We start from the raw sequence: 144,179 nt of genomic DNA, 5'->3' as shown, positions 1-144,179 counted from the left end.
CGCTACAGCGCACGCAGCACCACTGTTCGGCTGGTTTTATTTTCAGTAACGACATCCTTTCAGACCCATAACACTGAGCTGCCTTCACACAGTGGAAGGACAAAGAGCCTAAAGACCCAACATAATATTCTGAGGCACTGAGATGATATACTGTGGCCACAAAATACCAGAGTAAAGCACCTGCGTTTAACAGCAGTTCTGACTGGAAATGACATAAACGTAGGTTGATATCTGACTTTGTGCAGAGAGAGCTGTCTTTGTGAGACACTGCCAGTGTGTGATATTAGAAGTGTACCGAGAGGGTGTGAACGTGTGTGACACACAGCCTTCAAACACAGCGCTGGAGCTAAAAGAGTAAAAGAGGGAGGTCTTCCCCTGTGCCCCAGGGGCTTATTAACGCCTCTGTGAGTCTGTTGTAATGAGTGAAAAAAGAAGGGGAAGCAGGAGGGAGGGAGGAACCGAGAGAAAGAGAAGGCTGGACTGTCTTACCGTACACGAAGTTGCTTTGAACGGACGCGGTGAGGAGTGTCAGGGCGATGAGCGCGGACAGCGGGATTGCTGGGAATGCCATGTTGGAGCGCGTGCACTCTCTCATCCGTCCAGCAGTGTGAGAAGGTCGAGCTGGAACGTCTCGAGACCTGGAGAAATGACTCTCACCAAAGTGCTGCCTGTGCGTTCAGGAGAGGAAACACACACATAAACAACACTCATTAGCACTTTCGCCTAGCGCGCGCGCGCGCACACACACACACACACACACTGCGCTTTGACAAACTGATGCACTGCCTTTAGAGATTCATTTGGTGACGCTTGCTCTTTGTGTGTGTGTGAGTGTGTGTGTGTGTGTGAGCTCAGAATCAGAGAGAAGGTATATATATCATTGTAGAGAAGGGCACTAAAATCTGTTTACACACTCACAAGCGATTCATTCCCAAACGACTCTTCAGTTCACTTGTGGAAACTGATTCATTCAGGAATCATAACAATGACTATTCGGCTCGGAGTCTCTTGTTCACTTGTTACATAACTGGTTCATATTGAGCGGTAAGAATATTAACGTACTGACTGGCCGCCATTGTTTTTAGGGTTTCGTAACTGTTACATTTTCAAGTGTGTCTTTTTAAATAAAAAAGATAATTATCCATGTCTTTTTGTTGTTGAATTGTGTCAAAACAAAACAAAATAAATTACACTGAAGACACACTGAATTTTAGCTGAGTTACTTTCACTGTTGATAATATGAAATGATATTATAGTCGGTTTAGAGAGTGTGTATATTCATGCTTTTATGTTTTTTATATGTTGTGTTACAGTACACATAGAGTCAGTGGCCTACAATGAATTCAGAACTGTAGTTGTGCTCCTAATTTATATTAAATATAAACCTATACATTAGAATGAGGTACAACATTGTGTAGTGTTTCTGCTGACCTGCAAACACACACACACACACACACACACACTAGTGCACTAGGGGGTAGTCATCCCCGGAGCCCAGGGAGCAGTTGTGGGTTCAGTGCCTTGCTCAAGGGCCCTTCAGCCGTGAATTGAGGAGGAGGACAGTGCTGTTCCTTCACTCCCATCGCCCCCAGTAGAGGTGGGCGGATCGATCCAAATATTGATAATATCGACACCAACGCTGGTATTGGTATTGAACAATACTCGTGTAAAAAGATCCATACTCAAGATTTTTTCTCTCCCGCTGCTGCGCACGGATTCATCAAACTCTACACTCTGTCTGTGTGTGACTCAGTGCAGAGTAGACCACCCCCCCCTCGTCTTTCGCTGTTGCACCGTCACGTGGTGAAGAGTAGCGGTATCAGTATCGATATCAACGATACTGGCCCTGTATTTACTTGGTATTGAATCGATACCAACATTCCCAGTATCGCCCACCTCTAGCCCCCCGTTTTCCTGCTGCTTGTGGGAATTGAACCAATGACCTTTCAGCCCTGAGCCCTCTGCTCTAAACACTTACATTTACATCTTTGGCCAGGGAGACTTCTAACTGAATCCTATTACACATTCAGGCACACATAGGGTTAAGGGGCTTGTCCGAGGACTATTATTGGTGTAGCTTGCTTATTGCCTGAGCTGGGAATCAAACTCTAACCTGCCATGTGAAGTTTAGTGGCGTTAGAAACTACACCAATTACACATGGTTCCCAAACTCTGAATATGAAGTTGAACTTGTGAAACCTTCCTAATTAAAGAAGAAATACAGCTTTACTTTTTAATCCAATGTTTGCGTCCTTAAATTGGTCAGATCTTTGGGTTTGATATGAAATGAACTGAGAACCTCACACAATCAAAATGGTTCACACTGGGGCTGATAGGAACCAGACCTAAAGGTTTATTCAAACATATGTAAAGGTTATAAAAATGCAGCCTGATGTCTGGGATGTTATTTTAAGCCTAGTCTTGAGATGAAAATGTATTTTACCATTTTCACCATTACACACTGCATACAAACACTTCTGCTATTTTGTATATGATGGTAAATATAATGACCAGATTTAGACATCGCAGCCTCTGGTTCCTGTGCCCTCTACACTCTCAGAAGAACTGTCACTGTGGTTGTATCTGTTTGCTGTCGCTGAAGTGGTACCCTCTCTTTAGTTCGGGAACATAAATGCACCAAATTCTGTCCTTTCATTTCAATTCGAGTAGCACAGTGGAGCAGCAGGTAGTGTCTCTGTCACAGCTGCAGGGTCCTGGAGGTTGTGGTTTCGAGTCCCACTCCGGGTGACTGTCTGTGAGGAGTGTGGTGTGTTCTCTCTGTGTCTGCGTGGGTTTCCTCCGGGTGACTGTCTGTGAAGAGTGTGGTGTGTTCTCTCTGTGTCTGCGTGGGTTTCCTCCGGGTGACTGTCTGTGAGGAGTGTGGTGTGTTCTCTCTGTGTCTGCGTGGGTTTCCTCCGGGTGACTGTCTGTGAGGAGTGTGGTGTGTTCTCTCTGTGTCTGCGTGGGTTTCCTCTGGGTGACTGTCTGTGAGGAGTGTGGTGTGTTCTCTCTGTGTCTGCGTGGGTTTCCTCCGGGTGACTGTCTGTGAAGAGTGTGGTGTGTTCTCTCTGTGTCTGCGTGGGTTTCCTCCGGGTGACTGTCTGTGAAGAGTGTGGTGTGTTCTCTCTGTGTCTGCGTGGGTTTCCTCCGGGTGACTGTCTGTGACGAGTGTGGTGTGTTCTCCCTGTGTCTGTGTGGGTTTCCTCCAGGTGCTCCGGTTTCCTCCTACACTCCAAAAACACACGTTGGTAGGTGGATTGGAGACTCAAAAGTGTGCATAGGTGTGAGTGTGTGTGTTGCACTGTGAAGGACTGGCGCCCTCTCCAGGGTGTGTTCCTGCCTTGCGCCCAGTGATTCTGGGTAGACTCCGGACCCACTGCGACCCTGAACAAAGTGTCTGGGTCCGGTGCTAGGCTTTCTCTCCAAGTTCTCTCCAAACGCTGAAAAGCACCAACTGAGATGAGAATGTTGCTCTATTCCTGCTCCATAGGGGGGTAACACTACTTATTTTTGCTGTTTCCGATCATTTAAGGTGGAAATGTCTCAAACTCGGGAGAATGCTAGAAAACTAAACAACCCGAGATACAGAAGAGTTTCTGTGGTAATTCAAACTGCGAATAAAAGCTTACAGACACGTTATACTTCAGCCGTGTTCAAACGACAGTCGGTTTTTCCCCTCAGACAAAACATTCCACCTTAAAAACACACTTAGCTTTTAGAGAGAGCTGCACTTAGCTGCAATCGTAAATGTTCCCTTTAAGACCGAGTGATGGATATTTAAATCTTTAAAGGGTTCTTCACACAAACATTTCTTAAACAAACACGGTTCTTTATGGAACCAAATGTGGTTCTTCTATGGCATCGCTCGAAGAACCCTTTGTAGCGCCTTTATTTTTAAGAGTGTGTATGTTTCTCTACAGTGCAGTACAATCCCACTTCACACCAACAGGGCTGCCTTCAGCTACTGAATTATACACACATTCAACATTATTCAAAAACAACAGTGGAGCTCCACTCTTAGCCTTTGACGGGAAAGTTTAGCTTCTCCAAAATGGTCCCTGTCATGTGTTATTCCTGTTTTCTCCTGCTTTTTTTCTTCTCTTTTTTTTCTATTTGAAACCTTGTGTTTGGAATCCCTTCAAAAGCATTGAATAATGTGATTGTGCTCAGCCTCCGTTCTCCAACTTCAAATGACACAGAACATCCAGCATGTTTTGTAATCACTGTCTAACACACAGACTACTGACAATATGCTTTAAAGGCTGTAAATTCCATCTTATGAGCGCGTACACAAGTGCAGCTCAAGTGGGCAGTTAGCTTTGTCTGGAGGCAATCCTGCTCTATTGTAGGGATAAGTTGTTATGTAAGTGATTATAAAGAGATCAAGCACAGGTGTTTAATAGGCTATCTTTCCTGGGAAATGATAATTGCACTAATGGAGGCATCACTTACTTATATTGGACAGTCATAATACAGTTATCGTTCTGCAAAGAGAACCCTATTTGTCAGTGAATTTACTTCATAAAATAACAAGGAGTTGGTGATGGTAATTTCTTGTCATGATTTTACTGTTTTTTTCCCTAAAGTCTGAAAACTTTTCTGCAATTTCCTTCAAAGTCATTCAGAGTGTTATCTCAATATAGGTCACAATTATGGTACTGCCGTAGAGACCCGTTGCTATCCATAACTTAGTCCAACATGGCAAACGATCACCTGGAAATGGAATAAGAATGTGGCTTAATATGTCACAAAGTGCTTACTAATTTGATATGCATAAATTATGTCAAACCTATAGCTATAGGCTTATTTAATAAATGTAATATTTACAAGATTAAAATCAATATCCGGGCAGAAATAATTTAACTGGGTTTTACTGGTGGCCTAGCTCACAGCCATCATTACTTCTCATAATAAGCTCGTTTGACAGCTTATAATTTTTCAGTTTGCTCAGTTTCCTTTAGCAATTGGCAACCAAATCTTTTCCATATTTTATGTGAACTGCCAAGTTATTGTTTACTAAAGAGAAACACTGTCAAACGGCTAATTGTATAACATCTCTTCATTAAAGCTGAGATATATGTGCTGTACTAGCACTTAGGTTTCTGTGATTTTTTTCAGAAGTAGGACAATCAGGGAAATCAGGGAACACATAGCTGGGTAAGAGCAGATGTGGTGGAGAAATAATAATAAAAAACCATCTGTGTTATATCATCCATCATTCATTCATTGTCTGTAACCCTTATCCAGTTCAGGGCTGCGGTGGGTCTGGAGTCTACCCGGAATCAGGTCGTAAGGTCGTAAGGTGGGAACACACCCTAAAGGGGGCGACACACACTCACACCTACGGACACTTTTGAGTCTCCAATCCACCTACCAACGTGTGTTTTTGGAGCATGGCAGGAAACAGGAGCACCCGGAGGAAACCCACGCAGACACAGAGAGAACACACCACACTCCTCACAGACAGTCACCTGGAGGAAACCTATGCAGACACAGGGAGAACACACCACACTCCTCACAGACAGTCACCCGGAGGAAACCCATGCAGACACAGAGAGAACACACCACACTCCTCACAGACAGTCACCCGGAGGAAACCCACACAGACACAGGGAGAACACACCACACTCCTCACAGACAGTCACCCGGAGGAAACCCACGCAGACACAGGGAGAACACACCACACTCCTCACAGACAGTCACCCGGAGGAAACCCATGCAGACACAGAGAGAACACACCACACTCCTCACAGACAGTCACCCGGAGGAAACCCACGCAGACACAGGGAGAACACACCACACTCCTCACAGACAGTCACCCGGAGGAAACCCACGCAGACACAGGGAGAACACACCTCACTCCTCACAGACAGTCACCCGGAGGAAACCCACGCAGACACAGGGAGAACACACCACACTCCTCACAGACAGTCACCCGGAGGAAACCCACGCAGACACAGAGAGAACACGCCACACTCAAATGAGAAAATGGGTCAGTGAATTAAATATTAATGGGAAAGATAATAACATATTCTGTTTATTAGAAAAATTTTGCTCTTCAATAAAAAGAACAAATCAGCTTTAGGAACAGAATCCAAGCAGGAAATGCCTTAGTCACTGTGGAGATGTGTGCAGTAATCAGAAGAAGCTAAATATATATATAGTCTGAACTGGAGAGGGTCTTACAGACGATGAATGAATGAAAGTATTCGATTATCACAGTGATTTCAAATATGTTTTTGAAATGCCAATGTTGCTTTTCGATTTAGAGATATGTAGGTCTTCCTCGCTCAAAGAGCTACGATCCGACTCCCGTGGGAATTAAAATAACTGCCTAGGGGTGTAGCCAAGATGGCCACCAAATGTAAAGAGTTCTTCCATTCATAAAATAATAGCAGACTTTTTCAGTGATAAAAACATGAATTGGGAGCTCAGGAATATTAATATCAAACAGCTGCAAAGAAATGCAAGAGTTGCTTCAGTCTTAGTCGCTTCAGGCTTTCTCTAAGATGGCTAGCACTTCCTGTGTTGGTAACATCACAAATAAGCCATGAGTGGCCCTGTGCCCTTGTGATTTTTACCACAGGTGTGAGGTGTTTTTAGCATGACGCAAAGTAGAGTAAAATTACAGTAATGCAAGTCCTGAAGGGACCTCAATGGAATTACGCCTTCAGGCATTTTTATGTTTCCCTGAATATTTATTTATTTATTTTTATGGCATAAGAGTAATGTAATGCTGCTTGCTTTAAAACACGAACTAGTTTCAGTTGAATGAACCCTTACATTTAAAGCAGTGATTCAATTTAATTAAAATCATTGTAATAATTGGAAATAAACACTGTTTATTGCTAATAAATAGGCTATAGTTGCCAAGCAACAATACATTTCCCCATGGTCCAGACACAGCATTTCTTCACTGACCTGGCACCTGGGAATAGAATAAATATTCAGCTGATGTGCGGCGGTCATGGGGCGCAGGGGTTAAGCGTTTTATGACGCTGCAGCTCAGCCAATCAGAGTCTTGTTTACAGGATTTGGTGTCACTTGGCTTGTGCGGTGCACTTGTTTGTTTTTATCCACAGCACTGAGGATGCTGTCACAGTGGTCCATCTATAAATCAGTGTAATGGACACTGTTCTCTCCGACTGCATGCTGAAACCTGTTATTGGCTGTGCTCTGGTCAGAGGCAGAAATGAGGTGCTTTGTCAATGGCTGCGTGGACAGAAAACTGGGCATATTTTTGGAAGAATAGAGAAAGAGAAGGCACTTCCCCCTCCCACTCCCTCCATCTTTCTGTCTCCTGCTCTGACCGTTGCACACAGAGAGGCGCACGCTCCCTGGGAGGAAGGTGCACGCAGCAGTGCACACACACACACACACACACACACACACACACACAGAATAGTTTTGTACAATATAAGGACTATGTCATATGTGTATCATATATAATCTGTATATAATAAAGTGGTAATGCATTCCTATGTAACTCATATGCAACATTTACATGTAATTTACTGTAATGTTTGATATAATACATTGAGGTATGTTTATATCCTTTAAATCCTTGTATATCGTAACAATCTGCTCTTTTCTATTGACTTTGTTTTCTAAACTGACCATTTGATTGGTCCAAAAATCTTAGACCTGGGTTTTTCTTGTTTTTCTATAAAGTTACAACACACACACACACACACACACACACGCACACGCACACATACACGCACACAGGCCTCAACTCACAATATTGTAGTCTGCTCACACAGACACGGCTCGAGACTGTCCCCAGACACAAACACAAACACAAACACACCCACACACACTCCGTGCACCGAGGGTCAATATTCCCAGTACATACTGACCACTACTGCAGGGAGAGAGAGAGAGAGAGAGAGAGAGAGAGAGAGAAAGACCCTTCCTATGTTTCTGAGTCCGAGTAAAGGGGGCTCTGCTCTAGAACCTGGGGGGGAGGAGGGGGGGTCTTTCACGCCGCCTTTTTCTCCGGCAACAAACAACTTGTCACACCGTCCTCATACCCTCACTCTCTTCTTTTTCCTCTCTCTCTCTTTCTCGATCTGACTCTCTCTATCTCTCTCTCTCTCACTCTCCCTCTCCCTCTCTTTCTCTCTCTCTTTCTCGATCTGACTCTCTCTCGCTCTGACTCTCTCTCTCTCTCTCTCTTTCTCGATCTGACTTTCTCTCGCTCTGACTCTCTCTCTCTCTGTCTTTCTCTCTGTCTCTTTCTCTCTCTCCCCCTTTCCCTCTCTTTCTCTCTCTCTTTCTCGATGTGAATCTCTCTCGCTCTGACTCTCTCTTTCTCTCTGTCTTTCTCTCTCTCCCTCTCTCTCTCTCTCTCCCTCTCTGCCCCCCCCCCCCTCTCTCTCTGTCTTTCTCTCTCTCCCTCTCTCTCTCTGTCTCTCTCTCTCTCTCTCTCTCTCCCTCTCTGCCCCCCCCTCTCTCTCTGTCTTTCTCTCTCTCCCTCTCTCTCTCTGTCTCTCTCTCTCTCTCTCTCTCTCTCTCTCTCTCTCTCTCTCTCTCTCTCTCTCTCTCTCTCCTGCTGAGGCTACCGGGGCCTCGCGGAAAACAGAAGCAGGTGCGCGCCCAGCGCGAGCTCACGGAGCGCAGAAGGAGCGTGTGTGTGTGTTTCTCTCTCTTTCTCACTGTGTGTGTGTGTGGGCGCGCGCGCTTCAGCGAGGAGCCACAGCCTCCGCCCGGGGTGCAGCATCATTCACGGCGCTGGCGCCCGGCTTCGTTCATGTGTTTGTTTCTCTCAGAGAGGTGATCACGCATGCACGCGCATACCACAACACGCGCGCGCTCCCGTTTCGCTATACGGCCCGTGACAGGTGTCACAGCGCGAGGATGCCGCCGATGATAATGCCCCCCACCCCCCGCCCCCCACACACACACTCCCCGCCTGTTTGTGTGTGTGAGTGTGTGTGTGTGCGTTCATATACACACCGTGATGCTGCGCTCGTGCTCCGGCCAGATCTCTCCGTTCTCGTGCCTCACTCCGTTGCCGTCTTGTATTTCTTTACCTCCTTTACTCTCTCTCTCTTTCTCTGTTTCTCTCTTTCTCTCTCAGTCTCTCTCTCTCTCTATCACTCTCTCGTTTGCTAAATACCTCGCGCGCGCGTTCTCCACAGCTACCGTTCACTGCAGCAAAAACAGTCCGACTGAAAGACAGGAGAACAGAGGGAGGGAGGAGGAGGGAGGGTCTGGCGCGCGGGGCGGAGCGGGAGGGGGAGGGGAGGGGGTTTTAATACGATTTGGCCCGAGCGCCATTCGGAGAGAGAGAGAGAGAGAGGGAGGGAGGGAGAGAGAGAGAGAGAGAGAGAGCGAGAGAGAGAGAGAGAGAGGGAGAGAGAGAGAGAGAGAGAGAGAGAGAGAGAGAGAGAGAGAGAGAGAGGAGAGAGAGAGAGAGAGAGAGGGAGGGAGAGAGAGAGAAGAAAGAAGCAAGAGAGAGAAAGGACACAAAAATAAAGAAGAAAAAGAAAGAAAGATGAGGACAATGACAGAAAGAAAGAATGAGCAGAGAGAAGAGCGGTGGATGAAAAGAGAAAAAGAAAAAGTGACAAAAAGGTGTAGAAAGGAAGATACAGGAAGTTACATTATTATTATTATTATTATCACAGTAATGATGGTGTAAAGTGGGAGGGGCTTAGTGTGAGGTGTGGTCAAGCAGAGCGGAGTATCCAGGAGCACAGAGAGAGAGAGAGAGAGAGAGAGAGAGAGAGAGAGGTGCTGGTGGGGGTAAAAGGTGGGAGAAGGGGGGGGAGTGGGTGTGTTAGGGGGTGGGAAGAGAGGGAGTCGCGAGCCGCGAGAGGATTAAGGATTAGTTTTGCACGCGGATTACTCGCTGTGTGGTGCGGGGTTTAATATGGAGGCGCGCGGAAGGAGCGGCGGAGCGGAGAGCAGAGGAGCGCGGACAGTGCGCGGGGGGACAAACCCCCCACCCCACTCCCACCCCCACCGCTCCCCCGGTGCGCTCGAGCGGAGCAGAAGGCGGAACGCGGGAACCTGGGTGCGAGCCTAAACGCTGACCCGGGGGCTGCGCGCGCTTTAACGCAGCTGACGGAGCGTGCGGGAGATTAGATGGAGCGATACCGGCGCTAATCTGGAGAGACACGAGAGCGGAATTACAGCGGGGCTTTTGTGACGGAGTCGCGCGCCAAGATACGATCAGCGCCCGAGCGCTCGCGCAGTTACAGTTACACCTGCCGGCCAGCAGCCGCCACTGCGCGCGCACTCACGGAACACACAGCCGGTTACATCACTCAGGTCTGATTTACATCACTGTCTCTGCGACCCCGCGGCTCCCCGACTCTTCTGTGATGTCACTCTCTTTAATGTTGTTATTAAATGTTATTATAACGTTACTGCTTCTGGGAAAATACACGTCACTGAAACATGATCCGTGTTTATATTTCATCAAAGTGTAGAGTGCAATAAACGTGGAAGTGGGGCTCCTGGGTTCTTGTGTTTTCTGTTTGTTTCGTTTTATTTGATTTTATTGGCTGGCATTATTTATAGACGCGCTGACGTCATTCTCCGCAGAGCAGTGGCTGTCCACGAGGCGAGTGCTCTCGCGCGCGACCTGCGCAGTTCTCTCCCTTGTGTGTGTGTGTGTGTGTGTGTGTGTGTGAGAGAGAGTGAGAGAGAGTCAGAGTCTATACAGGAAGTGTGTGTGAAGATGTGTATGTGATTGAGTGTGTGTGTGTGTGTGGAGGACTCCTGGTCCAGTAAAGTAAAGATTAGCTGCTGTATTGTGCTGTAAATGCTGAGAATAACATCAGAGCCACATCACACGCAGTGAGATCAGACTAATGAAACTGCAGCGTTACCAAGATGCTCTAGTCGTCCCTCGCTGAGGAGCAATACAAGACTAAGTCAACAACTACACTTCCCAGTGTTTTCCTACATTTCTCATGACTTTTTTGTCAATTTAAAATGTCCTCCAAGTTTTAAAAGCGATGCTGAAGACTTTAATAAAACCCCTGTGTATAAAACCCTGTGTGTGTCCTCTCCATGTGCTGCTCTGCAGTCGGTTTGCTCTGGAAACCGCTCTAATGTGTTTACAAAGCCCCAGTGTCTGTAAATGGGTAAAAGAACAAAGTGTCTGGGTCCGGTGCTAGGCTTTCTCTCTCTCTGCTCACGGCAGAGAAACGCCATCTGGAGGTTTTTAGACAACGGAGAGACTCCAAACGCTGAAAAGCACCAACCGAGATGAGGGTGTTGCTCTATTCCTGCTCCATAGGGGGATAACACTGACTTATTTTTACTGTTTCTGATCACTTAAGGTGGAAATGTCTCCAAACTCAGAGGCGGCTAACTGCATTAGTGAAAGTGCTACAAAACTAAACAGCTTGAGTTACACACAAGTTTCTGTGGGAATTCAAACAGTGAATAAACACTTATAGACACTTCAGTCGCGTACAAAAAAGTGGTTATTCTCCTCAAACTTACAGTTCCACCTTAAAGGCACTGAGCTTCTGAAGGTAAACAAACCAAAGAGAACAGCATTTCCATTTATTTATAATTGTAGATGTCCTCTTTAATAAAGTCCCAAATTCAAGAAAGGTTTGAACACGTTATTAAAAGACCTTTTATTAAATATATTATCCTGGAAAGTACATAGTTGTTTCAGCAAGACATTACCACGTCACATTCTGCATGAGGTAAAAGGGTGTGTCACAGAGTGTGTGTTTTAGACTGCCTGCTGACAATCCAGATCTGGAACATCGTGAAAGAAGAATCAGACTGTGGCCAATTCATTCATTCATTCATTCATTGTCTGTAACCCTTATCCAGTTCAGGGTGGCGGTGGGTCCGGGGCCTACCCAGAATCACTGGGTACAAGGCAGGAATACACCCTGGAGGGGGCGCCTTCACAGAGGGGCACACACTCACACCTATGGACAATTTTGAGTCTCCAATCCACCTACCACCGTGTGTTTTTGGAGCGTGGGAGGAAACCGTAGCACCCAGAGGAAGCCCACGCAGACACAGGGAGAACACACCACACTCCTCACAGACAGTCACCCAGAGGAAACCCACGCAGACACAGAGAGAACACACCACACTCCTCACAGACAGTCACCCAGAGGAAACCCACGCAGACACAGGGAGAACACACCACACTCCCCACAGACAGTCACCCGGAGGAAACCCACGCAGACACAGGGAGAACACACCACACTCCCCACAGACAGTCACCCGGAGGAAACCCATACAGACACAGGGAGAACACACCACACTCCCCACAGACAGTCACCCGGAGGAAACCCACGCAGACACAGGGAGAACACACCACACTCCCCACAGACAGTCACCCGGAGGAAACCCACGCAGACACAGAGAGAACACACCACACTCCGCACAGACAGTCACCCGGAGGAAACCCACACAGACACAGTGAGAACACACCACGCTCCTCACAGACAGTTACCCAGAGGAAACCCACACAGACACAGGGAGAACACACCACACTCCTCACAGACAGTCACCCAGAGGAAACCCACGCAGACACAGAGAGAACACACCACACTCCTCACAGACAGTCACCCAGAGGAAACCCATGCAGACACAGGGAGAACACACCACACTCCTCAGACAGTCCCCAAGAGGAAACCCACACAGACACAGTGAGAACACACCACGCTCCTCACAGACAGTCACCCGGAGGAAACCCACGCAGACACAGAGAGAACACACCACACTCCTCACAGACAGTCACCCAGAGGAAACCCATGCACACACAGGGAGAACAATCCACACTCCTCAGACAGTCCCCAAGAGGAAACCCACACAGACACAGTGAGAACACACCACACTCCTCACAGACAGTCACCCGGAGGAAACCCACACATACACAGTGAGAACACACCACACTCCTCACAGACAGTCACCCGGAGGAAACCCACGCAGACACAGAGAGAACACACCACACTCCTCACAGACAGTCCCCAAGAGGAAACCCACACAGACACAGTGAGAACACACCACACTGCTCACAGACAGTCACCCAGAGGAAACCCACACAGAAACAAGGAGAACACACCACACTCCTCACAGACAGTCACCCAGAGGAAACCCACGCAGACACAGGGAGAACACACCACACTCCTCACAGACAGTCACCCAGAGGAAACCCATGCAGACACAGGGAGAACACACCACACTCCTCACAGACAGTCACCCGGAGGAAACCCACGCAGACACAGAGAGAACACACCACACTCCTCACAGACAGTCCCCAAGAGGAAACCCACACAGACACAGTGAGAACACACCACACTGCTCACAGACAGTCACCCAGAGGAAACCCACACAGAAACAAGGAGAACACACCACACTCCTCACAGACAGTCACCCAGAGGAAACCCACGCAGACACAGGGAGAACACACCACACTCCTCACAGACAGTCACCCAGAAGAAACCCACGCAGACACAGAGAGAACACACCACACTCCTCACAGACAGTCACCCAGAGGAAACCCATGCAGACACAGGGAGAACACACCACACTCCTCACAGACAGTCACCCAGAAGAAACCCACGCAGACACAGAGAGAACACACCACACTCCTCACAGACAGTCACCCAGAGGAAACCCATGCAGACACAGGGAGAACACACCACACTCCTCACAGACAGTCACCCAGAGGAAACCCATGCAGACACAGGGAGAACACACCACACTCCTCACAGACAGTCACCCAGAGGAAACCCACGCAGACACAGAGAGAACACACCACACTCCTCACAGACAGTCACCCAGAGGAAACCCACGCAGACACAGGGAGAACACACCACACTCCTCAGACAGTCCCCAAGAGGAAACCCACACAGACACAGGGAGAACACACCACACTCCTCACAGACAGTCACCCAGAGGAAACCCACGCAGACACAGAGAGAACACACCATACTCCTCACAGACAGTCACCCAGAGGAAACCCATGCAGACACAGGGAGAACACACCACACTCCTCAGACAGTCCCCAAGAGGAAACCCACACAGACACAGGGAGAACACACTCTCCAGAAATTAACTGTTATGTCTCATAGAACAAGCTTGTATCATTTAGCTCAGGAGTTCTCTGCCTTTTCCATCTGAAGACCCAGGAGAATACCACTACAAAGCCCTAGAATATACTGTGGCCCACAGGAAATCCAAGATCCAATTTAAAACTCACTGACACTGAGCCTAACCCCTGTGATACGGGAGGTTTACTGCTGAAAAAACATCAACAGATCACACTAACGCAAGTGGAGTAGTGGAGTTGTGGAGTAGTGACAAATCAAGCCAGATGTTTCTGCAGTATATTCTTTAATGAGCAACAGAATCATCAGACGGTGGGTTTTGTTTCTAAAGGAGGCAAAAAGTAGATTAAAGGAACACTGGGTATTATTATTACCTTTATATTACAGCTTTAAAATCATGCTTGTGCGCAAAATCAGTACACAGAATGATTCTGGAGGCAGCTGCCTTATTTAATATAATTATAATATATTTAATAAAAGGTCTTTTAATAACGTGTTCAAACCTTTCTTGAATTTGGGACTTTATTAAAGAGGACATCTACAATTATAAATAAAGGCCCACAAGTTGTCTTGTCTGTGTTTGTGTCCTCGTGTTCTTGTCTGTTTTTTTGTTCTTGTCTGTGCTTGTGTTCTCGTGTTCTCGTCTGTTTTTGTGTTCTCGTGTTCTTGTCTGTGTTTGTGTTCTCGTCTGTGTTTGTGTTCTCGTGTTCTTGTCTGTGTTTGTGTTCTCGTGTTCTCGTCTGTGCTTGTGTTCTCATCTGTGCTTGTGTCCTCGTGTTCTTGTCTGTGTTTGTGTCTTTGTGTTCTTGTCTGTGTTTGTGTTCTCGTGTTCTTGTCTGTGTTTGTGTCTTTGTGTTCTTGTCTGTGTTTGTGTTCTCGTGTTCTTGTCTGTGTTTGTGTCTTTGTGTTCTTGTCTGTGTTTGTGTCCTTGTCTTCTTGTCTGTGTCTTTGTTCTCGTGTTCTTGTCTGTGCTTGTGTTCTTGTGTTCTTGTCTTTGTTTGTGTCCTTGTGTTCTTGTCTTTGTTTGTGTCCTTGTGTTCTTGTCTTTGTTTGTGTCCTTGTGTTCTTGTCTGTGTTTGTGTCCTCGTGTTCTGTTCTTGTGTTCTTGTCTGTGCTCGTGTTCTCGTGTTCTGTTCTTGTGTTCTTGTCTGTGCTCGTGTTCTCGTGTTCTTGTCTGTCCTCGTGTTCTTGTGTTCTTGTCTGTTCTCGTGTTCTTGTCTGTGTTTGTGTTCTCCTGTTCTTGTCTGTCCTCGTGTTCTTGTCTGTTCTCGTGTTCTTGTCTATGTTTGTGTTCTCATGTTCTTCTCTGTGTTTGCGTTCTCATCTGTGCTTGTTACCTCGTGTTCTTGTCTGTGCTTGTGTCCTCGTGTTCTTGTCTGTGCTTGTGTTCTTGTGTTCTTCTCTGTGTTTGCGTTCTCATCTGTGCTTGTGTTCTCGTGTTCTTGTCTGTGTTTGTGTTCTCGTGTTCTTGTCTGTGTTTGTGTTCTCGTGTTCTTGTCTGTGTTTGTGTCCTCGTGTTCTTGTCTGTGTTTGTGTCCTCGTGTTCTTGTCTGTGTTTGTGTTCTCGTGTTCTTGTCTGTGTTTGTGTTCTTGTGTTCTTGTCTGTGTTTGTGTTCTCGTCTGTGCTTGTGTCCTCGTGTTCTTGTCTGTGCTTGTGTCCTCGTGTTCTTGTCTGTGTTTGTGTTCTCGTGTTCTTGTCTGTGTTTGGGTTCTTGTGTTCTTGTCTGTGTTTGTGTTCTCATGTTCTTGTGTTCTTGTCTGTGCTCGTGTTCTCCTGTTCTTGTGTGTCCTCGTGTTCTTGTCTGTTCTCGTGTTCTTGTCTATGTTTGTGTTCTCATGTTCTTCTCTGTGTTTGTGTTCTCATCTGTGCTTGTGTTCTCATGTTCTTGTCTGTGTTTGTGTTCTCGTGTTCTTGTCTGTGTTTGTGTCTTTGTGTTCTTGTCTGTGTTTGTGTCCTTGTCTTCTTGTCTGTGTCTTTGTTCTCGTGTTCTTGTCTGTGCTTGTGTTCTTGTGTTCTTGTCTTTGTTTGTGTCCTTGTGTTCTTGTCTTTGTTTGTGTCCTTGTGTTCTTGTCTTTGTTTGTGTCCTTGTGTTCTTGTCTTTGTTTGTGTCCTTGTGTTCTTGTTTTGTTTGTGTCCTTGTGTTCTTGTCTGTGTTTGTGTCCTCGTGTTCTGTTCTTGTGTTCTTGTCTGTGCTCGTGTTCTCGTGTTCTGTTCTTGTGTTCTTGTCTGTGCTCGTGTTCTCGTGTTCTTGTCTGTCCTCGTGTTCTTGTGTTCTTGTCTGTTCTCGTGTTCTTGTCTGTGTTTGTGTTCTCCTGTTCTTGTCTGTCCTCGTGTTCTTGTCTGTTCTCGTGTTCTTGTCTATGTTTGTGTTCTCATGTTCTTCTCTGTGTTTGCGTTCTCATCTGTGCTTGTTACCTCGTGTTCTTGTCAGTGCTTGTGTCCTCGTGTTCTTGTCTGTGCTTGTGTTCTTGTGTTCTTCTCTGTGTTTGCGTTCTCATCTGTGCTTGTGTTCTCGTGTTCTTGTCTGTGTTTGTGTTCTCGTGTTCTTGTCTGTGTTTGTGTTCTCGTGTTCTTGTCTGTGTTTGTGTCCTCGTGTTCTTGTCTGTGTTTGTGTCCTCGTGTTCTTGTCTGTGTTTATATTCTCGTGTTCTTGTCTGTGTTTGTGTTCTTGTGTTCTTGTCTGTGTTTGTGTTCTCGTCTGTGCTTGTGTCCTCGTGTTCTTGTCTGTGCTTGTGTCCTCGTGTTCTTGTCTGTGTTTGTGTTCTCGTGTTCTTGTCTGTGTTTGGGTTCTTGTGTTCTTGTCTGTGTTTGTGTTCTCATGTTCTTGTGTTCTTGTCTGTGCTCGTGTTCTCCTGTTCTTGTCTGTCCTCGTGTTCTTGTCTGTTCTCGTGTTCTTGTCTATGTTTGTGTTCTCATGTTCTTCTCTGTGTTTGTGTTCTCATCTGTGCTTGTGTTCTCATGTTCTTGTCTGTGTTTGTGTTCTCGTGTTCTTGTCTGTGTTTGTGTCCTTGTGTTCTTGTCTTTGTTTGTGTCCTTGTGTTCTTGTCTTTGTTTGTGTCCTTGTGTTCTTGTCTGTGTTTGTTTCCTCGTGTTCTGTTCTTGTCTGTGTTTGTGTCCTTGTGTTCTTGTCTTTGTTTGTGTCCTTGTGTTCTTGTCTTTGTTTGTGTCCTTGTGTTCTTGTCTTTGTTTGTGTCCTTGTGTTCTTGTCTTTGTTTGTGTCCTCGTGTTCTGTTCTTGTGTTCTTGTCTATGCTCGTGTTCTCGTGTTCTTGTCTGTGTTTGTGTTCTCGTGTTCTTGTCTGTGCTCGTGTTCTTGTCTGTGTTTGTGTTCTCCTGTTTATGTCTGTCCTCGTGTTCTTGTGTTCTTGTCTGTTCTCGTGTTCTTGTCTATGTTTGTGTTCTCATGTTCTTCTCTGTGTTTGCGTTCTCATCTGTGCTTGTGTCCTCGTGTTCTCGTCTGTGCTTGTGTCCTCGTGTTCTTGTCTGTGTTTGTGTCCTCGTGTTCTTGTCTGTGTTTGTGTTCTCGTGTTCTTGTCTGTGTTTGTGTTCTCGTGTTCTCGTCTGTGCTTGTGTCCTCATGTTCTTGTCTGTGTTTGTGTTCTCGTGTTCTTGTCTGTGTTTGGGTTCTTGTGTTCCTGTCTGTGTTTGTGTTCTCATGTTCTTGTGTTCTTGTCTGTGCTCGTGTTCTCCTGTTCTTGTCTATGTTTGTGTTCTCATGTTCTTCTCTGTGTTTGTGTTCTCATCTGTGCTTGTGTTCTCATGTTCTTGTCTGTGTTTGTGTTCTCGTGTTCTTGTCTGTGTTTGTGTTCTCGTGTTCTTGTGTTCTTGTCTGTGCTCATGTTCTCGTGTTCTTGTCTGTGTTTGTGTTCTCGTGTTCTTGTCTGTGTTTGTGTTCTCGTGTTCTCGTGTTCTTGTGTTCTTGTCTGTTCTCGTGTTCTTGTCTGTGTTTGTGTCCTTGTGTTCTTGTCTGTGTTTGTGTCCTTGTGTTCTTGTCTGTGTTTGTGTTCTCGTCTATTCTTGTGTCCTTATGTTCTTGTCTGTGTCCTTGTGTTCTTGTCTGTGCTCATGTTCTTGTCTGTTGTGTGTCCTTGTGTTCTTGTCTGTGCTCATGTTCTCGTCTGTGTTTGTGTTCTTGTGTTCTAGGGAAACGTCATCAGTCTCTGCCTAAGTACTGTTCCATTTAAAAGTCCACATCTAGGCGAGCACAGTTCAAATCCCCAGATGTGTTCTTGCTCCGCTCGTATTATTGAGGACTCGAGCACTGGGACATGATTCCATAAACTGGAGAGAGTCAGATATCTCAGAATGCATTTCTATTCATTTTTTTGCACCATGGAGGCGGTGACTCATCCAGTACGTCGGCATTCCAATCACATAATGACCACAGTGTCCTCGGGAGTTTGTACTCGCGAGTCGAACTCGCCAAGTGTGTACTACAAAGTACGGCAGTTTGAACTTGACATACTTTGTATTGAGAAACAGCCAGAGTTTGATACTTTCAGTGACTTAAGATGGCTTCACTGTTGGGATTTTCCTAGATGCATTCTGATTGGCTCTCTGTCCCCTTCTAGTGAAGTCGTGCCAAAATAAAAGACTTGTAATTGTCCTTGCGCGTGTGGGTCAAATTTATTTTCCTGCAGTATTAGGTGGCTCCTGGCGAATAAGTGGCAAAAGGTACCAGACTCTCTCTAGAGAGACTTGTATTAAATGCATACAAACACGCTACAAAACTAAACAGCTCGAGTTACACATGAGTTTCTGTGTGAAATCAAACAGTGAATAAACACTTACAGACACTTTCCACTTCAGACACCAACAAGATACAGTCGCTTCTTAATCACACAACGCTCCACATTAAAAGATACAGTCGCTTCTTACTCACACGCACCGCTCCACATTAAAAGATACAGTCGCTTCTTACTCACACGCACCGCTCCACCTTAAAAGACACAGTCGCTTCTTACTCACACGCACCGCTCCACCTTAAAAGACACAGTCGCTTCTTACTCACACGCACCGCTCCACATTAAAAGATACAGTCGCTTCTTACTCACACACACCGCTCCACCTTAAAAGATACAGTCGCTTCTTACTCACACACACCGCTCCACATTAAAAGACACAGTCGCTTCTTACTCACACGCACCGCTCCACATTAAAAGATACAGTCACTTCTTACTCACACGCATCGCTCCACCTTAAAAGATACAGTCGCTTCTTACTCACACGCACCGCTCCACCTTAAAAGACACAGTCGCTTCTTACTCACACACACCGCTCCACATTAAAAGATACAGTCGCTTCTTACTCACACGCACTGCTCCACCTTAAAAGACACAGTCGCTTCTTACTCACACGCACCGCTCCACCTTAAAAGATACAGTCGCTTCTTACTCAGACGCACTGCTCCACATTAAAAGATACAGTCGTTTCTTACTCACACGCACTGCTCCACTTTAAAAGATACAGTCGCTTCTTACTTACACGCACTGCTCCACATTAAAATATACAATTGCTTCTTACTCACATGCACCGCTCCACCTTAAAAGATACAGTCGCTTCTTACTCAGACGCACTGCTCCACATTAAAAGATACAGTCGTTTCTTACTCACACGCACTGCTCCACTTTAAAAGATACAGTCGCTTCTTACTTACACGCACCGCTCCACATTAAAATATACAATCGTTTCTTACTCACACACACCGCTCCACATTAAAAGATACAGTCGCTTCTTACTCACACACACCGCTCCACCTTAAAAGATACAGTCGCTTCTTACTCACACGCACCGCTCCACCTTAAAAGATACAGTCGCTTCTTACTCACATGCACCGCTCCACATTAAAAGACACAGTCGCTTCTTACTCACACGCACCACTCCACATTAAAAGATACAGTCGCTTCTTACTCACACGCACTGCTCCACCTTAAAAGATACAGTCGCTTCTTACTCACACGCACTGCTCCACCTTAAAAGATACAGTCGCTTCTTACTCACACGCACTGCTCCACCTTAAAAGATACAGTCGCTTCTTACTCACACGCACTGCTCCACCTTAAAAGATACAGTCGCTTCTTACTCACACGCACTGCTCCACCTTAAAAGATCACTCAAACATCGTCATTGTCCAATGAAAACATGTACCCCCCAAAAAAGCAGCTTTATAGGAAAAGACAAAAAGTCTTTACTTTCAATGGATGTCAATGTAAAAAGATTTTATTGGAGTGTTCCTATTGGTCATTCATCATGAAATGGAGATACATGTTTTTCACTGGGCAGCAACAATGCACTGTTCCACCTTAAAAAAAAAGTGGGTGGGGGATTCACTCATTTGTCACTCATTCACTCAGTCAACCACACACTAAAAAGCCACTGAACTGTTGTACACTGACAGTAAATGTGTTCTGTTTGTTTGTCTCTTTCCTTTATCTTTCTCTCTGTCTTTTATGTCCTCCTTTAAACACAGTATAGCTATTCTTTTCTGCCCACTCTGAAGTGGACGGTTGTCCAGTTTCCGCTTCGCGCACTCATATCACACAGTCCAGCTGAAGGAGGCTCTCCATCTGCTGACCACAGCCAGTCCCAGCCCCCTCTCCAATCAATAGGACACTGATGTCTCTCTCCATCTCTCTGACAGCCTCTCTCTCTCTCTCTCTCTCTCTCTCTCTCTCTCTCTCTCTCTCCCACCCTCGCTCTCTCACTCTGCACACAATTCAGCACAATTCACTTCACTCTACCCAGGCACTGTTTGGCAAGACCTTGGACAAGTATATTATCACAGAAGTCATTTGAAGTGAAAAGAGGAGGACGTTTTTCTGTATGGACACTAGGACACTACTGTCTAATGTTCTTGGGTCCTTCTACAAGGACTGAACCTCAAAAGCAAAATCTGGCTACATTTTAAATGGAACTCATTCACTCTCTCATTCACTCACCAGTTCATTTAGTCATGCACTTACTGTATATTTTCACTCACATATTCACCAGTGCATTCACTCTCACACTGAGTAGTGCACTCACACGTCCCATTGCTTCATCTCTCAACCTCACACTCATTCATTCACACATTTACTCACATTCAGTCAGTCTCTCAGTCACACATTCACCAACTCACTCAGTCACACATTCACTTACACAGTTACACACTGATTTTTAACAAAGTGCCCCACGAGGGAAGTCTGTACTGTACTCAGTGATACTCTTCAGAGTCCGAGTTCACTAACAACACACTGCTCACATCGCAGTCGTCACCGTCACTTCTCTTTTCATTTCTGTCACAGTTTCAAAACATCAGCTGGTATTTGTGCAGATTGATACTGCACTATTAATGGACCAATGAAATGTTTAATATTATTGTAATATAACTACAATTATTAAAGGAACACTACTCATTACAGCTTCAGAGTCATTGTAATGCTTCACTGAGCTGTAGCAGGGAGAATACAGCCTCTGTCATTGCCACTCCAAGCTCAGGACTGCAGAAGCTGCACTATGTAACGTTTAGAGGAGGGTAGGAGACAACCCCCCCCACACACACAGCTCCCTATCGATTTTAGTTCAAATCACTTACACCAGGGGGAGGCCCAGGAGCAAAAAAAGTGTAAGCGTTAATCCTTTTCCTTCTGCTGATGAGATACTGCTTTGGAGGAAAAAATACGTTACTCTCTGACTGCGCTTTAATGCAGGAGCTTGGAGAGAGAGAAAACATGACATCTGATGTAATAATACTGTATTCCAGCCTTTTATGAACTACTTCTGTTGTCCTATTAATTATTACACTTTGAGACGATGTAAAGAGCAGAGGAGGTGTCCATGTCCTGTACAGAATTCACAGAAGATACCAGGGGTTTTTTAAACAGTGAGCGTTTGCCCTGAGGACTTTTGATTTAATTGATTATTGAACTGAACATATGCAAATTCACAAGGATCCTTTTCAGTTCAGTGAGGACCCAGTAATGTTCACAGTACCGTCACCTGCTCTCTTATAAATTCAACAACAGCGTTTGGATTTTAATAAAATTCATTCAAAGATTAAAAATCATGAGGCCTGAGTTGGCACTGCGTCTGATAACATCAGCAAAATAAACACCTTACCATTGGTTTTACTGTTAACTGGTATTACAGTATTATACAGATGTCTGTGTGAGTGAGTGAGTGAGTGAGTGAGTGGGGTTGACTGAATGTGTGAGTGTATAAATGTGAGTTCATGTCTTAATGGGTTAGTGAATGTGTGAGTGATTGTGTGAGTGAATGATTTAGTGAGTGAATGTGTGAGTGAATGATTTAGTGAGTGAATATGTGAGTGAATGTGTGAGTGAATGATTTAGTGAGTGAATGTGTGAGTGAATGATTTAGTGAGTGAACGTGTGAGTGAATGTGAGTGAATGATTTAGTGAGTGAATGTGTGAGTGAATGATTTAGTGAGTGAACGTGTGAGTGAATGATTTAGTGAGTGAATGTGTGAGTGAATGATTTAGTGAGTGAATATGTGAGTGAATGTGTGAGTAAATATGTGAGTGAATGTGTGAGTGAATGATTTAGTGAGTGAATATGTGAGTGAATGATTTAATGAGTGAATGTGTGAGTGAATGATTTAGTGAGTGAACGTGTGAGTGAATGATTTAGTGAGTGAATCTGTGAGTGAATGTGTGAGTGAATGATTTAGTGAGTGAATGTGTGAGTGAATGATTTAGTGAGTGAATCTGTGAGTGAATGATTTAGTGAGTGAATATGTGAGTGAATGATTTAGTGAGTGAATATGTGAGTGAATGTGTGAGTGAATGATTTAGTGAGTGAATATGTGAGTGAATGTGTGAGTGAATGATTTAGTGAGTGAATGTGTGAGTGAATGATTTAGTGAGTGAATGTGTGAGTGAATGATTTAGTGAGTGAATATGTGAGTGAATGATTTAGTGAGTGAATCTGTGAGTGAATGATTTAGTGAGTGAATATATGAGTGAATGTGTGAGTGAATGATTTAGTGAGTGAATATGTGAGTGAATGATTTAGTGAGTGAATCTGTGAGTGAATGATTTAGTCAGTGAACATGTGAGTGAATGTGTGAGTGAATGATTTAGTGAGTGAATATGTGAGTGAATCTGTGAGTGAATGATTTAGTGAGTGAATGTGTGAGTGAATGATTTAGTGAGTGAATGTGTGAGTGAATGATTTAGTGAGTGAATGTGTGAGTGAATGTGTAAGTGAATGATTTAGTGAGTGAACGTGTGAGTGAATGATTTAGTGAGTGAATGTGTGAGTGAATGATTTAGTGAGTGAATGTGTAAGTGAATGATTTAGTGAGTGAACGTGTGAGTGCATGATTTAGTGAGTGAATGTGTGAGTGAATGATTTAGTGAGGGAATCTGTGAGTGAATGATTTAGTGAGTGAATATGTGAGTGAATCTGTGAGTGAATGATTTAGTGAGTGAATGTGTGAGTGAATGATTTAGTGAGTGAATGTGTGAGTGAATGTGTGAGTGAATGATTTAGTGAGTGAACGTGTGAGTGAATGATTTAGTGAGTGAATCTGTGAGTGAATGTGTGAGTGAATGATTTAGTGAGTGAATGTGTGAGTGAATGTGTGAGTGAATGTGTAAGTGAATGATTTAGTGAGTGAACGTGTGAGTGAATGATTTAGTGAGTGAATGTTTGAGTGAATGTGTGAGTGAATGATTTAGTGAGTGAATGTGTGAGTGAATGTGTAAGTGAATGATTTAGTGAGTGAACGTGTGAGTGAATGATTTAGTGAATGAATGTGTGAGTGAATGTGTGAGTGAATGATTTAGTGAGTGAATATGTGAGTGAATGTGAGTGAATGATTTAGTGAGTGAATGTGTGAGTGAATGATTTAGTGAGTGAATGTGTGAGTGAATGATTTAGTGAGTGAATATGTGAGTGAATGTGTGAGTGAATGATTTAGTGAGTGAATGTGTGAGTGAATGATTTAGTGAGTGAACGTGTGAGTGAATGATTTAGTGAGTGAATATGTGAGTGAATGTGTGAGTGAATGAGTTAGTGAGTGAATGTGTGAGAGTACAAATGTGAGTTCATGTGTTAATAGGTTAGTGATGAGTGAATGTGGGAGTGAGTGAACATGTATATTATGAATGAATGAATGAATGAATGAATACTTCTGACTAAATCCATTTTCCATTGCATAAAGAAGCAGTGTTTCTGACACTAAACAATGGCGCTGTTCCCCTCCCACTGCCAGCAGCGCATTAAAGATGGGTCCAGGTTTATGGTGTGTTTGGTGTTTGCTGAAGATCGATATCAGCAGAACCTCATGGTACTCGAGGGTGTTCCCTTCTGTCTCTGGTTATTGTTGCAGATAAAGCTAATGACAGTATATTGAAATCTTTACTTTTCCAGATGAGGTCAGGATTCCATCACAAGGACTGCACCAATAAATACATCCAGGGATGTGTCTAAGGGTCAAAACCCACCCAGAGGATTCAATGTAAACCTGGTGGTGGGGGTGTGGGGGCAGTCACTGTTACAGCTGTATGATCCTGTTCTACAGTAAACATGTTGTGGGATGCAGATCCGGCTCAGATCTTGAATATTTTATGTTACAGTTTTCAACGGTTAACCACGCGTAATTGTTTAAAAGCGAGTGTGAAACAAAATGTTTGGGTGTGTCCCAAATGCACACTCAATGTTACTTCGTTTTTGTTTATGGAGGACGTAGTATAGCTGTGGGAGTCACAGCTGAGTGTATTAAAAACCCTATATGAACCAGTCCATTGTGAGTATGCTAATGGTGGACTATTCTTCTACAATCCAATGGGAAAATGAAAGGTGGTGTGTTCTCCCTGTGTCTGTGTGGGTTTCCTCCAGGTGACTGTCTGTGAGGAGTGTGGTGTGTTCTCCCTGTGTCTGCGTGGGTTTCCTCCGGGTGACTGTCTGTGAGGAGTGTGGTGTGTTCTTCCTGTGTCTGCGTGGGTTTCCTCCGGGTGACTGTCTGTGAGGAGTGTGGTGTGTTCTCCCTGTGTCTGCGTGGGTTTCCTCCAGGTGACTGTCTGTGAGGAGTGTGGTGTGTTCTCCCTGTGTCTGCGTGGGTTTCCTCCGGGTGACTGTCTGTGAGGAGTGTGGTGTGTTCTTCCTGTGTCTGCGTGGGTTTCCTCCGGGTGACTGTCTGTGAGGAGTGTGGTGTGTTCTTCCTGTGTCTGCGTGGGTTTCCTCCGGGTGACTGTCTGTGAGGAGTGTGGTGTGTTCTCCCTGTGTCTGCGTGGGTTTCCTCCGGGTGACTGTGTGTGAGGAGTGTGGTGTGTTCTCCCTGTGTCTGCGTGGGTTTCCTCCGGGTGACTGTCTGTGAGGAGTGTGGTGTGTTCTCTCTGTGTCTGCGTGGGTTTCCTCCGGGTGACTGTGTGTGAGGAGTGTGGTGTGTTCTCTCTGTGTCTGCGTGGGTTTCCTCCGGGTGACTGTGTGTGAGGAGTGTGGTGTGTTCTCCCTGTGTCTGCGTGGGTTTCCTCCGGGTGACTGTCTGTGAGGATTGTGGTGTGTTCTCCCTGTGTCCGCGTGGGTTTCCTCCGGGTGACTGTCTGTGAGGAGTGTGGTGTGTTCTCTCTGTGTCTGCGTGGGTTTCCTCCGGGTGACTGTCTGTGAGGAGTGTGATGTGTTCTCTCTGTGTCTGCGTGGGTTTCCTCCGGGTGACTGTGTGTGAGGAGTGTGGTGTGTTCTCCCTGTGTCCGTGTGGGTTTCCTCCGGGTGACTGTCTGTGAGGAGTGTGGTGTGTTCTCCCTGTGTCTGCGTGGGTTTCCTCCGGGTGACTGTCTGTGAGGAGTGTTGTGTGTTCTCCCTGTGTCTGCGTGGGTTTCCTCCGGGTGACTGTCTGTGAGGAGTGTGGTGTGTTCTCCCTGTGTCTGTGTGGATTTCCCTAGACTCAGTTTCATTTTAGACTCAGTTTCATTTTAGACTCAGTTCCATCTACATCAGAAATGTGTCAATATTACGCACCTATGGAGCAGGAATAGAGCAACATCCTCATCCTTTTTAATACTTCGACGTCTGTTTCTTGTCTTAAAGCATCCAGATGCCATTTCCCTTCTGTGAACAGAGAGAAAAAAGGCTTAGTATTTTTTAAAACCATTTACAGACACTGGGGCTCCGTAAACACATTAGACCAGTTTCAAGCACAAACAAACGGCGAGGAAACATCCTCCAAATTTTATTTAAAAACAGTGTTTTTTTAATTAAAACCTTTAAACACTTCTAAACCTAAGTGTAAGGGTGAAATATTAGTGTTTAATCAATGCCTTTATGATTCTAAGGTCTGCAGTGATCATGTCAAGGTTGAGCAGAGGCTTATTCATTTACGACTGTCAGTAAAACACTTCTGTTGTTAGCAGCTGTTCTTTCAGCTTTAACAAAACTGTTTGTTAAGACCACGGTGTACAGATGACCTTCGAAGAAACAAAGCCTCCCGCTCCTGAATAGTCCCTTCTTTTCAACGTAGGAAATGCTGAAGATTCAAATGATATGGACATAAGTCATTTTTAACGTTCATTACAATATAATAAAGGTGTTCCCCAAGCAAAACCTGTCCAGAACCCACTACAAAACCTGAAAGTTGTAACTGTACTCTTCCCTCCTTCTGAAAATACTCCACTGTATTTACGAAAAGCTAAATATATCTTTGCTGCCCACCAAAATAATCCAAATGCCTACCAAAAGATCACTAGCACATGTTCAGAGCCGTTATGTTGTTCAGTACGGATGCACGACCAGATTCAGCAGATTATTCTGCTTTAAGCAGACAACCAGCAACTAGGTAATTAATTATTGTAGCTGATCTCATGACATAATTAAGCCTGCCTCATGATCAGGCAGGTAAGAGCACTCTCATTTGAATACTGCTGCTACACGTGGAATAAAATGTCACAGCATGATTAGGAGGACTCGTGTTAAACGCTTTCTTTCCTCCAACATGCCGTGTGCTATTTGAACAGGCACCTTGTTTATGTTTTAGAGGAGTTTTAGAAGAAAGAAACATATAAATACACCGTAATAATGATGTACTTGTCTATTTCTGTTGTTGATTTTCAGGCAGAATGATACATTCCCATGAGCACATGGGTGCCTTGTGGCCTAAATGGTTTCAGCACATCAGCAGCAGCAAATCTGAGCTCTGTTACCAACCTAAAATCAGATGTTCTTGTAGAGTCCTTCTCCAAAGCTGCATTCAACCACCATCTGTCATTTTTCCATCTGTGCACATACAGATAATAAACACAATGAATGATGTGTAAACCCAAACAGCTCCATCTTTCTATGAAGGTTATCTGGCATAAAATGTAGGAAACAATATAATCTCTGCGTTCATTACGTTCTTAAATTAGGGAAAGAGAGTAACGTCATTAAAAAAAAAGCTGCACCCTTGCACAGCCCGGTTTCGGTCGCATCTCTGCCGGGACTCGAACCCGGAGCCTCTGGATTAGAAGTCCAGCGCGCTATTCCATTGCGCCACAGAGACTCAGCCTCCTGATTCGTCGCTCAGCGCGCTCATATTCTGCCTCTCTTTCTCCCTCCCTCACTTCCCCCTCCATCCGCATCCTCTACTCTGCAGCATCAGCACCAGCTACGGAGCTGTAGTACAGCGTCGCGCCGACAGAGGGCGCCCGAGCCCCGACTCACAGCTAATGACTCACGGCTCTGGATTTTCCAGTCAGCTCCGCCTCTCGACTCTTTCCGCTGGAAACGATTCCTCGATCCTACTTCGTTTTAACTATAAGTTGTATAATGGAATCCTCGCTATTTCAACAAGACAGTTCAAGGGCCATAGACAAGTGCATAGGGTCGGGGTTAAACCACATTAACTAAGGCTCACTAACTGCTTAGTAATGTTTTAGATCACATTCATATGAATCAACTCTAAGCTTTCTGACTCTAAGAATTGTCGGCCAGGAATCGACTCCTCCGGCCTCCAGTGTATGTTTCGAAGAATCGATACCTTAGCTCCCAGTCGCTAACAATGGAGGGTTAGATTAGCGATTTAGCTTAGCAAAATATTTACGATGAAACACAGTCCTTTGCGTGGACTTTGTGTAAAAAGTGTGGACACCCTCGTCATTTAACAGGCCACATGGACACATGACGTTGACGTGTCGCTAAAACAACAAGAACTAGATGTGAAAAACCGCTGTACCATTTGCTAAAAGCAGTGTTTTGGCGCTTTAGGTCAATCGAATCTCACATTGCTCCATAGTCCCTACTAAGTGCACTAGATAGGGAATGAATTAACAGCTTTTACACTCACATCCAGCATTATAGACATCCAGTAAAATGCCATTTATATTCACACAAAGACCGAACCTCTCTTTGTCCTAAATTTATTGATCTATTCGGGTGCAGGGCTGTTAATTTCTAGAATTATTTAGTGTATAAACTAGGGAGTAGGAGCCGTTTGAGACACAGCCAAAGAGATATGCTCTACCATAAAGGCCCTCCAGTTAAACCAAGGGTGTTTTCCTTACTTATTTAACAAATACCTGTGGCGTTTTTATATGTTGGAAGACATGACATGTACAGAATAATAAGTCTACGACATGGTTGAACATCAATGTTCCAAATATTTTATCAAATTCAGATAGCAGGGTTTTCTTATGTCATAAACCTCAGGAACTTGTAGGGCAGGGTTTTTAAGCTGCAGGTGAGCAGCAAATATGTTCATAGAGGGAAAGGTGGGGACTAGTTCCATGTTCATAGATCCATGAATACTGAATAAAGGCAAAGGAGTAAGCTACTTTTGAGGAATTGGGGGATTTATCCTTGGATATAAGTGAATATGTAGTGTCGGGTCCTGGGGTTGTGGGTTCGAGCCCGGCTCCGGGTGACTGTCTTACCTCACACCATCCAAAAAAACACCTTGGTAGGTAAATTAATTCATTCATTGTATGAATATGTAATATTTATGACCATATAAGTGGGGGAAATGTATTTGTGGAACATTTTTTCCCCTGTACCTCATTCTTATCGGGAGAATACAATAGTTTACTTGCCTCTCTGAACCAAACTGGCTCACTATTGCAGACGTAAGATTTATGCAGGAAACATAGAAGTCAATATAATTCATTTCATGAAATGGGGAGTGGGAAATAATTCACTGAATACCCTCTTTACTGTAGATACATATTAATGAATATTTGTGTTAGGCTGGAGTACAAATCCACTTCTTGGATTTTTATTCTCAGGAGAGAGCTGCTTTCATTTCTATGTAGAACTATTATTTGTTCACCTGAAGGGCCATTCCACCCATTTTTCAAAATTTCTGCATAACTGAATGGTTAAGACAATTCAGAGTGCTTTGATGTGAAATGCTTAATTCTAGAGAAAAAAATCAAACCTATTCACTACATTGGCAGTAGAAAGCAGACCTCTGGAATGCCCCTAAACGTTTCCTGACACATCTACAACAAATATATAAAAAGACTATATAAAAATTGGCATCAGCAAGAAAAGCTAATCTACATTACATTAATAGAATTATGCAAATATGACTAAGAAACAACGTGAACAATGCAGACCTGTGATTGTGACCCTTTTAGCAGATGATTAAAAATGTATTGGTTACGGAATACTGCACAGGAACACATTTCCCAAAACACTGGAGCATCTTGAATACCTGCTGTGTTTTGGTAAGTAACTGGGCAGTTAGGGCTGCTGACTAGCCGGTTTGATCCCGTGTGGGCATTGTAGGAAATGGACCTTGGGCTGGACTGCTGCCGTTTGTAATGTTCTTGCTTGCTAAGCACAGCTGTTGTTGTGCCCTTAAGCAAGGCACTTGACCCAGGAGTACAACCCACTTCACCCCATCCTCCTGCCTGAGGGCTGGCTCATAAATGAGGGCAAGCTTCTCAGCCAATGTTTCCTAAGAAAATAAAGGCTCCCTTCAGTGATTTGTCAAAAAGCACTAGGATCATGTAGTAAGTCGTTGTGAGGAATGAAAGAAAAAGCTTATTCAGAGGGAAAGTATATAGAGGATTGCATAATACACCAGTAACACGTATTTAGAAATGCAGGTAATATCTTCTTAGGAGCCTGTAAATTGAGTTCTACCCCCCAACCACCCCCCATTGATCTGGAATGAGTTGGAGAAGTGTTTGTGATGCAGAACTAACCATGATGCAACACCAGTGATCTCATTAATGCTCGTGGTGCAGTTCCATCAAATCCTCACAGAAAAGTAAGAGGTAAAAATAGGGGAACAAACTCCCTTTTAATTCCCTTCTTTTCAGAAGAAAGAGGTGATGATCATTTAAATGATGATAAGATTAATGTTAACACACAAACAGTTTAAACAATTACTTATTTTTTAAAAAGCCTTAAAAAGGAGGGTACAACAGGTCACGGAGATATATTTCTTAATTTATTTTATTAATGAGGGCCAGGCGGACCACCTGGAAGACAAGACGAACAAGACGAACAAACGAAAACTTCTCTCTCCACACTTTTACTTCTCTCCCCCGGGTTTACAGCGCAGTCAGGGCGAGAGAGGCGAGGATGGACAGAGTGATGACGACGTAGCCAGAGCGATTGACCTCCGTTATCTTCAAGCCCTTCCCGAAATCCCATATCTGAGAGGAGTGGGCGAGAGTGGGAGAGAATATGAGAATTTGTTGGTTGGGGGTGTTGAGGAACTCCAAATTAGTAAGTGCTCAATATCTGTGATTAAATATTGACCCGTCTCACATTACTTTAAACCAATTTCAAGCCTACGCTTGTTTCATTTTTGTAACAAAATAAATGTCACTTCTTGTCACTGCAGGTCTTTTTTTCAGCACGATTGCTGCCATGCACAACTCCTAAAACCAAGACCTGCTCTCATATTAAACTTCCTCCAGCAGCTCTGAGTATTAGCTTTAAACAAAGGCATCACCTGAATATGCTAAAGTTGCTAAATAACAAATGGAAAACAGAAGGGTCAGTTAACATTATGCAAATGGGATCACATGAAGAGGTCCCTCTGGCAAGAGGTGCGTTTATTCTTCACAAAAGGACATTCAGTTACATACTGTTCTTGGATAAATTATGCAGGTTTTGTAACTCATATCCCCTGGGGAAATCTGCTGGTTGTGATGCATGTATGTGTGTGTGTGTGTGTGTTTTTGTGAACATGAGGTAAAATGAGGAGAAAGGAGACAAAGGAAAGGGCAGCTGTAGTTGTGATGGGGATGTGCTTACCAGGTGACGGACGCCATTTAAGCTGTGATAAGCTACTGGGAAGGAGACAGCAAATTTGGCAGCAGTGATAAGTGCAGGACCAAAGGACAGAGAGTGAACCAGGTCCAGGTAATGGGGAAAACTGCCCGGCAACACCAGTGCAGCCAAAGCGAAGGCAGAAATACCTGAGGCAGACAGAATGTGCAAAACAGCTAACATCACACAACATAGCTAATGGTGCTGAGTAGAATGGCATGGCTAATCAGCTGATTTCCTTCATTAAACAATTTAAAAATACTATTTTGTGTGTGTGAGTGTGAGAGAGAGGTGAGAGAGAGAGAATATGTCCACCGATAAACCATAACTTTACGACCACCTCCTTATTTCTACACTCACTGCTTTTTTCTCAGCTCCACACGGGAGCACTGTTGCTGTGCATACTTTCATTCATTGTCTGTAACCCTTATCCAGTTCAGGGTCACGGTGGGTCTGGAGCCTACCCGGAATCAATGGGTGCAAGGTGGGAACACACCCTGGAGGGGGCACCACTCACACCTATAGACACTTTTGAGTCTCCAATCCACCTACCAACGTGTGTTTTTGGAGCGTGGGAGAAAACCGGAGCACCCGGAGGAAACCCATGCAGACACAGGGAGAACACACCACACTCTTCACAGACAGTCACCCGGAGGAAACCCACACAGACACAGAGAGAACACACCACACTCCTCACAGGCAGTCACCCGGAGGAAACCCACGCAGACACAGGGAGAACACACCACACTCCTCACAGACAGTCACCCGGAGGAAACCCACGCAGACACAGAGAGAACACACCACACTCCTCACAGGCAGTCACCCGGAGGAAACCCATGCAGACACAGGGAGAACACACCACACTCTTCACAGACAGTCACCCGGAGGAAACCCACGCAGACACAGGGAGAACACACCACACTCCTCACAGACAGTCACCCGGAGGAAACCCACGCAGACACAGAGAGAACACACCACACTCCTCACAGGCAGTCACCCGGAGGAAACCCATGCAGACACAGGGAGAACACACCACACTCCTCACAGACAGTCACCCGGAGGAAACCCACACAGACACAGAGAGAACACACCACACTCCTCACAGGCAGTCACCCGGAGGAAACCCACGCAGACACAGGGAGAACACACCACACTCCTCACAGACAGTCACCCGGAGGAAACCCACGCAGACACAGAGAGAACACACCACACTCCTCACAGGCAGTCACCCGGAGGAAACCCATGCAGACACAGGGAGAACACACCACACTCCTCACAGATAGTCACCCGGATGAAAACCCACGCAGACACAGAGAGAACACACCACACTCCTCACAGACAGTCACCCGGAGCGGGATTCGAACCCACAACCTCCAGGACCCTGGAGCTGTGACAGAGACACTACCTGCTGCTGCTCCACCATGCCACCCAGCAGGAGGATGTAGTTTTAAAAAAGAACTTTATTTTGCCCCCAAAGTACTACATACTTTATTGAATATTACTGTCAGTGTCTATAGTAAAATTTCCAATTTAAAATGAACACTGGAAAAGATTTGGGTTTTTTGCTCCTGGGGCTCCCCCTAGTGTAATTCATTTTTTACAGCACTGTACTGAAATCAATGGGGAGAAAGAGGGAGGGAGGTACAGAGTGTCGTTTCTGCAGTGCTGAGCCCCGAGTAGCAATGAAAGCCTCTGTTCTCTTTATTACAGGTCAGTGATGTATCACAATTTTGAAGGTGTAATTTCCCAAAAGCAAAACAACAAAAAGCTGTTCCCAATTGACTCACTGACCTTATGTTCCCATCCAAAGAGACACTAACATTTACACAAGGAAATATACAAACACACCTCAAGCTGTCTTTATTCTCACATCGAAATACAAGTTATATATCAGAAGGGATTAGAGGAAATAAAGAATGAGTGGGGAAAATAAATATCTATTTTTATCAGTGTGATTATTATGCAATTTTACAAAGAAGCAATCGAACGTGACCACAGAGACCAGACCTCTACATCACTGAATGTGTTTGAGATTATCTGGACTCTGTGTGTGTGTGTGTGTGTGTGTGTGTGTGTGTGTGTGTGTGTCTGTTTTACCTCCACTCAGAGCTATTCCTGTTCCTCTGTGAGTGATTGACATCACCATGGGGACTGACCACCTGCAAGACATAGTTACCATAGTAACACTGGCTCCTGGCATGTTACCATAATGATGGGGGAAAAAATGAACACACACACGACAAAAGTCCGACTAGATTTACGTGACTCCACATTTAATGGATGAAAAGAAAATTAAATCCCAGGATTACTTTCATTTTCATCTATAATATATAAAAATACTAGTTTGGCATCTTCAAAAGTTAAGACAGGATCAATGCACTGTGTCAAAACATTTAGTTCCTCCATTCAATTTCTTAATTAATGAGCGATATCTCACCGCTATCATATGCCTTTTGTAATTCTTTAAAAAGATCTAAACAATCCCTTATTAATGCAGTCGTCAGTATCGACTGGTTCCATGTAGGGCACACAAGGCATGCCCAGAGCTGACCACAACATCAAAACAATGCCCTTGCTCAGAGAGAACATACTGCTGACCACAGCTTCATGAAAATAGAACTAAATATAGAGAAAAAGTGCGTTAACTGTGGGCACGTTGTTCATGAAATTATAATGCGACAGCATTCTGAAAACAAATAAAACTAGTCTAAGACCGTGTGAATAAAACAAGTCTAAGACCGTGTGAATAAAACTAGTCTAAGACGGTGTGAATAAAACTAGTCTAAGACGGTGTGAATAAAACTAGTCTAAGACGGTGTGAATAAAACTAGTCTAAGACGGTGTGAATAAAACTAGTCTAAGACGGTGTGAATAAAACTAGTCTAAGACGGTGTGAATAAAACTAGTCTAAGACGGTGTGAATAAAACTAGTCTAAGACGGTGTGAATAAAACTAGTCTAAGACGGTGTGAATAAAACTAGTCTGAGACCGTGTGAATAAAACTAGTCTGAGACCGTGTGAATAAAACTAGTCTGAGACCGTGTGAATAAAACTAGTCTAAGACGGTGTGAATAAAACTAGTCTGAGACGGTGTGAATAAAACTAGTCTGAGACGGTGTGAATAAAACTAGTCTAAGACGGTGTGAATAAAACTAGTCTGAGACGGTGTGAATAAAACTAGTCTGAGACGGTGTGAATAAAACTAGTCTGAGACGGTGTGAATAAAACTAGTCTGAGACGGTGTGAATAAAACTAGTCTGAGACCGTGTGAATAAAACTAGTCTGAGACCGTGTGAATAAAACTAGTCTGAGACGGTGTGAATAAAACTAGTCTAAGACGGTGTGAATAAAACTAGTCTGAGACTGTGTGAATAAAACTAGTCTGAGACTGTGTGAATAAAACTAGTCTGAGACTGTGTGAATAAAACTAGTCTGAGACCGTGTGAATAAAACTAGTCTAAGACGGTGTGAATAAAACTAGTTTAAGACCGTGTGAATAAAACTAGACTAAAATCGTGTGAATAAAACTAGTCTGAGACCGTGTGAATAAAACTAGTCTAAGACGGTGCGAATAAAACTAGTCTGAGACCGTGTGAATAAAACTAGTCTAAGATCGTGTGAATAAAACTAGTCTAAGACGGTGTGAATAAAACTAGTTTAAGACCGTGTGAATAAAACTAGACTAAAATCGTGTGAATAAAACTAGTCTGAGACCGTGTGAATAAAACTAGTCTAAGACGGTGCGAATAAAACTAGTCTGAGACCGTGTGAATAAAACTAGTTTAAGACCGTGTGAATAAAACTAGACTAAAATCGTGTGAATAAAACTAGTCTGAGACCGTGTGAATAAAACTAGTCTAAGACGGTGCGAATAAAACTAGTCTGAGACCGTGTGAATAAAACTAGTCTAAGATCGTGTGAATAAAACTAGTCTGAGACCGTGTGAATAAAACTAGTTTAAGACCGTGTGAATAAAACTAGTCTAAGACCGTGTGAATAAAACTAGTCTAAGACCGTGTGAATAAAACTAGTCTAAGACCGTGTGAATTAAACTAGTCTGAGACGGTGTGAATTAAACTAGTCTAAGACGGTGTGAATTAAACTAGTCTAAGACCGTGTGAATTAAACTAGTCTAAGACGGTGTGAATTAAACTAGTCTAAGACCGTGTGAATTCAACTAGTCTAAGACCGTGTGAATTAAACTAGTCTGAGACCGTGTGAATAAAACTAGACTAAAATCGTGTGAATAAAACTAGTCTAAGACCGTGTGAATAAAACTAGTCTAAGACCGTGTGAATAAAACTAGTCTAAGACCGTGTGAATAAAACTAGTCTAAGACCGTGTGAATAAAACTAGTCTAAGACCGTGTGAATAAAACTAGTCTGAGACGGTGTGAATAAAACTAGTCTGAGACGGTGTGAATAAAACTAGTCTGAGACGGTGTGAATAAAACTAGTCTGAGACCGTGTGAATAAAACTAGTCTGAGACGGTGTGAATAAAACTAGTCTGAGACGGTGTGAATTAAACTAGTCTAAGACCGTGTGAATAAAACTAGTCTAAGACCGTGTGAATTAAACTAGTCTGAGACGGTGTGAATTAAACTAGTCTAAGACGGTGTGAATTAAACTAGTCTAAGACCGTGTGAATTAAACTAGTCTAAGACCGTGTGAATTAAACTAGTCTAAGACCGTGTGAATTAAACTAGTCTAAGACCGTGTGAATTAAACTAGTCTAAATGACTGTGAACTGCAAATATTCCTTCTCTATTGTGACATATGTCAGAGTAAAAAAATGATCTTAATGATGAAGTTAATTAAATAGTGAATTTTGATTAATGACAGGTGGGGGGTGCAGGGAGGTTCTCTGAGGTTACAGTGATTTCAGAATATGTGGGGTAATGAAACAGTCTCCGAGATAACCGAATGTTTTCGGTTAGTAGTAGGGCAGTCCCAAATACCGTTTTCAGTGCTTTGAGGCTTCAGTCCCATAATTGGGCGAATATTCTGTGTTGGTGTGTTGTGGGGGTTGTTTGTCGCTCAGCTTTAAAATCCCGAGTCCGTGCTGCAGCTCACGCTAAATCGCTCTCTAACTCGCTCATACACGCTGTGGCTAAGGGCACAGAGTACAAGAGTTAACCAGAGCCTCATGGAGGTGGTCTGGTCTAATTCGTGGCATAAAGCTGTAACTTCGACACCCTTTATATGTGTTGAAGGCCACAAACATCTGAAACATTGTAGAAATGCATAAATAATATTCTGAGATTTCAAATTCAAGGACTGTAGACGATTCTACTGTCAACACCACTTCACAACAACTTCTTATGATGGGCATGCAGAGTTACTGAAGAAACCTGAGCAGCGTCAAGAATGTTGGGACAATAAAGAGAACCCTTATCCAGTTCAGGGTGGCGGTGGGTCCAGAGCCTACTTGGAATCACTGGGCTCAAGGTGGGAATACACCTTGGAGGGGGTGCCTGTCCTTTACAAGGCGACACACACTCACACATTCACACCTACGGACACTTTTGAGTCTCCAATCCACCTACCAACGTGTGTTTTTGGAGCGCGAGAGGAAACTGAGCACCCCGGAGGAAACCCACGTGGACACAGGGAGAACACTGCACCACCATGAAAATTAAGAAGTACAGAAATGTACAAAAACTGAAGAAAAGGCTTATTCTATGACCACCCACGATAAATATAAGTTGTTTTGTTTTAATCCAATGTGAATTTGCTTTAATTTCAAAAAGATAAAATTATCGGTTATTAATATCGGTATCGGCTACTCCAAGAGGCCCCCAAAAACTTTAAATCGCATCCCAACTAAAAACATTCCTGCTTAGAAGAATATACCTCATACGTAATCTGCTGAAGTTTTTATAATCTCTCATTTCTTTTTCCTCACAAAAATGTTTACCTTGTAACACTTTGAGATTTGTGTTAAATGTATAATAAATGTATTATTTTTAATTTTTAATAATGTGGGTTTTCATATAGCAGAAACATCCATCCCAATCCTTACTTATGAAGCCTTTCACATTTTACTAGTGGAAGACCATCATATCAGGTGAGAACATTCTAGATTCTAGACTATTATTACAGCACCGATCTAGTCATTTTCAGCTGTGTCTGAACCATCTAAGGTTCTGAATTGATTGTGTAATCCTTCTCTCTCTCACTCTGTCACTCACACACACACACACACATACACCTTACCTATAGATGGATATATGGGGAGACAAAGGTCTGCTGAGTCGAGTGTTTTTGTCCCAGAACTTGTTCATCTCCTCTTTTGCTGAGGTTCCCATGGGGACAGCACTGGACAAATGCAAAACAACATAAACATTACAAGTAATGGAGTATACTGTACTAATACTACTAGTACCTCATTAACCACCACTAATTTGTATAAAAATGATACACAGTACAATGTTAGTGAGGGAACGTCAGCATCCAAGAAATCAGTGAAAGAAAATAATGCAGAAATAGAGGGAATTACATAGTGTAGGCTGAAATAAAACACAGATTTACACATTTCTGACTGTCAGGATTAAAGGTCTCTCAGTAGGCAGCGTATTGAAGGTGTCTAAGAATTGGGACAGCCCACATGTCAGTAGCGTGTTCACTGTGAGGTGAAGTGTTCTCTATGTCGACAGCTCACTAGGTTTTGGGACAGACCCATTATCTTCACTGCTATGAAATTATATTATATTATTGAAGCAAAATATATTTTCCTAAATATAGACAACCGCTTTAACAGCAAGTCATCATTAATGTTGCTGTATGAAATGCTTGTTCTCTGACTGATCGACTGAGCAAAACCATTAAGTAAAAAGTCTAACTGAAATTTTAACTGAAACATTACTCATTTTCCCGAAGACTGAGTCTAGTGCAAACATATGGCATCACAGCATGACACTGGCAACACAACAGTAAACGGAACGTAAAGCCTTTGCCTTTTTGTTTTTTTTTAATAAAATAAACATCATACAAACCCCAATCTGGGAAATGTTGGGACATTTTGCAAATCAAGAACCTATGTTTTCTTAATGTGCTCAAACCTGTTTAACTGACAAAATATTCTGTAAAAATGAACCAATTTAGAATTTAATGCTTGCAACACCCTCAAAAACCTTGGGACAGGGCCATGTTTTAATCGCTGTGTCACATCACTTTTTAAACATTTGGAAACTGAGGATACAAACTGTTGTGTTTCTACAAGTGAAGCTTTTGCCCATTCTTGCTTAACACAAGACTTCAGCTGCTGATCAGTCCATGGTCACTGTTGATATCTTCATGATGCGCCACACATTTTCAAAAGGAGACTGCAGGAAGGCATGCTGCTGTAGCATGTGCAGAACGAGGCCTGGCATCATCTTGCTAATATGACCATGGATCTCTCTCTAAAATCCCAGTTTATGCTTTTAACTCAGTGGTACTTTCAATAAAGTTTTTCTTCATTTCTCACCTAATATTCACCATTCACAGATGAAAGTCTGGCCAAAGCAGTGTAAACAAAATCACTTTTTAAAACGCTTTAACAAACAATACTCACTGCCTATACAGCGCGCTGAACTGTGTCCGTGATGAACTTAGACCCTGACGGGCCACCGTCCTAGAGAACAGAAGGAGAACAAGAACAATACAGCTATTACTGAATGGACTTAACAGAATTAGCAGTAAAAGCATTTTTGCACAGCTCCTCTGAGAGTCCAGTGAAATGTTAATGAACTGAATACTTCATTTGTCGACTAATCTTGAAGAAGCATCTATTACATCTTCTCTGATTTGCAAACTTTAACTTATTAATGAATCACAGTGTGATCTAAAGACAAGTGCTCAGCTGTGTTACACAAGGGTTTAATGAGCATAAACACCACACTGTCCAATCCTCTGGCTTTCCAGGACTGAAGGGACAAAAAAGCTAAGGCGCTTTACTCATGGTATCCAGGACCTGGAAGATTGCAAGTCTGTTTCAGGTTCAATTTGGTGTCATTTTAAGAGATGAAAATCAATCAAAATAGTCCAGTTAAAGGAAAATAGCTTAGGGGTAATTTTTACTAAACCATTAATAACATGTGATTTAAATTATATTCTGTTACACTTAATATACTCTGAGTGAACTAGTCTTGTTATTTTTGTCACTCTTCTAATAAAATACAGAATATATTACTCTGAGCTTTCCCTGACCTCTAAAGCACAATAAAATGAGCTTTAATTATTAATAATAATAAACAAATCAGTCACTAACATAAACAATCAGACCATGTCAAAATAATCGCTAATGAAAATATGTAGTAGCACAAAATACACCAATATACAGTTTTACACACTAGCTACAATACCTGTAAATGACTATAAATATATTTAACGTGTACTTAGAGTTGCAAAAATAACACGACAATTAGTGAAATGAAGTGAAACTTAAAGTAATTTAAATTACTTCTTAGTAATAATTTAGTACAAATTAGTGGTTCCAAAATAGTACACTTTAAGAGAGACTTCTAGAGACAAATATAATATTTTTTAGTCTTTATTTGAACAAAAATATGTCATATTTCTACAACAACAGCAACAACAAAGAGTATTTTTTTTCCGACTAAACACCCAAATAATAATTAATTAATTAAGGAGTTATTAATATAAGTTATTTCTATAAGTTACCGCTATCTGCTGAAGCCTCAGAGCGGACTCTGGACCTCGGCAAAAACTCAAGCAAACACCGCAATATACTCTTAAACACTGGCTTTCTGAGACCCTCAAAAACACTACCTAAAGACATTGAAATAAACATATAAACCCATATACAGACAAGAGCTATGCCCACACCCTGAAGTAAAACGTGAATGTTCTGTAAAGAGTCACTCAGCACTGACCTTAAAATCAACGCCATGTTTTTCTGAGGTAAGGACGTGACGTAGCGGATGTAGTAGATTTCCAGCAGCTCCGCACCGACCGGCGCTACTCTTCAAATCATCTGCACTCATATTTCCGTTTTATCAGCTTCACTTACTATATAGCTGTACTTTGTAGTTTCACAATTAAAAAATGTTGTCCATTTGTTGCTCTGCATACGTTTTTAAAATCTCCCTTCACAAGTTAGGACATTTTCCCCCTGGGAATTAAAAAGCTAACTGCAAGGTCTAAAAATTGTATCTACGCTAGGAGTAAATACACAGAAAAATAAAAATATAATAAATTCTTGTTTTCATACGTATTTTACTTTATACATATACCAAGAGGTTTCCACACACCATAAATGTGACAGAGGCATGTTTACCACTATGTTATCTCAACCTACATATTAATTACTTCTTTTTTTAAAATAAATTGGCAGCATAGGATACGAATTGTTGCAGCTTTGCAAGTGGAAATTGCCTGTTCTTGACTGTTACTAAATAGACCATGGTCTATGTTTTACTGATGCTCTTCATGATACGCCTTAGGAGACAGATCTGGAGTGCAAGTAGCTCATCCATCACTGCACATTTTGTGTTGGTCGTCCTCTAGTCTTTCACCAGTGGACACAGCCCACAGGATGCTTTTGGCTGGATATTTTTGCTTCGTGGACTATTCTACATTAACACTGAGGGGTTAAAAATTTTCAGCAGCCCTGCTGTGTCTGATCCACTCTAACATGACACACTCTAACACACCATTAGCATCAATCACTGCAGCACTGAGAATCATCCACCATGAAAAATCAGACCTGCTCTCTGGTGGTCCTGTGAGGGTCCTCGGACCATTAAAAAACAGAGATAAGGGGGACAAACAAAATATATGAGATGGACTACAGTATGTAAGAAAACACAAAGTGCTCCTGTGTGGTCAGTGGAGCTAGGAGTATACACAGTAAGTGTAGAAACAACGAGGTGGACATAATGTTGATTGATCTGTGTATTTGTGAGTGTGAGGGAGAAAGATATGGTGAGCAGTGGGCGATGCATTAGTGTGCTCTCTTGGTTATTTAGCATTTTATAATGTGTTAGTTTGTTTTAAAAAACCCATTTCCAAAAAAGTTTAGTCATTTGTTTTAGATATAAGAAAATATTATTTATATATATATATTTGTAATGTTATGAATCATAATGACATTTCAATGGTCAATGTCAAAAATGGATGGCACTGTGGCGCAGCAGTTATTGTTGCAGTCACAGCTCCAGAGACCCAGTGTCTGCATGGGTTTCCTCTGGGTGACTGTCTGTGAGGAGTGTGGTGTGTTCTCTCTGTGTCTGCGTGGGTTTCCTCTGGGTGACTGTCTGTGAGGAGTGTGGTGTGTTCTCTCTGTGTCCGCGTGGGTTTCCTCCGGGTGACTGTCTGTGAGGAGTGTGGCGTGTTCTCCCTGTGTCTGTGTGGGTTTCCTCCGGGTGACTGTCTGTGAGGAGTGTGGCGTGTTCTCCCTGTGTCTGTGTGGGTTTCCTCCGGGTGACTGTCTGTGAGGAGTGTGGTGTGTTCTCTCTGTGTCTGCGTGGGTTTCCTCTGGGTGACTGTCTGTGAGGAGTGTGGTGTGTTCTCTCTGTGTCCGCGTGGGTTTCCTCCGGGTGACTGTCTGTGAGGAGTGTGGCGTGTTCTCCCTGTGTCTGCGTGGGTTTCCTCCGGGTGACTGTCTGTGAGGAGTGTGGCGTGTTCTCCCTGTGTCTGTGTGGGTTTCCTCCGGGTGACTGTCTGTGAGGAGTGTGGCGTGTTCTCCCTGTGTCTGTGTGGGTTTCCTCCGGGTGACTGTCTGTGAGGAGTGTGGCGTGTTCTCCCTGTGTCTGTGTGGGTTTCCTCCGGGTGACTGTCTGTGAGGAGTGTGGCGTGTTCTCCCTGTGTCCGCGTGGGTTTCCTCCGGGTGACTGTCTGTGAGGAGTGTGGTGTGTTCTCTCTGTGTCCGCGTGGGTTTCCTCCGGGTGACTGTCTGTGAGGAGTGTGGTGTGTTCTCCCTGTGTCTGCGTGGGTTTCCTCCGGGTGACTGTCTGTGAGGAGTGTGGTGTGTTCTCCCTGTGTCTGCCTGGGTTTCCTCCGGGTGACTGTCTGTGAGGAGTGTGGTGTGTTCTTCCTGTGTCCGTGTGGGTTTCCTCCGGGTGACTGTCTGTGAGGAGTGTGGTGTGTTCTCTCTGTGTCTGCGTGGGTTTCCTCCGGGTGACTGTCTGTGAGGAGTGTGGTGTGTTCTCCCTGTGTCTGCGTGGGTTTCCTCCGGGTGACTGTCTGTGAGGAGTGTGGTGTGTTCTCTCTGTGTCTGCGTGGGTTTCCTCTGGGTGACTGTCTGTGAGGAGTGTGGTGTGTTCTCTCTGTGTCCGCGTGGGTTTCCTCCGGGTGACTGTCTGTGAGGAGTGTGGCGTGTTCTCCCTGTGTCTGCGTGGGTTTCCTCCGGGTGACTGTCTGTGAGGAGTGTGGCGTGTTCTCCCTGTGTCTGTGTGGGTTTCCTCCGGGTGACTGTCTGTGAGGAGTGTGGCGTGTTCTCCCTGTGTCTGTGTGGGTTTCCTCCGGGTGACTGTCTGTGAGGAGTGTGGCGTGTTCTCCCTGTGTCTGTGTGGGTTTCCTCCGGGTGACTGTCTGTGAGGAGTGTGGCGTGTTCTCCCTGTGTCCGCGTGGGTTTCCTCCGGGTGACTGTCTGTGAGGAGTGTGGTGTGTTCTCTCTGTGTCCGCGTGGGTTTCCTCCGGGTGACTGTCTGTGAGGAGTGTGGTGTGTTCTCCCTGTGTCTGCGTGGGTTTCCTCCGGGTGACTGTCTGTGAGGAGTGTGGTGTGTTCTCCCTGTGTCTGCCTGGGTTTCCTCCGGGTGACTGTCTGTGAGGAGTGTGGTGTGTTCTTCCTGTGTCCGTGTGGGTTTCCTCCGGGTGACTGTCTGTGAGGAGTGTGGTGTGTTCTCTCTGTGTCTGCGTGGGTTTCCTCCGGGTGACTGTCTGTGAGGAGTGTGGTGTGTTCTCCCTGTGTCTGCGTGGGTTTCCTCCGGGTGATTGTCTGTGAGGAGTGTGGTGTGTTCTCCCTGTGTCCGCGTGGGTTTCCTCCGGGTGACTGTCTGTGAGGAGTGTGGTGTGTTCTCCCTGTGTCCGCGTGGGTTTCCTCCGGGTGACTGTCTGTGAGGAGTGTGGTGTGTTCTTCCTGTGTCCGCGTGGGTTTCCTCCGGGTGACTGTCTGTGAGGAGTGTGGTGTGTTCTCTCTGTGTCTGCGTGGGTTTCCTCCGGGTGACTGTCTGTGAGGAGTGTGGTGTGTTCTCCCTGTGTCTGCGTGGGTTTCCTCCGGGTGACTGTCTGTGAGGAGTGTGGTGTGTTCTCCCTGTGTCTGCGTGGGTTTCCTCCGGGTGACTGACTGTGAGGAGTGTGGCGTGTTCTCCCTGTGTCTGCGTGGGTTTCCTCCGGGTGACTGACTGTGAGGAGTGTGGCGTGTTCTCCCTGTGTCTGCGTGGGTTTCCTCCGGGTGACTGACTGTGAGGAGTGTGGCGTGTTCTCCCTGTGTCTGCGTGGGTTTCCTCCGGGTGCTCTGGTTTCCTCCCACTCTCCAAAAACACACGTTGGTAGATGGATTGGAGACTCAAAAGTGTCCCTAGGTGTGAGTGTGTGAGTGAATGTGTGAGTGTGTGTCGCACTGTGAAGGACTGTTGCCCCCTCCAGGGTGTGTTCCTGCCTTGTGCCCAGGGATTCCAAATAGACTCCAGACCCACCACCGCCCTGAACTGGATAAAGGTTACAGACAATCAATGAATGAATGAATGTCCAAAACATGACCGCCATAAGTCATTTTTATATCTGTCATTGCACCATTAGAGTCGGTGCAGCAGAAAACCTGCCATATGCCTTACCATCCTTTATGGGAATGCTAGAATATAAAACGCTTTAATACACTTTACATGACCAGTTCTGAGCTCTGATGCATCCGGTAGCATAAATTAGCATTATTTGTTATGTATAAAAGCCATGTCAGCCTCCTGTTCCATAGCAGGACCTGTTTCTGTCAAAAGAGCAAAGTTAACTGGATGTTTTGTATATGATTTTATGTAAATTTATGTAAATACGATGTGCCGGCATGTAGGATTATATTCACTGAAGCTAGAAGATATATGACACAGTGTCTCTTAGTTCTGTCAGGAAAGTCAACAGGAAATGAAAGCAGTGTCAGTATCAAAAAATTAAATCTGTATTCTCTTTCTGAATTACACAAAGTGCAAATGCTATACACAGTTAATCGTTTATGTACAACAGTGAGCAGGAACATACTTTTACACATGGGATCTTTTACATAGTTCACACCATTTCTGCAACACATAGTCTTACCCATTGTTGACTGTCTAAGAGAAAATAAGTTCACCTATTATTACAGAGGAAACATTAGTGCCCCTTTCACACATCTGCAGTAATCCAGAAATGTTCCAGAGTTTTCCCAGAGGAGCTGTGTGTGTGTGAAAGCGACCACTCGCAGCATTGGTCCAGGACATTACCCGGACTTTATCCTTCTCACGCCCTGGTGCGGGAAATGTTCCAGGGTTCCTCCTGCACGCACTGCACAGGCTCCACGCTCACACCTAAAGCACGTGTTACCTTTCTCACTCGTCTTATGCACTGCACATGTGAATGACCGCTCCAGACCCGACACTCTGGAGTTTCTCTAGAAATTCTCAGAAGTTCATGTGTTAAAGAAGCATTTTTTGCTCCTGGGGCTCCCCCAAATTCATTTGTACAGCACTGTACTGATAAACAATGGGAAGGGCAAGGAGTTTTCTACCCTCCTCCACAGTTATATAGTGCAGTTTCTGCAATGCAGAGCCTGGAGTAGCAACAACAGAGGCTCTGTTATCCCTGCCACAACTCAGTGAGCATCACAATGATTTTTAAGCTGTAATTGTAAGGTTAAAACATTACTTAGTGTTCCTTTAAGTTGCTAAATTTAAAATATTGAAAAGTAACCTATATTTACTGCGCAACAACTGTGGCCCATGTTAGATATTTTCCCAATATTTAAATATTTAAAAATATTGTGTTGTCACTTATAGATCATTAATTTTATTAACAATTACCACAGAATGGACAACTGTATGAGGCCATGAAGCTGAGTTGCCTTAATAAACATAACAAATCATACTTGAAGTTTTGTTTGTCTTTGCAGATGAGCATTAAGGGAACAGATTTTATACAAACAGCTAAAAGGAGTCAGTGAATGGAACATAGCTGTGGATTAACAGGAGTGTATTTATAAAGATTGAAAGCAAGCCATTCTGTTGAATTCTGGATCCACTGCAGAGGCCTTATGGACCGCAAAATATCAGCCAGCAGCGAGTTGCAGTTGTCAAGTCTTGAGATGACAAGAGTCTGAACAAGCACCCGGGTAGCCTCTCTAGAGAGAACACTTAAAACCCTCACTCTCTGTCTCTAGGGGGGCCACAGGGGGCTTGTTCAGTTACTTGTCATCTCAAGATCTTCAGAGTAGGCCACTTCTCACTGCAAAAGACTGAAAAGCAATCCTATGGATATTTTACATCTCTCCCCAAAGCTGTTTTACCACACTTTGTCTTGCAGAAAAGACTTCCTTGTGCCTAGTCCAGCAACCTGCAGGGACCCTCTGTAGTTATATTTCTGTTTCTATTCTTTTTATCTCATTATTATATATTAATCAGACAGTTATTTTAGGAATGATCAACTCTGTCTTCATTTAGTCTGAGACATCCACATCCATGTGAGACTACTCCAGGTCCCTGCTTCCATTGAATCTCAGGATGAAAGGTCCCTAGACTTGAGGAAGGTCTAGAGATATAGTTTTTGTACTTACAGGAACAGGAACTTACAGGAACCTTTAATGTTGGGAATTCAGTGAATACGAGGTTATGACACTCATATCTGAAAATCATGGATGTAGTAGCCTGGTTCCCTGTGTGTATTGTGTAGCCTTAGAACACCTCAGGGTGTTTTCTATAAGCATCTGCCTGTGGTGTGCACACTTCAGTTCCTATTCTGATGTTGGATAAAAGACTAATAAATTATATACAGTGTTTGTAGCAGATTTCATTTATGTTTTTTTTTAAAGATATTGTAATTAATAAAGATGTTCATGACTCAAAATCCTTCACTGCAGTGTAGTCCAAACTGCTATAAGGCAGCGTTAGATGGGACCCCCACTCCCTTCCCCCACTCATAAATCTCCCATTCCCTACACCCCTCCATTTTGACTTATGTCCCATGTGAGGAGGACTAGGTGTTACATTCATCTTCTGAAACACTTCATACTCCACCAGTGTTGGGTGTGTCCAGAGCCTGAAACATTAGACCCAACACACTGTAGACCTTTCATCCCCAGTCCATCGCAGGAATCTCACACTAACACCACTATTCTCACCTGTGGAGAACCCAGTCAACCTACCAACATGTGTTTTTGGAACGTGAGAGCAAACCAGTGTGTCCAGTGATTCTGGGTAGACTCCGGACACACCGCCACCCTGAACTAGAGAAGGGTTACAAACAATGAATGAATGAATGAATGAATGTCCAAAACATGACATAAGTCGTTTATATCCTTCACTGCACTGGTAGAGCCAGTGCAACAGAAAACCTGCTGTCAGACTGGCGCCCCCTACAGGGTGTGTTCCTGCCTTGCGCAGAGTGGATAAGAGTTACAGACAATGAATGAATGTTTTTTTTTCTGTTGTCAGAAAACAACAAGTCTTTATTGCAGTGTTTCTAAAAGTAAGGTGTCCATCATCACAGTCAAATACACAAAGGCATGGAAATGAAACAAAACTATAGCTGATGTAAACAGTGAAATCTGTTACCCGTTTATTGGATATTTGGATTTCACTGATATCATCATGAATATCATTGACAAAATTGACTATATCGCAAATTTTGACAATTATGCAAAGATAAAATACAGAATCAAGCTGAAAATGTATTAAGTTACAGCTCAAAATACTGAGCCACAGGAAACACATTAAGGCACAGTCTAGAAACATTAAGTTAAAATACAAAGACATTAAAGAACTAAGGCTAAAGCATTAAAGCTCTGTGGACCCTTATGGGTTAACTCATGCAGTCATTTTAAAACAATAGTTACACTCTCAGAAATAAAGGTACATTACTGTCTCTAAAGCTACAAACAGTGTAGTGTATCTTTAAAGGTACAGACAGTGTAGTGTATCTTTAAAGGTACAGCAGTGGTGTTAGAGTCCAGTTGTGTTCCCTAAAGGTTCATTAGATTCTCTTCTCCAGAAGGAGAGGGGGATCTCTGTAATCTTTCATTATACAACTGTGGAGAATAAAAGAACACAATAAAAGTCCTGGAGATGAAATGCGGCGAATGACATCAACACAATTTTATATAATAGAATAAGGTACTATTATGTTTCCTAATTAAAGGTACTGGCAGTGACCGTTTCTCTGACAGTGTAGGGTCATGAATCTTTAGTTGTGTTTAGAGGAATGATGCATCTATTATGAAAAATGACCTCACCTTTCCACCTTTACAGTTTTACTCTTAAATATACACCCTCAAATATACTCACATATTACTGCCTCCTCACACTACGGTGCTCATTTTAGGACATCATCAGACATCAGAGAAAATGGCATCTTTCTATAAAGGCATAGGCTCTGGAAAACGTCCCAGCTCTCAGCCCTTGTGACAAATGAACACAGATATTTTGACCTCGCGCCAAACAATTACCTGGCAAAGCAGCCCTGGATTAAAATGGCTTCAAGAAAATCAGCCTCAGATATAATGGCATCAGGCAAAACAGCCCTGGAGAAAGGCATCAAGCCAACAGTCTGAGCTATAAAGATATCAATCAAGTATCAGATAAAAAAAGGCATTAGGCAAGTCACAGGTACTAAGGCATCAGGCAAAATAATCACAGATAAAAAATCATCTGCAAAATAGTCTCAGATACTAAGGCATTTGGGAAAGTGGTCTGAGAATTAAGGCATCAGGCAAAACAGCCCTGGAAAAAAGGCATCAAGCAAACAGTCTCAGCTTTAAAGACATTAATCAAGAGGCATCAAGCAAAAATATATTTCAATAAATATGCATCAAGCAAATAGTCTTGGATTCAAAAGGCATCAGGCAAAAAGAACAGAAGAAAAGTTAACTTTATATGTGATACATTTGTTCCTGTAACATGTAGCAAATAGTTGTAGAGTATAAGCTGAGGCTTCATCATCATCTAAAAAAATAACTGCACAGTTCAGATAAATGTTATGGCTGGGGTTTATGGTCTTCTTTCATAACCATATGAAAATGTAGCTGCAGAAAATAACCCGGTTAATAAAGAATGAACTAGTGAATGCCATACAGCTTTAGGGTTGTCCTTAACTGAAGCTGACCCTTACATCTATGTCCCTATGATGTCCACTCGTGTGAGATCTGGGACAAAACAGAGTTTTCCAGAGAGAGAAATAAAAGTAATTCATCTGAAATTTGGTTCTGAGGTCTGAGGATGTCCTAAAGACACTGAAGAGCACATGCCCTACACACATGGGTCTGCACAAACACACACACACAAACACAAACACACACACAAACACACACACACACAAACACACACTCATACATGTTCAGTCTCATTGTACGTTCTTTGTTGATTAGTAGTATGTCTCTTTCTCCACCCAACCTGTGAATAAAACAGAGGAGAAACTATGAAATATTGTTGCATTTTTGACCAATCACTGTCCAAATAAAAAATGACTGAATACGTTATTAAAAGGTTCCTTCACCTCCTGGTCTCCTCCTCAGTATGAACTTACGGACTTCATCATAAATGAAGATGAGTATACTGTACGGCAGAGCACAGAACCACCAGTAAACCCTGGACACAGAGAGAGAGAGAGAGAGAGAAAGAGAGAGAGAGAGAGAGTGTGAGAGAGAGTGAGAGTGAGTGAGTGAGAGAGATAGAGAGAGAGAGTGAGTGAGTGAGAGTGTGAGAGAGAGAGAGTGAGAGAGAGAATGATAGTGAGAGAGAGTGAGCAAGAGAGAGAAAGAGAGAGAGAGAGAGAGACACAGTGTGTGTGAGAGAGATAGAGAGAGTGAGTGAGTGAGAGTGTGAGAGAGAGAGAGAGAGAATGATAGTGAGAGAGAGTGAGCAAGAGAGAGAAAGAGAGAGAGAGAGAGAGAGAGAGAGAGAGAGAAAGAGAGAGAGAAAGAGAGAGAGAGAGAGAGAAAGAGAGAGAGAGAGAGAGAGAGAGAGCGAGAGAGAGAGAGAGTGAGTGAGAGTGTGTGAGAGAGAGAGTGAGAGAGAGAGAAAGAGAGAGAGAGAGAGAAAGAGAGAGAGAGAGAGAGAGAGAGAGCGAGAGAGAGTGAGTGAGAGTGTGTGAGAGAGAGAGTGAGAGAGAGAGAAAGAGAGAGAGAGAGAGAAAGAGAGAGAGAGAGAGAGAGAGAGAGAGAGAGAGAGAGAGAGATGTGTGACAAAACAAGGAAAAATTAAGGTTAAAAACATACTGAGAAAATCTGTAGTGAGACCTTTTACATATTAACATTATTATTTATTTACTCTAGTTGGCAAAAATGATCCTTTCTAATTTATGAACTCAGCTAACACAGATATTCTAATAGAAAAGTATAGTAACTTGTATAAACTCCAGGAATGCATTGCCAGTAAAATGTAAAAAAAATATATATATATATAATACGCCCTGGAGTAGCTGCATATGAGCCAAAGGTCACCAAGTCCAATGCCAAGGGTCTGATGAAGGAATATAACTTTATACATGGTGCATGTGTGTAGTAGGGATGGGCTATTCAATGAGTCTTTACTATTGATTTTTGTGGTGTTAATTGAATGCCAATCTGTCAATCCCCCTGCATCCTGGGCCCTAAACGTTCTTTGGAGTTATTGGACTAGCTCAGCTATTCTGAGTTCAGAGCCGATTCCACACTGTTAGCAGGACGACTCGGCTCCTTCTGCTCAGTTTAACTTGAGCTATGTAAGTAATGTAAGTTTTGGAGGAGGGTAGAATATCATATCCCTCCCCACCCTCTAACTGTTGAATTCAGTACAGCACTAACCCAGGAGTAAAAACAACCCCAAATGTTATCTAGTGTTCTTTTAAAGGTAAGTGCATTATTATGATATTATATTACCATTCAATCGCTGGCTAAAAAATTTAAAATGACAATAATACCATTTATCGCCATTATTTCTGGGACAATATTTGGACCACAAAAATGGCTATTGTTACAGTCCTCGCATGCAATCGATTGTTCTATTACATTAAATGACTTTCAAATAATTCTTAACTCACAAAGTCATTCCCTTCCCTAGTGCACAGGTGTGTGAATGTGTGTCTTACTTGAGAGGGTACATGCGAAGAGCGACGTCCATTCCAGGGCAGTAGGACAGGAACGCAGCCAGAGCCGTCTCAGCAAACAGACCAAAGATGAGAATCTTATTCCTACAGGACACAGGAGTGATCTCTCAATACAAACATATCAAACTCAACAACCATGAAAAGTGACTCTGAAATACTGTTTGTTTTATATATATACTCTGCCTTGACAAAACCTATCAAAAAAAACCCCCAGTAGATCTTGTAGCATGTGGCATATTAAAAGCTTTCTATTTCTAAAACGTACATATTATGCCCATTTGAGTCAAAAACATTTGAAAATCACCAGTTCAAGCACGTTTTGCCTCAGCCATCCGAGACGAAGCACAACAGCACCCCCTTGTGTATCTGCCCCTAAAGTGATTGAGTATGACTGAATGACTGCCTATGTATGTATTTCATAAGTGAGTGAGATACAAGCCAGTTCCATGAAGTGGTTCCTTCTGTCTCTTGCATACACAAGTATTTCTAACTTCTCTAACACACACACACACACACACACCTCATGCCCTGCTGGAAGAGGGAATTCCTGCGTGTTTTACAGATGATGAGGTCGGCCCATTGCACCACCACAATGCTGACGAAGAAGGAGGTATGGCAGGTGAACTCCACAATTTTACGCTGCTCATAGGTCTGTGAAAGGAACACATAAGTGGCTTGTTTTTGTTTTCATATTTCCAAGTTGACACACATTAGGTCTGTCCCAAAACCTACTGAGCTCTAAGGAGGCAGTGACTCCGTAGACAGCTGTTTAAGTCGGCAGCGCTCTGTCGGTTGTTTGTCTTCATGAGGCGGATTATTGAGATGCCGTAGTTAGAGAGCGACAGCGGCCTCAGCGTTTCAGGGCTATGGGCTATAGATTTTCGTGTTCCCGTTTTTATCGCTATTTTAATTATTTTTCCTCTGGGAGAGAGGGAGGGTTCGATGCCGCCTTAAAATTCAGCCAGATTAAGGTATCTCAGCAGGCAGTATTTTTAAGGTGTGTTGCTACCTGATTTGTGCAAATTGCCCAATTTGGACGGCGCATGTTGTCCAAAAATTGGATTAAAAATATCAATTAGCAAAGTGTACACAAGCCTGATGAAGCATGCACAATCCAAATCGGGCAACGGCGCAAATCTGGTTGGACAAGGTGTCTCAGAACTGGGTCAGCTTATGTGTCTGGAGCGCACACTCTATGATGTAAAAAGTTCTCCATGTAGACAGCTCCCTTAATTTTGGGACAGACCCATTATCTGCTCAATAAACTACAACAGTAATTTACACTATACTTTTAAAAATACATTTAAAGTTCTATTTTCTTATATTACACTGTTGCTGTCAATTCCAGAGCTAACATTGCTGTATCATAACAAGTGAAATGAGGAAAACCAAGAGCATTGTTCCTGAAGGTGTCGGTGTTAGCAGGTTGTTATTACTGGTGGACACATAGCTAGCATTACAAAAAGAGTAGATTAACATGTTTGGATAGTTTGCCCTTGGTGAAACTACATTTTAAATACAATACCACATTCTGTGTGTGTGTGTGTGTGTGTGTGTGTGTGTGTGTCTGCACGTGTGTATACCCATTGCTGTCCATAGCTGTCTTCAACGTCATTGACGTTGCGGTCGTCCCACTCCAGACGTATTCCCAGAAGTGTGTACGGCAAGAACCCGTTTTCCGCCAAAATCACAAAGTAGGTGAAGAACCCCGCCAAGGCCTGGATCATACCTGCACACAAACAATTATCACTGCATTACCAAGCGTACACATATCCAAGCTAATGCAAAGATACTTTTGTGGGCCAGGGCTCAGAGGAATCAGAATCAAAGCAACCTGAATGTGGGTGAAATTTAATTTACAGCACACTGTCAAGAGAGTTAGAGTCATATCACAGACAAAACCAAGCAATCAGCCATTTTCTTCAACAATTCGTCTTCAGAATATGAAACAGTCGCCCTATTGATTTCTAACGGCCTGGATGTGTCAGATATTCTGTAGTAAACCTATTCTGTAGGCCCTCCTCTACGGACAAAATACATTCACAGTGACTACAGACCAATTACATTCTCTATATTATGTGAACTGTCATTATAGAAAGATATTAAATGATCACTTTAATATGTAAAATGTAAACTAGAGATGGCACGATACCACTTTTTTAGGTCCGATACTGATACCGATATTTTACATTTGGGTATCTGCCGATACCGATACTAATAGGTAACTAATTGTAACATTATTATATTATAAGAAATACATTGCACCCAAAACACAGTTCAGTTGCCAGTACTGATTTAAACATAGCTTTTCACAGCAGTTAGCTGGTCACCACTATTCAGAAATTTATCCTGAAATTTTAAAACTTAAAGCAAAACTTTAAATATATGGATCAAAAGTAGTATTCAAAATGAAAGTAGTGCAAACATGGCTTTTTGTGACCCTCAGCTAATATTAAGATGTCTGTCGGTTCAATCTTTTTCCATCACATGAAACCTGAAGTTCAACTCAGTGAAATCTCTATACAAAACTTAACACTTGTATAAAAACATTTCCAGTATAAAAAATACAAATATGTTCGTGGTGTTATTCCCAACATTGCTACCACCTTGTGAGACAGTAGCATTACGCAAAATACACTCGGCGGTGTTGCTGTTTTCTTCATTGACTGTGAAGTAACTCCAAACTGCTGACGTGTTTACAGGCCTCTCACAACAGTCGCTCTATCACGTGATGCCTGTGGGTCCTATGCGAAAGTGCTGCATTGGCTTACGGCACGTTGCAAATTTCACCCAAGAAATTTTTTTTTATATTTAATAGATTGGATGTTTTGTTTCTTTCTAATATCCGATATAGCAATTTAGGCCAGAATCGGACCGATACCGATACTGAATATCGTATCGGCACATCTCTAATGTAAACACATAAAAAGAGAGTACAATTAAACTATACAAGGTTTACACAATGGGATGTCTGTGTCCAGAGTGGGTGTGGGTTCTCTTTTGGATTTATAATGTACATATTATTGATAATACCTCAGTCATCATTATCCTTTTTTTTTTTTATAATTGGCTCTTCGTGAGTCATCTACAGATTTAATCATCATCCTGATCCTCCTGGTCCTTCTTTGCATAGAGCTACAATACTACAACATTTTTATATATCCTCCTGCATGCAAACTGGTTTTACACAGAGGCCCTAAGATTACATGGCTGTTGTTTTAATTAAGGTATGGCCACAAATAACATATGGAGGTCATGAGATAATATACTGAGGCCACTAAATATATCATGTGGCCTCAGTCTATTATATTTGGGCCTCACTATATTATTGTCTTGTGACCTCAATATATTATTTTGTGACCACACCGTATTATAAAGCACCACATTGTAATCTTAGGGGCTCTGTAGTTTTATATAAATCCAAACATTAGTTTAAATGTATGGTGAAGCAAAATCAGTCATAAAGTGAACTAGCATCAGACGGGATGATGGCAGAGACTCACTGAGGCAGGGCTTAACTGGTTTGTATTTGTATGTGGCAAACAATCAGACTCCTCCAACTAAATCCACTACATCTATTTTTTTACATGAAACGGGGAAAAGCAAAAACATTGATTTCACTGAGTTCAAGGAAAAATGAGACAGCTCAGTTCTCTTCTTTCTATAGAACTACTCCAATTACCCAAGGTCATGGACTTCCTCAAATCTTCAGTTCCCTCAATATCTCACATTTTAGAGTGCAACAAAAAGTGATGAAGGAAGATAAAGGGTTTCTCTGTGTGGGTGTTTGTGAGAGTGTATAAGTCTGTTTTTATATACTTTCGGGGCAAATAAATCCTTATTTCTTAGAAAAGCCTGAGAAAACCAGCAAAAGAAAACTATATGATTGATTTGGTTAATAATAAGGGGAAAAAAACATTTAAATTACGTTAATTCTTATTACAAACACTATACCTGCACAGATCTGTCCTTATGGGCACGTATAATCATTCATTCATTTATTGGCTGTAACCCTTATCCAGTTCAGGGTGGTGGTGGGTCCACCAACGTGTGTTTTTAGAGCGTGGGAGGAAACCGGAGCACCCGGAGGAAACCCACGCAGACACAGAGAGAACACACCACACTCCTCACAGACAGTCACCCGGAGGAACACACCACACTCCTCACAGACAGTCACCCGGAGGAAACCCACGCAGACACAGGGAGAACACACCACACTCCTCACAGACAGTCACCCGGAGGAAACCCACGCAGACACAGAGAGAACACACCACACTCCTCACAGACAGTCACCCGGAGGAAACCCACACAGACACAGGGAGAACACACCACACTCCTCACAGACAGTCACCCGGAGGAAACCCACGCAGACACAGAGAGAACACACCACACTCCTCACAGACAGTCACCCGGAGGAAACCCACACAGACACAGAGAGAACACACCACACTCCTCACAGACAGTCACCCGGAGGAAACCCACGCAGACACAGAGAGAACACACCACACTCCTCACAGACAGTCACCCGGAGGAAACCCACGCAGACACAGGGAGAACACACCACACTCCTCACAAACAGTCACCCGGAGGAAACACACGCAGACACAGAGAGAACACACCACACTCCTCACAGACAGTCACCCGGAGCAAGACTCAAACCCACAACCTCCAGAACCCTGGAGCTGTGACAGAAACAGTACCTGCAGTGCCATCATGTCGCCCCTGGGCAAATATATGAGGACATCCAAATGTTTGTTAAACCCATCATTTTGAAACCATGGGCATTAATGTGGAATTGCTTCTATAATAGCCTCCAATCTTCCAGGAAGGCTTTCAGCTAGATTCTGGAACACGACTGCAGGGATTCACTCCCATTCAGCAACAAAAGCTTTAATGAGACTGGGCACTGATGTTGGGCAATGGCTCACAGTCGGCGGTCCAGTTCATCCCAGAGGTGTTGAATGGGGTTGAGGTCAGCCTGCTGAATGGGCCAAACCAGAACCAAGCCAACCTTTTTTTCTGATTTTCTGGGAGTTTTCACACTGAAACTGAAAAGGGCCATCGCACACAGCTGAAAACACATGATTCTCTGAAATTTCACTGTCCTTTAAATGAAACTACTAACTACTAACCACTTTAGTTCACACTGGGCATTGTGGTCTTAAAGAAACACTAGATACGATCTGGTGTTTTTGCTCTTGGGCTCCTCCTAGAGTTGCACAGTGTAATACACTCTTAATGCACTGTCCTTAAATCAAGGCGGGGTGTGGTTTCCTACCCTCCTCCAAATGTCACACAGCAGCAACAACAGAGGCTCTATTCTCCCTATGACAGGTCAGTGGAGCATCACAATGATTCTGAAACTGTAATTGTTTTAAGGTACAAATACTACCTGGTGTTCCATTAAATCTTCCATGTTGTTAATCGCCAATGAATCCTGATCTGTAAAAACTCCTAACCAACAGTTCTTGTGCTGGTGTTGCTTCCAGGGACTTTTGGGAACTGATCCGAGTACAGGCTATTTTTATGGGCCACATGTTTCAGCTCTACTGTGAACTTGTGTTGCTTTGTGGCCGAGCTGTTTGTTGTACCAGTGTTTAAATTATCCAGCTCAAACAGGGGAGAAATTTCACAAAACATCCCAATTTTCTCCACTCTTCTATCAACTCAAATCAGAAGGGAGCATGCTTTGACATTCCCAAGCGACAGAGCTTTTCAGGACGACCCTCCTGCACGTGTTCGTATCGATTTGTGACTGATTTTATTCATGTTTTAGGAATAGGACATGGCAGAAACAGCCAAACCCAGTAATTCTTTACATGTCATTATATGTGATATATGTTTAATGTATAACACACAGTACACATATGTAGGACCCCATGCACTGATACAGTACAGAAATGAATTGTGTTTTCCTCTTACCAATCTGTCCATATGCCATACTGATGAGTCTCTCATTGACCAGTTTATCAGTTTTGGGGTTTCGGGGCTGGCGCTTCATAATATCACTTTCTGCTGTCTCATAAGCCAGAGATATGGCAGGAACCTAAAAGGAGGGAAGGGAGGGAGAGAGAGAGAGAGGTGTGAAAGTGCTGTGGGGCAGTAGAGCAGCAGCAATGATAAATGAAGGGTTTATGGGTTTGGACGGTTTGGGTGTGTGTCTTCAGAATGAGTAAATGTTTTTCTGGAAGACAGGTACAATGATGACTGGATACTGATGGACTGAAAATGATGAAGAGATAGGACAGACATAGAGAAGGGCAAAGGGAGAGAAGTAGAGTCTCATCACTCAATTAAACACACACACACACACACACACACACACACACACACACATACTCCATTTGTGTTTGTTTTGTTTATATAATCTAAAAATACTATAATTTATGCTATAAATCCCCATTGTTCTACAGCCCCGTTATTGTATGAACGTCATGATCAAGTGAATAGCACATAAGCATTTTTACACTCAATTAACTAAAATGTTAAGGATATTCCTTTATTTTATACACATACATACACTCGCAATTTGTGTCAGTGCGTTTGTCTGTGCAGCAGACCGTCTCATACATATTTGGAGGCTATTTGCACATCATTGTGGCTGAGGCAGAGGTGTGCACTCGCACGTGTGTGTGTGTGTGTGCACGCGCGTCTGTATGTGTGTGTTTTACCATATCAGTTCCGAGGTCGATGCAGAGGATGGTGACAGTGCCCAGGGGTAGAGGGACACTGGCAATGATAAAGAGCAGAAATGGAGAAATCTCCGGGATGTTGCTGGTGAGAGTGTAAGCTATCGACTTCTTCAGGTTATCAAAGATCAGACGACCTTCAGGAGAAAACACAGAGGACAGGTTTGTTCATCCCAGCAGAAACTTTAATATTGAACATTTTATTTGAATAAAATGGCTAGATTTCATTTTCTTTTTTGGGGCATTAAAGGCCTCATATTAAAATAGAACTCACAATATCATTTTCAATTATTGTGTTTCCAGTATTTTTAATGTGTTTTATATAAGTTATAGGGTTTACAGTAGGGCTGGACAATAGACAATAATTAAATATCAGTATTTATATAGTATACTGATATATAATATATAACAATATGATATTCATTCATTTAATGTCTGTAACTCTAACCCAGTTCAGGGCAGCGGTGGGTCCGGAGTCTACCCGGAATCACTGGATGCAAGGCAGGAACACACCCTGGAGGGGGCGCCAGTCCTTCACAGACTTTCACTCACACATTCTGTCACTCACTGATGGTCATTAGAGGGCGCTGCCATCAGTTTATTGCACTCAGTTTTAAAATTAGTTTAAAAATATTAATATTGACAAAGCCAAGAGGTTCATGTCTGACAGTGATGTGATGTTTCTTGTTTGTTTTTACCAGATTTTCTGTGGTTTTTATATTTACAGTGTGTTCATACTGTATCAACTAAAATTAAGTATTATATTGTGATATAAACATTGCCCGTATCCTCAAGCCCTAGTTTACAGTCATTGACTGTAGCTAAAGTGTTGCTGCAAAATGTATCATCCCCCTTCTACCAGAAAAACACAGAATACTGCCACTACCATGTTGTGGTCCACTGCTCAAACAATGTCTCACCAGCAGTGGTGCTATAGTGGTTCCACTACATCACTAATGTATAGGGTGGAAGGTGGCTGTTATGGTTGAGTTATAGTATCATTAGACAGGCTCAGTATTTCCATGCATCTACAGCAGCAATATATTTGAGGAAATGGCCAGTGGGTGAATATATAAGGTGTAGCTAAGAAACTCAGATCTCATTGTATACTCCCCACTTACCCTCCTCCACTCCTGTTACTATGGAAGCAAAATTGTCATCCAGCAGGATCATGTCTGCCGCCTGTTTGGAGACGTCAGATCCGGCTATCCCCATGGCAACACCGATATCCGCCTTTTTTAGAGCAGGAGAGTCGTTTACACCATCACCCGTCACCGCCACAATAGCACCCTGGAAGCACAAGCAACTATCAACTATTACATCAACACATTAGCTGGAACATTTCTGCTCAGTTCAGCTTTCACAGCAAAGCACCCCTGATAACCCACACAAACACAGACACACACTCCTACCTGTCTCTGGCAACCCTCCACAATAATGAGCTTCTGCTGGGGAGATGTACGCGCGAAGACAATCTCAGTATGGTTCTTCAGGATATCGTCCAAATACTCTGAACTCATCTCTTTCAGATCACTGCCATGGACCACACAGGCCTTGGCATCTCTGTCCCAAACACACACACACACACACACACACGTATAAAATATTAGTAGGTGTATTGAAACTTAAGGGTTTTTTTATTACTATTAATAAATGACAGTTTTCATTTTTAATACCTACCCACCTTGACCATGAAATGAGAAAAGAATGGGAGAGTGATTTATTTACAATTATTTATTCACTATCTGTAACCCTTATCCAGTTCAGGGTCGCGGTGGGTCCGAAGCCTACCCAGAATCACTGGACGCAAGGCAGGAACACACCCTGTAGGGGGCGCCAGTCCTTCACAGGGCGACACACACTCACACATTCACTCACACCTACAGACATTTTGGATTGAGTGATTCTAACTTAAAAAAAAATACTGAAAAATTACACTCAATTTAATCAAACAATTAACTTCAGTAATCTCTTCTTTATGAGTCTTTTATATTGTATCACTTTTCTTATTGTATTTGATTTATCAGTCTTCACACCTTTAAGAAATTATCTTAAGGGACCCGAAGGTAACTTGCTTGGCTGCTGCACTCAGTGACATGATTATCACATGATTATCGTAATAAAAGGTCTGAAACAGGATGTCTCCCCTGGAATGAGGGAGTATTTGGTGAATTTATCAAATTAAAGACACGTTCAGTCAAAGCTGCTCCAGCTCACGCTGTATGTAAATAACTAGAAGGTGTTTGGAAGTGAGCCATCATACAAAGGGTCTAAAACAGGGGTGTCAAATCAGATCTACGGAGGGCCGCGTGGGTGCAGGTGTTCTTTTCAACCACGCAAAAGCCCCACACTACTGAAAGTCAAGATCTATTGATTAGATCCAATGATTAAAAACAGGTGGAGTGAGGTGTGGCTTCTGCGTGGTTGGAAAGAAAACCTGCACCCACACGGCCCTCCGTAGATCTGATTTGACACCCCTGGTCTTAAACCTCATCCACATCGAAGGCATAGACTTCTGATATTAACCCCGAAGAGCCCAGACACAGTTCAACATCAGGTCAAATTATGAGAAAAATAAAACAGGCCAAAGAAACAACATGGAACATTTTTTTCCACATTTCTTGCAACATTCTGTAATTATGTTTGAGCTAAAATCCCAGCGTCACACAGACATCACAACAACCGTTTTATAACGTGTATTCCAACATTTTGGTCTTGATTTGGGTCAGAATGGTTCTGTGTGAAGGTTCAAACAAAGCATGCTTTTAAAATAAGTATTTCTATGGTCTCTGTGTAGTCACCACACACACTGTCACTCTGCAAATGAGGTCACGTACACACACTCACACACTGTCATGTGACTGCATCCAGGACGTTCAGTAAATGCCACTTAGGGACGTCATGATTTAAAGTGAAGAATAAAAGTGTGCAGGGAACTTTCCAGACTTTATAAAGGGTTTGTGACAGATATGTCACCATGGGTTTTAAGGGTTTACTTCAATAACATATTGTTTCATATTCACCGACTCAAGTCAAGGTAATTTACATTGAAGGTGGTATATTTAAATGTGTATACTGTGTGCTTTGTGTAATGCTGCTCTGCTAGATCTGTTTCATTATGTTTTTTATTGTAATAAAGACCATATTTCATCTCTAATTTACCCAAACTCATACACACCTTGGGTCGACTTGACTTAAAGGGATGTTGAGTCTCTCTGCGATGTCCTCCACTGTCTCGGTCCCCTCAGAGATGATGCCAACACCTTTAGCGATAGCTTTAGCCGTGATTGGATGGTCTCCCGTCACCATAATTACCTTTGTAAATGGGTTAGATATAATAACCTCAATTTATAGAAAAGTCGTTTCTTAACTGTGGCAATACGTTTATTTTATTGTGTAAAATATGAAACTTCCAAAGTGCTATGTAGTTATTTTGTGTAAAATAATAATAAAAGCCACAAATCTAACTAAAGTGCACTGAAATGATGAAGAAAAGGTTTTAACTTTTAAATTAATAAAGCAATGTGAATACCTTGATGCCAGCAGAGCGACATTTGCCCACAGCATCAGGGACAGCAGCTCTCGGTGGATCAATCATGGACATGAGACCCAGGAAGCACATCCGGTCTGTGGGGAAATTGACCTCATCAGAGTCGAAGGCAAATCCTCTTGGGAAATGGGAGGGAGACAGAGAAAGGTGGCAGAAACCTGCAGACAAAGACACAAAAATAACTACCATAGACTCAAGAAACAAAGGGAAAATGTCAGAAGTAATATAAAGCAAAATCAATGATGTTGGCTGAGGACATTTCTCAAAGAAACTCTGTGGTAGTGGCTTGGTAAATAAAGTAAGCCTGAATTCTACATTTTTTAAGGCTCATTTCCTTCACTTGTGCTGAGCTTAACCAGACTTTTTCCAATCAAAAATTGTAAAATTGTATCAAACCCCAAACCTCAGAGTGTCTGCAGCAATTATGACCCAGCACTTTCACCCAACCGTCTTGAGCTAACATAAGGGGTGTATTTGTTTACTTCACAGAATACTAGTGTATATCTGTAACTGTGTTTGCATTGGAGCAGAAAGTGAAGGTTGCAGACACCAAACGTAGTTATGTTTCATACAGTGTGGTGATCCACATACTGAGATGGGGACATGCACTTCAGACACACTTGAGACACATGTTCACACACTCAAAATGGGACTAGGAATAGTTTTGGAATAATGAGCAGCTCAATTCTAATTTGTCCTGTAGATGAAATAGGTCACATTCTATTTACACACCATAAGTACGTAAGTAACACATTTTGTATTTGTAATATTTTACACAGTTCTATAATAAAAGCTAATAATTATTCACCTCTAGGTACTATTACACTGATTTTACTAACGTGAACAATAATGTGCCTGTACAGTACCTTTTTTTCTGACAGTGTACTTACACTTAGCTCTTTTCTAGACAACCACAGTGATTTACATTGTTTGAAAGACCTCAAGCATCACCAATGTGCAGTATTCAAATGAGTGATTGAACAGCAGCCAATTACGCACAAGTACGCTCACTACACATCAGCTATTTTATAGAGCAGTGACAGTACAAGGCAGGACCCACACCCTGGAATTGGTTCCAGTCCATGACAGGGCATCACACACTTACCCAGTCACAAGCTCACACCTGTGGGCATTTATGCATAGCCAATAGACTATAGGAGCAAACTGGAGTAACCCCACTCAGACACAGAGAGAACACAGTGACCTCTTTGGGGCTGGACCCAGGAACCTTCAGTTGTGTGTGAGCGATGTGAGTACACGTTGTGCCACCCTTAACATAGTTACAAATTGATGTGCCCACAGACGTGCCCTTATTGCCTTAACAGGCTCACTCTCACATACAGCAATAGGTGTCCTTGGGCAAGACTCCCAACACTGCACTACCTCTGTAACATGATTTAAGAATATAATATAAACTGTTCTGGATGCTGTTTCTGCTAAATGCCATAAATATCAACTCTCATACTCAATAACATTCCCTTGCCCTAAATGCTTTCTCTGTTCTCTTACCCAGTACTCTCTCTCCCAGACCACCCAGGTCCATGTACGCTCCCTGGAACGCATCCTTCCAGTCATCATCTAGAGGAATCTCCTGGCCATTGATCATTATGGTACTGCATCTGCGTGATCAGTCAGCCACAGCAACAGTCATTGATTACCAACACTTGCAGTCATCAAGTAAACACCACCAATTACACCAGCATTAAGTATTGATCCGAGTGAAATATCATTAAATAATAATAATCCACTGTTAAAAACCCACAATCATAATGATTATTAATGATTAATCACATTTATGGTAAGGTTTTCTTAGTTACAGATTTCTGTAATGAAGTTAAAAGTAGCTTCTGAGCAGGTGAGTGAAGGAGTGGATGGAGGCAGGGTTCAGTCCTGATTACTTGTATTGATTACCTGTCCAGAATCCTCTCGGGAGCTCCTTTCATGACCAGCAGATGCCCCGTGGGACTGTCTTCTACCTCATGGATGGACAGCTAAAGGGCAGGATGGAATAGAAAATTATTTGTATTTAATTGTGTTTATTGTATAAATATTTCAGGACTATCGTATACAGAACTATGTAAAGTCAAAGAACTAAATGCAACTATTTAACTGCCAGTCATAACAGCTATGATTTTCATGGTGAAAAATTCTCAGCACTGCAGTGTTTAATGTAGTAGCGGTGTGTTAGTGTGTGTTGTGCTTGTACAACTCGATCAGACACAGCAGTGCTGCTGGACTTGAGTTTGCAATCGTAGAACAACAAAGTCCTCCTGTGTGGTCAGTGGAGCTGAGAGAATGGACAGTGAGTGCAGAAACAATACAGTGCAGTATATTCTCGGTCGATTTGAGCATGAATTTTGTTTCCTCGTCAATATTCTGTGGCTTTTGGAGACTTAATGGCCTTTAGAGAGACTTAGCACATGTGCTGCCTCCTCCTTCATTATAGACAGGAGAGGCTGATATGGGAAGGAGCTGGGACACTTTAAAATTAGACTCTCCAGTAGGAAAAGAATAAGGGGACTCCTGAGAGGAACAGAACCTTGGATGGAGATGCTGTTTAGAGACCTTCTGTAAGATTTGCTTTAAGTGGCTTCATTTTTTGGTTGATATATTTTTTTTCGAAACACTGTATTGAACCCGTGTTTGGCCTTTGTGTGTGTGTGTGGCCTCTGTGCGTGTGTGTGCGTGCATACCTGGTACTTGTTGGTCGAGTTGAATGGGATCTCACACACCTTGGGGTTTTTCTCTCTGAGCTTGTGTACAGACCCACAGGAGAGCTCGATACACTTCAGCAGAGCAGACTCTGATGCATCTCCTGCCGTATCCCTCTAGACACACACACAGACCACATACACACGTATACCAGTACAGTACAGTTTAACTTCAGACCTTACAAATGCACTGAAATTGAGAGGCTCAGCCTAGGTGTGTTATATTTATGATACTTCACATCGCACAAAGAGGGTGGAGAAGGCTAACATTCAAAAACAGCTTTGCATAGAGGAAACACATGACTGTAAATCTCCTCCTAGATTACTGTTTATCCTGTGCCAGAAGCAACCAAGTTAAAGCACAAGCCAATCACGATGCTTTACCGGCTCCCGAATATCCCTTTCAATGAGTACAATTGGACTTCACACATATGCCAGGGAGCAGACAACCTTGAGCAAGCGCACTGTGCTACAGCACGTATGTCCCAGCTGATAAGAAATGGTGTCGTTGGTGTTGAGTGTCTGGGGTCAGAACGACTCAGATTCTAACAGACTTTATGGTATGTTTGTGTGTTCAGTGCATGTGCGTGTGTGTGTGTTCACCTTGAGAACTAAAACATTCTCTTGTCCAGGTTTGAAGACAGCACGGTTACAGAGTCCTGCGACCCGTGACAGAGCAGCCCAGGTGGGAGAGTCCTTCTCAAAGCCCCCAGAGCCCCCTGTGAATGAAAAAGAACTGTAAGTTTGAAACATAACCAGATAGATATATTTACATCATGGAAATCACAAATGTTTATTCATGCCATCTTATATTTCTAAATACAAACCTCTTTTCCAGAAAAGCTGGGACACACTGCATGACGTGAATAAAAACAATGCAATGATGCGTGAAATAATTTAAACCATATATTTAATTTAAAGTAATACAAAGACAAAATTTCATATGTTAAAACTGAAGAAGGTCATTGTTTTTTTGAAAATATTTGTCCATTAATTTGACGCCAGCAACAGGTTTTTAAAAAGTAGGGACTCCTTCTTTTTTAAAAATGACTGTAAATGCTTGTTAACTGAGGAGACCAACTGCATTTCTAGGGCCTTTTTATATATAGTTTCTTCTTTGCCTTTGTGAGGTTTAACTCCTACCTGTGGATGCAGTGACCAACTGTGCTTCCAAAGTGTTTCTGAGATTGTGCAGCGATTTCCACTACAGAATTCTCTCTATTTTTATTGCTAAGGGCCCCAAGACCATAGGCAGCCAATATTTTGGTTGTGGGACTTCTCCAGATTCTCTGACTCTTTCAAAGATATGTGCTGTTCATAAAGAAATCCCCAGGACCTTGGAGATTTTAAGTTGAGAAACATTATTCTTGAACTGTTTCATTATTGTTTCTTTCACAAAGTGGTGTACCTCTGTATGCTTTGTTTGCTTGTTTGTTTGTTTGTTTGTTTGTTTGTTTGTTTTTAAAGCATTACACATATCTTTGTTCCCCGTCCCAACATTTTTTGGAAACAAATTCAAAACGTTTTAAAAATTAATAACGTTTCTCAGTTTCACCATCGGCAATATTGTCTTGGCATAGTTTTCAGTTAAATACATGGATTAAACAATTAATTAGAATCATTGCATCATGTGTTTATTTAGATTTTGTCCAGCGTCCCACCTTCTGTGTGGTTTGTAATGGGGTTTGTAGAATACTTATGTACGACATGAAGAAAATAACATATTTAACAAAACACTACCCGTGTTAATAATAGTCTGTTTAAAGACTGGAAAACAAAGTTTTACACAAGGTTTGAAGCAGAACTCATTTAGGGTCAGGGTCAGGGTCAGGGTCAGGGTTATTGTTACAAACACTGATGTTGATCTCACTTCATTGAGACCTTTATTTATTTTATTTAATATATTGTTACTGGACTCTTCTGAAGTGTCCTCAGTAGAGAACAGAAATTCATGGCCTGAGATTGCATTTATTATTAATTACAATTTCCATGGCGACCCAAATTATAATGAAAGCTTCTGGGATATTACAAATACATCATTTAATTTTTGGGATCGGTAAGAGCCCTTGAGAAGGATCCATCGCCTGTGTAATACCTGCTCTCTGGTGGTCTTTTGGACCCTGAGAATTGATGAACATAATAAAGATGGACAACTTACACACAGACAAAGAATACTCTGGAACCAATCATGTGTACAGTGCACCTACGTGGTTAGTGAATCTGATAAATAGGAAATTAATGTAGACACAGAGTATGTGTGAGTGTCTGGATCTTTTCTTTAGGAAAGCCAGTGTTCTGAGTTGTGCTGCTTTGTCCAAACGTGCTTTTATACGTACAGCTGAAGATAAAACAGTAGGTAAGACTCTGAGAAGATAAATGTAGTGCATTGGAAAATGCTGCAGGAGATAAGCACAGTCTCAATCGCCTTATTAAAGAAATTCTAAGATAATTACAGTGATAAGGCATGCTTTTATAGTTTTTTTACATTTAATTCGCCATGGACAGTTTGGGAACACTCAAACAAATAATAACAGAGAACTAAGTGTAAGTATTGTGTAATGCACCAAAGAAGAACTTATTTATCACATAAAACACCAGAAAATATAATAATATTTGTGTCTGAGCACAAGCACAGAGCTGCAAAGTGACACATTTCGACAGGGAATCACAACCCCGGTCGTAGATGTAGTATTACTGAATAAATAAAGATTACTGAGGTATTTCCAGCAGTTAAAGTTTACTAAAACTAACATTTCTGGGGACCGCTGGTGAACTGTGTTGATGATTTCTAAGTAGAATTTAGTATTAATTCTCACACTCTTGTGCAATGGCTAACAAATTGGACAAAAAATGCATATAAATTGCCACCACAGCAAACAGCAACTCTGCAGCACAATATGCAAATGTCATATTTAAATTTGTTCCCTGTAGATGATGTGTTAACTTGTTTTTTACTCAGAAAATCAACAACACACGCCATTTATCAAGTGGTGTTCAAACCTTACTGACATACTTCTATCCAATACGATGCAGAGTAGAACATCATTAAGTGTGGTCTTTGCCCAGTTGTGGCACACGGGTCTGAAGCTCATGAATATTCATGCAGATGCATGGACTGTTTGGCTCTGAGACTCTCTGAGAGGTGGTCTAACCTGATTGGTCCTCGGAAGTGTCTGCCTCGTGGATCTGGTTGTCAAACCACATGTGGGCCACAGTCATGCGGTTCTGCGTCAGAGTCCCGGTTTTATCAGAACAGATTGTGGAGGTGGAGCCCAGGGTCTCTACAGCCTCCAGATTCTTCACCAAACAGTTCTTACGCGCCATACGCTTTGCCGTTAGAGTCAGACACACCTGAGAGAGAGAGAGAGAGAGAGAGAGAGAGAGAGAGAGAGAGAGAGAGAGAGAGAGAGAGAGAGGGAGGGAGGGATAGAAGGAGAGAGAACGGGTGTGAGAGGGTAAATGGGGAATTGAAATAGTGCAGAAGAATAAGACAGAATGAAGGAAACATGTTATCCTCTGGTCTGTATAAAATATTAATTATATTAATTATATTATAAATATTACATCACACAATATCATATAAGCAGCAATGATTTCTGTCAAAATTGTGTCTATGAAAAAAAAAATTTCAATATTCACAATATTTCAAAAGCCCTGTTCATAATGCTAATGCTAATGCTAATGATGGTAATGAGTGTTTTAAATGATTATTTTAACCAGTTTGGATCAAAGTTACTGTATATACCTTGACTTTTCACCCCACAAAACATTTAATGTGGCCAGAGAATATATAATTATATAATAATGATCATTCATCAACATTTTTTTGTTCATTTTTGTGTGATATGGCTTTTTAAAATTCTTTTAGCCAAAACAGTAATGTAGTAAAGCTCTGCCAGTAAGGCTCGTTCAAACTGGGCTGCGAATTAAATTGAGAGAGAGAGAGAGGGGGGGGGGGAGAGAGAGAGAGAATGAGTGAGTGTGAGAAAGAGCAAGAGATGTGAATTAAATCTGGAAGGGTGACAGGAGCAAAATTGAAAGTGGAATTGTGCAGGGCCAACGAGAAAGGAGCAGTGTTTTTCCTTCATTCACTGAGACTCTGGCTGCCTGCAGGACTGACGCAGAGGAGAGAGCACTGGACACGCTGTAGACAACAAAGTACAATTTACACACACATCCACACAGGAGACACAGAGAGGGGGAGATGGAGAGAACAGAAATGACAGGAGACAGAGGAAGACAAACGGAAATATAAAAAGTAACATGACGACAAATATAGGAGCAGGGAGAGAGTAAACGAGACAGCTAGTGGGCAGAGAAATCAGAGGCAACGTCAGAGAGAGAGAGAGAGAGAGAGAGAGAGAGAGAGAGAGAGAGAGAGGGGTACAGAGAGGGAGAGAGAAAGACAAAGAGAGAGAGAGAGAGAGAGAGAGCGAGAGAGAGAGAGAGAGAGAGAGAGAGAGAGAGGGGTACAGAGAGGGAGAGAGAAAGACAAAGAGAGAGAGAGAGAGAGAGAGAGAGAGAGAGAGAGAGAGAGAGAGAGAGAGAGAGAGAGAAAGACAGAGAGAGAGAAAGAGAGAGAGAGGGAGAGAGAGAAAGAGAGAGAGGGGTACAGAGAGGGAGAGAGAAAGAGAGAGAGAGAGAGGTACAGATAGGGAGAGAGAAAGACAGAGAGAGAGAGAGAGAGAGAGAGAGAGAGAGAGAGAGAGAGAGAGAGGGGTACAGAGAGGGAGAGAGAAAGAGAGAGAGAGAGAGGTACAGATAGGGAGAGAGAAAGACAGAGAGAGAGAGAGAGAGAGAGAGAGAGGTACAGAGAGAGAGAGAGAGAGAGAGAGAGAGAGAGGTACAGAGAGAGAGAAAGACAGGGAGAGAGAGAGAGCTAGTGAAAGAAGCAGAAGGAAACAGAGGGAAGAAGACATAGAGACCCTGTAGACATAAGGGAAAGAGAATGAAAAAGAATTTCAAAACCTGTTCTTCATGGTGACAGTGGCCAGCAGCCACTGTGTGTGTGTGTGTGTGTGTGTGTGTCTGTGTCTGTCTGTAAAAAAGAAATGAAAAAGATGTGTGTATGTCAGTTACACTCTGCATCAAAAGGCTCATATTCTACATTTGTCCCGTCTCACGCGTATTAATGATCCCTCTTCTGATTCCGTTGTGAAAAGCAGTCCCGAATGAACTGTGAACTCCATATAAACAAGGTTTAAATCAAAAACGAGTGTAATATTAATATTTTCATTTCAGTTATTACATGTAACCTTTTATTGGAAGTTACATCACAACAATGATGAATTCAGAATGGGTTTAGGTTTTTATAATAATTACTGTACAACTAAATTTTAGCTAAGTATAAAGTGTACAGATAAGTTTTTTAAATGTTTTTGTGTGACGTATAATTGTAATTCAAACACTCTCTGGTAACAGTTGTGTAGTATTTTATTCAAGAAAAATAACCTTAAAAATAATCGGTACTAATATGTTGCCCTGTGAAGGACTGGCGCCCCCTTCAGGGTGTGTTCCCACCTTGCGCCCAATGATTCTGGGTAGGCTCCGGACCCACCGCGACCCTGAACTGGGTAAGCGCTTACCGACAATGAATGAATGAATATTATCCCCAAGACTGCTTCTGCAGTGCTTTTTGTTTTCTGTTGATGGAACTCTTAACAGATAATTATCTATTTTACTGCACTTCAAACTGCAATTCACATGAGACGATAAATCAAATCCCTTCATACTCCCTGAATGAATAAATTCATACAACATAGGGGAGGTCCCCCACATGGGGGCAGCCATGTTTACAGGTTTAGTAGAGCATCTCTAAAACCTTCATGAGGCAAGGTGTCCCGTGTATGTGGTCATGCAACTCTCACCGTGACAGTGGCCAGCAGTCCCTCGGGAACGTTAGCGACGATGATGCCGATGAGGAATATCACAGCCTCGAGCCAGGTGTATCCGAGGATGAGAGAGAGGATGAAGAAAGAAACGCCAAGGAAGACAGCCACGCCGGTGATGATGCGGATGAAGTGCTCGATCTCGATGTTAATGGGGGTCTGACCAACCTCCAGCCCGGAGGCCAGAGTTGCGATACGTCCCATGACTGTATGATCACCCGTTGCTATGACAATGCCGCGAGCTGTACCTGCACACATACACACACACCAAAAACACACACTTGATAAAACACATGCCCCTTCATAACATCCACACACATCCTCTGAGAAATGTACTAAGAGCCGACACAAAGTTGATTCACAGTAGAATTGCTATGTTAATTAAGATAATTAAGAATGGCAGATTTGTTGATTGATGTGAAATTTACAGCTCGTGTGATGTGAGTTTTGATACTAAAGCCACTAATAATCCATATACCAATGTATCAATAATTCAATACACCATACCACATCACAGTTCTTATTTTTGAACATGTTGATTGCTAGAATATAACTACACGGGTAAAAAACAGCTGTAATGTACATGAAATTATGATGTGGATTAATGTGTATTGTCCCGATTATTGAAATAAATAAACAACAAATAACTGATTTCTCACAAAGCGATTCATTGCATGTTGCCTCCGATGGTAGCTGACGGAATGGAACTCACCCTCAACACAGTTGGTGGAGAAAAAGCCAATGTTTCTGGTCTCGAGAGGGTTTTCATTAGTGAAATCTGGAGAACGAGTCTGAGGTTCAGATTCTCCAGTCAGAGAGGAGTTATCCACCTGAAAGAAAAGGAACCGCTCTTTAATTTATATGGAATAATGCTTAAAAAATAGCATGAGGGCGGTGTCAACAAGAACATAAAGTGTCACTGATGCAAAGCACTCACTTACACTTCAGCCACTTACAAACAGCAGTATTGTTTCTCCCCAAACACACCGTGCCACCTCCAAAGAGGCAGAGCTTATGAACGTAAATGATCCAGAGAGAACTGCAGTTCTCACTCATGAGAGTGAGTGGATGAGTGAGTGTGTGAGTGAGTGAGTGAGTGTGTGAGTGAGTGAGTGTGTGTGTGAGTGAGTGAGTATGTGAGTGTGTGGGTGAGTGAGTGAGTGAGTGAATGAGTGAGTGAGTGAGTGTGTGAGTGAGTGAGTGAGTGAGTGTGTGAGTGAGTGAATGAGTGAGAGAGTGAGTGGATGAGTGAGTGTGTGAGTGAGTGAGTGTGTGAGTGAGTGAGTGAGTGTGTGAGTGAGTGAGTGTGTGTGTGAGTGAGTGAGTGAGTATGTGAGTGTGTGGGTGAGTCAGTGAGTGAGTGAATGAGTGGATGAGTGTGTGAGTGAGTGTGTGAGTGAGTGTGTGAGTGAGTGAATGAGTGAGAGAGTGAGTGGATGAGTGAGTGTGTGAGTGTGTGAGTGAGTGAGTGTGTGTGTGAGTGAGTGAGTTGTGAGTGTGTGGGTGAGTGAGTGAGTGAGTGAGTGGATGAGAGTGTGAGTGAGTGTGTGAGTGAGTGAATGAGTGAGAGAGTGAGTGGATGAGTGAGTGTGTGAGTGAGTGAATGAGTGAGTGAATGGGTGAGTGAGTGAGTGGATGAGTGAGTGAGTGACTGGATGAGTGAGTGTGTGAGTGAGTGAGTGTGTGAGTGAGTGTGAGTGAGTGAGTGAATGAGTGTGTGAGTGAGTGAATGAGTGAGTGAGTGTGAGTGTATGAGTGAATGAGTGAGTGAGTGAATGGGTGAGTGAGTGGATGAGTGAGTGAGTGAGTACATTAGTGAGTGGATGAGTGAGTGAGTGAGTGAACGAATGAATGAATGGGTGAGTGAGTGAATGGGTGAGTGAGTGGATGTGTGAGGGAGTGAGTGAGTGAGTGAGTGAGTGTGTGAGTAAGTGTGTGAGTGAGTGTGTGAGTGAGTGAATGAGTGAGTGAGTGAGAGGATGAGTGAGTGTGTGAGTGAGTGGATGTGTGAGTGAGTGAGTGAGTGAGTGAGTGTGTGAGTAAGTGTGTGAGTGAGTGTGTGAGTGAGTGAATGAGTGAGTGAGTGAGAGGATGAGTGAGTGTGTGTGTGAGTGAGTGAGTGAGTGAATGAGTAATTGAGTGAGTGGATGAGTGAGTGAATGAGTGAATGAATGGGTGAGTGAGTGAATGGGTGAGTGAGTGAGTGGATGACTGAGTGAGTGTGTGAGTGAGTGAGTGAATGAGTGAGTGAGTGAGTGGATGAGTGAGTGTGTGTGTGAGTGAGTGAGTGAGTGAGTGTGTGAGTGAGTGAGTGAGTGAGTGAATGGATGAGTGAGTGTGTGTGTGAGTGAGTGAGTGAGTGAGTGGATGACTGAGTGAGTGTGTGTGTGAGTGAGTGAGTGTGTGAGTGAGTGAGTGAGTGAGTGGATGAGTGAGTGTGTGTGTGTGAGTGAGTGAGTGTGTGAGTGAGTGAGTGAGTAAATGAGTGAGTGAGTATGCAATAAATGATTAAATGAATTAAAAGAATGTTCTATAAAGTGATTCTAATCTAAAATTTCATTCTCAGCATGTGTCATACAAGAAGGGCTCGACAATTAACCTATTCATAATCAAAATCACAGTTGGAAAAGGAGTATTTCTCAGTCTGTAAGAGCTGCAGTTCTCATTTCACCCAGCATTATTCCTTATAAAGCCTTAGGGAAATCCCTAATAACTTAATAATACAGGGCTTGTGGCCACTTGGAACTCTGTAATCTTTACTGAAGCCTGGATCCCACGGTCTAAAAAATAATATTAATAAATGATCATATTTAAATCAGGTCTGAGTGATTATAATAAGGTCACCAGCCCAGAAAACTGAATACTGTTGTAGATGTTTATAGAAGAATGCATCCCCCTTCTCCCTCTGTCATATCTATCAGCCCACAAACTGTACCTCTCTAAAATCAATACCACAGACATAAAAAGAGCACCGTTTTAACATCAGAAGCCGAGGATGAAAGGGTAGTGACGGGTCCTGGCAGCAGTTATTACACACAGCATGTGCTGCGTATAAAAACGAAACCGAAGCCAACCGCCCTGATTTAAATAAGGGTCATGAGAATTACTTTGATGCCTTGCTTCCCCGTTGTTGTCCCATGCATTAGAACAGGAGGCCGTAAATCGAATCTTCCTAGAACGACTACTTTTGCCCCATTAGGGCAGGTTTCTAATCTTCAGCTGAAGTGAGATTATAATTGCATCACGTGGATCTGGCTTTAGAGCGGTCACAAAAAAGGAAAGCTCTAGTTACACTGTCACTCTAACCACGGTGCGTCCTCTGACGGGAACTTCTTTAAACCTCTGCATTTCTTTCTCTGTCTCTCACTCTCTTATTCTGTCTTATCTTTCTCCTCCCCTTCTCTGTTTTCCTTTCTCTCTGTCAGTCCTCTCTTTCTTTGTCTCGTGTGTGTATTTCAGCTCGTTCTGTCTCATCTTCCTCACTCACACCCTCCTCTCTCTCTCTCATTTCTCTCACGTTCTCTTCTCTCATATCTCTCTAGTACCTTGCAGCCGCTGGAGGAGATGATGCGGAGGTCAGCTGGGATGCGGTCTCCTCCCTTTATCTCCACCAGATCTCCCTGAACCACGTCCTCGGCATTGATCTGCCTCTTCTCACCCTCACGGATCACCATGGCTTGCTGCAAGAAGAAGACCAGAGGATAAGAGAGAATCAGAAAGGTTTGGAATATTAAGTTAAACAATGGGGGAAGAAACTTAGAGAATTACCTGATAAGGAATTAGGAATATTTGATGTATTTCTGACTTAACGTTGTGCTCTTTTTTGTTAGACATGCTGAAAGAGATCTGTTTATTTTATTTTACACAATAAATTCAATTACCATTAAAAAACCCCCCAGAAACTTAAAGTAATCTATTTAATATTTGTAATAATCAAAACTGTCAGTAAAAATTTGGTTATTTCTTTACAAATGGGTTGTTCTCAGAAATTTGAAAGAATATTTTACTATTATTAAAATGTTTAGATTATTTAAATAATCCCTAACACCTTCAGTGTTGAAGATATGGACGGGGCTGAGGAGAATCTTACAACAACCAACAGCCCTGTAAATGCTCAGGAGTCCAGTCTCACTGCCTCAAACCATTCACCCATATAACCAATGAATCATAGGTTCATTCATACACTGTCTGTAGCCCTTATCCAGTTCAGGGCGGGGGTGGGTCCGGAGCATATCCAGACACAGGGAGAACACACCACACTCCTCACAGACAGTCACCCGGAGGAAACCCACGCAGACACAGGGAGAACACACCACACTCCTCACAGACAGTCACCCGGAGGAAACCCACACAGACACAGGGAGTACACACCACACTCCTCACAGACAGTCACCCGGAGGAAACCCACGCAGACACAGAGAGAACACACCAAAATCTGCCAGTCCAAAAACATGGAGGGTAGGTGAATTGGCTTCTCTAATAACTGTCCTGGTGTGTGAATGAATGTCTGTATGTGTGAGCCCAGATATGGATTGGCGCTCTATCCTGGGTTAAACCCTAGTGCCCGATTCAGTCCTCCAGGTGGACGGTCGTTCCTGGTCGAGAGTACGCTGTGCTCGTTTGGCTGCCGCTTCTCGCCAGTGTGTGTGAATTGAGTGTTCTGAGCAGTGTGGATTGTAAAGCGTCCTTGGGTGTCTAGAAAGGCGCTATATAAGTGTAAAGATACATACATACATACATACCACACTCCTCACAGACAGTCACCCGGAGGAAACCCACGCAGACACAGGGAGAAAACACCACACTCCTCACAGACAGTCACCCGGAGGAAACCCACACAGACACAGGGAGAACACACCACACTCCTCACAGACAGTCACCCGGAGGAAACCCACGCAGACACAGGGAGTACACACCACACTCCTCACAGACAGTCACCCAGAGGAAACCCACGCAGACACAGGGAGAACACACCACACTCCTCACAGACAGTCACCCGGAGGAAACCCACACAGACACAGGGAGTACACACCACACTCCTCACAGACAGTCACCCGGAGGAAACCCACGCAGACACAGGGAGTACACACCACACTCCTCACAGACAGTCACCCGGAGGAAACCCACGCAGACACAGGGAGAACACACCACGCTCCTCACAGACAGTCACCCGGAGGAAACCCACACAGACACAGGGAGTACACACCACACTCCTCACAGACAGTCACCCGGAGGAAACCCACACAGACACAGGGAGAACACACCACGCTCCTCACAGACAGTCACCCGGAGGAAACCCACGCAGACACAGGGAAAACACACCGCACTCCTCACAGACAGTCACCCGGAGGAAACCCACGCAGACACAGAGAGAACACACCACACTCCTCACAGACAGTCACCCCGGGAGGAACGCAGACACAGGGAGAACACACCACACTCCTCACAGACAGTCACCCGGAGGAAACCCACGCAGACACAGGGAGAACACACCACACTCCTCACAGACAGTCACCCGGAGGAAACCCACGCAGACACAGGGAGAACACACCACACTCCTCACAGACAGTCACCCGGAGGAAACCCACGCAGACACAGGGAGTACACACCACACTCCTCACAGACAGTGACCCGGAGGAAACCCATGCAGACACAGGGAGAACACACCACACTCCTCACAGACAGTGACCCGGAGGAAACCCATGCAGACACAGGGAGAACACACCACACTCCTCACAAACAGTCACCCGGAGCGAGACTCGAACCCACAACGTCCAGGACCCTGCAGCTATGACAGAGACTCTACTCTGCCACTGTGCCACCCCAATATCATAGGTTACTAAGTAGAAACATAAAGATTTTCCTGCACTGGTGCCTGTAAGGCCAAATTCCATTTGCATTTTTATTTCTTAAAAAAATAGTCCAAGCAAATTTGTTCATTTTGCTCGCACTGAAGCACCCTGTATACATTTCCACTTTTCAATTACTTTCTACTGATAGGACACATGCTGGCATTTAAAACAAAATAGCTGTTGTCAGACCAATTAGCCTTACTGTGTCATGCTTGAGTTTCTTTTATAAATTCTCTGCCAGGGAAGAAAGTGCTGCTCAAAAATGCGTTTAATCCACTGCTTTCTTCCCTCTTGAAATGTTTTGAATTTAATCCGACAAGCAATCACCTCATTTTTCAAACGTTTCTAATCCTATTACTCTTCTTCTTCCCCTTTGCGAGCATAGTGGACTTAAGGTATTATTTATTTAATACACAGTTCTAATACCTCAATTCCATTACTACACTCTTTTCATGAACTTAGACAGAAAATGGTGCAGCACACATTGGTCTATCACCTCCAGGAAAAAAAAAAGCAAGCTGTGCTGTTCACGTGTCCTTGTCGCTCGGTTACTGACTCGTATTCAGTGTTATTTTTACTGAGCTTTTAAGAACATTGTCACAAAGCACCTTTAGAAAACTCCAGGCCCAGACCCTCAGCCCTGTGAACAAGATGAGGACAAACTCCCTGAAAGCATTTGGAAGAAATACTGAGAGGAACAGGGCTCAGCAGGTGAAACGTCTCTGTGGGTTACTGTATGACCAAAAATATACAGCCGACACCTTATTAGTCTAATAAGTAAATTCAGATATTTTAATATGCCCACATTCAGCTTGTATGGTCTCCATAGGAGAGTACTGACAGAATAATAAGACCTGGAGTAGCTGCACATGAGTGTTGTGTAACCATTATGTAGCGCTATGCATTTTTTATGACTAGATGAATGACTCTGTACAACATGAAAACAAATACCTAATACTGAGGTTACTTTTTGGGATTACACAGACCACATAGAGCAGAGGTCTTCAAATCCAGAACTCAGACCAAAGTCCCAGGCTGGGATTTTACAATAGTCTGATGCACTAGCAATTGCAGGTATTGTGTAACACAAGCCATACATTTTAAAATCCTGGTCTGGAACATGGATCCAGTGTCTGGATTTGAAAACCTCTTGCATAGAGTGTAAAAACTGATATTTGGCAAAAACCATGGCTTTAAACCATGACTCTTGCTCTGATTTCGCGTCAGATATCAACAGATTGATTCCTTAGTTCTTAATAATCAGCCAAATATATTAATATGAGCTGATAAAAACTGAACTGACCCCTCTTCAGCCTGAAACTGAGTACTGTTAAGACCCACTATTGTATAGTGTTAAGAAATGATGGTGTCCTTTTTGAGAATGGAAGTGTCAGATCAGGGTTTGGAATGGTATAGCTGTCCCAGATCTGTGGTGTACAGAGCAGAAAGGCACTGAGTCCAGGCAAGTCCAGCATACTGACCTGCGGAACCATGTTCTTGAAGGAGTCCATGATGCGTGAGCTCTTGGCCTCTTGGTAATAAGAGAAACAGCCAGTGATGATGACCACAGCGGCCAACACCACTCCCAGATACAACTGCAGCACAGAGGGGGGGGGAAGAATTGGTTAATGTCACTTGTTTGGACTGATCACATACGACTTAGTTTGTGAGACTACTTTGGAACTGTTCATTTAAATGTTCTCGATTGTTCATGAATGTATAAAAACATGATGTTTCCTCACAATTTGCTAGAGTACAAAGTCTTGGCATCAGTAAACAAGTAAAAAAAAAAAAAAAACAGTGTCTCAGTCAGACATGCAAAGTATCTGCTCTCTACTTTCAGCAGAAAAATGGCAAAGTGTCCCTCAGACTACGAATAGAGATGAGGATATTGCTTTATTCTTGGCCCATGGGTGGAACTCAAGTTACAAATTTAAGTTTCTATGGTAATTCAAACAGTGAATACATTTTTTTGTTTATTTGTTTTAATTGTCTTTTTTCTCAAACATACCATGCCACCGTGAAAGGCGTGGAGCTTCTGAACCTAAACATACCAGAGAAAACTGCGGTTCCCCAAAATCCCCGACATTCCCTTAAGTTCATTCATTCATTCATTGTCTGTAACCCTTATCCAGGGCGGCAGTGGGTCCTGAGCTTTCCCGGAGTCATTGGGCGCAAAGCGGGAACACACCCTGGAGGGGGCGCCAGTCTTTCACAGGGCGGCACACACTCACACACTCACACCTACGGACAATTTTGAGTCTCCAATCCACCTACCACTGTGTGTTTTTGGAGCGTGGGAGGAAACCGGAGCACCCGGAGGAAACCCACGCAGACACAGAGAGAACACACCACACTTCTCACAGACAGTCACCCGGAGGAAACCCACGCAGACACAGGGAGAACACACCACACTCCTCACAGACAGTCACCCGGAGGAAACCCACGCAGACACAGGGAGAACACACCACACTCCTCACAGACAGTCACCCGGAGGAAACCCACGCAGACACAGGGAGAACACACCACACTCCTCACAGACAGTCACCCGGAGGAAACCCACGCAGACACAGGGAGAACACACCACACTCCTCACAGACAGTCACCCGGAGGAAACCCACGCAGACACAGGGAGAACACACCACACTCCTCACAGACAGTCACCCGGAGGAAACCCACGCAGACACAGAGAGAACACACCACACTCCTCACAGACAGTCACCCGGAGGAAACCCACGCAGACACAGAGAGAACACACCACACTCCTCACAGACAGTCACCTGGAGGAAACCCACGCAGACACAGGGAGAACACACCACACTCCTCACAGACAGTCACCCGGAGCGGGACTCGAACCCACGACCTCCAGGACCCTGCAGCTGTGACAGAGACACTACCTGCTGCTCCACCATGATGCCCTCCCTTTCAGTTACAGTCTGAAAAAAACTTGTAGCTCCATTTTTGTGTTTTTTCTTTGATAAGCCTTTAAAAACCTAATGTAAAAATTCATAATGAAAAAAACCCACAATAAATTACTCTCATTTCTCAAGTTACTATTAATATATCATTACATAACTGAACTCTAAAGTCTATATTTTGCATCTGTAGCATACAGTAGATTTCCACAGACTGTAACTTCAACAAGTGTTCGTTAAATAAACAGAACTCAAAACTCATTTACAATGAAAGCCATTGGGCAACTGCTTAAAATCCAAAGGCAAACATTTACACCGAACATGCGTTTGCAAAAAGAAGCTATAAATCTGTACTCATTCTCTTGTTATTGCAACTTTTTCCAGAGGGAAATCTATTCATGGGCGGAATATTCTCAGGCCTGATCTTTTTTTAATGAGCTGTTCCACTACTTGAACATTGGATGAAACTTCAAAAGAACAGCAGTGCGGTGTCTACCCTCATGTCTGTTTCATCCTCAAACCTGTGGCTTCAAATTTGAATTACATAGTCGCCTACTTCAAATAAACGATGTCAAATTGTTTGTAGACATCTCTCCTAATGAATGATTTCTGTTATTGTAAAGAGTGCCGGATTCTGATGCAGGAATTCAACTCCTTTATAAGCACTGCGAATAGAACAGGACGCTCTGGATCAGCGAAACACGAGCTCATGATAACAGTGTGCAATGACAAGCATCAGTGGGAGGAGTACGCGAAAAGAACTGCTTTCTTTGTGATTCAGAAGGAATCATTCAACACCTGTACCTGGCCTTTCTAATGATAAAGAAACACTGGGTAAGATCTGTTATTTTTGCTCACTGGCTCCTCCTACAGTTGCAGATTGTAATTCACTTTTACAGCACTGTTCTTAAATCAAGGCGGGAGGGGTGGTTTCCTACCCTGCTCCAAAGGTTACATAGTGCTGTTTCTGCAGTGCTAAGCCTCCCTAAAAATGATATTTAGGTCATTGTAATGTAAAATAGTACCTTGTGTTCCTTTAACATGGTGGAATGAAATTAAACCTTCACAAAAATGATCCATTCATTATTGCACAGGGTCAACAGGATTTCATTTTTATGTATAAACTTATTTAAAATGAGATTTTTGAAACATTGGAATGGGGCAAATTAGGATGAAATATTTCTAGAACATTTGACTTACACTGTTGAGTATAAAAATACAGCACTGTGCAGAGGTTTGAGGCCCCAGAGATTATGATTTAAAAAGCTGTTTATCTGAGCAGTAAGTGTTTATTTGCTAAAAAAACAAACAACAAATACCCCCCAACATTAGAATAAACCCAGTCACATGACTCCAGTGTGATCCTCTGTGTGTGACTGTGTTTAACTCTGTCCTCGTGGAGTGTGTATTATTTGAGGTGATCATCCAGTGCCTAGTTTTAGTGGTGAATCAATAATGATTTTAAATAATGTGCTGTGGATTTAACAAATTCATCCAAATCAAGGAGAATCTGAACAAAACACTGTTCTTCAAACTCACTCTCACCCACTGCTTTATAGAGAAACATTATCTTATATTTCTGATGTGTTTTATATTATTATTAGTCTGTGTTTACTGTGATTATATAGAACTTTACACCAGCCCCACACTCACTGAGAGGGCTTTAGTTTAAATGTATATCACTATCTTAAGGCCCTAAGACTTCTGCAGTGCTGTATAAACTAAGCATTCATAGTGAAATGGCTCTGTTTCGCAATCAACCAGTGATGCCAAACCTCATGAGAGAAAACCGCTGTCACTACACACTGTCTGCTACTACATCACAAAACCCAATTTGAAACACTATTAGAGGAGAAACACTGCCAAGTTCTCTCCAAATGGTCCAAAAGACACGCGTGCTGCAGGCATCAAATTAATAAAGTGTTTGTTTACCAAACTAAATCAAGTTGGTCAATGAAAACCTTGGAAATATTTTGCAAGTTAAATAATGCATCTAGAGAAGGAACTAATTACAGATACTCGTTTATTTTTATTTTACAAAAATCTCAGCTTTTCCAGAAACATTTTATGTACAGAATGATACTGAGGTCCCACCTGAGGACAGACCTCTGCCCGAAGTATCTACTCTACAATTTTACAACCTATACCCCCTCCCTCTCTCTCTCTTTTCCACTCAGTATCTATCAGTGTATCACAGTCCCACAGCTCAGTTTAATAACTTTTATATATGACTTTAAGAAGCAAACAGAAACAAAACATATAGTCATTTGGAAAAAAATTTGGATGAATATAGAAGAAATAATCACAAAAAAGAGAGAAAGAATATAAAAGAAATGAATTCTTCTCTAAGCTGGACATTTTAGGACTTCACTCACTGTCATTGGCCAGTTCTTATTGGCTACAAAGTTGTATCTGTATTTACACTGGCCCTCGTTCGTCAAATTTAAGTACGTCAAATATGATCAAACACTGAGCACAGTCAAAGTTCAGACTGTTTCGGTATTAATCAGTTTTATCCTTGTTATTTACATTGGTTAAATGTATGTGAAATACAAGGGTGTGTAAATTTGAGGGTAAAGGCTTAATAATTTACATTTAAATACTGAAAAGACTCTACCCTGCCTATAATATTAATAATTAGGATAAAAATAGAAAAACAAATTGCTAATAATTTGCATACATGTACAAATAGATATAAACAAATGTGGCATCAACTCCATGCTCCATCATACTGTGCTTTTACTTTTTTTGGGACTGAAACCACTCAAAAAATCAAACAAACACATCACACTGTTATCTCCAGTAAATATAACGTTGTTGTTGATATTTAACAATACATTTCTCGACCTCAAGCTTCACCTAAGAGCACAGCTCTCACGACCCTCAGGATTCCATCTTTTCATTGGTTCACTGCCAAAACACCTGCACAAATCAGGCTGTGCTTTATGTAAATGATATGCAAATGAAGCCCAGCGTGCTGGTGCTTGAGTCACACACACAGCGTGATTCACCAACTGCTCTCAAATCTCTGCTTATCTCCACGTCGTAAGGAAATTTAATTTATCAGATCATTTTTAAGTGATTTTGATGAATTAATGGCCATTGTCTTGAGAGGTACTTATTGTTTGGCTTGGAACAGGACTTACATTGTCATTGACAGGTTCATCCTCAGTCGCAGCCTGGATGCTGTAAGCGAGGAAGCATAGGACAGCTCCGATCCACAGTAAGATGGAGAACCCTCCAAACAGCTGCTTACAGAACTTCACCCACTCTGGGGTGGTGGGGGGTGGAGTCAGAGCATTTGGGCCATCTCGTGCAAGAATATCTGATGCCTTCTTATAGGTCAGACCCTGAGAAAGGGAGAAGTAAATGTGATTAATTATGTTGGAAATGTATTCCTTTGATATATTAGTGACTTAAATGAGTCAAACATTTTACTCTTTTCTTCCCAATGAAAAATTAAATATGAACCAAGGGGCGGAGCCTAAGTTTTTAAACATGGGCTTAGCACAAATGTCCAGAACCATGTTCACTTCTGAAAATTAATTTGCCTATTTACAGTAGTGATATAAACCCTTTTCTGGTCATGAACTCTTTTTCAAGTGCAAAAAATAACTGCGGCTGAATAATTTTCATTTCTCATTTCATGCTCATTTTTCCTCAAAAAAGAGGCAAACATTGTGGAGTGAAGCCTAGGGGTTGACAAACTTCAGGATCACTTCTGTGTCTGATCCAATCATACCAGGACAACACACACTAATGCATCACCTCCGCATTAGTGTCAGCGCCCGATGGTGCTGACCCTGTTGAAGTTGAACCACTTTCTGTTACTGACAGCTGTGATTTGCTCTCCTTCAAAAACTTTCTTATGTCCATTTTTACAATCCACTACTGCTTGCTCACGTTTACTGAGGTGAGAGGGTTGCCAGGTCTAGTGTTTGTCACAACTCCGGCAACAATAAAAGCTAAAAGAACTTCCACAGTTGCTTTTAAATGTTTCATTACCATTAATTAGAAGGCAGTACGCTTTATCAGACATTGATTTTACCAGTCCGATTAGGGAGTTTTTAATGTTTGTGTATTGATTTTTTAAACTTTAATATTTGAAATAGTTTTTGGGGGGCTTTTTGCTAATCTTCCAGGGCTTAAGCCCCATAAGCCACCACTTCACTCCACCCCTGATATGAACAACAGTATTACTACAACACTGGCAGAGTTTAAATACAACACATATAATAATTCCATTCAATGACGGGCAGGTTTTTTCTGTTCTCATAAGGCTAAGAAGATACTGAGTGTTCCCCCTGCTGCAGTTTTGAATGGAATGAGAAAACACAGGACTGTGTTTAATGTGAACGTTGTAGGGCAGGAATGTGATGTGTCTTACTTTATACAGGTCAACTCCATAGCGGACTGACAGCTCTTCCAGAGTGATTTTATGGTCATCCTGCAACAGAGAAGAATTTTAGAGAGCTGCTATTCTCTCCAGTTAGCTACTCATTCAGAGCACGTGACATGGGTAAAAAAATAATATTTATGTATAGAGTCATGCTGCATTTCCTTACCAAAGAAACCTCTTTCTTCAGCTCATCTAAGTCTTTATTTTTCTTTTTCTTCTTTCCATTGTTCTGACCAGCCTTGGGGCTGCTTTCCCGTCCATACTGAGAGAAAGAGAAGAGTGTGTGTGAGCCAGAGAGAGATAGACAGGGAGAGAGAGAGAGTGAGAGAGAGAGAGAGAGAGAGAGAGAGAGAGAAAGAGAGAGAGAGAGAGAGAAATAGAAAGCGAAAGAGCCTGCGCAGAAAAATCTCTGTAAATTAAAATGTTGATTTTATCATGTGAGAATAAGATCATATCTCACCGAGTACAATGGCGTCCTGAAATTCAGGAAATTAAACCCCCTCACTTGAGACGTAATTCAAAGCATGTCGAAACATAATCTTATAGCAGATTGCCCGGCAGCCATTACATAATAAATTAAGCTTTTGTGCCATAAGTAGTTCTGCAGATATCTCAAAGCAAGTGCGGAGTGCCAGTTCTTTAGCTGCGGATTATGAAGGCATTATTTGTAAGTGTGTTAGGCCTATTAATAACAGTCTGTACAAAAATAAATAATAAACATACAAACAAATAACTCATGTGTGACGGAAGCGCTGGGTGCTGGCTCATAAATGGAGTTTCAGGCAAGGTTGATAATAACTTGAAAAATCTGATTGCATTTTTAAGGACATGCCACTATGTGAATCACAGCAGGGCTATGGAGAACACTGTGTTCCTCACATTTCTAAATTGGGCAAATCAGATGACTTCATTAAAGTTTAAAAAAGACATACAATTTCGCATCATATCTGTAAAAAAAAAAAACATTATCCAAAGTAATTTAAAGTGATTGATTTGATATTTAGGGCTGGACAATGTGGCCAACATTTATATCACGATATGTTTCTTAATTTTGATTAAATCTGATACGATATAGTTCCAATACCAGTATAAAACATACTGAAAAACTGCCAAGAACAAACAAGAGACACGACATCACCATCAAACATAAACCTATTGGCTTTGTCAGGGTTAATATTTTTAAATTGAGTGCTGAACTAACGACAGCGCCCTCTAATGACCGTCAGTCAGAGACAGATGCTGTAAATGATGTGTACTGAAATAGTGAAAATGTGTTTAAAATCATTGAAACATTTTATATTGTGATAAATATTGATATTGAATTATTGTCCAGTCCTAACTGATTGTATAGAAATGTACCACTCCTAATTTGTGTATAGTGTTAAAGACGTGATAAAATAAAAATAAAAGCTACATGCTACATACAGCTATATTTCATGAAGTTATGCTCTTAATGGGTCAGTAAAAATACACATACATTTTGAGTTTTAAATCTATCCTGTTGGCATTAATAATTAGTAACTAGAACTGATCTCAGTTCAGTAAATAAAATCACCTCCTACAAAAACGTCACTTTCATAATGTGGAGGTACATTTTGGTGTTAAAAAATATGTAATTATCATTTTATAAAGACAATATTAATAACAATAACACCACCCCACACCCTTAAAAAGTGTTTGCTACTGGTTCAGAAAAGCAGGCTCCATAACTTAGAGCTCAGGAATCTGACTACGTTGTGAAGGTCATAAATCCCTGTGGCAGAGAAATGACCCCAACTCTGTAAAGCACTTCCACTGCAGAATCAGGTTAAAAGTCAACTTGAATTCCAGTCCAAAGTTCTTCTCCCATTTGCTTTGATTTATGTCGCTAAATATAGTTCTGGGATGTGAAAGAGTGGGTCTAGAATGTTCTATAGAAGATAATGCATTCATAATTCCTGGCAAAATTGGAAAACTACTAAACAAAGGCTAGTGGTGGTATTATTCCTTACTGTGCATTAATTGCAAAAAAAACAAACCTCCTGTTGGGTGCTGTGACTTACCATGCCTTACTACCCTATTGTGAAAAAGTGCATATCTAACATAACCTTAATACAATTGTGTGTGTGTGAGTTAGAGAGTGAGTGAGTGAGAGAGAGAGAGAGAGAGAGAGAGAGAGAGAGAGAGAGAGAGAGAGAGAGACAGAGAGAGAGAGAGAGAGTAGGGGTCTGGTAATGAGCTTTAGGGTACATTCTGTCCTCTATTGCTGTGCATGATGTAAGAAGGGAGGTGTAAGACATAGAGAGAGCTTGAAAGAGACAGCAAGGGCATGTACATGAGAGAGAGAGAGAGAGAGAGAGAGAGAGAGAGAGAGAGAGAGAGAGAGAGAGAGTGAGAGAGAGAGAGAGAGATGTGTGCGCTCCAACTGTACAGCACATGCTGACAGAGCGGCTGATGGAAATCATCTGCCCCTGCCACTCTTCCTGTGAATGGGAGTGTGTGTGTGTGTGTGTGTGTGTGTGTGTGTGTGTGTGTGTGTGTGTGTGTGTGTGCGTGTGTGTGGGAACTAAACAAAATATAATCATCTCTTTCATTATGAAAATGGAACATATTGGAAAATGTCAATCAAAAAATAGTGGTGTGGCCTGTGGGATCTCGCAGAGTCTCAGCACAAACCACAGACGCTATTTGTACAGAACCACACTGGCAATAATCTATTCACTCACATTAACTAAACAAATAACATTAGCAGTAAAATAATCTAATAAAAATAACATTTCTTTCCTTTGACAGATTTTCCTGTCTTAATCAGTCAGTGTCACTTTCCTGGAGCTTGCAAGTGTCAGGTTTAATATGACATAAAAAATTATCCTAGGACAAAAGTGTCTTTGATGCAAAGCACTGGCTGTATCTGAAACGACCTGAATTCTGTCTAAAAAAGTATTTTAAGGGAGAAAGGGTAAGCCATGCCTGAATTGACTGTTTGTTTAAAACTCTACCTGCTTTTTGCTGCAGTATCACCAAAGTTGTAATTATTATAGCTAGCAAACTTTAGCATATTGGTATCCTGGCCACACGCTGATATACTGCTGCTTTTGAAGCAAGTTTCAACTGTGACTCTGTTACAAACACCTTCAGGTAAATGCTGTCTTCTAAGGAATGAGACAGTACAGACAGCAGGCTTTGAGGTTGCTACCCTCTGTTTAAAACACAGCAACTGATTAGCACTCCTTTGTGGTGCAGGTCCTAGCATGACTGAGTGAATGAGTGAATGAGTAAGTGAGTGAGTGAGTGAGCCCATTCCATGAGGTGCGTTACATCTAAAGAACTGAGACTGAATTACTCAGATCTGATGTACAGCAAACACATAAACAGTTTGGACCTCTTTGCTAGTATGAAATTTAAATAGAGCATGGCTAGTGCTATAATAACTCAGCTAATTTCATTTTTATTCTGGCTAGCTAGCATGCTATAATACAATAGAGTAACATTGTTAACAGCACATTAGCTGCTTATTTCGCTCATTACTTGAATCAGTGCTGAACTTGACAGTTCTTTATTAGGAAATGTGCAGTGTGTGATACTAAACTAAACTTCTGTATATCCCATAAATGGAATTTGTGGCTTGTGAACAGGAACAGGAACTCCAGCTGTTTGTAAACTCATCTCTAATCAGCTACATGTGTAGCATATGATCACAGTCAATATCTCTGATGTTTTACTTTACTTAATACAGCACAGCAAAAAGAACACAAAGGACACATTCCGCACTTAAAAAAGAAGCCAATGGGACACTGCTTTAGAAACGGCCCACTGATTTCTATTATAAGTGAATACAGATTACTAATAAACCTTGGTAATAAGTAATAAACCCTGTGCTACATAAAGTTGGTTCTACATAAGATGGCGCTTATGGTTAAAAAAAAAACATTGCTGTTCAAAAAATAACATGTATTTCCAAAACAGTATCTTTTTAAGAGAAGGATTAACCTTCATAAGTTTCAATAGAAGATTTTATTCCAAGTAATTTCATCATGAAATTTTCATACAATGTTAACAGCTGCTGTGTTCAAATGATGCAGCAAACAAAATTCTACAGAAATGGAGATACATGTTTTTCTTTGGAAAACAACAAAATGCAGGAGTATTCAAAAATCACAGTGCACTTTTTTTTAACACAGATGGGTTTCATTTGTACGTAATTAATTAGTCTGTCCTTGTTGCCCTCACAACATGTGTTTAACACAAAAGGTGGGTTTTAAAACATCTCTGATTTATATAATATTTACATTATGTTTATGTTGTACAGTGAAAATCACTGCAGGCATGAAATAGACATATAATAGATATGATAGATAATATGATATGTTGACATGACATGACAGATATCATAGCAAGGACACTTACCCCTTTTCCCATGCTCTCAGATGGCAAAATGAAGGACAGCACACGTGTGGAAGACAGTGGTGGCTTTTTTTGGGACTGCCACCTCCTCCTTCCTCTCTTTGACCCCCCTTTCACTCCAAAACACACACCACTTCTCCCCCTTCTCCTAGTCGGGGGGTAACCTGAAGCCCCCTATATAAGCAACACATGCACAATCCACAAAACATTTATTGTATTTATCACGGCAACTAATGGCAAAACCACTGTTATAGATATTAACTTGTCAGTGTCAGAAAAGCAGAAAATTAAAAAGGTAACAAGGTTGTGCAGAGGCCTTAATAAATAATATGATCCCTTTCTCAGGGTTCAGCATGTTCACACTTATCACAGCTTCCAAACTGTAGATTATTTTGCACTGTACTGTATATACACTATGTAAAAATACCCAGACAAACTATTCAGCTATACTATTAAATAAATTCAGCTAATTAAAGATGCAGGTATTGCTGACACAAGCACACACTTGTATAAGCTAATTAGAAAAGCACTGCAGATAAAAATGCTCTGGAGCAACCACACAAGTCTAATGTTACCATGCCAGACGCCAGGCATTGTCTAGATAGATATTTTGGGTTTTGTGATTCAGAATCAATCATCCAACATCAGTAGCTCAAATCATCTCAGGGATGTTCCGGTATCTAATGTACGCTGTGAATACTTTTCATTTCAGAAGTAACCCCATGTGAATGTTCTCTACCCAAACCTATTTGACTTGTAAGTCCATCACATGTTTGATAAAAGAACGTTTAGAAAGTTTAGGTTAGAGATCATGAAAGAGCATGCCCTGTAAACAAGATAATCTAATCACCACTGATTACAGGCCATAGAGCGCTGAAAGTTCATTCCTGACTAGGCTGACAACCAGATCATTTTCTAAAGGTGCAAAGTTCTTTGAGGTTTAGAGAACAATTCCTAACATTTTTTACATAAACTATGATTTGAGATGTAAACAATTCTATGAACAAACAAATCAGACTAATGCAATTACACTGAGACACTCACAATGTGATGTAAATAACTGCCCACTCTTGGAGGTCAATGAGGAGTAGAACTATGCAATATGAAGGCAGCTACTAAGCTAACTCTACTGCAAATACTGTACTACTGTATTCCCACACTATATGACAACAGCAGCCACTGAAACTGGTAGCTACTACTGCTAAAGCAGATTCCCTACCATATCTGGTTTGTATGGAGCATATTGTTGTCAATGCTGGCACTGCAATTTTCACTTGCATGCCACAAGATTTCTATTCCCTCTTCTGAATGACGTTCCTACTGGAGAAAACTATATACAAAAGTTAGCTCTACCTTGCTGTTCAGGCAGTTGTTCATCTTGGTGGTGCACATAAGTCTTTGTGATATTTGTGTAATATTAAAACTGAAATGGTCGGTGTATTTCTCAGGTTCAGTTGACTTCCACACATACAAGTCTACATTTAATAATAAAAGGTAAATAAAAAATGTTGTATATGCTATTTTTTCTGTATTGTATGATTTATTTCTCTATACATTGCCATGTAAAACACTCATCCCTGGCTATGGTAAGAAAAAACTAAATGTGTTTTTCTAAATGTGTTTTTTATCTTGTGTCCCATAGGTGGCATTGTCATGTTTTGTCACAGTTTTAATGTTCACAGTTTTTTTTCCTTATGCTCCTTTGTTTACAATTTTTAAAATTTTTTGCCCCACCTTTATTTGTTTTACAAGCAACCGTCACCCCTTCTTCTTCATAATTTACCTTCCCTGTATCTCTATGTAAATTACGCCAGACATGTTGCTCTATATGGTGACACACTGCTGACCAAGCAGTACCCAGGCATTGTTCTCAGCATGCACTAGAACTCTTGCTGCCAAATTTTTAACAATGATAACTTTATCTTCCTAATTCCAGTGGAGAGTCCCAATGGTCTCAAAGGTTACCCATGTATTTATACGCTTTCCCTTGCCTTCTACAGCTGTCAGTGTAACTTAATATGAAGGGACACCCCCTAATATAGTTTCAGTGAAGACAGACTAGTTTGGGGAACAAAAACAAGGTGCTAGCTTTGTGTTCCTGGTTAATTCATTTACCTCTTTTTGCACGTTTTTGATTATTGTTATTACTGTTATTTTCTATGTACCATGAATGAAGATATTTAATGTAGCCTCATCATGTTTTATATTTGCTTTACTAAAGCAAGTCAGCTAACAACAGAGTTAGTAATTAGCTAGTGAAGTGAGTTAACTGTGGGACTGGATGGAATCACAAATGTACAAAGGTTGTTGAAATTTCTATCTTACAGCCAAGAATATTTACATAATGTGTTTACAAGCCTGCCCCCTCTGTGAGCTAAAACTGCTCCCTTGCTTTGCTAGCTAAGTAGGGAGCTCAGGTAGCTATGCAGTTGTTGACCACCAGTAAGAGATAGTTATTCCTTTTGTTTTGCTTATATATATATATATTATTCAGTCTAATTTGTAAATGACAGAACATGTCAAGGCATGTCATGGCATTCATAAACAGAAAATCTGCATGGAATAATCATGCGTATTATATTTTACTTATGTATTCATTTTTCATCTAGTCTTCCCCAGTTGCACCTCTCACCAATATTCAGTTCAAAAATCTCTCACAGAAGTTTGAAGTGAGGGCAAGACCTAGTCAATCACTGCCCTACAGAGCTAGTGATTGTCACATCAAAGCTATGTGATGCACTCACTAAATTTACACTCCCAACTATTTCAGTATCACATGCAATTTTTAGCTAAACTTAAAGCTAATTTTAAAAGCCTTTTTACCTTAAAAATGTATTGTTACAGATGGAATCAAGGAGGGAATACATTAACAGTGAATACGGTTATTTATGAAAGTAATATATAAAATGGGCTATTCTCATATTTTAATGCCATCATGGAAAATGAAATTCTAAATTATTTTAGCCCTGAACAACTTTATATGTTTTTTCTTTTTAAACACAGAACATGGAACATCTAAACTATTCTCAAGAATTTCTAATAATACTTTTGGTTCCGTATAAATGACTGCCTCCCCAAATATCAGTGACACTTGCATGACAAATGCTGCAGCCGATGGCAGTCTGGCAGACCTAGGCTTGGCTGGTCTTGTCTTTATAGTTGCTGCAAACGTTTCTTGGCTGACAGCAAGCTAACAACAGCATGACTTCTCTTATTCGTTTTTCTTGTTGGCAGAACATTGAATCGTGATGGTTGTTGTATGCATCCATTATGTGCAAGTATTTCAGAGTAGTAAACTCCTATAATACAGAAAGCCATCACCAGTGTATCCATTTCTAAAGCCCTGGAGATCTTGAAATTAGATTTTTCAGAAGAAACCACTAAAATAATAGTGCATTTCTCATTAATCAAACTGACTTTTCAAACTACAGAGAAAATCAATTTAAACCAAAGTTTTCAGGTCAGACTTCCTTTAAAGCGGAATTATGAAATGAATGTTCCAAATTTTCAGCACAATTCAATCACTGAGCTGTGAATAAAGTCATTCAGTGTGGTCTGATGTGAAATGGTCATCTGTAGAAAAGCTTATCAGAAAATATATGTACAGGGTGGGCCATTTATGTGGATACACCTTAATAAAATGGGAATGGTTGGTGATATTAACTTCCTGTTTGTGGCACATTAGTATATGGGAGGGGGGAAACTTTTCAAGATGGTGGTGACCATGGTGGCCATTTTGAAGTTGGCCATTTTGGATCCAACTTTTGTTTTTTCAATGGGAAGAGGGTCATGTCACACATCAAACTTATTGGGAATTTTTGGTTTTAACGTGACTTTATTCTTTCATGAGTTATTTACAAGTTTCTGACCACTTATAAAATGTGTTCAAAGTGCTGCCCATTGTGTTGGATTGTCAATGCAACCCTCTTCTCCCACTCTTCACACACTGATAGCAACACCACAGGAGAAATGCTAGCACAGGCTTCCAGTATCCATTGTTTCAGGTGCTGCATATCTTGACGGTATGGTGTGGTATATGTGGAACAAAGATAGTGGGGCCATTCTTCATCATTGGAAGTCTCAAGGCCACTGAATATGAAAAATTGCTACATGATGATGTGTTTCCCTCTTTATGCACTGAAGCTGGCACGTTTCCTGAGTTTTTCCAGCAAGACGGTGCACCACCACATTATGGGTGTCAGGTCCGAGCATTCCTAGATGAACAGTTTCCTGGAAAGTGGATTGGTCGTCGTGGGCCAGTTGAATGGCCCCCAAGGTCTCCCGATCTGACCCCCTTAGACTTTTATCTTTGGGGTCATCTGAAGGCAATTGTCTATGCTGTGAAGATACGAGACGTGCAGCACCTGAAACTACGGATACTGGAAGCCTGTGCTAGCATTTCTCCTGCGGTGTTGCTATCAGTGTGTGAAGAGTGGGAGAAGAGGGTTGCATTGACAATCCAACACAATGGGCAGCACTTTGAACACATTTTATAAGTGGTCAGAAACTTGTAAATAACTCATGACAGAATAAAGTGTTACATTAAAACCAAGCACACCATTTTTTTCCCTGTGAAATTCCCAATAAGTTTGATGTGTGACATGACCCTCTTTCCATTGAAAAAACAAAAGTTGGATCCAAAATGGCCAACTTCAAAATGGCCACCATGGTCACCACCATCTTGAAAAGTTTTCCCCCCTCCCATATACTAATGTGCCACAAACAGGAAGTTAGTATCACCAACCATTCCCATTGTATTAAGGTGTATCCATATAAATGGCCCACCCTGTATATCCTTTAATATCCTGAATGAACAGAGTAATGTTGGTAATAGTTAAATGCTCTAAATTTGTGTGTGTATTTATTTCCTTATTTATTTATTTATTTTATTTTATTTTTGTGGTAAATCTCTCTTTACCCTAAAATGTTGTAGGACAAACCACAAATTCAAAACCATGTGTTAAACGTCATACAGTATTAGTGCAACATTTTCATGTAATAAATTCCTGTGAGGGAGTTTTTAAACTATTATATTTTTAAAATATAATTTAAAAAAGGAATGGAGGAATGTAAACAGAGACAGGTCACTTCTAATTTTATTGGTGTTTTTCCTTAAATGACTATGATTTTTAACTTGAGATTTATTTTTCTTTTTACAACACATTGTACAGAAAAAAAAAAATAATAATAAAACAAAAACAACTCTATTAGCCTAGTCGGGTTAACATCAAAATAAACCTAAACATTCTTTTTTAATCGGTAAATGACATGAGGGAAATGTGTTATCAGAAACTTCATAGCAATACATATACAGGTACACGATACATACAACATGGAAACTGTCCTGTATTTTAATACCGTTTTAATGGCGGGAAGCATGTGGCTGTTCTTTAGCTATCATGAGATGCAGAAAAAGCATCTATCTTTCAAAACTTTTGGTGTTTAGCAACAATTACGACTCCCAGAGGCACCTAGCTACATCCCTGGAGTATAAACAGTATCTTTAACTTTCCGAATCAGAGCCCATCCTCTCTCTTTTTAAGAGACAAATACTTGGCTTTAGATTCATATTTTGCATGACAGAGATGTTTAATGGACTTTGGCTTGACTTTTCACTCAAATATGAATTCACTCCAAGTCCTTGTCTCGTTTTATAAACTGGTCAATGCCTTCACTAACTGAACTATGTCCTCTCCCAGTGGGAGTACTTCCTGTAGCTTAGCACGCCAACACCCTGATGAAGAAAACACACTTGAAAACAGCCATATGAGTCCTACCATGTCAGTCAACACAAGAGTGCAGATATAAATATCATTAAATACAATTACATTTCCGCCTCCCACACAAAGTCCAGTGTACTATTGCACTAGAATTAGCAAAATACAGTCATGATCAATTTTTCCACCACTTCTACGTTTTGTTGTCTTAAAATCTCGATGGGTTACAGACGTGTTGTCGGACTAGAAATGTATTTACACAAACACATAAAAAAAAAAAAATAAAACACGTATGTTTCGCGGTCAGCAGAGAGCTAGGTATATTAGCATTTTGGCTTTGTTGTCGTCAAGACGATGAGGCCAAATGGGAGTTTCCTGTTGAGGGCAGTAGGTGGCAGGGTGAGCGCTGCATCTTTCAAACCAATAGGAGTGAGGGATGAAAGAGGGAGAGGAGAAGAGTGGGGTGATTTTTTGTAAGGAGGAGTAATGGATAAACCATGATGCCTTAAGATGAAGCGAATGAGTGTTTGAGAAATGGAAAAATAACTCACCTTAGGACACATACAGGGCCAACAGGGACCAACTAGTCCCCATCAGTGTTGGCGTAACAAGGTACAAAGTAACACGCTACAGCAGTCTAATTTCCTCCTTCCTTCTTTGCTATGAATTACAGTATTCATTTTTTTAATAACATTATTGGTCCTGACTTAAACTACATTTCCTTTATAGCCTTCCCATGTATCTAATGTAAGAGCTGCTACCTGCGCAATTTTAAATGGAAATGTGAGCAGCGCAAATGTGAGAAGTGCAAAAAACTCTTATAAAATTCCACTTTCATTCAGAAACAGCTCTGTAAACTGCACATTGTTTGTTTGTTTTTTTACATAGTGACGTATCTTCCCTAGACTCATTTCCATACATTAGACTTTTGTAAATGTAATCAGTAAAATAACTTCATTAAGGTTTGAAAGAAGGTATCAGTACTTTCATAATGCATTACTTTTCCGAGTAACTTCCCCAACACCGGTCCCCACCCCCTGATAGTGTGTGTTTGTGTGTATCCACATATGCATGTTTACACACTCTGACAACAGTATCAACGTCATTCTGCGGGGTTCGGTCACTGCTGTCGGAGAGGCTCACGCATTGTAACGCACAGACACACACACTCCTCCCTAAGTCATGGGTAGAACTGTGGGTATGGTGCATTACACCCTGACAGAACTAAAAATACCCTCATCCCCACAGCAAGAAAGAGAGATGAGTCTTTTTTTAGTGGTGCACATGGATTTAAAATTCGTTCTGCAGATGGGGGCTGATCTGGAATGTGGCATAAGCTGAAAGAAACAATCATGTGTTGTTTGGGTGCACGCTTCTGAAGACACAATGTATTTTCTTTTTGTTTTTTTTTAGATTAGAGTTGGGCAAGGACTTCACGGGAGTGAATAGTGTTCACGTGAGGTCACTCGTTTTCTTTCTTTGTGTGTTTAGCCCTGAATGAATGAAAAGGGAGAGGGAGGGTGTGGTTACTTTGAAGGGCCAGCCTACAGCGGATCAGAATGTGATGTCATAGCACCAGTAGATCAATTATGAGAGATGAAATCGTAGTTAGAAGATTTAGAGAAAAGGGAAAGGAAGACAAAGAGAGGGAGGGGAAGAGAGAAAGAACAAGAAGAAAGAGACATTTAATGTAGAACTTTCAGAGAAGTCCATTTTGGAAAAACAGACCTTTCAATTTGCGCATCATTTCTGTAGCTGCTGTCAGGGAAGGGAACTTCTCGGTAGGGAAGAGAATGCCAGTTGCTACATACGCGCTAGAAGCCAGCTAAGACTGCTGTGAATTAAAAAGTCTTAACTAAATTATACACAAACACCTTCAAAGTGTAAGCTTCTACTTCCAAAGCAACTTAAAACTATATATTTGGCAAAGCGTCCTGGTTTTTGAAAGGGCTGAGGTTGCCAGGTTTACTCCATCAGTTCAGTGCAAGTGTTTCAGACCAAAGCAATGTTAACTTGCCCAGTGCAGCAGTCGTATTTGATTCGTACTTTGGTTCTGGCAACATGTCATCGAGGCACAACGTTTTGGCTTAAAATAATATCTTTCACTACGGCGCACAATGGTATTTATTACTGAAAATGGCAATCATTTCCCCGTTAATAAAAAGGATTATTTTACTTCAGAATAAGGACATGACACCAGCTACAAAATGAGGACACGACGACAGACATCTGAAAGAGGAAAGAGACCCCAAAGATGGGCACCGGAGTAAGAATCTGACAGTGGGAAGAAAGAAACTGAACGTGTGCTTGAAGATGTGTACTGTGGGGAAAGATGGGAGTTGCACCACAGATTATCCAAAGAGAGAGTGTGATTATCCATTGATTGAGTCTGTGTGTGTGTGTGTGTGTGTGACAGAGAGTGAGAGATAGAGATAGAGACAGGCAGAGAGAGAGTGAGAGGTAGAGATAGAGACAGGCAGAGGGGGAGAGAGAGAGAGAGAGAGAGAGAGAGAGAGAGAGAGAGAAAGAGAAATAATTAATAGAATAATTTAACGCCATTCTACCATTCTCAATGACACTGTGTGTGCACGGGCTTTAGAGCAGTGCTAGCGTTTGTCTTTTGCTCTAAATCTTTCAATCTACAGTCTTTATAGATTTCTCCCCCCAAGTTTAAATGATAATCGAGTTTACAGTCAATATAGAATTCATACAGAATCAGTAAATCTGGGCTCCTATTTTGTTTGGAATAATAAAGAGTTCATTTTTGCTTTGATGTTTTAGGCCAGAAACAGCATGCTCGAGCTTTTATATCAAGGGTTCTCTCCTTCTCCACTCGTTTAGGTGTATTCTACCACTCCTCCTCCTTCGCCTCACCCTCCTTCCATCCCTCGCTCACTCGCTCAGCGGAGAGAGATTTTGCGGCCGAGGTCGGAGAGGGTGGAGAGAAGGGCAGCCGGGCGGCTCGTGGCCTTCTCTCCTCCTTCTCCTCCTTCAGTCGGCTCGTGTTTCATGAGCTCCAGCTCAATGGTCATAAGGACCCTGTCCTCCCTGGTCTGTCTGCCCTGGGCTGCCGGCAAGTGCTTAGATCCCTTGCCCTGCAGCTCTAGCTCTCTGCTCCCCGACCCCTATTTCTTTTCCTTGCGAGACTCCTGCTTCTTCTTCTCGGACGCTGCCGCCTTTTGCTTGGCCGGGTCCACCAGAACAGAAGCCTGAGGAGAGAGAGGGAGCGTGGGAAGGGGAGGATAGAGTCACTATGGCAGGAGTGAGAGGGAGTGAGAGAGAGAGAGAGAGAGAGAGAGAGAGAGAGAGAGAGAGAGAGAGAGAGAGAGAGGAACAAAGGAGAGTTGAGAATGTGATTCAGAGAGAGAGAGAGAGAGGAGAAAAGGAAAAGAGGAGAAGCTAATAAGTCAGCAAAAAAGAAAAAGAGAGGGTGTCTTGTTAAATAAGGTATGGCAGTGATGAACAAAGAAATGGAGAAGGAGAATGGTGTAGTTTTGTTATGGGAGCAAGAGTGAAGAAGGAAGAAAGAGAGAAAAAAAGGAGAACGAGCGGTTAGAAGGAGAGGTAAACGAGGGGAACTTTCGGTTTCTGGAAGGGAGGACAAAACAGGAAGCCGTCAGTCAGTCAGAGAGAGAGTGACAGCATGACAATCACAGCACCTGCACATACAAATATTCTCACACACCTGACCTCTGTACCACCCCCAAAAACATGGAGGCTTTTAAAGTAATGATAATACAGCAGTAGATATAAACATTACAGTTTGTATTAGCACAATAAGCCTAACTGACCTATCCATGCTAACTGTGCTAATCTACACAAGACAACAATGGCAAAAGCTACCTTCACTACTTTTGTGTTGTTCATTTACAAATTTAGAGTTTTCAAAAGCTAGCCTCCTTAAGCTAAGTCAGGTTTTTGGTCGTGTAATCGAGGTTCAAAAAAACATAAATGAACCTCCCTATGTAAAATGCATTTGTGAAACCCTGGTGGTGTGGGTTTTCTTCTTTTATGGTGCTTTTCCATTGTATGGTACCTACTCGGCTCTACTCGCTTTTTTGTCCATCGTTCCTGTCCTGGTAGCTTTTAGCTTAGCTTCCCGAACATAGCCAAACACAGTCTTTAACAGGAACCACAGGCTTTTGAAGCCACAGCACTGGTGACAGTAACACTAAGCGCTGTATACTCATGCTTTCGTGTGTTGTTGTGATTTTAATTTTTTTTTTTGGGACTGAATACAGTTTAGTTCTGAGGGTTCAGTAGGGTTTTTCATTCCTTGTTGCTCTGTCCAGGTCTTGCTGGAGTCTTTCATCAGCCACCAATCTAAGAAACATTTGTACCACTTCAAAGGACTCTTGTGTAATCTCTTTTTTACGAGCTGCCATTGTGAGTCAGGTAAAACGAACGTAACCACTACTGTCGCTTGGAGATTTTACAAATTGCTAGTTTGTGCTGGATGTCTGCATTTCGTAGTCTCTAATGAAGTCTCTCTGGCCAATCAGAAATCTGCAAGGTTTGCACGTCACGTCAAGTGCCTGCTCAGCTCACACGGAACCACAAGAGAGCAGGGACTAAAAATGTGAAAGATTTGACGAGTGGAAGAGCAAACGAGGAGAACAGAGCCAAGCCGAGACGAGTAGGTACCACGCAGTGGAAAAGCGCTGTTAGTCGTGTTCGCAAAAGCATAATAATAGCTCCCCCTTGTGGAGACTTTCTGTGTCTTTCAGTTATATTTGACTATTTTATTGGATTTGTTTGTTTACTTGAATGGAATTTTGGGTAACATCTGTAAATCTCGCCCAATTATTCCTATGAAAGAAGTATTTTGTGGGCAGAGCATTAACAGGCCATTTATGGCCCCTTCAAAATATGGAAATTTACTGCATGTGTCAGTTGCGCTATTGAGTGATCTCAGGTTAGCGTCTATAAACATGATCTGTCTGCTACAGCTACTCAAGAACCCTTCCGTCTGAAAATAAATTCAGTTCTTTTGCATTATGTATTTATATATTCAAGGGCATTTTCAATGTCAGTCTCTCTAATCTGTGTAAAACTGATTTTAAAACTGTAAGGGAATCATTTCCAGCCTATTGTACTGTTTGGTCAGCGGACCGAGATCGCTCTTCAGCAGATGGACAGGGAGAAAAAGAAAGAAACTGGGAAAAAAGAAAGAAATGAAGAACAAAGCTGACAGAAGGCAATACATATAAACAAACGAGGTGAATAAGGAGAAGGCAGATGGATGGATAGATGAATGGATGAATAGATAAATTGATAGACAGAACATGTAGATGAAGACAGGAATAGATTTCGTAAAGCTCTTTCAGTCTGTTTATATTCTTTCATGAAGTACAGTGTACGTGAGAGGTAGTGTGTTGGATAAAGACGATAACAGACTTAGTATTATATCAGATAATAAATGACAATCATAAAATCCAACAGGATCTTAATATGCACCTGCAGACGAGAGAGAGAGAGAGAGAGAGAGAGAGAGAGAGAGTGAAAATGAAAAAGACACCCAAAACAGACAGATAAATGAGGAAAGTGAGAGACGAAGCCATGAAGAAGTGCAAATGACAAGCGGAGACAGAGAGAAGAAGAGGATGAGTGTGTATGTGTGTGTGTGTATCTGTGAGACTGAGAGAGAGAGAGAGAGAGAGAGAGAGAGACAGAGAGAATGTGGCTGTACATTGAACTCCATTTGAATGCCAGCTTATGACAGTTTAACAAAATAAGTAGATATTTACTAGAAGAGAATTCTCCTAATGTGTTTTCTTCACCTCTGGGCTGATTTCCCAGACAGGGATTCTACCTGCTCCTGAACCTGTACAGCATTCTCCATTAAACGGAAAATACATGGTCCAGGGCGAGGCTTAATTGTGTCCAAAACAAATACATAAAAACCTATTCTTATAATTGATGTCTTGCCCTGAAATCATGCTGTAAATCAAATCCAAATTAAGCAAATGTAACCTGCTGGTGCTATTCAACTGTCCTCAAAAATATCCCACAACATCTCTGTACATCAATATTATTATCAGTTACAAAAATCTACCAACCCTCCCCCAAAAAAGTGTACGACTGTAGACCCAGTGATTTGTACCCAATCATTACTGATATTGAAATCACATTAAGTTACACTGGTATACACTGAGGGAACTAGTCGTGTGTTATTTCTGCAGCATGTTATTTATGAGCTTAGTGCTGTAAAAGTCTAATTCATTTACAGCGTTGTGGGGTGTAACACTGTACAGTGGTGTATTCTGTGATAGTTTTATTAGTGATTATTATCACATGCTCTGTGTTTGTTTCTATTAGTGACTTGTTTTATTAATAATTTCAGCTCATTTTAATGTGTTTTAGAGGCAGCTCAGAGAAATTTTTATTTATCATTACACTTATATAGCGCCTTTATATAGATACCTAGATACCCAAGGACTCAGTACATTCACTACACACACACACACACATACACACATACACACACACACAGGTGAGAAGCAGCAGCCAAACGCTCACAGCGTACTCTCGACCAGGACCGACCGTCCACCTGGAGGACTGCATCGGTCACAAGGGCTTCACCCAGGACAGAGACACCATCCATATCTGGGCTCACACACATTCACTCATTCACACACACACCAGGGCAGTTATTAGAGAGAAGCTAATTCACCTCACCTCCATGTGTTTGGACTGTGGGAGGAAAGCAGAGACCCGGAGGAAACCCACACAGACACAGGGAGAACACGGAAACTCCACCCAGATGAGACCTGACTAGTTTGCATATGACTAGTTCACTCAGTGTATATTAAGTGTGACTTAATATAATTTAATTCACATATTAGTAGTGATTTAGTACAAATTGGTGGTTCCACAATAACATCACTTAAGCACTTCTTCTTTGACAAGGGCACAGCTGGCATACACAGAGGACTTCAACAAATGAGGTAGACAGTGAAACAACATAAGGACCAGCAAGCAATGCATTTCCAGGACACACCAGAAGAAATGCATCTAAAATCTCTAAAATCAGAATATTCAGCCGTTTGCTCCAGAAACACTCAGTAACTCTGATCCCATTTTAGGAGGTAAGAGCACTCGCTGTGTGATTTGAATGCTGCTGCTTCACCTTTACCAAACTGTCACTGCATAATTATTCAAAACTTACGTATAATTAAGACAGAATTATGTTTATGTTGCAACACTGAGCATAAGCCACAGAAATGTGTGACTATTTTAGCTCTTTACCAAAGAGTCACGAAGGGCCCTTTGTTAAAGTAATGGTGTATATTTAAAGAGCCATTTGCCTGGGGGCTCTTCGCATTGATTAATGGCTTCTTACATGGCACGTGGTTGTTTAATGAACCTCTTAAAACAGGGTTTTACCACCGTTATGTGTCTAAGACATCATACAGAACATAGTGAGCAAAGAGTGCGAAATCTAAGTTTAAGAAAATATGGCTATGTAAGGAAAATGAAAGATTTGGGGGAGGAGGGGGGATCAGTGTGTCCTTAGGGGCCAGAATGTCTGCTGCTGGAAATGACCTTCACATGCATGCTGTCAAACACCACTATTGACAGTTCTGGCAAAAAAGTGCAGCTAGCACATGAGGGAAAATTCCACAGCATCTGAAATTTAGTTAAATAAAGTCTATGAACATTTCTAAATAGAATTAAAGTCCATAATCAACATAATGTTTGTAACTTAGCAGCTATTAGCTGTACCCAGCTTCATTTACATTAACACATACTGAGAAACAGGGAGAGTCCAAAATGCTTTAAATGGCTTAATGTACTAAAACAGCGACTTACGAACATCAAACATCTCTCAACTACCGACCGCAAGGGCTCTCTACTGTGAAACAATGAACCTGTGACTTAAACGTAAAGTAAAAAAAACACACCACACTCCTCACAGACAGTCACCCAGAGGAAACCGACGCAGACACAGAGAGAACACACCACACTCCTCACAGACAGTCACCCGGAGGAAACCCACGCAGACACAGGGAGAACACACCACACTCCTCACAGACAGTCACCCGGAGGAAACCCACGCAGACACAGAGAGAAAACACCACACTAATCACAGACAGTCACCCGGAGGAAACCCACGCAGACACAGAGAGAACACACCACACTCCTCACAGACGGTCACCCGGAGGAAACCCACGCAGACACAGAGAGAACACACCACACTCCTCACAGACAGTCACACTATACAGTCATAAACACTATACTGCTGAAATGCTGAAAAGCCATGTTAATTTGTTTCCGTATATTGGGTTTAAATTGGAAGATAAAAACGTAATGCAAAGTTTATTACTTTCCATTTGAGTCACAGGTTCATTATTTCAGCAGCAGAGAGCACTTATCGTATGTAGTAATTTTATATTGTATAATATAATTATCATTATTCACAAACACGTAGATTTTGCCACATTGTTGTAGACTTAAGGGGGTGGTTTAATATAAATAAATAAATAAATAAATAAACAAATAAATATTAAATTTTCTTTTACTATTTACTCACTAAAGTATTGTGTCACACTCTTTTGTAAACTATTCATTGATTCTAAACACAGGAGGAAGGCGTCAAGGGGTGAGCAGAAGAGAGGAGCCAAATCAGAGTGGGGTATTTGTGAGGTGTGTGTGTGTGTTTGACTGCAGGTGTGTGTTTGACTGCAGGTGTGTGTCTGACAGCAGGTGAGCACTTGCCTGTCTTGGCTGTGATCCTTCTTTTCCTTTGCCTTTCTTGCCATGTTTGCTGAGGGAACAGAAACACAAGATTAAATTGAGTGTTGTGGCCCTCCGGTGGTTGGAGGAGAGAACTGCTTGTTAACTCTTCGGCTTAACCACCCCGCTGGCCGCAAATGGAATCAGTGGCCCTGCCTTGGCCTTGGCAAAGATGTGTGTGGGTTCGTCGTGGCTCGGTAAGGCATGAGCCTTGGCCTTACTGAACGTGTGTGTATGGATATGCTTACGCTGGTCTGAAACCTGAGGGGACTTGGGTGAAATGTGGGTGAGGGTATGTGCCTTTACATGTGTGTGCGTATCTATGCCAGGCAGAGGTTCAGGACGTGCTTGAGGCAGCAAACGCTCCCAGACTGACCTCATGCTCAGGGTGAAGACGCGTCTGGCCACCAGGAAACGCATCAGATAGTAAATAGCCACCACCAGAATCAGCAAACCCAAAACCACACCGATGATCGCTCCTGTTATCACTCCAGCCTGGATTGGAACTGTAGAAAGAGAGAAATATTTTTAATATAATTGACTTAAGCCCCTAACACACAGTGTGGCAATGAGAGCAGGACTCGAACCCACAACCTACAGGTCCCTGGAGCTGTGACAGAGACTCGACCTGCTGCTCCACCATGCCGTCCTTATGGGCAGTCAGATGAGCACAATTACTTCGTTAACACTTGGGTGGTGAGGAAGAAAACATGCTGACAACATCAGGCTGGCTCAAACTAACTGCTGCCAATGGGTTGGATATCACTTACTTGGTCTACTTAGAACTACAAGTTGACACATAGCTATTCCTGTAGGTTTTTGCTGGTAAAGGACCTGCAAAGTCCACAAACAGCAAAAGGTCCAGACACACAACATGGACAAGAATGCAGCTGTGAGGGTAGCAGGAAGAGTAGGTGGTCCATTCTTCCAAAGAGGAGCTGTGCATATTTCGATGATGATTAAACAGCCAAGTGTGGCACCCCTGGTGTCTGAGCTAGTAGGTTCTGATGGTGAGACTACTGATGATGACGAGGCTATGCCTCTGGTTGGAGAAGCAGTACTGGAATCTGACTTCCCTGTAACACATGTCGGAAGTGTATTATATTATAGGGCTGACAGTGTGACAGCAGTAGTTTCCAGGGCTGATCCTGCTGTTAAGTCTGACTGTGTTGCCAGGTTTGACCTTGGACCAAAGAGCCAGTGTCACAAATAGCTTTTTCCACCAAAAGAAGTCTGGTTCTTGAACGATTCTTTTCATTATTCTTGTAACCGTGGTGCTATCTTGGAACCAAGGTTATGTCATCAGCGGGGGGGCGTTGTCAGGTTGCTCGGTTCCAGCGTTCCTGAGGCTGAATTCAGTGCCATAGCCATAATTCAGAGATAAATGGACAGACAGGAATGAGACATAGTTATTCCACAGTTTACAGCGGATTCAGATCACAGTGATAGATATAACACACGTTCTGTAATTGAGTTCTGAACAGTTCAATCGAGCTTGTGGACAGCAGAGAGAAGTAGCCAGTGCGCCTTGTGTCACGACTTAACAAAGCCCAAGAAAAACACAAACTAAGCACTTTCTTGCTTTTATTTATATATAACACTCTGTAAATGACCTCGTCCGGCTCCACTGTGCAGTAGTGCTTTATTTGAGGCTCTGTGCTCCTTCTGAAGACTTGTTAGCTTGAAACGCCCATTGACGTCTTCACGTCTCACGCTGAAGGACCTGCTATTCTTTGGTTCAAGCTGGGAACTAACTTTTCTGATTCACAAATCAGTTTATGTTGGTGGAAATGCAGCAAACTGTTCCAAATTAGCTTTGAAAACAGGAACCAAACCGGTTCCATGTTGGTGGAAAAGGGCCAAAGGTCCCGTTCCTGCCCCCCGCAGGACAAAAGTGTAAATGTGGTGTTACATTCTAATCCAGATCATTCACCGAAATCTGTATTGGGTTCTGTATCTATAAACTCTGTAGCAGTTTCACAGATCCTTGCCAGTTTGGGTACAGTTTTACGTTGTGATTTGCCATTGATTCATAGGCAGTGGAGAATGTAACCAGGCTGTATCCAGAGCTTTAGTTGAAAATCTTCATAAGTGTATAGCTCTTTAAGACTGAAATGATCTGGCAATTCCATATAAAATATCACTGCGATGTGAGACTTCTTTAAGTTGTGGCTGAGATTTCCCTGTAAACTCACAGATGGCAAGCGAAAGCTAACGTACTGCCAAACGAGGCTGCTGTTCTCCACAGTGCAGGGCCAGGTTCTGAGAGAAGAGTAGATCTGGGGAAACTGAGCTGGGAGAACCTTCTGTGTAGGTGTCAAAGACCTTTTGATTTCAACAGCATTGTAACATTTGTTTTAGAAGATTCAGGGCTTTAAATAGAGACCGTGGTAAATGTTTATGGGATGTTTTTTCTGTTTGTAGTTTGTCACGGCTGTATTTGCCTGACATTTTCTTTTCTTTTTTTTAAAACTCTGTTTGTATTTTTCCCACATATTTTCTTCATCAGATTAGGAACACAGAGTTATTTGAACTTTGTAATGCTATTACTGTAAAAAGAAAAAGAGAATCTCTCAGATATCGTCATGTATTTTAATCTCAAATGGCGCTCTTCTGGAATAAATCACCCAAGTTGTAGTTTGTCGCCTTGTACTCATTTTCCAAGGCCACATTTTATTATTACCTTATTATTATTATTGGTCAAATTTAGGAATTATAACCAATGATTCCAAACAACAATTTACCTTATTATTTAAAGCTTATGCACAGAGTCTAAACACTAGCAGTGGCATTTCCTTTTTTTTCAACCTATAAAATGGATAGCATTGTGGATAACACCACAGTGGTGGTTCTCACAAATGGGAGAACAGTTAAATACTCGCACAGCTGCACTCTTCCTTGTGCAAGATAACCTGTTTACGCTCACTACACCTGTATGAATTATAGTGTGAATTTAGGCAAAATTTATTAATTAATAATGGGATATTGGTACTGGTTTGATTCTAAATTGTTAATTATTGGTCATTCATTGGGTCACACATTCATTGTGGATGCTCCTTTTTTTGTAATCAATATATAAGCTTTGATAAAAGCACTGGTAATGACAAGGATAGTATTATACCTTTCTCAAACACCAGGAGTCGTACACTGGAGGGACGACCCACTATGTCGGGAGGATTCTTGGCATCACAGGTGAAGGTTCCGTTGTCGTTGAAGTCCACATTCCGGATTAGGATGGATCCATCACGCCGAGAGGGATTCCCGACAAACTCCAGGCGTTCCCGGAATGGCCCCTTGTTGTCCAAATAGGGAGCTCCTCCCGTGTAATGGAAAATCTGACCAATCACATAGACATCAAAAATTAAAAAATGAACCATATTCACAGAAGTGTGTGTGAGATGTAACAGTAAATTATGAAATCTGTTTTATACTTCATTCATGTTAAGGAACGAAGAGTCAATTTATGTTTGTGTATCCTCTCAGTGTGTATGGCTTTGGTCTGGTGTCGACCAGATGAGGATGGGTTCTTCATTTGAGGAAACCGGAGCACCCGGAAGAAACCCACGCAGACACAGGGAGAACACACCACACTCCTCACAGACAGTCACCCGGAAGAAACCCACGCAGACACAGGGAGAACACACCACACTCCTCACAGACAGTCACCCGGATGAAACCCACGCAGACACAGGGAGAACACACCACACTCCTCACAGACAGTCACCCGGAAGAAACCCACGCAGACACAGGGAGAACACACCACACCCCTCACAGACAGTCACCCGGAGGAAACCCACGCAGACACAGGGAGAACACACCACACTCCTCACAGACAGTCACCCGGAGGAAACCCACACAGACCCAGGGAGAACACACCACACTCCTCACAGACGGTCACCTGGAGGAAACCCACGCAGACACAGGGAGAACACACCACACTCCTCACAGACAGTCACCCGGAGGAAACCCACGCAGACACAGGGAGAACACACCACACTCCTCACAGACAGTCACCCGGATGAAACCCACGCAGACACAGGGAGAACACACCACACTCCTCCCAGACAGTCACCCGGAGGAAACCCACGCAGACACAGGGAGAACACACCACACTCCTCACAGACAGTCACCCGGAGGAAACCCACGCAGACACAGGGAGAACACACCACACTCCTCACAGACAGTCACCCGAAGGAAACCCACACAGACACAGGGAGAACACACCACACTCCTCACAGACAGTCACCCGGAAGAAACCCACGCAGACACAGGGAGAACACACCACACTCCTCACAGACAGTCACCCGGATGAAACCCACGCAGACACAGGGAGAACACACCACACTCCTCACAGACAGTCACCCGGAGGAAACCCACGCAGACACAGGGAGAACACACCACACTCCTCACAGACAGTCACCCGGAAGAAACCCACGCAGACACAGGGAGAACACACCACACTCCTCACAGACAGTCACCCGGAGGAAACCCACGCAGACACAGAGAGAACACACCACACTCCTCACAGACAGTCACATGGAGGAAACCCACACAGACACAGGGAGAACACACCACACTCCTCACAGACGGTCACCTGGAGGAAACCCACGCAGATACAGGGAGAACACACCACACTCCTCACAGACAGCCACCCGGAGGAAACCCACACAGACACAGGGAGAACACACCACACTCCTCACAGACAGTCACCCGGAGGAAACCCACTCAGACACAGGGAGAACACACCACACTCCTCACAGACAGTCACCCGGAGGAAACCCACACAGACACAGGGAGAACACACCACACTCCTCACAGACAGTCACCCGGAGCGGGACTCAAACCCACAACCTCAAGGACCCTGGAGCTGTGTGACTGTGGCACCTACCTGCTGCGCCACCATGACACCCTTGATATGTTATGTATATTTTAATTAGGTTTTGTGTGTGTGTGTGTGTGTGTCTATACGTACTGAGATGCTGTCTTTGGCCCCATCTGGTCTGTAGTTCCAGGAAAAGGTGACATCGTCTGAAGTCCACCTCCAGGAGAAGAAAGAGCAGGATAGCCTGACATCTGAGCCCACCAGTGCATGCCTCTCCCAACCTGTATAAACCACTATAGCCTCGGACTGAGGTGCTGAAACACACACACACACAGACACACACAGGAGTTATCAATTTAATTTTCTCATTCACATTCAAGTATGGACTAACAATATGTTAAATATGTCACATTCAGTAATAATGTGTAATTATGAATCTGAAAGGTGCTAAAGTCTGTTCTGATTTCCACAAACATGCAATTTCATCAAAATATGGAATTCAGCCAGAAATGTTCAAACTGCACAATACAAACAGAAAAGAAACGGAACAGTACATTAACAAAGAAACTGAACTATCACACACTCAGTCACCAAAACTCTTATGAGATGTAACTGAGGAACTCAGGAGCCACTGATTAAAGCAGAGAACAGAAAGAATTCAGAGCGACTGGAGGATGATGAGGAGCATCAGAACAAATTCAAAACAGCTTTTTGTTGGTTATTTAAAAAACACAGACATTTTACACCTTGTCGCTACCAGATTTGCGCCGCTGCCCGATTTGGACTGTGCGTGCGCAGAACATCACGCTACCTCAAAACGGATCTTGTCAGTTGTAAATAAACACACTTTGCAGGTGCTGACGTTGTTTAAAACTGTAAAGGACAGTGAGAAAAGGCTAACTCGGGTTTTTGTGTGTTTTAAAGGTGCTCTCTCTTGATTATGTGCTTTTTTAAAACATTCTCTTTGCTGCTATAAGCTACATGCGTGAAGGTCTGTGTACGCACCATCCAAATCGGGCATGTGTAGGTGTGTGTGTGTGTGTGTGTGTGTGTGTGTGTGTACTGCTTATTTTAATTACTAATTTAGTAAACTATTTAAGTATCTTTCTATAGGAAGGACTTTTAATTTGCATTTTCAGAAGCATACAGTTCTTAATGAGGCGGTTTATGGGGTGTTTATATACTAAAGATCATAAAATGCATCAAAGCCTTAATTTGATTTAACGATCTAATTAGTGACTCGACCAGACAATGAGCACCTGGTGATTGTATGAATTATTAAAGATGATGGATGATCTGGCGCTAAATCACATTCCTGACAGTGATAGCAAAGAGCTGGTGTTTATTCTTCTCAACACAAAGCACAAAAACTCAGACGTAAAACAAAAGTAAAATGGGCAGGAAACACCCGTTAAAACAGGACTTAAATTTTACTGGGGTCTTAATGGAGATTGTACACTGAATGGAAATATAGTCTAGGGCTAGGCATTTATATTTACATTAATGTCATGGGCAGACACTCTCAGGTAGATTTTAGAAACCTGTTACAGACGTAAGCAAATGCAGTGTTAAGCGTCTTTCTCAGAGGTTTTTACTAGTGTTTTGAGGTGTAGTTACCAGAGTAAGGTACTGAACCTAGCCCTCGGAGAAGGAGTCATGGGTAATACACATTAACTTTTCTCACACTGTTGTAACTCTACCTTAAATTAACAAATGATATAAACAAGTAAACAAAGGTTAAAAACACTAAAAAATGTCTCCCTTTTGAAAATCCACAAGCTGCTGTTACTGCAACAACCCACCTACATTTAACAATTAAACACATTTGCTGAAAGATAACTTTATTAAACTTAAGCCATTTAAATATTTTAAAAAGCCATTTATTTAATTAGGAAAATGTAAACAAACATACAATAACTGCCTGCTGTTGGCCACAAGCAAAACCTTCAACTCAAGCAAATATTTAATCGAAATAAAAATGCTTTACATTAATAAAATTACAGTTTTTAAAGGAAATAAATGTGGTAATGTATTATCATGTACAAAATGAACATTGATGAGGAGTCTCCAGACTTTTACATGTGGCGCTGTGTGTGACAGAATATTGTTATATAATGTATAGAATATTCTGTTTAAAATTACCTGCAGTGAGCAGCAGGGCAGCTGTGAGCACCAGTAGAGTCAGCATGGCCAGTATCGGACGTCCCCGCGGGCAGCCTGAGGAACCACTGTGACCAGGAGCACCAGAGATGAAGAGAAGTGAGAGAGAATGGAGGAGAAATGAAGGGATAGAGGGAGTGAGGTCGAGGGACATGCGGATGAGTGGATGCCGTTTATACCCAACCACACCCCTGAGCCAGGCCCTGCCCTGGGAGCGTTTTATTGTTTCTTTCATTCTTCATCCATCACTCTCCTCCCTCTTTCTCCACCCCAAGGCCTGATCCTGCCCTAGTACTACTTTCACTCGTTTGTCTTTCTCCATCCATCACTCTCTCTCTCTCTCTCTCTCTCTCTTCCCCCCACTCACTACTGTTCTGTCTCTTTCTCTTTCCATCTCCTCCTTTTCAAAAAAAGGCCCATCCATTAACACTGCAAAGACAAGATATGATAGAGAACATCCTTAAGGACCCCCCCCCCGCCACCTCTCTCTTTCTCTCTCTCACTTTCTCTCTATCTCACTCACTCACTCACTCTCTCACCTCTTTTTAATAAAGAAATGATGTCCATTTGACAAGACAAGACTGCAATTTAAAAAGGCTAAAATGAGACAGATAAAAAGCCTTTGTTAAATGAGTCTGAGCCAGTGTGTAGTCAAACGTGTGTGTGTGTGTGTGTGTGTGTGTGTGTGTGTGTGTGTGTGTGTGTGCGCATGTCACAGAGTCGGGGAGCAAAATGTATGCCTTGGTTTTAATTGACACATCATTATATCTCTTCTCTTCATGTCACAAAAGCCATTACACAGCAAGCTTTTTAGATAAAACAATCACAAACGACAATAACATAACATTCCTCCTGGTGCACAGCAATGACACGACACATATGACCCTCCAGCGCACAAACAGACAGAATACACACATTTAAAGCAGAAAAACACCAATCTTAACGTGATCAGAATATTTACAAATCAATGTAAATATAAACTGTGAGATGAGAGTGGGGTGATTAAGTCTGGTCTAAAATGGTAGAGATTATCACTACAATTTAGTCCAGGACTAGACTTAAGACCAGAATAAGCCTGGAGCAGCTCTAAACTTAGACTAAATTGATTTATTTCACCATTGCTGCTGTAATTAACCAAAAACCAGGACTAATCCCTGTCTGTGAAACTACTCCACAGTATTTGAAATAAGTTTCTATATTAAAACCCTGCAGCCAGGTTTGTGGACGAGGATTAAACAGTAACCGTGGTGTGTCGTGTGTCCTAGGGCAAGGATTAATCAGTCAAACGTGTGCAATGACTTGGTAGAAATAAAAAAATAATTATTATCATCATTTATCTTTGCAAACAGCAGCAAACAGGGAAAAACCCAATGGATTCTGATGGTATCACACTGTCCAAGTGAAAGAGACGGAGAGAGTGAAAGTCACCTCTACACCCCGTCCCATATCTCCTCTCTTTGCCCTTTCACCAGGACAAGAACAAAGGACGGGACAAAGACTCCTCTTTCTTCATCCCTCCATCGCTCCCCTCTCTCCAGATTCCTCTCCACTGCTGACGTCTGCCAGTCAAAACAATACAGGGAGGGAGAGAGTGATAGGAGTCCTATCCTCCTCTTTCTCTCTCTCTCTCTCTCTCTCTCTCTGGACAAAGCTTTGCATTCTTTACTCCTCCGTTTGCCGTCCCACTCCTTCTTTTCCAGTTAAATAGACAAAAATGAATAAGGACAGAGACAGTGGCTATAAATAGACGGGTTGAAATAAGGACAGTCAGGACATAAATCAAGAGGGAGACAGAAGATGTGGCGTGATGTAAACTGTAGAACTAATGTTAACTTATAAAGCTGCTGTGAGTATTTGATGGCGTTCAGTTCCAAGAACATCAGTCAGTTCCGAATACTCTGTGTTCCTTCACTTCAGAGAGTGCACCACGGTCTTTACACCCCTGTAGACAGCGCTTGGCACTGGGCACGGAGAACTCAGACTCATCTGATCTAGAGCATCCCATTCTCCATTCTACAGGCAAGGCTTTTCTAAGCAGATAATGCAGCAATGTGTTTAACTTCTCTAACCACAGCCTAATGTTTAGAGCAAAGGGCTGAGGGCTGAAAGGTTGTTGGTTCTATTCCCACAAGCAGCAGGAAAACTGGGGGGCGGTGAGAGTGAAGGAACAGCACTGTCCTCCTCCTTGAGCAAGGCACCGAATCCACAACTGCTCCCTGGGCTCCGGGGATAACTTCCCCCCTTGCTCTGGGTGTGTGTTCACAGCCCCTAGTGCACTAGTGTGTGTGTGTGTGTGTGTGTTCACTGCCACAGACGGGTAACATACGGAAGACACATTTCTTAACACTGAATAATAATAATAATTAAAAAACAACTACGATGGGCCCAATAGAGGTATATATATGTCGTCCAAAACACTCTTCCATCCTACTCAACTTCCCCTGTGAGGTTCTGGACTGAGCAGTGCGAGGTCAAACCTACAGTGGCCTTTGTAATGGTCAGTTTGATCATATTCAGTAGAGAGCTAGGACTGAACGTCCCTGACCAATAATGGACACTGAACTAGGAGGGCAATTAGATCAGACAACTGAGCAGCTAGTTTTCACCAAGAGATACGATAGAGTGACCACACACACACACACACACACACACACACACACACACACACACACACGTCATGGATGAGTTTCTGAGCAAGCACTGAGCATTGTGGCTAAGCAAAGCCGGCCAATCAGAACGTGCTTCACACACGTGTTTAAGAAGATCAGCCAGAAGACACATCAGATACAGAACAAGAGATTATTACACACACTCTCTTTCACACACTCTCTCTCTCACACACACACACACACTAAAGTGTTTAAAACTGTCTGTGTGCATGCACACACACACACACACACACACACACAGACCCTGCACAAGAGGCAATAACAGTTTAATCCCAGGCAGTTCTTATTATTATTTACACATCTACACTCACATAATTAGTGATTTAACTCCTTTAAAGATCTCCCATCATTGACACAGCACTCAGAATTAGAGTGTTTTGATAAAGTGAGCGTGTGTTTAATCTGTTTATTTAATTATTCATGTTTATCCAGCCCTGGGAGCACGGGTGGATCCAGTTTATTAAGTACATTTTATTAAGTGGTTCCATTACCATAAATAATACTGACAAAACATCAGATACTAATTTATTTAAAATCAATCAACATCGATATTCAGAACTTCCACATAATCACGTCTATATATATTATATAGATGACTTTTATTCTGTTATTATTTAGTCCCCACTGTGTCTTCATGTACTGTCCCTTTAAAACCACGCTACCCGGCTCTAGTCACGTGATTCTGTGAGGAGTTTGGGGTGTTCTTCCTGTGTCTGCGTGGGTTTCCTCCGGGTGATTGTCTGTGAGGAGTGTGGTGTTTTCTCCCTGTGTCTGTGTGGGTTTCCTCCGGGTGACTGTCTGTGAGGATTGTGGTGTGTTCTCCCTGTGTCTGTGTGGGTTTCCTCCGGGTGACTGTCTGTGAGGAGTGTGGTGTGTTCTCCCTGTGTCTGCGTGGGTTTCCTCCGGGTGACTGTCTGTGTGGAGTGTGGTGTGTTCTCCCTGTGTCTGCGTAGGTTTCCTCCGGGTGACTGTCTGTGAGGATTGTGGTGTGTTCTCCCTGTGTCTGTGTGGGTTTCCTCCGGGTGACTGTCTGTGAGGAGTGTGGTGTGTTCTCTCTGTGTGTGCGTGGGTTTCCTCCGGGTGACTGTCTGTGAGGATTGTGGTGTGTTCTCCCTGTGTCTGTGTGGGTTTCCTCCGGGTGACTGTCTGTGAGGAGTGTGGTGTGTTCTCTCTGTGTGTGCGTGGGTTTCTTCCGGGTGACTGTCTGTGAGGAGTGTGGTGTGTTCTCTCTGTGTGTGTCTGGGTTTCTTCCGGGTGCTCCTGTTTCCTCACACACTCCAAAAACACACGTTGGTAGGTGGATTGGCGACTCAAAAGTGTCCGTAGGTGTGAGTGTGTGAGTGTGTGTCACCCTGTGAAGGACTGGCGCCCACTCCAGGGTGTGTTCTTGCCTTGTGCCCAGTGATTCCGGGTAGACTCCGGACCCACCGCCGCCCTGAATTGGATTAGAGTTACAGACAATGAATGGAGGAAGAAAAAGTATAAGAAAAGAGCTGAGGGACATTTCTATTGGACAGTCAAGGCTGTCCGGGGTCTACCAGCGAGGCTGAGGCTCATTTTTGATATAGATTTACTTCCTCTCAGAAATATCACCTAAAATATGTCTAACATGTGCTTTGACCTGAGGTGAAGTGAATGAAATGTAGTATCTGATTTTAGCTCAGTATAATTTATGGTAATGAAACCACTTAATAAACTGGATAAAATATGAATCATTAAATAAACAGATTAAAGACACACGCTCACTTTATCAAAACACACAATCCACAACAAGTCCTCTTCCACTGAGTTATTAGTGTGGATGATCAGAGCTGACATCATCAAACTCCAAAAGTCAAGGGTCGCTACAAAAGGCCGACGTGTGTATGTGTGTGTGTGTGTGTGTGTGTGTGTGTGTGTGTGTGTGTGTGTGTGCGCGAACACTTGCACGCCTAACAACAGCGCTGACATTCAACAGGGTCTTGCGAGGACAAAGGAGTGATCTGTCTCTCCCTCTCCTCATCACTCTCTCCCTCACATGGCAGGGATGTCACAGGGAGCACGGAGCGAGGGATGGAGAAAAAGAGATGAAGGGATGGGGGAGAGAAGGCGAATGGAGAAAAGGCATTGTTCTCAGCTTTGAAAGACAAGTTATTGTGCTCAGCAAACCCTGCACTGGTGTAGGAGTGACACACAGAGAGAAAATATGAGAGAGAGATCGAGGGAGAGAGAGAGAGAAATGAGAGAATGTGGAAGAGAGGGAGTGAAGGGCAGGAGAGGGAAAAGCGAGAGAAATAAGGAACAGGGAAAATGAACAGGTGAAATAATGCAAAGGGATAAATGAAAGACAGAAGAGGAAGAGGGAGAGAAAAAGCATGAGAGGAGAGAGAGAGAGAAAAGGAGAATTGGGTGGGGACCTAGAAAGAAAACTGAAAGAGAGAGAGAGAGAGAGAGAGCGAGAGAGAGCACAATTTAGGAAAAAATAATGTGGACGTAATTTTCTTTCTTCTGCTTTTGTTGAATGTTTCCCACACAATGGCGGGGAAAATGGTGCAGAAGGTGTAATTTCCCTCCAGAGAGTGTTTGAGCGCTAAGAGCAACATTCTGTGGAAATATTTCAGTCCGTCACACACACACAGACTCACTCTCTCTCTCTCCTTCTTTCTGACACACACACACACTCACTCTCTCTGACCTTGGATGAGTCTGTCATTACATTCCCCTGGAGGAAAAATATTCTTTCAGCCACCCATACACACACTGACACAAAGATGCTAATTGAAATGCATGGTCTCTCTCTCGTTCTCTCTTTCCTTCTCACTCATGTAACAACTGCCTTTGGAGACAACTGTGGAGGATCAGTTTTTCATTCACCCAGCCGCCCACACACAGGTAATAAGAATTCACACACACACACACACACACACACACACACACACACACACAGTCTCTGATGGTCTCGCATGAAAAGCCATTTTATCCATTAAAAGGGAATTCCTCTGATGTTTTACATTTTTGCGAAATTGAATCATTAAAATGTAAACCTGATTTACACTGGTCTCCATTCTAAAAACACAGTGGTGGGGATAGGAACCAAACATCTGAATCCTTTAATGTCTCTACATCCTTCCTCTCATGAAGGTATCACATGAAATGGCTATCAGTACGCTGAGGTCTGAGGCATTTTTATGATATTGTCTGTAACCCTTATCCAGTTCAGGGGCGCGGTGGGTCCAGAGCCTACCTGGAATCATTGGGCGCAAGGCGGGAATACACTCTGGAGGGGGCACCAGTCCTTCACAGGGCAACACACACACTCACACATTCACTCACACACTCACACCTACAGACACTTTTTGAGTCGCCAATCCACCTACCAACGTGTGTTTTTGGACTGTGGGAGGAAACCGGAGCACCCGGAGGAGAACACACCACACTGCTCGCAGACAGTCAGCCGGAGGAAACCCACACAGACACAGAGAGAACACACCACACTCCTCACAGACAGTCACCCGGAGGGAACCCACGCAGACACAGAGAGAACACACCACACTCCTCACAGACAGTCACCCGGAGGAAACCCACGCAGACACAGAGAGAACACACCACACTCCTCACAGACAGTCAGCCGGAGGAAACCCACGCAGACACAGGGAGAACACACCACACTCCTCACAGACAGTCACCCGGAGGAAACCCACGCAGACACAGGGAGAACACACCACACTCCTCACAGACAGTCACCCGGAGGAAACCCACGCAGACACAGAGAGAACACACCACACTCCTCACAGACAGTGACCCGGAGGAAACCCACGAAGACACAGGGAGAACACACCACACTCCTCACAGACAGTCACCCGGAGGAAACCCACGCAGACATTGTAAGATTTGGTAATATTTAAATAATTTTTTCCAGAGATTTACTGCTATTTAACTTTTTTTTTTAATCATTCCACATAAACCCCCTGATGGCATGAGCATAGTGGACATTTTTGATGATATTTATATAATTATAATCAGGAAACTATTTTATTTCAGAAATGAAAGGCAAAATGACATATCTGAATACCCCAGCGAGTAATGTGGGAGGGACCTATCTTTTAGGCTGTGTTTGGAACATGGCTGCCATCTTGAAATCCGCCATATTGGATCAAGGCCAAGTTTTTCCAACAGGAAGGTGGTCATGTAGCATATCAAATAAGACCAGAATTGCTCAGAAATCGATTGCCACTCTCAGCTTTGAGATATCTCTTGTGGTTCAAATGTTATCAATTCTAAACTTCTGTTGTTCGTTACAGGCTTGTTACAGGCTTGATCAGACCCTAAATGAAAGGATGGGAACACTGTTTTCTGTAGCATTGCCAGGTAGCACTGAGCATGTAGCGTCTGGTTGAGCCTGTAACAAACAACAAACGTTTTTAATTCGTTTGTAATGTTCCTTCTTTAGTCTCAGTTTAAGTTTCTTAAGCTTCCTTGGTTTCAGTCCAGTGTTTGTCTCTTGGTTTATCTTCGTCTCAGTTCTAGTGTTTAGTTCTGTTTGCTTCTGTCTCTGTTCCGTGTCCTTGTGTTCCCTCCTTGTGGTACACTCTGGTGGGAGACTTGTTTCTCGGAGAAATCCAAGACACTGGATTAGGACGGCTTTTTGGAGGTGGAACTTTGTTCAAGGGTTAGGGGTGGTGTTGGGGTTAAAGTCAGAGTTAGACCCAAACCCTAACTCTAATACAAGGCCTTTAATTTGTCCATCAAAAACACAAGAGCCAATCACAAGCTGTCTAACGGTTTGGAGAAGGTCAAGTGGAAGTAGACGCATCAGAAGAGCTCAGCTCACTCCCGACTCATTCTATGAGTCCATTAACTTTAATTAGAGTTAATTAATTTACACTCAGCTGAATTCATATCAAGTCAAATAAAGTGTAATTAGTTCAGTTTAATTAATTTTTTCAAAGCCATTCACACACAAACTTAAAAGGTTCCTCATTACGGAAAGAGACTTTGATGTTTTTTTTTTTTAAATCGCTCTCGCATGTGGTATGGAGAGGCTTTCTCTCTCCTCTGCGTTTCAGGCTCGACTTATAACACCAGAATGTGGGGAAAGGAGAGCGAGAGAAGAGAGCTGTTTGAGTGGAGGAAAGAAGGAAGGAGCGAGAGAACAAAAGAGACAGAGAGAGAGAGAGAAGGCAGGAGAAAAGGGTGGATAATTTGATTTTCCATCCTTAGACTCGAACAATGCCACTTCTCTCTTTTCCTTTTTCATCACATTCACACAGACAGGCCCTGAGGGGAGGCCTACACACTTCTCCATTCAACACACACACACACACACTCGCTACTGTAAAGCATGCACATACTACAAAGCACAGAGGTGGGTTTGTCCTCTTTAAATAACTGCACTAGTTTTTGTCGTACTACACCAAGCAGGTGTCCACTCTTTATCAGGGTTTTTTCTTCATGTTTAAAATAATAACAATAATTAATCATTTTAAACCCACAAATTTAAAAGCACCTCAGGTGCATTCATATACAACATGTCCCACAGTTTGCAATCAACCCTCATAATTATTGATTTCTGCTAATTTAATGTGAACTCACTGTGTAAACACACGGCTTATAAACACTCCACAGAAAACATAAGACCAGATACACATTAATCCAGTCATATCATGCTTTGCTGTGGGGTAGAAAGGAGTGATAGAGGTCCACCTGGAACCTCTGGGATGAGTTAGTGATCCAGAGCTAATTGTCCAACATTAGATCCTGACCTCACCACTTTTACCATGGCTGTATTCCATCAAATACTCTCCAAAATGTTTCACCATGATGTTAAACTTCCGCAGAGGGTTAGAAGGGGGCCACCCTTCATTTCAGACTTAGTGCTGGATTAGAAGATGTAAACAAATCGTAGGACATATTTAGTGTGAGTTTACAAATGTAGGCAAACAGCTAAAATCTGGAATATTTCAGCAAACTTTATCATCATTTTCAGGGCATCTTTCAAAAAGCCACAGAAATGGTCTTAAGATATGTATTTTACAGTTTTGTTTTGTTTTTTTCTCAGCACTCTTCATACTTTTGTGTGGGCACAGACCTGAGAGAACTGCATATTCATGACCAGCTCTTGATCGACAGCCTCTGCATCATATGTACCCATCCAATTTAGCAGAGGGTGGACACAGCATCACATTAAAATCAATTTGCATATTTAAGCCTGAATAGTCATAACATACACAAACAATTAAAGGCAAAATTAAGGGGATGTTCGTTATTTAAACACACAGACGATCACTCCAGAGACATGGAAGGTCTTGGTGTGCTCCACATGAAAAAAAAACTGTGATGGTGAAAGTCCCACCCTTTAATGAGGAGTGCCAATCAGCTCACTATTAAAGCCCCAAGCTGGAACAGCTTTATCATGGTAGAGATATGCGCAGGCTCAGTATCCAGAACGAACTGCGAAGAACAACCTTCTGCATTATTTCCAACCAGATATCAGAATTTACCACTTTTAAACACTTACCTCTTTAAAACATTGCTGTGTTTTGTAGTTTGGGATTTATAGGTCTGTTAATGTTGTATGCACCTTGGCAAAGGTGGTGAATTCAGATATGTGGAGCTGTGGGGGGTTGTGGGGGGAGTCCCATAGCTCTAAAGCTGGTTTGAGTTGATTAGAAAAGCCACGCAGTTGGAATGAAATCCTGGAGAGGAGTTTTAAAGCCACTGCAATGGGGGAAAGTAATAATTTTAGAGAATAAAGGAGGAATTCTGAAAACTAATTCAGAATATTTTCCGAGAATTACACCAGAACTGAAATGAGAACCAAAATAAATATCACTGTGTAATTCCGAGAGTAAAGTTAGAGTAAATCCAAGAATAAATTCAGAATAATTCTGAGAATAATGTTGGAATAATTCAGGGAATTACCTGCCTTGCGCCCAATGATTCCAGGTAGGCTCTGCACCCACCGTGACCCTGAACTGGATAAAGGTTACAGATAATGAATGAATGAATGAATAATTCAGGGAATTAAGTACGAATTATTCTGAGAATAAAGTCAGAATATTTCACAGACCTGGCCTTACCAAGGAGTGAGCACACGGCTGGTTCCAGGTATTTCTGATTTTATTTCTAAGAAAAAAACCTTGGAAAGTTTTGTTCCTCATTTTAAAAACTACAGCAGCCAGGCTACAAAATGTACTAGATGAACACAACACTTGGTCTGTTAACAACTTTACTAACAAGCTGTTTGATGGGAAGAAGTGAGTGGAATTGCATACAACTACCACAACACAAGACCTCTTCACACTATTATCATGCAGTTATTTTTTATTGTGGTTTAATATCCAGCCCAATGTGAAATAAAACAATAAAGTTAAAGTCAAGTGCCAGAGGAAATGTTCACTTAAGCATTTCTAAGTGGTACATTATTAGTTGGAGTACGCAGTGTGTTTGGCACGCTTGGCATTCCCATGCATTATCAATGTAACTGGAATGTGTGTAAAATGGAAATACCACAGTATTCCTACAATATTTTACGTCAGTTACCAGCTCGCACTCAACTCCCCAGCCACGTCCTGCGCTGAAGAAGAGAGGCGAGGTCAAATTAGATCAAAGTTTGCAAATGCTCAAGCTCACCTCCACATTCTAAAAAAAACATATCAGAACTGACCACACACACACACACACACAACATGCTTAGCCCTGCTTAGCCCATGCTTATTCCTGCTCCACAGGTGGGTAACGTTGACGTATTTTTGCTGTTTCAGATTATTAAGTAGAAACCCACTCTAAATTCAGGAGAGTGCTAACTGCATGAAAGTAAACACAGAGTGTGAAAGTAAACAGAAAGTGCTACGAAATTAAACAGCTTGAGTTACAAGTTTCTGTGAGAATTCAAACAGTGAATAAACACTTACAGAAAATTTACACTTCAGACGCCAACAAACAAGTGATCTTTCTTCCTTAAACGCACCATTCCACCTTTAAACACACTGAGCTTCTGAACGTAAATACACCAGTGAACTGCAATTGCCCACAATTGTAAATGCTCCCTTTAATATTCCACTAGTGAGGACTGACCAAATGCTACTACAACAAAGCCTCCATTTTGTTTAATTTTCCCTGTAATCACATGAAACTGAAGACATTAACATTCATTCATTCATTATCTGTAACCCTTATCCAGTTCAGGGTCGTGGTGGGTCCAGAGCCTACCTGGAATCATTGGGCGCAAAGCGTGACTACACCCTGGAGGGGGCGCCAGTCTTTCACAGGGCAACACATACACTTGCACATAGACATTAACCTATATCGCCCCATTCAGCTTTCAGTATATTAGCTTCACCTTTTTATACTTTAGTAACACTGTTGCAGTGTAGACAGACGTTATTTTTTGAAGGAGTCTGCTGCAGCCTCTACTCCTCTGGGAAGGCTTTAGAAAAGACGCTGGAACTTTTGTTTTCCTAATATGATAGAATCCATCCAAGGAACTGAACGGTGCTCCAGCACTTCACAGAACACAGCTCCAAAGTCCAAAGGTTCAGGAGGCATTAGGCTCATATAAAAGTGATTCAGAGCAGTCTACAGATCATAAATGCTGTGTGTGTATAACTGATTATCTGAGTTTACACTGGGTTCCCCCCGAAGTGCCGAAATGGACATTTTCAGAACTGCTGGATGTGCTGTCCACACACGTATTGTACAGTATATATGTATATAAAGTTATGGTATCTAAATGTATACACAAAAAGAATATGGTGTTTCACAATTTGAGAAGTACTTATCATGAATGTGTGCTAGGACATTAAATATGGCGCGGTGCAATGGCTGAAGTCCTATAATTAAGTACCAATTAGGGACCAGATCGATCTCACCACTGGGGAATTCAGTAAAATACAGCAGGTGAAATCTGTCATTTTTTTTAAGGAATGAGTGAGAATAACTGAAGACCAGAGTGAAAGGGGCCCCAAAATGTATGCAGAGTAACACACTCACACACACGTTTGCTCTACATGTATCTATATTTTTGTTGATTTTCTAGCTTACAACATCATTTCAACAGTTTCTGTCACAGCTCCAGGGTCCTGGAGGTTGTGGGTTCAAATCCCACTCCAGGTGACTGAGAGGAGTGTGGTGTGTTCTCTGTGTCTGCGTGGGTTTCCTCTGGGTGACTCTCTGTGAGGAGTGTGGTGTGTTCTCCCTGTGTCTGCGTGGGTTTCCTCCGGGTGACTGTCTGTGAGGAGTGTGGTGTGTTCTCCCTGTGTCTGCGTGGGTTTCCTCCGGGTGACTGTCTGTGAGGAGTGTGGTGTGTTCTCCCTGTGTCTGCGTGGGTTTCCTCCGGGTGACTGTCTGTGAGGAGTGTGGTGTGTTCTCCCTGTGTCTGCGTGGGTGTCCTCCGGGTGACTGTCTGTGAGGAGTGTGGTGTGTTCTCCCTGTGTTGCTAGGTGAATTGGTGATTCGAGTGTCCATAGGTGCGAGTGATTGTTTGTATTTCTGAGTGTGTGTGTTCCTGTTAAGGACTGGCACACCCTCCAGGGTGTGGCGTTCCCTCCGGAGAATGAGAAGGATACAGAGACCCATTTATTTAAGAATTTATTTATTTCGTTTCTAATTTCAAAGGCTATATACAATTGCAATTTTAATTCCCATTTGAAATCTTCATACAGATGGAAAACTATCTACTCATTCGAACTGTACCAAGACTCCTCCCGAACTGTAAACAGACAGCAAGGAAAAGGAGAGCGAGGAAAATGCCAGAGGAAAGCAGAATGTGTGATATGATCAGTAGTACTCCTCCAGGTCAGGTTTTTCCCCTTGATTCTGAATCTGCTGCTGCTTCTTATAGAGTTCAGCAATCTGAGGAAGAGAAGAAGGCAGAGTGATGACTTTGCTGCTCAAAGTCATGAGCCCAACTTAACCAGGTGTGAATACCCCAGCATACTACTCAAACATTTTCAGATCCATTTCCACTATAATAGACTTCATCAAGGCTGTATTAACCCAGAGGGCTACAGACCAATTCCTCCACCGTTAGCAGGTCTGGAGAAAATTACTGCACATGGAACAGTAAAAACAACTGGAAAACACTTCCTTTGACATATGCACTTTTACTCAGGTATTTACTGGTGGTTAAACAGGAAGAGGTACAGTGTGACCATGAGCTGGAGTCAAAATTCTAGCAAGTTAGAGCATCCTATATATCAGGTAATGTAGCACCTGGGGCAGGGGGGTGTCCAATTGTGACCAGGAGCCAGTACACACATGGGAAATGGAGTAACAGGTCCACTATGAAGTCTCACCAGCTGCCCTCTTTCTAGACATCTGCATTTCTGTTAACACTCTTCTCTCTTCTGTGCAAACTAAATTTAAACTAAAATTAAATTTCATTTTAATACATTTTTTCTTTCGCATTTAAATAAGAGTAATATTTGATACATCTCAGCCATGATCACTATATTCAGAAAAGTGAATAGCAATGTGAAACTGACAAGGGAGGGGGGAGAAGAGGAAAAAACATGAAGCGGAGACAGATGAATGCAATCAAATTCTTTCCACAAAACGTTCCACAATGTCACAGTTCTGTCAAAGCGCTCCACAACACAGCAGAAAGCGTCAAAAGGGAGTCAGTGGCCATGATGAAATCATTTCCACAGACAATGCATGAGTGCGGAATCATGTGCCGCTCGGCTTTAGCAACTCACCCATGTGAATTACATCACCTCTGCTACCTACGTTACATAAGTGCTGTGCCGATTTTATCACCTGGGATATGTGAATGTTGCCTTTGCTACCTGTGTTAGTTGGAGCCTCTTGTATAACCTGTGTGCACTGTTACCTTCATCAAGTGCATTTCAGGTTTAATTACTTTCACATTCAGGTTTTTCAGCACTGGCCTCCAACTTCTTAAACATACGTTGGTCTGCTTTTATGCTGCTGTAATTTTCTCCTAATTTTATTACTCTAAACCTGTTCTCAGCAGGATACCATGACAACAATGTGCTGTACTGTTTATCCAATATATATATCTGGATGAGCCAAAGCAGGGGTTCATTTATATACTACATAAAGATCAATTTAATTTATTTCAATTAAAATCACTATCAAAAACACATTTTTATTTGAACAAATAAAAGATAACTCATTGTTTTCATGGGTGAGGTCAAGATCAGGACTTGTCTGGCTATATTTAATATTTCAGTCTCAATTTAAAGCCTAATGTTGCGATGTATTCCATGCGATTCATGATCATGGGGGTTCTGGTGTATATTCTCTAACCTGAGTCCCTGTAGTAGCGTCCTCTGGCTTCTTGTCGTCTCTGATGTGGAGGAATCGGGGGAAGCGAAGAGAAATCCCCTTCTCTGGGTCCACCTGGTGGAGAAAATGGGAAATTCAAGACAATTCAATACATGTAACACCTCCCACAACCTCCTGCATATTGTCAGCAATCTGTTTTTCAGGGCACCGGGCCCAAGCTCCTAGTGAGGCAGCCAAAAAATAATAATAATAATTTAGACTGAGGACACACATCAAGATAAATCAAACCCCCATTCTACTCCAGCCAAAAACAAGGACGGTAAAATACTTCGGATAGGATACTGTCACCAAACGTCGCAACACAACATCTGAACAATCCAGAGAATGTTTTAAAATACTATGATTTAAAAAAAACCCAAAAAAACAGGCCATTCATTATGCTGAAAGATATACTGACCAATCCCATAGCAGCCTTGTAGACTGGAGACAGTGATAGATCAGCACATTTAACTTCCCACACTTGTACAGCGTCCAGCCAAACATCCGGCTCTGCGGATTGATCCACTCTGTAATAGGGCCGGGGCTTTGGAAGGATATGCTCCTAAAACACACAGTGTGCACTTAATGGTTAATAATAATTACGCATTCATTTTTCATGACATAACTGTGTTACATAGCATTGTTATAATGCACGTTTTATCGGAATCACATCGTAAATCATAATTATTCCACAAATATAAGGTGATTTAACTGAACAGAAAGTGAATAACAACTGTACCTTCAAGAAATTGTAATGTTGCTCCAGATCTTCATCTTTGAAGCCAGTTCCTATCTATAAACACAACCAGATGTCATTTAAAATCATTTTAAAAAGTGTGACTGAAATAAGGAGACTGGATCTTGAGTCCAAATATTTAATTGGGATATCTTTGAGAAGAAGCAGAAAATACTATCATCTTCTAAGAGTGAAATATGGAGTTTACCAATGACACGGAACAAGCCCTCAAAGATTTCTTAGAAAAATTGAAAGCAAGTCTCTTACTAAGTGTCAAAAAACATTGATATGAAGTTGAAGTCTGGCAATTGAGTTTTGTTTCATTATATTAAATATAATGAGCTAATAAACATTGGGTCATTTAACATCAAATGATTATGACTTTCTCTAATCATTCATTCATTCATTGTCTGTGACCCTTATCCAGTTCAGGGCGGCGGTGGGTCCAGAGCCTACCTGGAATCATTGGGCGCAAGGTGGGAATACACCCTGGAGGGGGCGCCAGTCCTTCACAGTGCGACACACACTCACACATTCACACACACTCACACCTACAGACACTTTTGAGTCTCCAATCCACCTACCAACGTGTGTTTTTGGAGCGTGGGAGGAAACCGTAGCACCTCTTACCTTACAAACAGACTGAAACTCCTCATTCTCTTCATCGTAGCACGCCAGCAGGAAACCCCCATAGCTGCCTGCTCTCTTGCCCTTCCCCAGGTATGCACCAATAACACACAGATCTACTGTATCCCCCACACCTTCCAGATAATCTTTCTTCAGCTGGAGAGATAGAGAGACAGAGAGAGTGGGAGACAAAGGAGAAAGAGAATCAGTGTAAAAGGGAAGATAAAAAGACAAGAGAGGAAACAGAATAATCCAAATTGGGTGTAATTCAATAGTGGGGACAGCAGGGTGTTTTCTAAAGTTTATTGACATATGACAATATTAAAATCACAGGAATGAGGGGGGGGGAATGTGTGTGCGCCCATGTTCCTCTATGCAAATCACCTTAAGCCAGTTGTGGGAGCGTTTGGCAATTTCGTAAGTGGCATCTTTCTCCAGAGTCTTCACCATCAAGCCTTCACAAGAGTCTACAGACGAGAGACATGAGGGCTCTTGACTTACAATAGAATACAACACAGCAAAACACAATACATTCTTGTGCACACTTCACCTGCAACAACCAATTCATTGAATAATTTAATTCAATTTAATTGTTCATTTAGAACAATGTTTCCCAGCCCTGGTCCTTGAGGCACACTGCTCTGCATATTATAGGTGTTTTCACTGCTGCCATAAACCCTGATCCAACTAATCAGTTTATTAACAATCCCTCACTGACATGAAGTGGGTGTGTGAAGGCTGAATAAGCACTAAAATAAACAGAGCCGTGTGCCTCCAGGACCAGGATTTGGAAACAATGATTTAGAAGGTGTTTAGACAGTCAGTAGACAAAGGGTGCACAAGTCTACAGTTTTATAAACAGCGTTCCACAGCATGCACACTCCTGAGGGCCTTTGCATGTTTTGTTCAATTTTGTTACCATTTCAAAACTCTGCGGCCAGAGATTCTGGGTGGGCTCCGGACCCACCGCGACCCTGAATCGGACGAGTTGTTACAGACAATGAATGAATGAATGAATGAATTTTAAAACTCCCAAAATGTTTGAACAAAAAGGTAATAATAAAGGCTTTTAGCTTCATGCATCTCTTTACTTCTGTCTTACACACACACACACACACCCACCCACCCACACACACCTCGTACAGATTGCTCCAGGAATTCTGCGATGGTTTCAGTGTTGTCACAGTCGAGAGAACGAGCGAAGACAAACTCTCCTTCCTTCTCTTCAAAACTCTCCCTCAACAGAGCTCGACGCCTACTCAATGGCTCTCGCACCAGAGACTAGAGAGATATATAATAAAATAAGAGTGGAAAGAAGAGCCACAAAACACAGAAACAAAAGATGAAATATAAGAAATGGGAGTGGGGAGAGAAAAGGAGGAAGGAATGAAAGACAAAGGAAACAACAAATATTTTGAACTTGGATTAAAGTCTGGTATTAAACATTACAATAATCATTTAGAGATAAGTGTCCATCCAGCCTCTGCTGATAAATGGTGATGTATTTCATGTGGAAAAGCTGTGTTTATGTCAGAGGGCTACAGTATTATTCTACGGTATTCAGCAGTGGCACTACTGGCTCTGACTAATAAAAGAAAAATGCTTTGAAAACCTTTATCTTCAATCACGCCATCTCCACTAATCTTACCACAGAGTTCAAGAAAAATCGGAGTACTTGAGGAACTAAGAAGATAACGTATGATCTTCACCATCATGCTCTTACCTCTCCATTCAGGTAGAGGAGGTCGAAGGCATACACACAGACCTGCACCTTTATCTCAGAAGCATCCACATCCTGCAACAGACACACACTCATTAAAATCAAAAATCATAAAATTCCTCCCACACCCTCTCCCTCCCCCTCACCATCTGTCCATCCTTAAACACCACTTCCTCTTTTCTCTCACCTCTCATGCTCTGCACCTCCTTCTGCCCACTCCCTCACTCATTTATTCCATCACCTTTAACATCTCTCTATCTCCCTTCCCTCCTTTCCCCTCCAAAACGTACCCCACCCACCATCTCTCCGAGAAAGCATCAGTTAGGGGATTTTTCACTTAATAAGCGTGAATGCATTGAGCCCTTAATTAAAACACTCCGGAAAGACAAAAAACAACAACAACCAGAACAGATTAATATCTTCCTTGGTAGCACGCCGGCTGGGATTAGTTGCCTTGCCAAGTGTAGACTGGCTGCCAATGAAGTAAAACACACTTTTGCCAAAAAAAATAAAACTTTGTGGTGAAACCTGTTTGACTGCTCCTCAAAAAAAAAAAAAAAAAAAATAAAAAGACCCACCTGAATTTCCCAGCCACCACAATGTAATCTCGGAGGATTACTCAAACGGTTCTTGTTCAATATGCTGATCGTATTTCTATCACGGATACTGCAGCATCGTTGTTGGTTTTACTTGTGTTTTCTATTAGGGCCTGACTTAACCAAAGGAATCTTGAACAACGTCTCATTAAATGGCTTTGCAAACAGTCAAACATCATGTCCATCAGCAGCAGAGTCCTTAACCAAAAACAGGATGGTGCACATACCCAAAAGTCAAAACAGGAACATTCAAAAACAAGACAGATCCCCAAAAGAAAATGCACTGCTCCACCTGTATTCTGAATTTTATAGATATCTCAAAAAAACTTGACCAATCCACTAAATCCTGGAAAAGACTGCCTGAAGCACAGGGGTAATATGTTTCTTCTCAAGATGTTCTGGCCTTAAGCTAACTGAATAAAAGTGCCTTGTGGGAGCTAGACTCTAAACCCTAACTCTATATCTTTTGTTCTTCTCTGTCTTTTCTCCATCTCTTCATTTTATTTATTTTCCTCAAAAAAAATCTAAATTAAAATAACCACTCCTCTAGAGAATAGAAATTCAACAACACTGTGCTATAGACAAGTGTCATATAGCTTTTATTGTCTTCATTCATCCTATTCTATTGCTACTAATATGATTCATGTAGCATTTCCATCTATTTTAAATTTCAGAGCCACAAACACAGGTGTGTATTTATCCCAAATAATTTCCTCCTCACGGACATTGATATGAAAAATACAAAAAGAAAGTCAAATACAGTGCAGCACATCTGAAAGGGTTGGGGGTAACATTTATGCTAAACACCCCAGCAGGGGTCGGAGATAGTAATGATGTCACTACACCGCTTAGATTCTGCCAAATGTGGAATTTGAACCAACGACCCTCCAGCTAACTGGCTTGAGATCAGTGACTGCTGAGCCTACATCACACCTGTTCTTGGGCATCATAGATATAGATTTCTTTAATATTAGCCCATTGTAAACCCAATGTTTTTGTGTAGATTTGTTGATGGAATGGGTATGCCATCAACTTTGAACCAAGTAGTCTTAAAAACTGAGAGATCACCAATTCTGAAGAACAGTGATGATTTACAGCGGCATTTCATTTCCATTTCAGCAGTATTTTGTGACATACACTGAATTAAAATGTAATCAATAGTAAAACTTTCTTGATTCAGAGGCTTTTAGGGATAAAAAAGAAAAATCCCAAAAATGTCTTAAGGTATCGTAGCACAAGAAGAGAGTGAAGCCGTCTTACACAGGTCTTTCCTCTGCTGCATATTCCTTGTATATCATATTTATACCCCAACAAGCTGTAAACTAATAAATCACATTAACTACCCAGTTCTGTGAAACCCAGTCCATTCACTGTCCCCTACATTCTGATACACTGCCTTCACTGAGAGATACAAAACCTTTGGGTTCTCTCTTCTCTCTCACCTTCCTCTTGCGTGTGGTAAGGACCTGGAAGGGCTGGATCTGTTTTTTCTCTCTGTCCCACGCAACAGCCTCTGAGTCCAACACACAGGAGCGCACTGAATCCTTCTTCACCTGAGAGACAGAAAGAAGAGGAGAATCAGATAGAACTCTGTACATACAGCTTTGAGTTATGAGTGTGTGTAGACTCACTGATAAGGAGAACACAAGGTCTGAGCTACTGCTGTTGTATCTCTGTGTGTCTGACAGAGACAGAATAGTTGGAACGCAGGGTGAAGGAAGTAGAGAGGAGGAATGTGTAGGAGCACTAGAAGATGATATAGCAAGACTGAAAGAGCAGATCAGATTGAATTCAACACATTAAAATGGAGAATTATGAGTTTGTGCAGACTGCCTGATAAAAGGAATACCAGGACTCTGTGAGCTGTTCTATCTGCACAAGTGAGTGGGGGACAATCAGAAAGACAGAGAGAAAGATACAGAGAGACAGGGAGGGAAAAAGGAATAGACAAATAGGGAGCAAGAACGGAGGGAGAGAGAGGCTAGAGTCAAGGATTGAAGGCTGTAAACTCAAGCTTCTAAGTGTGTGTGTGTGTGTGTGTTTTCTACCTGTGGGATGCGTGAGATGATGTCAGGGTATTTGCTGGTGTTGTCTTCTTGATTTCGACTGAAAATATGAACCTCTCCATTTTCAAGGATGTGTATCTTATCAAACCAGAAACAGATTCAGTCAATATTAATGAAATAAATAAGTTATTGTAGCATCAGAATGAAATTAATATAAACTTGAGAGATGTGACAATAAAGAGAGAAGTTTTCAACATTTCAATAAAGTTAAATCAAATTAAATCTGAAACACAGTGTAATGTGAAACACTGGAGAGATTGTTATGAGATTGTGGGTTGGACTATGTGTTCTTAATTTCAGTCGATTTGATACAATTCCAATTTCGATACGAACAATATAAAGAAAAACTGTCAAAGTAAAAACAAGAAACATGACATAACCATCGAAAATAAACCTGTTTAAATTGTTTTAAAGGTATATTTCACGGTTGTAAAAACACCTTTTTATAAAATTCAGAGTTTTTACTCAAAACTCGTAGTTCTCCAGTCTGTTTATGTGCTCAAAACCATTCTAATGTGTTTATGAAGCCCCAGTGTCTGTAAATGAATGAAAAACAAACTCTCTCTCTCTCTCTGCAGAGGCATTTATAGTTGTTTTAAAGAACGGAGGGAATCCAAAGACAAACCGAGATGAGGATGTTGCTCTATTCCTACTCCATAGGGGGGGGGGTAACACTGACTTATTTTTGCTGTTTCCAATCACTTAAGGTGGAAATGTCTCCCAGGACCCGGGATACGGATATCTGCATTAGCGACAGAGCTACAAAACTAAACAACTCGAGTTACAAATGAGTTTCTGTGGGAATTTAAACAGTGAATAAAAACTTACAGACAATTTATACTTCAGACACGTACAATCAACAGCCAACAGCCACTATTTTCCCTCAAATACATTGTTTTACCTTAAAAGACAGAGCCTTGAGCTGCGTTTCCCCACAATCATAGACATTCCCTTTAAACACACACACACACACATATATATATATACATATATATTCACCCCCTAAAACATGACCCCTGCTCTAACACAGACACATTACTCAACAATGGGGCTCTAGTTTGTTATTCTCAAAGCCAAACATCCATTGATTAATGTAATATCTTTGGGTGTGTTTAAATATTCTTTAAATATCACGTCTTTATTTTTATCAATTAAGCCAAGACTGGTATATTGTTTATAGAGGAATCATAAGGCAGTGTTTTTCCCCCTTTTACACGTCCCTTCTCTGCATTTAACAGTGAACATTAAGGGCTTTGGCTCCTCCTAGTGGCATTACTACCAAAAATGGAGGCGGCTCCTGTGTGAAGGATTGTGTTTGTAAAGCCAAGTGTGCCTTTGGATGGAGAGATTTGGAGAAGGCCCCTTATGTATCCGTTTCATCCTTTGCTTAAACACTGCGTTTATATTGTATAATATATTGCTTATATTCTGTGTGTGTGTGTGTGTATATATAGCTCTCTTTGAAACAAATCCTCCATTTCCCTAAAGAAACAAAAGTTGCATGCTCCAGCCTTTTCATTTTTCTTTTGTTTAATTTGGTTATTGCTTGAAATGGAGCCAGTGAAATCAGCACATTACCTCATTAGACTTAGATTTCATTTGAGGGAGCTGTCGCCACCTACAGATGAGTCTTTGGAAGATAATCTTACTGAGGACCTGTCTATTTTGAAGCATATTTCCTGACATGCAGCTACAGACAAAAAACAAACAAACAAACAAACAAATACACACACCTGTGCTCTTTCTCCATCATACTTGTACTCGCAAGTAAAAGCTGCTTCATCAAATCTCTTCATAACCTCCCCCACTCCTTTAGTGGGGTGAGCCAACATGGGTCTGAGCGGCACACCTGCAGAAAACACACATATTCCACATTTACAGGCACAATATATTCATACAGAAACACAAACGAGTGCATCTCTTGATATGCATCAATTTAGAACAGTTCACCAGCATTCACTCTAATTGCTGTATACCTGGAGTGAGCTTGCAGTGGTTGGGCAGCTCGTCTATGCCCTCCTTTAACAGGACCGGGATAATGACATCATAATTTGGCATTTCACTGGCAGAACAATAGAAAGACAGGTCAATATACATTTACAAACAAAAACTAACATTCTGTATCCATAAACAAAACTAATTAATAAATGTATATCGTATGGACCAGCCAAATATCTCCACAACGTCAGCGGCTGACACTGACCAGAAAACATTTTGGGAGGAGGCCGAGCCTGTTGCCGTCGGTGATCACGAAAATGACAGCAGCAATATTTCATCCTCAGACAGGCGAGAGATATTATCCTTTTAATATCTACTGCAAACTATACACACGATACGATGTAGGGATGCACCGATTTTAAATCTTTTAGGCCAATACGATGACCGATAATTAGCACCTTATTAATGTACGATACTGATATTAATAACTGATAATTTTACGTTTTTGAAATGAAAGCAAAACAAATTTCTTCAGTATTTGTACATTTCTGTACTTTTTAATGTTATCTTTTACGTTTATTAGTTCATTTATATTTTTATCATAGATTTACTGCTGGTTCTGCATGAATGGTTCTTTCTGTTGTTTAGCCTGCTGTGTGTGTGTGTGTGTGTGTGTGTGTACACTGAACGTTGCAGATATTTTAAATTAGATTTCACCACAGAGAAATTTAATCCCAGAAACTGTTCTCTGCAGAAACTCTGAAAAGCATCCACACGGCAGACACAGTTGTGAATTCACAGGTATCAGTGCATATGCGCAAGCACCAAAAATAAAAAATATAAATGAAAAAAAAAAAAGGTGCCATGATATCGATCATCAGCTAAAATTCCAATATCGGACAAATATCGGCAAATAACATCAACCGCTGATATATTTACATTTATGTATTTAAATATTCATACTTAAAGTATCAGATTAAATACTGATTTTATATATTTTTTAATGAAGTGAAACAATGTCAAAGAACAGTAAGTGGTATCAGATTACACATATTTCAAATTACATCAAATCTAACTGTTAAATGCTGAAAACTTTGTACCAATAAGTCTGTTTCAGAATGAGTCCTTTCTCTTCCAGCCACGCTCTGCGGCTCTCTGTACTCATTCCCTTTCCTGCGTCAATCACACTCGGTGGGAATTCTGGAAACACACACACACACACACGGTAATACAAGGTACAATAATAAAATGCAAACTAATATCTGAAAACACATGTGCCATTTTGAAAATGACAAGACCTTTCCTTTCCATGCTCCAGCTGCTTTTCACTGTCACACAGGTAAAACAAAACCTGTCCCTGGTACAAGGTTAGCACGACACATCATTAAAATCTTAGCCGAATTGTCTTAACATTTACCTTGACCTGGGGGGGTCAGACACACAGCCTGACTCAGAGCTGCAAGGACACTCTGCTCAGCCAATCCAATCCGCAGCTTTCCCGCCAATGACCTGTCAATCGCAACAAAGAACCATGATAATTCCCATATAAAGAGAGGTATGTATGGGAATAAGAATTACAAGAATAAAAGGTCAAAAAAGGACTGACCGTACAATGTATCTGGCCTCTGAGAAACGACAAGCCACAAAAAGACCCTTAATTATGTCTATTTTCTTATTCATAGCCTGGAGATTGAAGAGAAGAGAATAGGAATGATGCAAGGTGTGTGGGAGTGACTGTGTGTGTGTGTGTGTGTGACAGAGACACAGAGAAATAGGTGGAATTTAACAAAGCTGAAAGAACCAAGTGAATGTTATTTGTTTGGGAGGTGTGGACCCGTAAAACCATCACAGCAGAAAGCACAAGTGTCAGCAATCTTTTTTTTTTTTATTCGTCAGCAGACTTTCAGTGGTCTCTCCACTCACTGAGTTGCCGCTCATGTTGCCAATTTCCTTCAATTTGCTGAACACGCCCGCTGCTGTCAGATTTGCCGGTGCAAACATCATTCGTTGGTTGCTACGGGAACTCTCTGCCACCAATCCTAGGTCACCTTTTTCTTGAGCCTCTGCCTTGATTTTGTCCAGCTGTCGCCCTAGAAACAGCAAGAAACAGAATACAATTTACACTTTATTTGGAGGAGTCTTCCTTGGGGTTTAAGAGTGGATTTGTATATGGACTTAAAAATTTATTTGCTAGATGAAATACCACTGAACATTAGTTTCTAAAAGTGTGTGTGTGTTTGTACACGTGTTGATTTCACTGACCAGTTGCCTGGGCAACAGCCTTCATCAGCACGGTCTCTCCAACTCCTAGCTCTAGCCCCTGGTAGGCCGGGCCAAGCTGGTTCAGGCACAGGTACACACAACACAGCAGATCATCTATAAATAAAGATTGATGCAAACAAGCACCAGTGAGTCACTTACACATGTTATAATCTAAAACCAATCTGAATACATTAAAGAAAACTAACAAAAATATATTAAAAGCACGTCTAAACGAGCACACAAATTAGTAATCTAACAAGGACTGTGTCAGTGATGTGAAGCATTAAAAAAACACCTCCTTGAGAAGTGTTTATAACATGAGTGAGTTAAAAAATGTTTTCAGGACATGCTTTACGTCTTAAAAGAGCACCACGGCAATGGTAGTTAATAGTAACCTGTTAGACACTGACACTTTTCCGTCCTCAGACACCCAAAGCAACTTCTCTTCTCATCAACCATGATGTCGGACCATCACCTGCTCGCCCGAGGTCAGCTGCTCCCTCTTCTTACACACTCTACCCTTCCCTTTCTTTACACTTACTCTCTCTCTGCGCACGGGAGCAGCCCATGGCTCGGTCATGCGAGAACATCCTAATCTTTACTAACCTTGCTTCTCTTTTCTTTCACAGACCCTTAGGCTATATATTAAAATATGCCTCTCTCTTATCAATCCATGCCTTCAGCACATTCCCCATCGTCCTGTAGATTTAGATAGTGGATACAGGTCATTATATATAGAGAGGAGATCAAACCTGAGGGTCTTGGTCAATTTGGACCAATTTCTAACAGTAACAATTAGAAACTCAGGTTAGATTTTTCCAATGTGTACAGAACTCATATGTATAAAGACAACACATGTTTTTATTTCTGTAAGCCACGTCTATATCTCTGCTCCATTTATTGTTATGTCTTCTCTTGTGCTCTGTGCCACTGCAATTTCCAATAAAGTGTTATCTTATCTTACGCATGCAGATGAAAGGACTGCTTTCAAAGAAGGGGGAAACTTTCACTATGTAAATATGTAGAGTAAATGTATCAGTAAGGCATGTATAACATAAAAAAACCTGTTGTCACTCTATTACTGCACATATATTACATATGAATATTCACACGTATACCACTGGGCACAGACGTGGAATAATAGAGACCAGAAGTCAGAAGTCTATTCGTGATGGTGAGAAGCTCTGCCCTATTTTTTTTTAAATAGTTTTTTCTACTACGCAGCAGGTGAGCAATGGAGCATATCTTGGCAGGGTGATGTTGCCTCAGTCAAAAGCAATCGATCATCATGCGACAGAAAGTTAAAAGGTTAGATTTAACTCTGAAATGTCCTGGCTAAACATGAATCAACCAAAATAAGGGAGAAAACAAGGTATAAAATATATATTTAAAAAAAAAAAAAGGGTAGAGAAATGCTGTCAAATCTCCATGTCATGCTGTTTGAGCAAAATCGAAGAAAAACTATAAATGTCCAAATACACTTCACTATCCATCTCTCAAAAAATCCCGACGCTGAGCTCTCCCTCTATCCATCACAAACTGCAAAATAAAGAAAGGAGTCATTTCCTTTTCTCTCTGGACTGATATCCATCAAACTGTTCATCCATCAGAAAAACAGAGAGGAGAAAAAAAAAAAATAAAAAAAAACTTCTCCAGTGCAACCCAGACAAACAAACACACAAAAATGTGGTCACAAACACTTACCTGGTGACAGAAGGATGACAGATCTCAGCAGGTTAGACAGCGTCTCAATGTTTCTTAACCTGGTAATAAAACAGGAAACATAATATACCACAAACCCCAAAGACATTTGCATTATATAATTTAGAACCTGCTGAAAGCTATAGGAAGATTATTACGTTTGAAAGCCTCTAGAAAAGGGGCTCTTGCTTGCTTTCTGTTTAGTAAAAATGAGAAAGTGATTACACCATGTTTGCATTTTACAATCCATAAACTATAATCATATGCCCCATTCACACATGCGCGGTAATCCAGAAATGTTCCGGAGTTTTCCCGGAGGTGCTGTGTGTGTGAACACGACCACCCGCAACATTCGCCCAGGACATTATCCTCCTCCGGCCCTGGTAAAGGCTCCGGGTGAGGTCAGAGTCAGCGCATGTGAGATCGGTGCTGGAAATGTTCCGGAGTGTCTCCTGCACGCACTGCACAGGCTCCGCCCTCACACCTAAAGCTTATGCTTCATTTCTCGCTACAAGAGCACGTCTCACGCATAAAATCTCCCACTGTGTGCTGCGTGTGTGAACGACATGTCCAGACTTGATACTCCAGAGTTTCTCGGGCGATACTGACCAGTGACTGGGAATTAAATTAACGCATGTTTACGTTTGAAAAACAGAAATCTTGATCAAAAAAAATCTGATGAAATGTGGAGTGCAAGACACACACACAAAAAAACTTTTCATTTGATGTTATATCAGCCAGTAAAGCAATGCTTAACTGATATTATTTTAGCAAAAAATTTAGCAAAAAACAACAGCTTCTGGAAGATCAGTTAACTGATACGGAGAGAGTTAAACATACCTGCCAGAATCCTCCTCAATCTTCTCAAAAGTACGGGCAACAGCAATGTATGGAACTCTGTGTGTGTGTGAGAGAGAGAGAGAGAGAGACAGACAATTAGGCTAAATAGGAAGAAATAAGCAAATATCAATAGCAATTGAGAATTTTTGCTGGTATTTACTTCTGTCCCCTCTTCCAGCAGGCATCATCAATAGGATGGTAGTGAGCTTTAGAAGGATCGTATTGGCTCTGGTTTGCAGGCTCCGCCCCTTTTTCCCTGCCGCACAAACACAAATCCTCATGAAACAGAATTCATCTTAATTCTACAAGTTTACCGTTGTGTAGAAAAGTGCCATCTGAAAATGTAAAGGATAATCGTACCCTTTCTTCTCTTTCTCCTCAGAAACAGATGGCGTCTTCCCTTCATCCTTCTTTTTCTCCCCATCGCACTTTTCTTCTGGTTTTTCCAGCTTCACTGCTGCTTTTCTTGGTGCTACAGGAGATTGAAGAAACATTAGTGGTTATTAATAAAAATGTCAACCCTGAGAAATAATCATCATTGAGCAGCAATATCCACTGACCTACCTAACACTTCTGATCCTGTGGACCACACCATTTAATGATATCTGTAGTGCTGGTAGCTTTAGGATGTTGGCACTGTTCTGACATTTCACACATGACGTAGTGTGAATATCACCATGTGTCTCACCCTACATGTCACTACAATGTTCCTACTTTGTTTTCTGTATTTATACCCAAATTTCTCGTGACCAATTCCACACATTAGACACATTAGTGTGTGTTTGAAGTGGTGTGACTCTTCTAGTCGTTACGGTGCAGGTTTAGCGCTCCAGGAAACTCACAGACTAATCATATCTGTTTATGCATATCACACGTGAGGCTCCTCAGCCAATCAGATCAGTGCATTCTGATGAGGGCTGTGACTCCACTGAGTGACACACAGGGCAGGGTCCAGACGCCGCTGTCCCGGGGCCAGTAAAAACAGCCCAAGGGACGAGATAAAAGCTCTTTTGGGACACTTTCTCGACGACAATGCTGTGTGAGTTAAAACTCATAACGCTGAACATGGATTCTGTTTACGGATAAAGTCCAGCCCTCCAGCATTAAGAGCCAATCAGATCGCTGCTCATGGAAAAGTAGTAAAGTCAACTACAAAAGTCTTTAGAGTCTTTATTTAAATTTTGCATTTTTGTTTTCAAAATCATTGTTTTATTTGTAAATTTTACTTGAAATGAGAAAATGACATTTTATTTAGAGTCTTTGTTATTTGAAATATTTATAAATCTTTTTGAAATGTAATTGAAAGTCTAATTTGCTTTGACATTCAGTTATTAACGACATAAAATGATGCTATAACTACAAGGATATTTTAATGTACAGGAAACGGCACTGATCACATGCAAGTTATACTTTATGTTCTGGACCTTGGCTTGAGAAAATTCTCTAACTGGACCTTAACGTATTTTAATTACCCCTGATCTATAGGAATAATTACACTTTCATATATGCTAGTTTAAATAAATAAATAAATAATAAATAAACAAACAAACAAACATATATTATGCCTGCTAGATCCCAGGAATTTGCAATTAATTATAAATAAAAAAAACTTGAAGAAAAGGCAAAAGAGAGGATGAATGCAGTGCAATTCACAGAAAGAAGATAAATGCACACAACAACAAACATAAAAAACAAAATGAAACTCACCAAAGAAACTGCTGAGAGGTTTTTTCTTAGCAGACCCCTCTTTCTTCTCCTCCTCTGCATTCTTTTCTTCCTTTGTTACTCTTTCAGGGCTATGTTTTTCCTTCTTTACTTTATGCACATCATCTTTCTTCCCCTTTAATCCATCTTTTTCTTCTTTAACTCGGTTTTCATCGTGGTGCTTACTCTTCTCTTCCTTCACATCATTAGTAACGCCTTCATCCATTTTCTCATCATCAATTTTTTTTTCTTCATCCTTTGATTTCTGTTTTTCCTCCACAATCTCTCCATTTACAGCCTTCTCTTCCAGTTCCATTGCCTCTCCCTCATTCCCTTCTTTTAAGAAATTACAACAGGAATGTGTTTAAGAATGATGGCTTTACATCTAATAAAACAGCTGTGAAGTGTGAGAGTGTGAAATAAAAAAATTTACTCAACAACAAGAAAACTGAGAATCTATGGTCTTTAATTGATTTTGTAGATTAGAAAAACAAAATTTAAATAAGATGCTTCCCCACAACAGCAGAAATCTGTTTTCTATTGTGAAAATAGAAGAGTCTCACCATTCTGGTCAGCAGCTCCATCTATCCTTGGTCTTTTACTCTCCTGTCCTGTCTCTCCTTCCTCCTCTGCCTCATCTTTTTCTTTCTCCTCATCACTCCTGCTGTCCAATTTCCTTTTAGGAAACTGCTTCCTGGCTAGAGAGAGAGAGAGAGAGAGAGAGAGAGAGAGAGAGAGTGACGAAATTAAAATTAGAAACATCACACATACAATTGAACAATGCACTGAAAAAAAATCTGCTGATAAAGAAATAAAAAAAGCAGATGTGCGCAGACAGACACTGACCTGTCTTCCGTTTTGGGATGCCAGAGGGCGAGGTGGATGTTGGAGTAACAGGTGTTCCAGGACTGCTCGAAACAGTAGGAGTTGCTGGTGTGGCAGGCGTAGTTGTTGGAGAAGTTACAACTTTTGGTGAAACTGGGGAAGGCGTGGCCTTAGAAACATCAGCCTATTTTGAGTAAAAGTTTGAGAGAAAGACAGTGTCAGAGTGTCCTTATTTGTGTCAAGGATTGGAGGCTGCACGCTCATGCTGCTAACAGTGTGTGCTTTCTGTATAAATCAGTTGTCATACTGAAGAAAACACACAGATCTATGAGATGCAGTGGGTCTGAACCCCATAACAGTACCCAGACCTGTTTTTCATAACATGGAATACTGGATTAGATTTAAAAGAGAATGTCTACAATATTGGGCGACTGCTGTTCTTTCTGGTTTGTTTACGTTCAGAAGCTCTGATTGTTTAAGGAGGAAAACGACTGCTTGTTGATGGCTGTAAGTTTTTATTCACCGTTTGAACTTCCACAGAAACTCGTTTGAAACCATTTGGAGGGCTCTTTTGCTGCTCTGAGCAGAAAGCCTAGCATACCAGACCGAGCCACTTTTTTTTTTTTTTTTTTAAATTATTATTTATTTATGTTTTAACTCATTTAGACTGGTTTCCAGCACAAACCGACTGCAGAGCAGGCCATGGAGAGGAAATATCTTTAGAATTTTATAAAAAGAGGTGAGTCAAACCCCCGTCTCCTTTTCCGGCTTGGCTACTTGATCCTGCTTGGAGACCTCTTCTTTTACTGTGGGCTGGTCTTCTTCGTCACTGTCTATAATAGGTCTGCTCCGTTTGCTGGTCTTTTTCACCGGCGAATCACAGTCCTTTTCACCATTTTGAGTTTTCAGGGGGCTTTTGATGGGTCTGCAGGGATAAACAGTGAGTAGTACATAAGCCTAGCTCAGAAATGAACACAAACTGCTATGAACAAACATCTATGACACTGATAAACTATTCTAAGCTTTCAGCAACAGAAATTATTGATCTGTTCGATTCTGTGCTAATAATTCTGAAGCACAGGGTACTGCAAAGTTACAGACTCTAGAAAGTGTTTCCTAGGGTCATCTGAGATATATCATACATTTCTATTATACTTAAGAAGGAAATCACATGCATTTCCATTCCCATCAACAAGATATTAAAATGACTGCAGCATGGCTTCACTTACACATTCTTCCCCTTAAGCGGACCATCAGTCTTCTCTATACATTTCACAGGCTGAAAAAAAGACCTGCAACAACAGTTTGAGATAAAAATATAAATATCAATTCATTCATTCATTGTCTGTAACCCTTATCCAGTTCAGGGTGGCGGTGAGTCCAGAGCCTACCTGGAATCATTGGGCACAAGGCAAGAACACACCCTGGAGGGGGCGCCAGTCCTTCATAGTGCGACACACACACACACACACACGGACACTTTTGAGTGTGTTTTTGGAGCGTGGGAGGAAACCAGAGCACCCGGAAGAAACCCACACAGACACAGGCAGAACACACCACACTCCTCACAGACAGTCACCCGGAAGAAACCCACGCAGACACAGAGAGAACACACCACACTCCTCACAGACAGTCACCTGGAAGAAACCCACGCAGACACAGAGAGAACACACCACACTCCTCACAGACAGTCACCAGGAAGAAACCCACGCAGACACAGAGAGAACACACCACACTCCTCACAGACAGTCACCCGGAGGAAACCCATGCAGACACAGAGAGAACACACCACACTCCTCACAGACAGTCACCCGGAAGAAACCCACGCAGACACAGAGAGAACACACCACACTCCTCACAGACAGTCACCTGGAAGAAACCCACGCAGACACAGAGAGAACACACCACACTCCTCACAGACAGTCACCCGGAGGAAACCCATGCAGACACAGAGAGAACACACCACACTCCTCACAGACAGTCACCCGGAGGAAACCCAAACCCACAACCTCCAGGACCCTGGAGCTGTGTGACTGAGGCATTACCTGCTGCACCACCATGCCTCCCGCTATTAAATTAACACTGGTGGCATGTTAGGTTCCTTTCAGGCTACTGGACCCAGCAAATATTTATTTACAGCAGTTAAAGTCAGTGTGTGCACCTGGATTAAAGGACCCATGTCTGATATTTTCATGCTTCTTTGAAACACAAGAATTTAATGAAGCAGGTTAACTCAAACAATTCAATTCACTACCCAGTCCATACATTCTATAAATGGACACAAAACTGCAAAACAAGTGTGATTCAAATGAATCGGTTTTGTGCTGTCATAAAACAGCAGAGTATTTAAAGGTACATGCTCCGATCAGCTATAACTTTGAAATGTTATCCTTGTTCCTACAATCATGGCAATACTATCAGCTCCACTTACCATTTAGGTGTATATTGCAGTCCATAAGTTTACTTTATTAGCCCTTTTTCACCACTCTTCAATGATCAGGACCCCCATATAAAACCAGAGCAGGTATGATACGGGCAGACGTTTCTAATGCTGGGTCTGATCCAGTGGTACCAGCCCAACACAACATGAACATGACGCCAGTGCCACTGCAGTGCTGAGACTGATCCGCCACCCAAACAACACCTTGGTCCTGACCATCAAAGAAAAGGAGGCTAACATATATGCAATCAAATTTAGTAACCTACAGTCTATAAATGTACAAATACAGGGCGAGGGAGCTGATAAAATGAACAGCGAATACCACACGAGCCTCCTAAGTTGATTTCAGTGTATAAACTTTAAAATAAAAGAGAAATAGTCCTTTAACTTTTAGGTCAGTCGATGCTGGAAGGCTAAGGCTGAATCTCAAATTGCTCCCTACTCCCTACACGGTTCACTACAGAGGGAATATAGGGCGTTTGCACCCAAACACTGCCCTGCGTTACACGGGGAGTCGTGTAACTTTAACTAATGGCTGGATATAAACAACGTTATGTTAGATTTATACTCCGGATGGGTTTATTTTAATGACCAGATATTAGTGCACTACGTAGAAAGTTGGGAGAGATATGAGACTCGGCCTCAATCCGCTAGCGAATTAGCTGCCTTCAGTAGGAGGTCGTAAAAACACTCTGGATAAGTCACTGTCTCAGAATGGACTATTCTTCTCAAGTGGCTTTTGCTGTATTGTTGATTTTGCTTCGCCATTAGTCTCCTAAGGCCAGCCAAAGTTTGTATTAACTTTAACTTGTTTACTAACTGTGCTAACTTATAAGCACGGGCCCTGAGGAAAGCAACACAAAAGCGTTTCTTCCGTAACGTTACAACAAAACAGCCGAGCAGTTAGTTAAAGGTGTGTGGTATTATAATGAACACGCTGAGTAGTTCAGTGCCTAATGTACGGTGTGTTAAAGGAGCCTATGCACTGTTCTCCTCGTTTACAAAAAAAACTGAAGCCTATGTACGGTTCCTAATGGAGAGGGAAACTGTAATCACTCACGCTATGCTCCGCTGCATCTTCGCTGCGCTGTAAACTGGACTTTAACGTTGAATTATTCCGTCTTTTCTTCACTTGAACCACACTGTTGTCATCCGCAGGATCTCGCGCGCTCAGACCCGAATGTTTCGGCGCGAAACTGACGTCGACTTCGCGCGTTTCCGACATCTGATTCATGAACGGACCTCTCTCTCTGGAACCGACTCTTAATGAATCACTCGAACTCATTCACTTTTGCGGCCTGTTCCCAACGCGCGCGATACTCACTATCTATCCATAAAAAGTTTGTTTCCCAAAGCCTGGTGTGCAGTTCTGCTCTGTTATGACATTGGATCTGTTCCAACGTGAAGGATCGAACATCTACGCCTGATAAATGTAGTTTTAGAGATTTAGAGTAAGCCCTCAGAGTGTGCTTTCTGGCCCTCAGATGCAGTGCACTAAATCTGGTAGAAACTGAACTCTTAATTGCATTCCAGCCACCAATTAACCTCCTAAAACTCATCTCCGTTTATCAGAATTATACATTTATAAGCTATTTCCAAGAGGAAAAGCCCTAATTCCTTAAGTGACTTACACCTCTTCACCTTCATTCAGAATGGGTGACTCTATTAACATACAATTAGTTCCTGCCTCTATCACCATAATTACTTCAGCAAAACGTGTAATAATTTTCTGGGAGATAATACTTATTTTTCTGAATACATTTCAGGGGTGCCAACACAATATATATATATATATATATATATATATATATACAACACAATATACACAAAATATTAACTATATATATATATATATATATATATATATATATGTGTGTATATGTATAAACACACACACACACACACACACACACAGCTACAGTACCAAGTTGATAGGCTCTGGTAACACATTTCATGTATAATAAGTTTTCTTTCCTGTCTAATAGGCCTAATATATTTAATGTAACAACCTTATTATAAACAGAGTGAATATACAGCTCGGTTAGTTTGGTGCACACCATAGTGAATTTGATACAGACACTAGTAAACCGGCCATTTTGGTGTGAACAATTTCATTCACTGTCTGTAGCCTTTATCCAGTTCCGGACAGCGGGGGGTCCGGAGCATACCCAGAATAACTGGGCACAAGGTGGGAACACACCCTGGAGGGGGCGCCAGTCCTTTGCAGGGCGATACACCTACGGATACTTTTGAGTCACCAATCCATCTCTACCAACGTGTGTTTTTGGAGCGTGGGAGGAATCCGGAGCACCCGGAGGAAACCTACGCAGATACAGGGAGAACACACCACACTCCTCACAGACAGTCACTCGGAGGAAACCCACGCAGACACAGGGAGAACACACCACACTCCTCACAGACAGTCACTCGGAGGAAACCCACGCAGACACAGGGAGAACACACCACACTCCTCACAGACAGTCACCCGGAGGAAACCCACACAGACACAGGGAGAACACACCACACTCCTCACAGACAGTCACTCGGAGGAAACCCACACAGACACAGGGAGAACACACCACACTACTCACAGACAGTCACCCGGAGGAAACCCACGCGGACACAGAGAGAACACACCACACTCCTCACAGACAGTCACCCGGAGGAAACCCACACAGACACAGGGAGAACACACCACACTCCTCACAGACAGTCACCCGGAGCGGGACTCGAACCCACAACCTCCAGGACCCTGCAGCTCTGACAGAGACACCACCTGCTGTGTAACTGTGCAGCAGTGTGAACAACTTGAACTTTAAAAAAGGAACAATTTACATAATACATATGTATTACAAAACTTAAAAATCTATTGAGCACAGTTTTGAACCCAGTGATGTATTTCATAACTATTAATATATTTCATTTCTGTATGAGAAACCACACATATTTACCCTGTTCCTCTAGGTGTCAGCATTTCTCCATGGTAGAACTTGGTGGAGAGGGTCATTTCCAAACTGAACAATGCTCATAAGCACTCAGCAGAGTGAGTGTGTGTATATGAGTGAATCCCACTTCACTAGAATGTAATTGCTTCAGCATATAAGGTGGAATTGGAAATTACGAGCTGTCAGCAAACTACTAGCGATATTTTATGCTTGTTATGAAGTATTGGGCCATAATAGATTAAAATAAACTCAGATCAGGGCTGAATAATATGGCCAAAATCTATATAATTTCGGTCTATACCATTTAATTCAGATATCAATATGAACATTATAAAAGCCAAAAAAAAAAAAACTGCCGAGAACAAACAAGAAACATCACATCAACCACTACCCCAAACTTCTTGGCTTTGTCAACAATTGAACACTGACCCATAAAGACCGCCAGTCAGTGATGTTGTAAACATTGTATATTGAAATATCCAAAACGTTTTTTTATTAAAAAAAACACCTCAGAGGTATCACATGACTCTTACAGACACACCCATAATTTTTATAAAAAAAAACAACCTCAGAGGTATCCCATGACTCTTACAGACACACCCATAATTTTTATAAAAAAAAAACAACCTCAGAGGTATCCCATGACTCTTACAGACACACCCATAATTTTTATAAAAAAAAAAACAACCTCAGAGGTATCCCATGACTCTTACAGACACACCCATAATTTTTATAAAAAAAAAACAACCTCAGAGGTATCCCATGACTCTTACAGACACACCCATAATTTTTATTAAAAAAAAAACAACCTCAGAGGTATCCCATGACTCTTACAGACACACCCATAATTTTTATTAAAAAAAAACAACCTCAGAGGTATCCCATGACTCTTACAGACACACCCATAATTTTTATAAAAAAAAAAAACAACCTCAGAGGTATCCCATGACTCTTACAGACACACCCATAATTTTTATTAAAAAAAAAAACAACCTCAGAGGTATCCCATGACTCTTACAGACACACCCATAATTTTTATTAAAAAAAACAACAACCTCAGAGGTATCCCATGACTCTTACAGACACACCCATAATTTTTATTAAAAAAAAAAACAACCTCAGAGGTATCCCATGACTCTTACAGACACACCCATAATTTTTATTAAAAAAAAAAAAAAACCTCAGAGGTATCCCATGACTCTTACAGACACACCCATAATTTTTATAAAAAAAAAACAACAACCTCAGAGGTATCACATGACTCTTATAGACACACCCATAATTTTTATAAAAAAAAAACAACAACCTCAGAGGTATCCCATGACTCTTACAGACACACCCATAATTTTTATAAAAAAAAAACAACAACCTCAGAGGTATCACATGACTCTTACAGACACACCCATAATTTTTATATAAAAAAAACAACAACCTCAGAGTTATCCCATGACTCTTACAGACACACCCATAATTTTTATTTAAAAAAAAAACAACCTCAGAGGTATCCCATGAC

The 144,179-nt window shown here is 42.1% G+C and overlaps 4 protein-coding genes and 1 non-coding gene across 7 annotated transcripts; all 5 read right to left on the bottom strand.

Annotated features, from left to right (window-relative positions):
- Positions 1–27,448: 27,448 nt before the first annotated feature.
- Positions 27,449–27,522, bottom strand: trnar-ucu (transfer RNA arginine (anticodon UCU)). The gene has a single exon. It is a non-coding gene; the product is annotated as a tRNA-Arg (tRNA).
- A 2,881-nt stretch (positions 27,523–30,403) lies between these two features.
- On the bottom strand, positions 30,404–40,219 carry LOC136675933 (succinate dehydrogenase cytochrome b560 subunit, mitochondrial-like). The gene is made up of 6 exons (XM_066652751.1): positions 40,121–40,219; positions 38,800–38,859; positions 37,461–37,562; positions 33,342–33,403; positions 31,230–31,393; positions 30,404–30,622 (listed from the first exon to the last, which is right to left on the bottom strand). The coding sequence occupies exons 1-6, from the start codon at positions 40,135–40,137 to the stop codon at positions 30,518–30,520; spliced, it is 510 nt and encodes a 169-aa protein (XP_066508848.1). The 5' UTR covers positions 40,138–40,219; the 3' UTR covers positions 30,404–30,517.
- An 8,276-nt stretch (positions 40,220–48,495) lies between these two features.
- Positions 48,496–86,909, bottom strand: LOC136675429 (sodium/potassium-transporting ATPase subunit alpha-2-like). 2 transcript variants are annotated; one of them, XM_066651975.1, is made up of 24 exons: positions 86,898–86,909; positions 82,678–82,773; positions 82,500–82,559; positions 81,259–81,462; positions 76,679–76,792; positions 72,891–73,025; positions 70,058–70,175; positions 69,325–69,593; positions 66,610–66,808; positions 64,061–64,176; positions 63,440–63,574; positions 62,658–62,737; positions 62,256–62,365; positions 60,729–60,904; positions 60,375–60,511; positions 58,609–58,759; positions 58,318–58,486; positions 57,179–57,333; positions 56,430–56,553; positions 52,091–52,236; positions 51,028–51,158; positions 50,490–50,591; positions 48,918–49,009; positions 48,496–48,814 (listed from the first exon to the last, which is right to left on the bottom strand). In XM_066651975.1, exons 1-24 carry the CDS (start codon positions 86,907–86,909, stop codon positions 48,786–48,788), a joined length of 3,060 nt encoding a protein of 1,019 aa, XP_066508072.1. In that variant the 3' UTR covers positions 48,496–48,785. The 2 variants fall into 2 exon arrangements, with proteins under 2 accessions (XP_066508072.1, XP_066508073.1); XM_066651976.1 differs by having other exon boundaries at positions 82,678–82,749.
- Positions 86,910–93,440: 6,531 nt separating this feature from the next.
- On the bottom strand, positions 93,441–108,515 carry LOC136675343 (myelin protein P0-like). 2 transcript variants are annotated; one of them, XM_066651830.1, is made up of 6 exons: positions 108,312–108,515; positions 106,320–106,483; positions 104,469–104,682; positions 101,724–101,853; positions 101,330–101,378; positions 93,441–94,155 (listed from the first exon to the last, which is right to left on the bottom strand). In XM_066651830.1, the coding sequence occupies exons 1-6, from the start codon at positions 108,481–108,483 to the stop codon at positions 94,138–94,140; spliced, it is 747 nt and encodes a 248-aa protein (XP_066507927.1). In that variant the 5' UTR covers positions 108,484–108,515; the 3' UTR covers positions 93,441–94,137. The 2 variants fall into 2 exon arrangements, with proteins under 2 accessions (XP_066507927.1, XP_066507926.1); XM_066651829.1 differs by lacking the exon at positions 93,441–94,155 and adding an exon at positions 95,140–95,820.
- A 12,082-nt stretch (positions 108,516–120,597) lies between these two features.
- Positions 120,598–140,941, bottom strand: LOC136675640 (DNA ligase 1-like). Its single transcript, XM_066652301.1, has 27 exons — positions 140,782–140,941; positions 138,511–138,573; positions 138,032–138,206; positions 137,303–137,465; positions 137,020–137,154; positions 136,460–136,792; positions 135,113–135,224; positions 134,913–135,008; positions 134,753–134,809; positions 133,916–133,974; positions 132,212–132,325; positions 131,873–132,039; positions 131,556–131,632; positions 131,367–131,458; positions 131,050–131,149; positions 129,988–130,073; positions 129,745–129,860; positions 127,994–128,089; positions 127,388–127,498; positions 125,353–125,424; positions 124,766–124,910; positions 124,014–124,096; positions 123,633–123,785; positions 123,006–123,059; positions 122,685–122,828; positions 122,249–122,341; positions 120,598–120,829 (listed from the first exon to the last, which is right to left on the bottom strand). Exons 1-27 carry the CDS (start codon positions 140,796–140,798, stop codon positions 120,755–120,757), a joined length of 2,988 nt encoding a protein of 995 aa, XP_066508398.1. The 5' UTR covers positions 140,799–140,941; the 3' UTR covers positions 120,598–120,754.
- Between the last annotated feature and the right edge of the window lie 3,238 nt (positions 140,942–144,179).

Source organism: Hoplias malabaricus, chromosome X1, assembly GCF_029633855.1.
Source record: "Hoplias malabaricus isolate fHopMal1 chromosome X1, fHopMal1.hap1, whole genome shotgun sequence".
In the NCBI taxonomy this organism is placed as follows: Eukaryota; Metazoa; Chordata; class Actinopteri; order Characiformes; family Erythrinidae; genus Hoplias; species Hoplias malabaricus.
Note: the sequence above shows the minus strand (reverse complement) of the source record. Positions and strands in the feature narration are given on the sequence as shown.

Coding starts and splice junctions, on each gene's coding strand:
- LOC136675640 (XM_066652301.1), bottom strand. Junction 132,040..132,211: donor GGCTGTTGCCCAGGCAACTG/GTCAGTGAAATC, acceptor TGCTGTTTCTAG/GGCGACAGCTGGACAAAATC. Junction 123,060..123,632: donor AGTTTCAGTCTGTTTGTAAG/GTAAGAGGTGCT, acceptor TTGTGTTTATAG/ATAGGAACTGGCTTCAAAGA.
- LOC136675343 (XM_066651829.1), bottom strand. CDS start 108,483: ATGTCCCTCGACCTCACTCCCTCTATCCCTTCATTTCTCCTCCATTCT. Junction 101,854..104,468: donor ACTCCTGGTGTTTGAGAAAG/GTATAATACTAT, acceptor CTCTTTCTACAG/TTCCAATCCAGGCTGGAGTG. Junction 95,821..101,329: donor AAGGATCACAGCCAAGACAG/GCAAGTGCTCAC, acceptor CTCTCTCCTCAG/GCTTCTGTTCTGGTGGACCC.
- LOC136675429 (XM_066651975.1), bottom strand. Junction 73,026..76,678: donor TCAAGAACATGGTTCCGCAG/GTCAGTATGCTG, acceptor TTCTTCTTGCAG/CAAGCCATGGTGATCCGTGA. Junction 63,575..64,060: donor AGAATGTTTTAGTTCTCAAG/GTGAACACACAC, acceptor GTGTGTGTCTAG/AGGGATACGGCAGGAGATGC.
- LOC136675933 (XM_066652751.1), bottom strand. Junction 37,563..38,799: donor TTCAGCGCGCTGTATAGGCA/GTGAGTATTGTT, acceptor GCATTTGTCCAG/TGCTGTCCCCATGGGAACCT. Junction 33,404..37,460: donor CCCCATATATCCATCTATAG/GTAAGGTGTATG, acceptor TATGTCTTGCAG/GTGGTCAGTCCCCATGGTGA.